This window comes from Pseudoliparis swirei, chromosome 8 (assembly GCF_029220125.1).
Source record: "Pseudoliparis swirei isolate HS2019 ecotype Mariana Trench chromosome 8, NWPU_hadal_v1, whole genome shotgun sequence".
Taxonomy (NCBI): Eukaryota; Metazoa; Chordata; class Actinopteri; order Perciformes; family Liparidae; genus Pseudoliparis; species Pseudoliparis swirei.
The window spans coordinates 6,138,997-6,264,282 of record NC_079395.1 but is presented as its reverse complement, the minus strand read 5'-3'; the positions used below and the strand labels follow the sequence as shown (position 1 = coordinate 6,264,282).

Below are 125,286 nucleotides of genomic sequence, written 5' to 3'. Positions count from 1 at the left end.
GATTAATCCACAGAAACCTGTGATTAATCCGATTACAATTTTTAATCGTTTCACAGCCCTAGTTTTTAAACTTCCTTCTGTTCCTAACTAATCTCATACATGTTAGTTACCCCTGTGACCCGGATGTTAGCTAACCCATTGGCCCGCTAATGTAGGCGTGTCCTACAATCTGATTATCAGTGACAGCAGACGGCGTTGAGAAATTGCCCCCAGAAGTTACTGAGCTAAAAGAGAATCAAAATTAGACAAAAACACATCCAAATCATTAATATTGTTGCTTCATAGCTTCTGAATATGGACAACATCAACTGTTATTAGCTTGATGATAATGGCAATGGAGTTCAACATTTTTTTTTAATTCACAAAAATAAATCAGTTGTCTTCTGTGTCCTAGAAATTACTTTTAACGTGATATACACTATGGTAAAAAAAAAAGAATCCCATTTATAGCTCTGGCCGGTGGTGACTTGATTTTCATTAGGATGTTATCTCTGAGAAGCACCCTGAATGAGCCAGGGGGGCTTACAATATTCTGTTCCTGCTTCAACTCCTTCACTTTACTCACTGGAGGTTTCTCTCAAATCTATTTCAATGATCACGTCAAGGTGTCGACAACAGATGATTTACATCAATTCTATTCTGACTGAAAACTAAATTGTAATGGTGAGGTATTAATAGGTACTTTAAGTCTCCCTCTTATCCACTCATACTGACGCAGGTGAGTGCACAGAGGAGAGGGCGTCATCTGCAGCTGTCAGTCGGTCGAGGTGATGCCCCCTGATGCAGTCAGGCATATGTAAGTGACACTTCATGACAGACTGGCTTGAAATATACGTGACTAGAGGACATTATCCTTGAAATGAGTATTTGTGATTATTGGCCAGGGATATTCCTTTTGAACATTTTAAGACTGTATAATTGACACATTATGCATGATGTTTTTTTGTGCTAGCGACAGATGTAAATGCTGGGAAGTTATTAATTCCCAGTTTCCCCTCCTGGTCCCTGACCCAAACACGCACACGCAGAGACACAAAGAAAGAAGGAGACAAAGAGAGTGAGAGTGAGGTCTTTACAAAGTGGCCATTCCTGGAAAACTTCCACGGCTTTTGTCGGTCGCTATGGAAATTTGGAAAATAGCCCCAGCAGTTTAATTCCTCTGTTGTTACGATGGTCGAAAGTGTAAAAGCCTCATTCCTCTGAAATGAACGGCGGTCCTTGCTCTGCTCATTTTGTAGACCACTGATTGTGCTTGAGTTCCACCTGCTGAAGAAAGACTTGACATAGCAGACGGAGGAAAGGAAGTTCCTCACTAACCAGCTAGCTTCACGATTTTTTACATAATTAAATGTACTAACTCAAGCATATAAAAGTACTCTTTTTAGAAGTAAGTAATGAGCTAGTTTTTTGATACTTTACCGATACGTACATGTATAGTTGTCAGCTAATCCATTCGTTCCCAGGCATGGCTCCACTAAAGGCGCTCAAGGAACAGCAATTGCGAGACGATTATGCTAATCTGTTGTAATTATCTGGGTCGTTGGACTGATTCTTCGCTTTATTGTGAAAACAGTGGGAGATTTACCTCTTTGGGCCTCAAAAAGTTATTTAAATGAAACTGTCTGAGAAGTTAAGAGGACAAATGGGTCTTTGGTGGAATAATTTATAGATGGGGGGGGGAAGAAATTGAGGAGGGGCCCAAGCTATAGACACTGTTTATTTTCCAAGGTTGGGAACGACTGCATTAGTTTTTAACACTCAAACTTCTTTTTTTTGTTCAGCAAATCTTTATCTGACTCTAGCTGTCAGATAAATAGAGTGGAATGTAGTCGGGTAGAAGCTTAAAGAGGAAATTACTTTTACTTAATTACTTTCAGCTATTGATAATAATCTGACCATCAGGCCCAGATGTGACAACACAATCATTGTGGGCCCCTTGGCATCGACCTTTTCACATTTTGATTTACTTCACTCTGATGTATTCACTGAGGGCCAACAAAGACATTGGGCCGCACTAAATCTGCCATGTCATGATCCACACAGAAGCGAGCAAGCGTATCAGGCAAAAGCAAAAGTTACCTAAAATAAAACAAGGACACACGGTTGCTGCGTGCACAACCACACACTAATGTATGCAACTTTATAATCAATATAACGCATTAATCTGCAGTTAGAGTTAACCTCTGTCAACAGGATGGCCCCTGAATCTGTCTCGGTTTCAACGCTGGCTAATAATGTTTGGGCCGATTGCTATGGCGACTGGGCCCGCGGGTCGGTGAATCGAGATCATGGGAGATGAAACAAAGGACGCCATTTTGCTGCCCGCCGCCTGCGGGTTTGACGTGATGACACCTTAAAAACAAGCTTAAACTTATCTGTTTCCCCATCCCATTATATGCTGACCGAGCCTGGCTAATGTTGAGTCTCATTTGGCTCTTCTTCTCGCCCTGTCGGACATTCTGTGTAATGATCGCCCCTGCAGTGTGGTTGCTTTGGAGAGAAAAAAAGAAACCTAAGCAACAAAAATAAATGGACAAAACAATAAATTCCAAACATTGCCAAGAATGGGAGTTATTTGGCCTAAACCATGGCGCTGGCACACACAGGGCGACAAACAATAATTCCGGCCTGCAGTCGGCATTCTGTGGCTGCAGTTAGGTGACAGATCAGCAGTACACAATCCCTGCTCTGTTTGTGACAATCCCGGCCTCCTCTGTCTGTCTCTGTGGACAACACTGGCAGCGGCTGGCTCATAATGGGCCTGGGAGCAGGAATTTGTGCCCCCCCCCCCCCCCCCCTGCCTCTAAGCGAGTGTTGATCATGTGAATTTCTATTACCTGTTTTCGCAATTGGGTGTTGAACTCCTTCTGGGACCCCTGTGTTGGCCCTTTAACACCACTGGTATTGATGAATTCGCGAAGCCAATACCTGTAATATATATTAGCCGCATAAAATCAGTTCCCTCTGAATGAAAAGTTCTCAATATATTTTTTATATTTTTCAAAGTCATCTTTATTGTCACTTCTTCAATGTGTGCAAACATACAGAGGATCTAAAAATGCGATTCTCTCTCGTCCAACACAAAGTGATTCATAATAATAATAATAAAGTAATAGAGCGAGAAACAGCTAACAACAACAACAAAGAACATTTCTACATATACATTTCGTCTCCAATACCAAGACACATTTGTCTCATTTTTGTTTTACATTTAGAGAATAAATTACAAAAATAAAGCTCACATAGTCGCTGGGTTTTTCCCTGCACAATCATATCTCGTGGGTGTGTGTGTGTGTGTAGGTGTGTGTGTGTGTGTGTGTGTGTGTGTGTGTGTGTCAAACTACTGCAGCCGCCTGAACCCGCAAGACAAAAATGTGAAACTCATGTGTGAAAGAAATATTTTTGCATTTAGGCTTCAGACTAGTTGACAAACAACCACCACTTATGTTGTGTTCTGTATAAAGAGCAGCAGCACCGTGTGGCCGAGAAATATTATGATGCAATGCTTCATAAACTGATTTGACAAACATCATGTGAACATGCGTACGTGTCTGGGGAGCGAGAGGAGGAGAAAGACATTGATTAAATGGAGAAATACCATTTCAGGAAGCACTTCTCAGCCCTGTATCATGGCACTATGGATTGTGAGGATGACAATTTCCTGACGGAGCTGTGGTAAAACCCTCTTCTCCAAAATAACACTTTACATGTGTCTGTGTCATCTACATTTTCATCTTCTGAATCCTGACAAATAAGAAGTTGAAATTGTTCGGGGAGGTCACACCTACATCCTACTTGTTCAGGCTTTTCTATTTTTTGTGGACAGATCACCACAATCCAAGAGAAATCCTCAAAAGTAGCCTTCTATGAATAGCCCAATTCGCATCTCCTGACACTCACGTGCTGTTGTTTAAACCAACGTAATTACCCAAATGTGATTTCAGCTCGTGCACAGTGACATCTCTGATGTGCCAGACCCTTTAAATTGTTTATTTGTAATGACTTTATTGTGCGCAATAACAGTTTGGCCCAGTTGGATCCAGGTTCTGTTCGGTACCTGAAAGACAACCTCCTCTCGTTCCTGTCTCTGATTGGTTAGTCCACATATCCCTCGAGTCAGCGCCGAGTCAGGAGACTATAAATCGGGAGTGATTTAAGGAACGCCTTCCTAGGCGCACTCCGCTGATGCACACGGGACAAGAACAGCTCCGAGCTATTGAGAGAAACGATACCACAAAGATGTCTTTTAAAGTAGGCTCGCAGTCTTCTTACAGGAAGATGTTCAGCGGGGACAGAGCCGGTATCGGGTCCGGGACCAGGACCAGCTCCTCCACGCGCCAGTTCTCCAGCCCCGTGCGCTCCTCCCGGGTGTCCTACGGGCTCTCCTCCGCCCCGACCGTGTACGCGACCAAGACCCAGCGGCTCCGGAGCAGCGCGGCCATGCCCCGGCTGTCCTCCGACCACCTGGACTTCTCCCTGTCCGACGCCATCAACAGCGAGTTCATGACGAACCGCACCAACGAGAAGGTGCAGATGCAGTCGCTCAACGACCGCTTCGCCAGCTACATCGACAAGGTCCGCTTCCTGGAGCAGCAGAACAAGATCCTGCTGGCGGAGCTGGAGCAGCTGCGGGGCAAAGGCACGTCCCGGGTCGGAGATCTGTACCAGGACGAGATGCGGGAGCTGAGGCGCCAGGTGGACCAGCTGACCAACGAGAAGGCCCGGGTGGAGGTGTACCGGGATAACCTGGCGGAGGACATCGACCGGCTGAGAGAGAAGTAGGGCTGTGTCCTCTGTGGGATGTTAAAGAATCCTCACTGCGGATGTTATTCCATTTCCAATAAGCGCAAATGCGCTTATTGTTCGTAAACTTATTATGCAGACTTCACCATAGACTTCTTATGCCCGACACTGCGCTAAACCGGAACATGAAGTGCTGACGCAGCTCTCTGTCCGACTGAAGTTTAATTCTCACTGAAATTGAACACAGTTTATTTTATTCAGCCCAATATCACAAATAATTCAATTTAGGATATATATAATCATTTTTTGCTTCTACCTATACATTTTCAGTCTTTCTGTTTTGTATATTATATAGAATAATATTGTCTTGTATTGCAATGATTGACTGAATAAAATACACAACAACAAAAATACACAACAACAAATAACGAATTTGCCTCAGTGGGCTTTACAATCTGTCCACATACAACATCCCTGTCCCATGAATTACATGTGGTCATGCCTGAAGGAGTGGAGGAAAAGGCAAACAGAGGGGAGGCATGAAGAAGGAGGGTTGTGTCAGTTTTCCCCTTCGCCTGTTCTGAAAATTGAAAAAAAGGGATGCTTTTTGTCTGTCCCTGCAGGTTGCACGAGGAGATGTCCCACCGGGAGGAGGCTGAGGGCACCATGCATAATTTCAGACAGGTACATTATGATTTCACGTGATGAAACGGAAGTGTTGTCCCACTGTTGGCATCGGGTTCATCCTCACTCACTCACCTCTGTTGTTGTTTAAATGTGATAGATGGGAATCTTGCGAAGAGAGTGACAAAGGGGAATGACTTTCTAGAGCAGAAGATGCTGACGGCTTCTGAGCACCCCCACCCCCCCACCCACCCACCCACCACCCACTTGTTATTCCTGCTTACGTGGCGCTTTAAATTGATGACAAGTTATGTCAAAGAGATGAGATAAACTTCAATGATCTCTGAGTCTCAATTTGAACTGCACAACAGCAGATTTGAGCCATGATCCCAAGTAGAACCGACCCTGTTGCGCTACAAAAGACCACGTCATGGCTGTGGAGTTTAATCAGGCCTGCAGTGAGAGGAGATCTTTTTTAAGTCTGACTGGTCACACTGAATGAGCTGGACACCACAACCAACGTGGGCTCAGCGTGGTTATCAGAGCGAGAAGACGCGCCGCCATGCGATGTGGCCGTCTCCCTCTGGGAAAGCTTCGGAGCTTAGTAATGTCACTCCTTATCGTTTTTTCGGGGATTTGTTCCCTCCCACTGGGTTTAATGGAGATTAATGAAATGATGAGTGATGCAAAAAGTTTCAAAATGAATTTCGCTCCAGTGATGATGTGATTTTTAGGGCATGCAGGAGTGTTATCAATACAAGCCACCGCTGTGACCTTTGTCTATCTGAATGGCAGGAAGGAAGTCCGCCATGGTGGCACAGAGTCAACAATGCAGGGCCTGCAGCCGGCTCTCGCTCAGTCAGGCAGACAGTCACTCTTCCAGCCCCCGGGCCTGCTTTGGGAAACCCTGCTGAATAGCACACTTTGTTTGTGTCATTAGAGCTCCTTCATTTGCTGATACCTCAATTAGCAGCCTGCCAACGGCCCGACAAAGCCCAGCGGTCTGGTGCCACGCCGAGTGTTTACCTACGAGAGATAGCATTCAATAGAAGGCGGCGGGATGTGTTGAATACAACACAATGTTTGACGATATATTATGTTGTAATAAGAGCATTTGCTTCATGCTTCATTCAGCAAAGTTATCAAACGGTGAGGTGCAGTAATTACTGTATCTTATAACACTCAGTAACAGAGTTTCTAGTGGAATGATTCAATTGACATACTTTCAGGGTAAAGAAAATGCAGTTAGGTAACAACAAATGGGATTAAAGGGCTCTTGAATAATGCTCTGTGGCTGTGGTTGCTCAACAGTGATCAGTGATTTCTTTAAAAGCTGCTGCAGTATATACGACACATGGAAACATCTGCAGTGACACTCGTCATGTGCCTGCAGTACATTTCTATTGGATGATTGTGTTTGTGACCTTGCCTCTCCGCTGAACAATGGGACAGTGTGTGTGTGTGTGTGCGAGTATTTTTCCTTCTCTGTCAGCAAACACATGATGTATAATTCACGTCACTTTCACCAGTCACCTTCTTAACAGTCAGTGTCACTGCACAGGACGTGGACAACGCCGCCCTCGCCAGACTGGACCTGGAACGGAAAGTGGAGTCCCTCCAGGAGGAAATCATCTTCCTCAAGAAGCTGCACGACGAGGTGAGCGTCCTTTTCTGTGTCTGCAGCTGACCCGGTCTGCTGTGGAACCATCGCACATGTACTGCCTAAGAAGCTAAAGGCGCCCGACTGAATACCGGACCACATATTATGATATATTTGTTAATCTGGCCACTGGCCAAATGAGGAAATCGGTAGGGTTCAATGCATCAGAGCAATTAAAATACCGCCAGAAAAGTCCTACAAAAGTATCCAAGAGGCCATTCAAATACACAGTCTGTGTACTTGTACATTATATTGATTATATTGCAGGAAATGCTGGAGCTGCAGAACCAGATCCAGCAGCAGCAGCAGCACGTGCATGTGGACATGGAGATGGCTAAACCCGACCTGACCGGTGCTCTGAGAGACGTCCGCTTGCAGTACGAGAACCTGGCCTCCAAAAACCTCCAAGAGTCTGAGGAATGGTACAAATCCAAGGTAAAGACGTTCCGCAAGGATGGAGAGGAAAAAAAGGTTCAGGAAATCCAAAAGCAACAGAATTAATGTGTTAGAACAAATGTAGCTTATTATGGATCGATAAAACTTAAAGCAGCTATAATCAAAATTATTTTTGGGGGGAAATGATCACTTGACTGCTTGTCAATCAAATAATCAAACATATATTTCAGACTCACGGTCCAAATAGTACAACACATTGAATACATAGACCTACAAATGCCTTAAATAGACATCTGTACCAACGTCTCCACAGCTGAGACTGGTAGCGTGTAGAACTCAACTTTATGTTTGATAAAACCCATGATTATTTAATTAACCCGGCAGATACATTTATACTTAAGATTTCTTAAAACAGCTTGGAACATATAACTCCTTCAGCCACAAACATTTTACTAGCTCGACTTCAATATTGTCATGGCATCATTATGAAGCTACTTGAAGTCTCTGTAATTTAGCTTTTTTGTAATTAGACCACAAGTGTGCAGTGTAAAGAGGTGTACAATATGCTCTGAGCAGAGACATCTTCACTCCATCTGTATTTGAACACCATTATATATTGAACCCATCTGACTCTGCAGATCCCTTAAACCTTATGGAGCATTTCATTGACTCAGCTCTTTCTTTTGGATTTCTGGCCCCCATCTTTACTGCTTTGGTCCCTTTTCATGGCCCTTGTCAGCAGTGTTCTATGCTGCGGGACTCGGGAGGCTCGACCTCCTAAGCACCAAATAGCTGACAAAGTAAGCAACCAACTGGTGAACTCTGAGTAGCATCTAGCAGCCGAGGGGACATATAATTCCCCCAGGATATGGTAGAGACCAAAATGGAGCTAAAATAGACTGAGTATTGGACCGACATTCATCAGGTGGCCGAAACACAACTCCAAATGAATGATGCTGCTCCTCATCCTCTCGACCTGTTAACAGGTGTCTCTTCCCTCACAAGTTACCTGGTGTGTTTACAGCGTGTTTCCACTGCTCCTATGTAGCCAAAGAACAGCTTGTTTTAAGTTTGTAGTTTTTCCGCGTAAAGGCTAAAAACCAATGCTGCAAAGAGGAACCTCTCCTTCTCTATGACCTTCAGACATTGGATTGTTGTGAATAGCGTTGCCTTCCACCACCGCGCTGCAGTGTAACGTCGACGAGCCTTTTTGTAGCCGCATCTTTCATCATTTACATGCTTCACCTTACCAGCCAGAGGCAATATTCCTCAACCTCTGACTCGTCAGTTATTGAACAGTGGATTTCATTTCTCCGTTCTTCCCCTCTTCTCTCCGCCTGTGTCACTCTGGTTGCCAGTTTGCTGATCTCACCGACGCTGCAGCCAGGCACAGTGATGCTCTGAGACTGGCCAAGCAAGAGGCCACTGACTACAGACGCCAAGTGCAGTCCCTTACTTGTGAGGTGGATGCCCTTAAAGGAACTGTGAGTAAAATAATTTCGACTTCCGATGACAAAGAAATGAGTTTTTCTTGATACATAGCGGGAATCAAACAAATGGACAAAAGGAATTGAAAAATAGTTGAATATTCAGCGATAGTTTATTTCCACACAAAAAAAAATCACCTTTTATATTTATTTTCTTATTGACATTTATTATTGCCTAAGTGTCATTTTGTTCCCACTTGGCTGACCTTCCAGAACGAGTCCATGGAGCGCCAGATGAGGGACACGGAGGAGAACTTCTCCCTGGAGACGGACGGTTCCCAGGACACCATCGGCCGCCTGGAGGAGGACATTCACAACATGAAGGACGAGATGGCTCGTCACCTCCGCGAGTACCAGGACCTCTTGAATGTCAAGATGGCCCTGGACATTGAGATCGCCACCTACAGGAAGCTGCTGGAAGGAGAGGAGAGCAGGTGGAGAAAAGCCTCGCTGACAGATATGCGCATGAAAAATCACGGCATGCAAACAGGACACCCATGTTGATTTGCGGACTACACTTGCTCCCTTTTTCAGAATCGCCACCCCACTGCCAAACTTCTCATCTCTGAACCTGAGAGGTAGGATGGCAGTCCGCCATGTTGTAACAGCAGGAATGTTAGCATCGGTTATTAAATTGCCGGATAATATAATAACACACACCGTTTGATTTATTTTTGTTAGAAGCTATGCTTGATTCCAAACCCCATTTTGAATCTACAACTACTAGGAAGGTTCTGATCAAGACCATTGAGACAAGGGACGGTCAGGTAGGATCCACTTCAAGTGATTTCCAATTAATAAAGTAGTTTTCTGTTGGTTATTTTCCCTGCTCACATCTTTCTCTGTCCTCCACATCCTCATTCAGGTGATCAACGAGTCAACCCATAACCACGATGACATGGAGTAATAATATCTTTGCCTTTTTGCCAAACAATCAACAAAAGCTATATGAAGAAACACATTTCACCAGAGCTACAAGCAAGCAAACAAACAAACAACACAAAGAGCAAACCGCTTCAAAAAGTGCCTTTAAATGTGTGATGATCCAGTACGACTGTTAGTTGACACAGACTGTATTTTGCTTCCTTTACTGCTGAAAGTATTATCTTTTGTTACATTTCTTTAGACACAACAATGAAATCACCACAACATAGAAATCCTTATTGAGGTCTACAAGAACCTTTATTTCAAACCAACAAAGTGTTTTTGATCAATACAGCATGCACACTCCAGGACATATGTATGCTAAAGATGTCACAATTGCCTGTACGCAGCAATAAACCAGTAAAAACTCAACACTGTGCATTACGTGTACTACTTTGCTGGTATTTGCTGGTATTACTTTTATGGTAATGAAGTAGAAGTAGTAAAACAATGGCTCATATGAATAAACAGTGAAAATTGTCATTATTTGAGGTAATAACATCCACCATGTGCCCCACGATCTTAATTTTCTTCTCTCAATGAGGTAAGAATATTACCTGCATCGACCGTGTCAAGCAAAACTTATTTGGAGACTAAATCGTCAAGCTATAAGATGTCAAATAATTTGATGATTTAAAGCAGACTAAGCTGCAAAAGAACAGAAGAAACGTTGATATAATACAGAGAACAAACTTATTGTCTTATTTAGGAGCTTCAGCTGGTCTCCTGTTTTATCTAAAAAATGTCCATACATAAAAGAGAGAAAGTATTAGAAACAAGTATAGAAGTATACAATCCAATGCAAGCACTAACAGTGGCCCTAAATGTTAAATTACAACATTTAAATTAACATCTTTCAACAGAACAAGCTACATAAAGAAGCTTGTTGTTGTTGTTGTTGTTGTTGTTGCAGGGCTGTTGTATTTGACAATAGGTTGTAGATGTGTATAATAAACTAGTGTGCAGTGTCACACTTTTGGAGTGTATATTTTATTAATGATAGCTTCGACTTGGTGGATCCATAAGCATTCCAAGGGCAGCAGATTTGACTGTCATAACAGTCGCAGTAGAATAGTTGCAATGAAGTACATTTAGTACTCAATTTTAAATATATTCAGAGAAGAAAAAAAAGAACATCTACAATTCCAGGACAACTGTGCAAACTCCATCAAATGATGAAGATCAATAGACGTGATTGAAAGCCTCTACATTGAAATTGAGGTAGGATTGTTTGTTGACACTGTTAATTAACTATCAAATGTAATAAGCATAAATGAAACACATCAACATGTTGTATGAACATTGAATTTGCATAATAACATTATAGACGTAGCTACGTACATTTGCTTAAGGACTGTACTCAAATACAGTTTTGAGATACTTGAGAATTTCCCTTTGATGTTACTTTAAACTCCATTTGTAGAATAAGGCATATATTAGTGCCAGATTCGTGTCTACTTTTTACTCCACTAAATGTATCTCTTAATGTTAGTTTTTATATGAACAACATATTGGTTGTTAATTAATGATGCATTGTGAAAGGTTTAACTACCAAACTGTACACATATAATGTTACAATTGACTCCCACTCTGCTTCCAGACAGCTACTTCTCACACACTGCAAGAGGCAATAGGCATGTTTTACTTTTGATACTTTCGTGCATTTTGTACAGCAGAGTTTTCTTTAAGATTTTGACATTTTGAGTTATTTGACATTGTTGCATCTGAAAGTAGAAACCTTTTCTCGTTCAATAAGCTTTTTATGATCATGATCCTTTATGGTTTACACATTTGTTCAAAAGTAACATCAAGATTATTGAAGCTACCTCATGAGATCTACTCTGGCAGTATGGAAAATAAAAGGTGTTTCCAGTATCAGTCTACAGAAGAGGGATACAATGCAGCGAATCCACCGACAGCCGACTGTATTTTACTGCCCCCTGTCGTGGAATAATGTCACCTGCACTCCCTTCAGAGATGGATCATCAACGGAAGGCTACGTTTAGTAAGAAGTTGCAGAAGCCTCTAAATCCCATTTTAATGTATATCTCTGATTTTGACCAGGACTAAATCTCGCGAACTTTTAGCCCCAGTCACGTGAACAACGTGATTATAAGAAATAGGAATCTACCGGTATTGTTTGCATATCTTAAGCGACATAATGTCTCTTTAAATCAGTACATTTGTATTTCTGCTCATTTGAATAATACCGGATACGGGCCAGTTAATTGATGCCGCTTGTTTTCGCCGCTCTGCCCCGAGAGATGGGTGTGTTTGTCGACGGAGCAACTTTCTCCATGTGACGTGCCCGACGGAGGGGACACAAACCAATTGGGACATGCCGACATGACCCGGTTAAACTCTGCTCTTCGATTCATAAATCCTTTTAAAGTCTCGCTGTCAGGTACCTTTGACATAAATGATAAGATAAGAGTGTGTGAAGGACAAGAGGTGAGGGTTTTTCTTTCACACTGTTCGTTGGTTTTGGCGAGTAAAACAAAAATGGAGTCAAGAGGTTTTGAGAGGCGTTAACGTTAACATGAAAGGTAAACTCAAAATAACCGATTCCGAGTGAAGCTTTTTTATTTCTTTTGAAACCTTTTTTGTTTGTTTTGGTGATGGGCTCCGTGACTTCCGCTCTAACACGGACAAGAAATGCGTTGGTGAAAGTGGGTTCAGAGCCGGAGAACCATGACCCGGAGAGAAAGAGCGCGCGCTTCAACGTCTCGTGCCAAACCACACGCCAGAGTTCCCGCCAGTCGCTGTCCGAGGTGCTGAGCAGACAAGACGCCGAAGGAGTCAAACTAACTCCGAAGAAAAATACTTTTGAAGGTCACCACAGCGGTGAGTTTAACGTCTACTGAGCATGAAATATGAGAAGTTACCCACATGTTCGTTTAAGGCGCAAACAACCTAATTAATATTGTGTATATTGTTATTAAAATACATTTTACTTTGCTGGGATATTTATATGTTATGGTACTTTCTTCTCCTTCACTATTCACGACGTGTCAGATCACTTTTTATACAAAACACATCAATTTATAAAAGATGATGCATCGTTCTATATTAAACTACCCATTTGTGAAGTTGTTTAAAAATAAATAAAAAAATATACAATGTAAAGTACCATTTACTAGGGTTGGAAATGTACTTTATTTTGTGCACCTGTCGCTATGGCAGCCATTCAGTAGATTATTAGTGTTGTTTTTGGCTGGTGAGGGAAGAAAATCTGGTGCAAATGTCCAACCCGGTACTGATTTATAAATATATCGATTATGTCGATTCAATAACATGACAATATATCACGGATATGGGCAATTCTGCATAATGAGCACTTTCACTTTTAAATACATTTTGTTGCCATTACTTACTTATTACTATTTTGTATTTCAAAATCTTTATTTGTAATGGAGTAAATGTATAGCGTGGTACTGATACTTATTCTTGCACAACCAATAGCGAATATAAACCTTTTTTTCACAGCAGGCATTTTGACTTGTCATTGCAGGAAAAAGCACACAGGTGGAACTATAACAATAACGATCCAATACAGTGAACCAGCATGTGCAGTAGCAGTTGTCATTAGTGTTACGGGTTACACCTGTGCTTTTCCTGCCTGCTCTGACATGTCAAAATGTCTTCTGTAAAATAAGGTTTCAATCAAACTAAAATTATGCAGAAACCTTTATTATCTTACCAGGAACATGCTGTATTTCAAGTAAAGTATCTCAAATTGTACATAAGTACTGTATCATAGTCACAGTATCCTACTGGCATTCAATTTACCCATGCAGTTCATCCACGTTTGTCTTTGTACTTGTTTAAATGTATCCCCACCTCAAAGCCACATAATGCACTCTCTCTCTTGATGGATGTCAGAGAAAGTAGACGTAAAGGTTGAAAGATGGCCTATTTTGCACATTTAGTCTGCAGGTTTTCTATCATGCTCCTATGTAACCAACATGTCTCAGTTTGTGTGAGCACCCTGGCCTCAAATACAGCTGTTGTGTTTCTTTGTACTGCACATCTCTGTAGTTCGGTTCATGGATCTATCTTTAGATGAGACAAATTGGTCACTTCAGAGGATTACTGGTAATATGCTACTGGAAAAAAAAATTCATTGAATGAATGCAGAGCTCTTTGATGGCTAGCCTCAATGCAACATATCTCCACTACCAAAGCATCTCTTTGATGTGTGAGATGTCCCCCAGATGGAAATAAACCAAATTACAGTCCTATTAGTTTCAACAAATGCACACGTGAACCAGTAATATTCAGGACACGTGTCCTGTGTTTTTATTGGAAATATGTGGTAAAAAACTGTACTGAACTAACTCGACGTCTTTGGTGAGAAATTAGTTGCTAGTCATGATTATGATATATTTGCAAAGGGAATGGCTGCACACAGTACGCTCCTTATAATTGTGTTGCGTCACCAATGTTCCATTCGAATTTACTTGGCAATCTAAAGTGACATGTCATTTTATTTAATGTGAAATAAGTGGTACAACGTTTTCTTTTACAACAATTGACCGTTTATTGAATCTGTTTACGGTGCAATTATCTTTGTACCCTTTAACTATTGTTTAAATAAAACGTTTTTATTCCTTAAACTTATTTAACGTTGTTTAAAAACAAACACAACTTTGTGTTAGTCAGTGTTTCCTTCAGTTAAATTTGTTTACCTCCAGTTGTCTCCCCACTGCTGCCACTTCTAGTTCCAACTCCCTGCATTATTAGTCCCACAGGATAATTATTCTCCCTGGCTGACTCCTTAAAATACCACCTTTATTGTGGCGTTTCCATGGCCGTATGACAGTGAGACTCCCGTTGAGTTTCCTTCCAGATCCCCAATGATGCTCTTGGGTGTTGAGGAGTGTCCTCCCCGACTCTCAGCTGACTGTACACTCACCTGTTCCTCCTGAGGAACAACACACTACCCCCTGCTGCGCTTATCTGGGCAGGTCCCTTCAGTGATAGTTATATGGGTGTAATGATCTCAACTACTACTTTACATTATTGCTCTCATCTGAACTGCCATCCCAAATTAGAGGACACATGCGTCCCTTCAATTAGGAGTCATGGATCATTTAAAATGGTGTCACGGCTGTTTCAGCATGACCCGTGTAGCAGGAACATGTCCTACAATCAGTCATACAGTCAGGTGTAAATATACCCTGCTGTTGATGGCAATACTGACACAGGAACTGGGTCGTATTCAGACAGTTTCCCGTGGCGTACAAGGAGCCAGAGTATTATTACTAATTTGACTGTTAGTCACACTTACTGGTATTTTTATAGATAACACATTTGGATTAAATGCAGTGGAGTTAAGTTATGTTGGAGACTGTAGTGTCATACATTTGTGAGGACAAAGATCTTACCTTTTGTTAAATTAATTATACACTTCTGCTAATAAATGCTAAATAGGGGGGCATACTGTAAAGTGTTACCAACATTTGCAGGACACGATTAAGTTATTCATCTTCAGTAATATGGTGATTAGTATTTTCTGAATGGCAGACTTCTGTTACTATAGCTACTACTAATAATGCATGCTTCATTGATAAATGAAAAAGCATCAGCTGGCCTATTGGTTGGAAATCTGTTGGAAATATACAGTATAGAGGCAACACAAACTAATGAATTGATTAATAGTTCCAATATTAATAAACATCAGTATTGAAAAGTCTGTTGATCTCCTGGCTCTGATTGAGAACTGGCAGAACATTCGACTGTAAAATGTTAGTTACAAATTCAATTAAAATTTTAATAATCTTCTTTCGAAAAGTTCTTGATGAATCGTGTTTGGTGTGATTGTATGAATCAACGAGACATTGCACGCGAAACTGTTGAATTTCAACGGACAAAATGATTGAATATTCACAATTTATCCCATCTGCAAGAAAATTAATGACAACAGTTTTTCCCTAGTCTTTCCCATCGAGGCTGGAAACACACAACCGTCTGTCTATGTGCATTTAAACTTTCTAAAAAGTTTTGTCTGCTGGGCGGAGAATGTGTGCAACACGCTTGGTTCTAATCAAAAGGCTTACATTTGTTTGCCATGCTGACGTAACGTTCACCCGACTGGTCTTTCCTCTTTGAGCTGGAACCACGCTGGGGCAAAAATCATTTGCGAAACATGTGCACTTATTACACAGCCCAAGACCCCCCCCCCCTCCCCCCCCCTCCCCTCTGGGTTTTTGTGCAGCAGGTTTCCGATGACTGTTCATGTCGCTCTCTGTTTTGTCAGCTCATTTCCCTCAGGTTTCCAACACAGGCTAACATCGCCCTTAAAGGTGCCTCTAATGAGTATTTAGCAGGGGAAAAGGAACGCTCCCTGACACCCTGTGTGTCTTCATTACATGTCTGTGTCACTGTGGGGACTCACAAAGAACAGGTCGTACAACAGTCTAGGGGAGACCTCTAATGAGCTGCTTTTGCTGTCTCATTGTATAGTTGTTGTCTTGAATCTGCATGTGTTACTGGGACAGATTACACAATCAAAAAGACCTGAAACTGATGTCATGTTTTAAATGAATTACACAATATAATGATGGTGAAACGTCAGTTTATCCGCCTTCCGAAAATCTTAGACTTAGGATGCCCTTTGTAGTGCTTTTCATTTATAATATATTTTATTTATCTGATTTATTAGATGGCACTTTTACTCACTACAAATAAAAATAAAACCTTTAGGGATTAAATTGGTGCAAGACAATCTATTTCTAATCCCCCAAATTTGCTCTCATTTCGCCGTTATCTTCATGTTTAATTCATATCTGCTGGTACTGTCCTGGTGTTTGATGGCCAGATCAAAGGTTGAGTGATAGTTCCCCTTCAATAGACATCACAGAAGAAGCAAAGGGGTGCACCGATTTGTTAAAAACAACTAAAGTCTAAAAGCATGAATGAAAAAAAAGAGGAAGAAAGATTGCTGCAAGAAATAGAAGTTCGAACAATATGCCGTCAAAACTGAGTTCTATCTCTTTTGCATTGTTCCAATGAAACACATGAAAATAACTAAATACACTGCAACTGCTGTACTTTAAAATCCACACTAATGTAATGAGTCTTATTTGCATATCAACCCCATCGTGTCATCTCCAGTGTAGTGTATGCACATTACCGTATGTCTAAAAGATCTTCCCGTTGCCTAGTAACGATCCGCAGCCCTATTGACCCTTGAATAAAGGGATCTTGACAAGGATTCAACAAATGTATACGCTCAAAGCAGCTGTTGTACTACAGGCATTAAAACCCACATGCCACATACATTATGTTGTGTATCTGGTTTGACAGATGTAAACCGAAATATTCGACGCTCATGTGTTTTGTAATTTTGCTCCGAAAGACGCCTTTCTTATTAAATAGGCGTAATGCAATTATGAGATGTGGTGGTATAAAGATTTATTGAAACTATGGGACTTAAATTAAGCAACACATTTAAACCAAATAAATATAATTAAAATAATAAAAATTGTAAAAAAAATTCTTTAAAAAAATAAAGATATTCCATGGTAATTTAATTGTGCCATAACCCTTGCACATTTACAGTGATGTTTATCAGTGTGCATTGCCTTTCAGAATAGATTACAAAAACACCATATAAATCACCTGGCATCAGATTAGCCGATAGTGAAATTCAATTGCAATAGTATCAACCAGTAGAGGTCAGTCACTATGCAAATTTAGCATATTTGTAACACAATATGTAGAATTCCAATAATTTACACTAACAGCTAATGACATTTTAGATTCATCATGTGGGAAGTATACATGTAGCTTCAGTGGAATCTGCCCATTCAAATGTAAAACCTAAAACTTTGTGGAAATCTTGATGTCATTGTAACACTGAAGAAAGGTCAGAGGGTCACCAAATGCATGATGGTTATTTATCTGGGGACAATGAATGTCGACAGTAAACTTCTTGGAAATCTAATTATTAAATAATTAAAGTTGACCCACAGGTGAGGCCAGATGACAACAAGTCCATGCATTATCCAAAAAGTCTTCATTCTTTAGGAAGTTTCCAATTAATTTGGGGGACATTTGTCCAGTAAGAGGGATGCTATATATATTAAGTGATATAAAAAGTGAGCTCATGATATCTTTCTGTGGACCTACGTGAAAGCCTAAACAGATTCCTAAACACCCCCACCATCCTTACATTAGCACCTCGTGTTGCTCATCACAGACTGTTTTGTGAAAAGCCTCCATGGCCACAGTTTGCAAGGTCATATATGAGGCTTTACAGCGGCACATAGCCTTCTAAAGCATCACAAAGGCAGAAGCACACTTCTTCAGTTAAGTGTATTATGTAATCTGATAACTTCTGTGACCCAAGCTGCATTAAATGGGAATACAGCAGCATGTTGTGACCACAATACACTTACACAGACACCCACTCTTGTGGAATAAGCTCTCAAAGAAAATTGTGCCCTTTGGCACTTTTGTACTTCTCGAATATATTGCACACGTTATTTCGGTTTCATTATTAAAGGGATGAATTTAATATTGGTGACAAGACTGCAGCAATATGATAACATCATTAATCATACTGACACAGCTGTGGCCTCAACAGGTGATCCCTTTTTAACCCTCCTGTTACCTTAGGGTCAATTTGACCCCATTCAATGTTTAACCCTCCTGTTACCTTTATATTTACTGACATATTTTACCCTCGGGGTCAATTTGACCCCAGCAATTAAAACCTCCAGATAATTATTAGAATTAATATTGTTTTCCAAGTTTAAGTGTGAGGTACTTTATGTTTGTTTGTTGACTACCTAAATAGCCTTTTAAATATATAAAAAAGTTGATATTTCTTATACGTTTGACACAGTGAAAAACAGCCTGGGGTCAAATTGACCCGAAAGAAAACTGACATTAAACATTGAATGGGGTCAAATTGACCCGAAGGTAACAGGAGGGTTAAATGTGAAAGCACTTTAAAGCATATTGTAACCACTTTTAGCCTCGCAAACAAATGGTTACCTTGGAGTGTGCTGACAAAAGTTCCGTGCAATATTCCCACACATGCCCTCGTCGACATTGAAGCTACCCGGCAACAAGCGGACGCTTGAGGGTGCACAGTGGGAGCGTTGCAGAATTAGGATCCTCACAAATTGCGAGATACGGTCTCAATTGGGGGGCTGCGGCGAGCCGTGTGACAGGAGGAGAGGATAAAGAGCTCTTACTGGAGCTCGCAAACAAAATGAGAGGCAGCGTAATTATCTAACAAGTGCATAATGTGTCAGCTGCAGCTGAACGGAGGGACTCAAACTGGCTCTGTTATAATTGGATATATCTCATGATTGTGATCTACTTCCTACACCTTAACTGCGACATCACCTATAAATCATGCATTCATTCCTGTCTGTTGCACTCTATTGTATGTCCTTATTTGACTGTTATTGTTTGACAGTTAACAGCTGGTGAACACGCACCCTTTGAGACCACACACTCTTTGATCACTCTTCAGTGTATGTTTGTGGTGCAGATTCTTGTAAGTAGGTGCCACTGAGATTTGCCACCACACAGATAAATTGTACGATTTATTAACTTGTCCCCTGGAACTAAATCCCCTGTTTTTGTCGTCACATCGCTTAGATTATATTACATGACACTGAAATAAATCAGATCATTTATGGGGGCTATTACTAGAACGTGGTTCAAGGTAAGAACAGAAGGGGAATGGAGAAGAACAAACACAAAGGTATATTGTAAGCCAATATTATCTTAAATTATAAGCAATTCTGTAAAGACTGAAGAGAGGTTATGTTTGCTTTTTTGCCAGAAGAGTAAACAGTATAGTAATCACTAGTAATTTCCTTTTATAGGCACATCTCTTGAATTTAAAAGGTGTGAGAACAAGCCAGAAGCCTTCGTGAAGAGCACTAATCAGGGGGAAATGAAACATGGAAAATCCCATAGCTAAATGTCAGATGGTGCTAATAAGGGGAGCTTTTTATCCTTTGTTGAACTGGTGTGGGCATGTGTGTGTGTGTGTGTTATGTGCATAGATGAAGTGCTATGTATTGTGTCAGGGAAAGGTAGTTTTTATAAGAATAAATGGAATTGTGTTTTCCAGAGTAACACTCAAAATGATGAAGAAGGCCATGCATCCAGTGTCATTTCCAGTAATCAGCAGTCACTTAAAAGGGGGAAATGAATACATTTCAGACAGTTTATGCACTCTAAATGTAATTATTCAAATGGCTGATGTCGAGCTTGATTTTTGTATTCGAATGCATCCTGTTAATGTGTTCGGCTTCAGCTTTCTGAGTTACTCCTGCAAAATGAAAAGCAGTGACATTGATTTCATACCGAGTTTAGGCTCAGTACACCTCACCACTCTGTCACTGTCTTTCCTTCCACCTTTTCTGTTCCTCCCTGTGCTCAAGCACCAAGGCATGTGCACATTTTGAGTCAATGCGTTAATGTTTGAGAGCAAAACTAGAACCTCAAGACATCAGTGATACCCAGTGTCATACAAACTCGGAGCTTCGACTATTTTACTCCAAAATCTTGACAGTGGGAGGAGTTACGTTCATGTAAAGACCCCTAGAGATGTCCCCTCCTCCTTCCCTTCACCACCACTCCCACCGCCACCCACCACTCACACCTACTGTACCTCTCGGGGAAGAGAGACGAGGAGAGAAGGCGTGGAGGGAGGGGTGGAGGGAGACCGAGAGAAGAAAAACAAATCGAGAGCCGTAAGCTCCTTGAAATGAGCTCGTTGAGGTGTGAGAAGCGGAGAGAGAGGGCGAGACAAGATCCACAACTAAGTCAAATGGGTGGAAAAGGACTTAAGAGAAATCCTCCCACTTGGTGTCTCCAATGAGAAGTGGCGAATCCTTGACAGTTCTCGTCCAAGGACTACCTTTTTTTCACTCCCCAGGAGGGGAGTCACTCAAACGAAACTGAAACAAGGCAGTGCAACTGAACTGATGCAAGGCATTGAAATAAATTAAAAAGGTGCCAGGCTGACCGCAGGTTGCCAAAGAGATGGAAGCCAACGCCAAGAAGCATCGGTTTAGGAAGGGTCGGAGTGCCACCTTCAGCATAGACGGCTTCAATATCACCATAGGTAAGACGTTCATACGGGAGGCAGAGCAGGAGGAAAGTGTGTTTGCGTGTGAGCGAGAGGGACGGAGGAGCGTTTGACAGGAACGTGATGCACGCGTGCGAGAGAGAGCGGGAGCCGCCGTCAAGCACGGCGCATTTCAGCCTCTCGGCACGTGAGTCCATTCTGAAGTTGATGCTTTCCTCTGCAATGCAACTACACCATGGAAACAAGCAGGCGGCAGACTGGAGCGCTGTGCCGCTGACGTCACCAGGAGTTCATTTGATTGTCTTGACAACCAGAGTGTTGATGAACTTAAGTGCCACTTCTTTGGAGCACTTGTGAAAAGTGTCGTAGGTGAGTGTTGAAACAGTGTTGAAAATAGAGCGACGTGAAGATGTTCTGGAGAGCCACGGTGCCTTCAAACGTGTTGGTAGTCAACACGAAATGTAAAGTGTCATAAGTAGTTATGTGCATTTTAGTTTAGTTTTAGTTTAGTTTATTTCGATCAGCAATAATATACAAAAATCAAAATTTCAACAAAAGAAGAAAGTGGTTGACCGAAAGGGTCAAGGCTGAAGCTATCAAGCTTATAAGTGCCCTAACCTATGATTTCATGAAAATACTTATTTTAGAGAACCATATACATATACCGATATATATATATATATACATATACACATGCATACAAATTCACAAACCCATATAAACATATATACACACATAAATACACATACCTACATATACATAAAACAATCAACAAAACAAAAAAAAACAAAAAACTTGTCCCCATTACCCGTTACTTATGATGCGTCATCAATGCTGATATGTCTGTACTTGTCCAGAGTCATGTCTTTAAATTTTGCTTTTGGACACAGACTTTTAAGGGTAATTCAACGCTGAATCTCATAAGGTAGAAACATGTCTCTGCAGGAGTTTCACCACAGTTTGACAGTGAACACCTGCTGTGACATCACTGGGTTGAGATATCCAACACGCTTCTCACTTTCAGCCCGGATAGATGTGTCTTCAACTTCAACCTCGAGTCATTTTTCAATCATTTGTTAATTCAGGAGGCAGTCGGGCTGGAAAGATCTTATTAATCGTGTTGTGGAATCCGGTAAAGCTGCACGAAACAGCTCATGTTTTCAGATGTTTCATCTGCTCTGATAAACCCACGCAGCCCACCGAGCCCAAACAGCAGTGAACAGAGAATGATGTAATAGTGAAAATAGTGGAGCGTTTAAAAGCTGAAGAGACAGATATTTCCCTCTGGGGCTGGTGGAGATATGACAGAGCTAAAAGGAACAATTAAATGTTGGACTTACAATGTGTAAGTTGGCTACAAATAAAAGCCCAGTCTGCTTGATGTGTTACTAAGCATCTGTTTATTGACACATCCACCACAAATGTTATTTCACACCGCTTTATTGTTGACAATATTTGTTTATGTGAAGGACATAGTATTCAACGGGAAGTGTTCATGTTTGTATCACCATGCACACCAGGTACTGAACACGTTCTACTTTTATATTTTTTTGTCAAGTTAGTTACTTTAAAGTAAATTTAAAGCTACTATGAGGAACTTTCTTTATTTTAATCTTTTGGCAACTGGCTGGAGGAGGAGTCGCGTGGAGCTCTCCATCCCCGGCCGGAGCTCCGGCTGCAGGTGGAAGCCAGATCTGGGTCTGTCCACGGCGGGCTGGTCGCTGCCAGAGTCTGAGCTGAAGGAGTTTTGGTGCCAGTCTGGATAAGGTGCATCCAGGTTCTGTCATCTTGCTTTGTGTTGAGTTTGACCTCGTTTGAAATGTGGGCCACAAGCTCAGTGCTGTTGTTAGTGCGTAGCATGTGACACAGGCAATACTAAACATGGTCTATGGCACACACTGCACACCTCAACATTTTTGCATGATAGGAATATACTTATTAGAAGGGAAATGCTTCTGTGTAATGGCATAAAGACACAACAACAGGAAGAGAGACGCCTTCAAATCATTTCCAGATATCCTTCTAAAAGCATTCAAAGCAGCCCTAACATATTTTATGATCAAACAGAAATTGGACTTTGGATTTTTCCGCTCGCTCGGACACATCCCGTTACCTCTAAAGACCTGCCTCGATCACATGTTGACTATCTCCCTCATGCTACCCACAAGCATGGCAGTTGTCATGGAAACCCACCAGTGTCACAATCAATTGCTCACTGGGCCTCGGATTCAGTCTGCACAGCATTTTACCAATCACCTCCTCTGAAGCGTGACTCCTTAGCGATGGCAGCTCATTGCCTGCTGGTCACCTCGTGTCCACGATTACACCCCGAGCCTCAACTGTAGCTGGCAGCCGCTGCGCGCTGTTTAGTCGTGTGTTTGGCTTGTTAGCTTTGTTATGTTTTGTAGATGTTGTGAAGCTTGTGTGGAGAAAACTGATTTCATCTTGTCACGAACCGGGCCGCACGGCCATTCAATTCAATTCAGTTCATTTGTATAGCCCAATTTCACAAATTACAAATTTGTCTCGGAGTGCTTTACAATCTGTACACATAGACATCCCTGTCCCAGAACCTCACATCGGATCAGGAAAAACTCCCGAACAACCCTTCACGGGGGGAAAAAAGGGAAGAAACCTTCAGGAGAGCAACAGAGGAGGATCCCTCTCCAGGATGGACAGGTGCAATAGATGCCATGTGTACAGAAGGAATCATTACACACAAATTAAGACACAGTAACAACACAATAAATGAATATGACAGAGTGTATGAATAGTTGGTAGTCGGCATATGCAGATGGAGGTAGAGAGGAGGACAACAAAGAGGGATACACACAAGTAGTAGTTAACAGAAAGAGTTTTATTTAACTTAGGTAGCATGAACATAACTTAAGTAGAATAATCAGTGGCATGTGGAGTCCCTCAGTGGTGGAGGTGAGTGCATGCGTGGAAAATTTGTGATATAGTGTCGGGCCAAACGATACTATTACAGATAACCAAACGGGGTCTCAGGACGGCGAGAGAGAGCGCCTGAGACCAGAGGGTCTTTAAAGGCAGCATGGCACACAAGGCCCAGGTGTTGCCAATGCTGCTGATTACCTCAGGTGTTCCTTCTCTTCTGATGACCCTTGGCCCCGCCCACCTGCAGGGACACAAGCCAGTGGGAGAGAGGGTCACAATCGCAACACTGAACTTTTAGAAGTTGCCCAACTGGGCAACCAGAGATCATCTTTTGGTTATTGAAACTGAACCTGGTTAAGTTATATTTTGCTTTATCATGAAGATGTGACACATACAGGCCATGTGTACGTGGTCCAACGTTTTGGGGATACTTTGTCTCCCAAGACGTCAATGATTTTTTTGGGTGTATTTTCTTTATTACATTTCCCATCTTACATGCACATTACAAATGTGTTTAATCTTTCAAATAAAAAATAAAAAATCTTTTACTTTGAGCGAAAATACAGAGGAATATTTTTGATTCCTTAGTTTGTGTCTTCATGACAAATTCAGTTCTCACATGGTGGCATTTTTTAACAAAGCAATGTTCTGTTGTAATGCTCTGATAATCTCGTTTGTCATTTAATTCTTGATGTTTTAGAAACAGTCCATGCTAGACAAACTTATTGATCTTTTTCCTGAGCATTATTTTACATACATCTCTGAAATGTAAGATTATAAATTGATGTTACACTTAATTGCATTTCCTTCTACACTTGTTTATAACTTCCGACGGATGTTCACACGACCTAAAATCATCACTCCCATCATCACCGACCTTTTCTCCATTTTTCATTTGCCGATATTTCATACATTACTTGTGATTTTGTTTTCAGTTACGAGTATGTTGTACTTTATTGTAATATGAAATGAAATACGAAAACTGAAAAAAATCCTAGTAAAACAATACTAATTGAAACATACAGCACCAAACAGGTTCCCAGATTTCACAACATCTGGCACTGTCAGCCCAGCATATGAAAAAAAATTATCAAATATACTAAAGTAAAATTTCTAACAGTATATTAAAGTAAAATGTTTTATTGACTATTAATTAAGATGGGAATGGCTTGTTTATTTTCACACTTCCCTAAATAATAGACTTAATGCATAGCTAAAAGGGATTGCTGTGTTGAATAAGTACATTAATGTTAAATTAGTAAGATTAGATTAGAAAACGTTATTAATTCAATCAACAATTCAATCGATGTAATTCCTGTTTTTGAGTTTTCTTCTTTAGACTAACTTAAAGAAAGTATTCTTTGTAGCAAACTGAATCTTAAGCTCTGAGTTGATGAAACAAAACACATTTCTGGTTTCCAAGCAATACTTTGTTCAACTGACTCTAAGTGGACTCATTCTGATTGAAAATGATTTTCCATTTGAAAAAAAGAGCACAGCTAACGATAACGATGCAGAGCAACGGATTTTAATGAATTGATTTCAAACTACAGAGATACCTTTTGGATAATAGTAGCACCTTAGCAACAGAGAAAGCAAGCAAAGTTTGTGTGGAAAAGACAATGGCGCCTGTGTCAACATCTAAGGTAACAGCAAGCGTCGTCAACATTTACAAGGCTCTGGTTTCTAAAACACAGGGATGTTTAATTGGACGGTTGGTACGTACTCCGGTGTATTTTAATACGGTTGGTACGTAATGTACATCGGCCATGTGCCATGAGTTTAAAAGCCTACCTACGTAAGTTATGTAACAAAAGTAAGGAAAGGTAAATCAATGTTGAGGACACAGACATCAGTCTCCTGGGTGAACGTCTCTGTTTGTTTGAGCCAACGATCCACCCCGACCTGTGCCCCCTCTCTCAGAGCAAACAGAAGAAGAGTAGTACAACTGAAGTCTTGTGTTTTTATTCTGACAAAACTTGGAACATCAACTATACCATTTAACCTCATTCATCTTTCATCAGTTACAGATTGTTTAATTTACTGTACTTGTAAGATATGTGAATAATCTGGTTATGAGCCTAAATCGAACAATTTAATGAGGTCTACCCACATGCACATGCAGCTTTAATTTTGCAAACGGCCCTTTCTAAATCTTCCATCTCACATTAAAACTTGCATGGAGAGCATGGCCGTCCTAAGAAGTTCATTTTAAGACCAGAGTTATGGAACTGAGGACTGTAATGATACAGAAGTACAGACTGTAGGACAACCTCGAGCTCAGCTGAAGGTCAGTCTTATCTGCCGCTGTGCTGCTTGGAAAGGTTCAGTCGCGGGCTCGAATAATGGGAAAATGCAATCTCCACATGCACCATAATGGACTCCAGATCACAAGGACATATCCAGGAGTAATACAGAACTGGAACACGGTTTGGGGGTTGGTGGGAGAGTACTGATGATGTTAATTACAGCAAAATAATATTAAAGCATTTTGTCACAACATTTATGCATTAAAGAAGACCTAGAATGAAGTGAATTAAATGAATTAGTCTTTATTTGAAGACAACTGGGAGTTTGATGTACCAATACAAAAACAGAGGGATCTGTAAGATGGGTGGAATGGTATTTTCCTTCTTATGAACGGCAGGGCGGGCATCACTCTCGGGGGGCGACACAGACCAGAATAATGCCACAAGCCTGAACAGTTGTAGTTTCCCTGGCCCTGATGGCTTCAACAGCAGTGATGACGTGTTTTCTTGTTCAGAGTCACAGCAATTAATTGCACTCTTTTGTAAAGTAAAGCTTTTTAATAGAAGATGAGAACCGACTCTCTCTTAACCTCAGAAGGACTTCTTTTCAGAAGTCACCTTCATTTACTTTGATTGGTATGAAGTTTTTTGGAGTGCAGCCAATTACACCTAGAAATATAATGAACTGATCCGACCTGAAAGGCCTTCACTAAGAGTCATTTCTTGTTAAAACTGGAAAACCTGTGACCTGAAACCTCGTTAAACATTGAATCGGGTCAAAATGACCCGAAGGCAACAGGAGGGTTAAAGGAGCCTCACAGGTTTTTAGTCCAGGAAAGAAAATGCAAAAATGGGCCCCAAAAAAAGAAGGGAAACACATAACATCTCTACTTATTTAAATGTTGTTAAAATACATGATACATGTACCAAAAATACTCAATCGAGCACAATTACACACTTTAATTAATTGGTGTCGTCATCACCCGCTCTCAACCTAAACACTCCCAAATAATTTAAGCCTTATGGTTGATTCTTTGATCACATACCTATAACTGATATAATAAATTTAAAAAGCACATTTATTAGAAACAATGTGAATAATCTATTTCATAGACACATATTATGACAGCTGAGGAGAAATAGGTTGATAGATCATTTTGAATAGTAAATGTCAGATCATCTGACTATAATAATATGGTGCAGTTCTAGTTGATGAGGTGACTGAGCAGTAAAGCTTCTAGAATTACCGCCATGACACAAAATGACCTTTTAGAGTTTCCAAATGTAAAATACATGTATTCACATTCAAGTTTTCAGAGGGTGGTTTCTGTGTTCTTTAATGTGCAAATGTTATTGAGTCGGCCTCTAGTGGCGTATTGGGGAACTGCATCTAGAGGCTCGTTAACAACTCTGAAAAGGAGCTTAATTCCAAACATTGGCCGCTGCACTGAAAGGGTTCACCTCTTCAGGCATGTAGTGTTGAACAATACTGTCAAACCTGTTACATTAATAAAGTTGTGTGTTTCTGCTCTCATACAAGCATGAGTTGTTTGGGCTCTCAACAACACTGCTAGAGGATGTGTATGTGTGTATTTCACCGACTCCACCTACTGTGTTCAGTGTTTGGTGGGCGGAGACTCCGGCAGGTCACCGGTCTCTGGCGTCACAGTCACTCAAATCACACTCTCCAGAGTGATTACAGGGTTTAATGGAACCATAAACGACCTTCCTGACTGAGTGAATTACACATCTGCACAATAATCCCTTCAGTTTAATCCCAACTAGCAAACATTGGCTGGATGGGGAGAGGTTTATTAAAATATAAGTGCAGCGTGTCGTAAATCTGTTTCTGTGATTAAGCACAACACAATCTGAGCTCATGACCTTTCTTAATAGTTTTAAGACTGTTAAGGGAATTGTGTCTCCTCAAATTATAATTTTTTGCACATATGGCAAATATGAATTTACGGATATCAGAAACAATGTGTAGGATGGAAAAGATCAAGTGTGCAAAACAGAAGTTACTGATGAATTTAAACTTTAAATCCATCTGTAACCATCTGTTATGTAAATGATGTAAAGCTAGTGGTTCCCGAACCATTAGCTTTACATCATTTACATAACCACCACTAGCTTCATAACATAGGCATGTATGTTCATAACTCACATTTTTAGGCATTACTTGATTCTATTGCATCTGTTTTTTTTCTCCTCCAGTGGCAAATGAAGATGGAGAGAGCTCCACCAGACCACAGGCGAATTTTGAATGTAAGTGTTTCTCAATTAGTCATATTTATTTATTAGACAGTTAACTAAATTCACTGATTTCAATTCAAGATCAGTTTCACTCTAAGTTTATTGATACAAAAATAATGAACCCCCCTCAAAATTGTGTGATTAGAATAAAGATGAAATGTGTTTAATGATGAATTCATTAGCATCTTTTCAGCATATTACAAGTGGTCCTCTCTATTGTCCTGAAAACAGAAGACACAATTACAACACAAGGTTATCAATGATAACCCTGCTATAATGTCAACATGAATACCAGTTGTGGTAGAAGTACTACTTGTCTTCTGTGTAAATTCACAAGATAAAGTTGCACTGACAGCAGACATCCACATGGTGGCAGCATGACAAAGGGGTTACATTCTCTTTATGTCCTTTGCTGAGATCCAGAACACCTTTGAAAGGAGATTTAACTATTCTGCTTTTTGTGATATCATATATACAAACCTGGTAAACCAGTTGGATTCATGGCCCTATACAATATAATTGTTCCACCGCTAAGGTTATTTGTAATTTTCTTTTTGCAGGCTCAAAGTCTCAGAGTGCTTTGTGGAACGCCATCACGGCGGGGATGGGCATCAAAGGCAAAGAGCAGAAGGCCCCCCTGAACGACCTACGGAGCCCTGAAGAGATTCTGGCCGACGATCTTCCTGCCACAGACCAACCAGATGCCACGGAGAAAACGGCCATCAGGTTTGCTGCTGTCAGACATGTGTCACAAATAATACATAATTGATTTGTGTTAATTATCACGGATTAAATCCTGTGTCAGGCTGCAGAGGGACATCGACAGCCATGTCCAGCTCATTGTCTTACACAGGTGTCATTTGCATACAGTCGATATATTATCCTTTTAGCCCATAGGAGAGGAAACAAGGCAGCGCATACGAACGGGCATCATTCTGCAACCTGTACTCATTTAGTATTCTTGGACTCTGAATAATGTGAACTTGACTATTAAGTTGGCAAGGCTTAAAGTAGGCCCTCTGCTTGCTTTCTATGAAGAGAATAATCTTCTTTCTGGCATTTTACATTGCTGAAACACACACACACACACACACACACACTGTACTAATTGTTATGTATGGCTGCTGACCTCGAGGGACGTGGGCAAGATTGATTCCACCTTGATAACAAGGACTTCAAACCAACATTTACATAATTTGTTGTCATTTTTGGAATATTGAACGTCTTTTAACGCCTGATTCCAATTAACCTTGATGGCTCTGGAGACGTTCACAAATGCCGCAGGTAGCGAGGAGTGAGCATTTGTAAGAGGATACAGAAAAATGCACCGCCTGCGATCGTATGCAAAATAGATATGAAACTCTCGTTTGACTATTGTCTCATTTTCTTTCTCTACTTGTCAACTACTTGCTATTTCAAATGACAGCGCTGTTGTTCTCTGCCATCATCTTCCCCAGAACATTGGCCCTTTTTTGTCCAGAGTACATGGTGACAAGGAGGAAGTGATTTTCCACTTGACTGGACTCAGCCTGTTCCTTCATTTAAAAGCTACAGCCTAGATTTGAAAGAAAAACAGCTCCGAGCAGCTAAAAGCACTCTCACCTACCTTAGAGGAAACAGTCCATTTGTCCACAGAGACAGCGACTTATTCCAGTGTCAAAGGCCCGTATTAAACATAGCTTAAGCTTTAATCAGGGTGGAGAAGAAATGCTAAGCACAAGCCAAATGCTGATAAGTATTTGGCTGCATTGGTTGCCTGGCCTGAGAGGGATTAATTAATTTCAGGACCACACACAGTTTATATAAAAGTAAAATAAGTCAAAAATAAATAAATAATAAATCTTACAATTTCTTGGTTTTTAAAGTAATTTAATTGGTGAAATTGTGATTTACCAGCTAATGAAAAGAGCTTATAGTTTGGCTTCTTTGTTCCATCCATTCTATTTGATTCACACTCAACAGACAGACGTCTTCACATCTTTGTCTGGGAAATCCGGCAAAGGTCAGAGCAAATCTTTGGCTCGCCCAACCGTGGTTAATAGAGGGCAAATCCCCAGGGAGCACAGAGATCTACAACCGAATGACAGATGGAAAGATTATGGCACAAGGCGATTAAATGGCCGAGGAACTCGCAGTAATCCATAATATGATGTAACCACCTTGTCACCTCCGTGGCCAGAGCTGCTATCCTCCAGGTGATGATAATGAGATTTTATTGGAGAAAGTAGAGGGATAATGTGAAGTGTGTTATAGAGGCCGGATGGGAGTGTGTGATTCAAAGGACAGTATTAACTGGGATTGAATGAAGGTACAAGTAAGCTGAGGCTGCATATGACATCATTTTTAACATTTAGTTTTTGCACTATTTTGTTCCAACGTCCTTTCCCCTGAAAGTATCCTCATGGCTCATTACCTTCGCATTGAAAATGCGGAAGGTAATGTTTTGATCGCCATGTATTTATTTATTTATTTGTATGCGTGTTATTCGCATAAGTAAAAAAGTATTAAACCGAATCGCATGAAATTTTGTGGGATGATTTGTTATTATCCGGGGACCATTTGATTAGATTTTGAGATGGATCAGGTCAAAGGTCAAAATCTTCTTTACCATAGCGTGGTCAATTTATATCCAATTGGCATGCAAATAATGCCAAAATGTTCATAATTCAATGCCCAATCTTGTGATATGCGAAGGTATGCGCTCTACCGAGTGCCCATTCTAGTTTTTTGTGTTTTGCTGGTTGCAGTTTTCCACTTTACAAAGCTGCTTAATTATCTATTTACCTTTTTTCTCTCCATCTCTTGTCAGATCAGCTGCATTGCTGCCTAACACTTCACATGTTTTCTGCGCATAGCAGCTTTGGAAATGTTGCTGCAACAACACAATCGACTGCTTAGGCACACAGTGAGGGACAGAAAACAATATGGAGCCATTAGTGGATACACACACACTGACTCATCTGTGTGGCTGGTGTCATGCTGTTGTTTCTGCTCATTAGGGATGCAATATGCATTTTTAAGCACTTGCTAGCTGAACGGACTCTATGTGGTTTTCACACAGTCGCTCACAATGTTCCACTTTAGCCCACTCTGTGTTGTGTATGCTGTCGTACATTTACGAGTTACAGGGTTCGTACGATCATGGAAAACCTGGAAAAGTCATGGAATTTTAAAATAGTCATTTCCAGGCCTGGAAAAGTCATGGAAAAAACTTAAATCATAAAAGTTTTGGAAAAGTCGTGGAAATGTGTTATAATCACATGTTCATTTACGCCGAGTTTGAAATAACTAATATGTTTTTTTAAAGAAAGATGCTCAAAATATAAGCCGGCGATAGCTCTCAATACGCAACATTTTCTACATTTTTCATGTTTATACCGAGATTTCAGTTTGGTCATGGAAATTTGGTTTAAAGTCATGGAAAAGTCATGGAAATCCGTTGGTCAAAATGTGTAAGAACCCTGGAGTTACTTTGCTGTAGATACAAGTTATACGTCTAATTATAATATACAATTTGTGTACTCATCAGTTCACTTCACCAATTGCAATTTATATTTCAATGGGACGACTTAACAGTGACTTTACAACGAAGCAGACAATTTAACTGTTGTCCTTTAGATATCTGCATGGGATTTGAATACAGTATCCTCACCATCGTTTCCATCAGCAGTCATTGTTCATCCTGTTTGACCATTTTAATTGATTGGTTGAAATTTCTATTTTTTGTTTCCATTTCTAATTTAACTTCTGCTGTCAAACTGCCATCGGCGTAAAACACAAGACGCACAATAAGCCCTTAGAGAAATTTCCATTCTCAAGGTTCAGGAGATAAATGGATGTGAAAGGTGTTGGGTAAAGCACAAGTTATGCTCATTCATCAAAATCACAATTTTATGAAATAGCACATGTTCCATTGTGACTCAAGGCTTAAAAACCAGCGTATTTAATTTAATTTGAGAAACATTTGACCATGGTAACATTATGATCAACATGGCATCTTATAACATCTAATGGTATCTGTGTAAGTCAGTTATTAATCCATAATAATTTATCGATTGAAAAATCCGTCAACATATCTATAATGTGTCGCTTAAAAAAATGCTAAAAAAAATGTAAAAATAAGTCAATTTTTTAAAAGGAAACAACACAATAGCCAAAATGCTACAAAGTGCAATGTAAACAAACAGATTCATAACATTTGTTTTTTTATTGATTTGAGGTTTAACTGGGGTTCTTTTAATCTCATTGAGCCGTCTTATTCGTGCATTTTTAGTACAAAACAGCATTTTTTAAATTGAGCATTCACTCAACACATGTGAATCCTCAAAGACTCACTTAAATTCACAAACATGCACACGTGCAGCTGGAACTCAGGCACCCTTCTGTGGTCAGATGTGTGATTTATCTACGGTCTAATTGGATGCTGTATGCCGTGGTGAACTTTACAGTTGATTAAAGCGGCCGTCTCCATTGTGGCAGCCCACAGTTTTGGAGGCTGACCTGCAGGTTCAGAGACCCCACTGACACCCCCCTGTGCAGAAACAACCTCCATCACTCGCCTCACGAGTCGGCTAATGAGCCTCTGCCGGCCAGTGTGACTGAAGCTCATGGGCAAATGGCAGAGCTATTCTTCACATGGATTGAGGCGTGACCTCACAGTTATGATGTTAAAGAGTTGGATCACGACTGTCGGCCACATGCTGCTACATATTTCTGTATTGGGCTTTTAGTGTTTTCAGCAACAGGATATCGAATAAAATTGTAACTGTGCCAATGACATCCAACGTTGTGTGAGCTAGATATAGTCGTTTAATGTTCTTTTGGGTCATATAAAATCTTCCAGCCCTTGGATTGATCAATATCTTTATTCCCTCATGTGCAGCCGTCAACCTTTCACTTAATACAAATACTTGTTGGGTTATTGATTGTATTATATATCAATAGAGGCTCTTAGGGGGGTTTTCAAGCTGATTTTAATCAAACATGTTTAATGTATTATTATATACATGAAGGAAAATAAATCCATTTGGAAAGTCCCAACATAGATGAGACCAAATATTTGAAAATATCATGTATATGTGTTCTTCCAGAAGAAGAGTTAAATGATATAATCAGTCCATGTTTTCTTTAAAATTCGTTTACAAATGGACTGACCCTTTGGTTGTTTCTTTGAATATGCCCTTACGTTACCTCTTACCTTCTGACCTCACGCCAGGAAGCAACCCCCGGTTCTGAAAGAAGACGCTAATGTGGAAGTGCCTTCAACTTGCATTCTTTCCACTAGCCAGCAGGGGGCGACTCCCCTGGTTGCAAACATAAGTCAGATTGTATAGAAGTCTATGAAAACATGACCGGACCTCTCACTGAAGTCACCAGTAAACATGTTGAAAAGGCTTAAGCAGTCTACGGGATTCACTTTGCTCAGCTTTTAAATACTATGTGAATTGCATGTGGATTGTTCACCCATGATGTGAATATTCATATTTGCACATATCCTCTTGTGTGATTAGTATAGTAACAGGATCAGTTAAAGGCTCGAGGCACCATGGGGAGTAATTTAGTGTGCGCAGCATTCATTTGCTGTGATGCTTGTCGCTTTAAGCTGATTGAGTTGCAGTGTGACGTTTACTGAGTCTTGACCCTGAAGTGAACTTTGAAACAGAAGATCAACATCTATTGTGGATATTTCTTTGGGAGTTTATAATTTTATCGCTAACGGCAGAGACACAAGATTTAAGGAGATTAAAATGTAGATATGAGCACTTGCATCCACAAAGACTGGTTTTGAAAAGTGTTTGAAGACGTTTCATGAAAATCTATCATGTATCTTTGCCTAATATAACCTCAGTGTGGAGACAACTTTGTCTTCTATGGGGTTGGAAATGTTTACAGATATATTTTATAAAACCCTTTTCAAAACTCTATAATATAATTTTTTTAGTTGAAAGTATAGAGCGTATTCACGTGACGTCAGAATCTCAATCGCGCCATCTTGGGGTCCACTTATTAAATGTCAGAAGAAGTTGACCTGGCTATCGTGTCCGCTGTTTGATTATGCGAGAGCCCAGCAACCTCATGTCCTTCTGCATTACCAAAGAAAGATTTCAGCGGTTGGAATTGAATATTTGCAACGCTTTTTTACCTGATTTTACTCGCTCAACACTGTGGTTAATTCGCTAGTTACCCCTAGTTACCAGCACATAGCCCGGTCACATTCCTGTAAAACAGTTTTCATTTCCGCTATCGACCATGGGACATTAACAACTATTTCTGCGTTATACTTGTTGTGGAAATACCACAAATGTCGGAACACCAAGCGCCCCGTGTCTGGGTTCATATATGATCCGTAGTCGCACAGCTCCGCCTCCAGGACGAGTGTCTGGATGAAGCCGCTTCCAGCTCCTTCAGGACCAGCAGTGACTGTTTGGCTGGCCGTGCTGAGTGCTGTTCCCATGGAGCCAGTGTTTTATTTTACCTTGAAATGAATCACAGAGTAAAGGCAGACATCGCCCGACGGAGTTGCCATGTTCATGGCTTCCTCCCAAGTTTCCATCCACAGTTCCTTTTGCGCAAGTGAAACATTGATTTTCGCTCGGCGAAAAAAGCAAAGAGATTATTGACGAGAGTGTGTCAATGGAAAGGTGCCCACAACCCGATGTATCAACAGAAACACATGAGAACAGTCCTAACGCTCAGGCGCCGAGTGAAGCCGAAGTAGATGCATGACAAGTTGAAGTAATAGCCTGTCTTGTTGAGCTGATAAACCCATATTCTGAATCATTAGTCCCACATCCAACAATGAGGCACAGTACCACAATCACAAGGCACACCGCTTTGAACTGAAATCGTGTCTCCTTCAGGATATAATGGTCATTTCTAAGGGAAGAGCGGCATACAAACAAGCAAAACAATGCCGTGGTGGGACCCCAACATGGCCGCCAGAGTTTGTTGTGGTCACGTGAGTGAATACGCTCTATAGTTAAAAGTAAAGCTAAATGAAGAGACATTTGTATATTCAATTCAACTTTATACAATAGAAAGAAAGAAAAAAACTTTTTATCACAAATCTAAAAACATCGAAGACTATAAACCAAAAAAAGATAAATTGATAAATATAATTACATTACATTATCTAAACCGCTTTTCCTATTCATGGATGTAATAGTATTATTATTATGATTTTTATATTAATGATCATCATAATAATAACAATGCATTGATGATTAATGAGGAATATCTCAACAAAAATCTAAAAAGATCCTGAAGGTGAGCTATTTATACCTTTAAGCTGCCTTAAGCACTTTGTTTGAGTTATCCAGTCTGTATTTAGACTCTCACTAAAACTCTCCTTTAACCCGATCTAAAAGGTGCAGGTTATTGTTATTAAACCAGCGGAGACAGTTGAGTATTCAGAAAGCCACGGTGACAGATTTTATGCACCAACCAGAGCTGAATGTAAGTAAAGTTGACAGGATTTTTAGCAGGTGGACAGAAACATAGATCAACTAGAACGGGCACTCGGTAGAGCGCATACCTTCGCCGCAGCCACTTTTTTGGTACTTGGCATGAGAGTGTGGGGAACTGTAAATTGATGTAACTTGATACCGGATATTGTGGTAAACAATTATGTATGAACATCAGCCTGGATTTATTGATTTAGAAAGAAAACCATCTAGTGGTACTTGATACAATTTGGACTGTATGTGCTGCGAAGATATAAGACACATAAATGGTTGTTCTGTTGATATGTATTTATATTTTTTTTAGATTTTGACCTTTTCATGACCTTGACCTTTGACCCGATCGATCCCAAAATCTAACCAAATGGTCCCCGGATAATAACCAATCATCCCACCAAATGGCATGCGATTCGGTTTAATACTTTTTGAGTTATGCGAATAACACACACACACACACACACACACACACACACACACACACACAGTTTGTACCTTTGTTACTACAAAGATGTTCATGTTAACTGTCTCCGTGCTCCTCAGATGCTCCAGCCTGATTGGCGTCCCCTTCACCTCGGCCCTCATTTGCGTTGTTGTATGATCACCTTTGACCTTTAGTAATATCTCTTGGAGATGAAGTCTTTTTTTTACCTCCATCAAACTACAAATAAATATAGCTGTATGGCTGGGTGCTCTCAATTTCTCCCACCCATCCTTCCATCTTAACAACATCCAATCCAGAAGGAGAAATTAGTAATAGATGGAAAAACATACAGTATTTTGTGATAGATGATCATCGCCAAAATGTGGCCATTACCGCAAAGGCGATTGCTATTTCGGTTCATAGAAATCCTTATCGGCTTGCCTGGAAATTTAAATGAGATCTGAATTTTTCATGTTCCTCCAAATGGCCGGGGCTGTTAATGTCTTGATTTCGATGTGTGAGCTTTGAGGGAGCCTGGACCCGGTGACAAGAATACCGTAGCAGAGTGGAAAGTCTCTCTATCAGTCATACGAATAATTAACTCTCCCAAGACTTGATGCATTTGCTTTTTCCGTGAGCAGTTGATGTGTTCGTAATTCATCGGGGACCTATTTTGATGATCATTACACGAGGGGACACAATCCGTTTTGGCTCTTGTGTTGTTTCATCAATCTTGAAATTGAAGGAAATGGGGGCTACATTTGTGAAACCCATACAGACGTATAGCCCCCCACCCCTCCCTCCCTCCTCCCCCAGGAGGCAAAGCTTTTACTCACATTCTGCTATTTGACTACATGAAGAATTTTGCATTGCTTTGTGACGTCAATCGGTTAAAGGATGTTTTCCAGACTACTAATGCCTCGGATTCCTCAGCAACAACAACATATCATTTAACACGCACACGAACTCCATGTATTCTTAATATTTCATTGCACGCTTGCATCGTCGTATTGACCCTCTCACCCTCCAGTGGGCCAAACTCGCCACATTGGCACAGTTCCAGAGGTGTTTCAGTCATCAGTTGGCAATGTCACTTAAATATTCCCTGAGATTTCAGTGCAAAGGCTGGGGGCCACATCCCTCAACAAGACTGCATTCTTGTCCTGCTATTGTATGCACTTGAGGCCTTTTTTCCTATGGAATGTGGGATGCTATAAATATGTTCTGTTTAACCCTTAATAATATCAGGGGCCGATCACACCAGGTATCATAGGAAAACAATGGTTTTGCTCGCGACGCGGTTTTGAGGGTCGCGTCAGGTGTGATCGACCCCTTGAGAGTATTGTTCTGTGATGATCAAATATCTTATCATCAGAGTTGTCAAATGTGTCAGAGAGAGACTCATTGGAAGCGATGAGGGATACGTACCTTGTTATCAGCTTCTTTAATACGCAAACAAGAATTAACTGTCCCCCATAACATGCTGGACTTTATTAGCTCATAATGGCCTGGGCCAAACCACCCCCCCATCCCCAACTATGATGTCGGAAAGGCTTTGGGGACTATCTGATGCCCTTCAGTTAAAGCTTACTTTCAGGCATGAGAATCCCTCACCTTTCGGCGAAATTCGCCGTTTTGAAACCAAAATAGGTGACTGACGTGAATCGTGTAGATCCGAAGAGTTTTTGTTTTGGGGTAGGGGGTCAATTGGCCGGCCGGCATTTATGAGATTGGAGTGGGACACGGAGAAAATGTGGAGTGGTGCTTTTCGCAATAGAACATCTTTGATGTGCACGTGTCGCGTCTCGGCCAATCAGCGTCAAGATGTCTTCAGCGTTTGGTGGTTTAGGTTAGCTTGAATGTTAGCCCGCTATCTGCTGCTGTCACGCTGCACGGTGGAGCGATGCTAACGAAGTACCCGTACGTTAAGAGCGATGTGATTTAGCATATTTTAGTATCGATACTTCATTAAAGAGCGATCAGGCGCGCGCGCTGCTCCGTGTCGAGCTGTCTGCGACGCTACGCATGCGAGTGCCGTTAAGTGGCGGAATTTTCGGCTTTAAAAATAAAAATTAAAAAAGATGCCAGAAGTGAAATGTTTAAGTTCAGTCTGTAAAGTTCTGTTACTGTAACTCTCCAGCTGCTCATCCTGATGAACTCTGTATCATCTGGTCAGATACAGACTAACAGTCTCATAGTGATAATCAATGCTATGATGGCTCCATGTAGTTTCATTAATATCTTGTAGGCTCATACTAATAATACTGCCATTTGTTAAGTGTTGAAAAAGTTGGTAAAAAGTGAACCATACAGATATTTTATTTATTACTATTATAGATAAATATACCAGGATCGTATTTATGGTACTGTTTTATGGTATTGTATCAGTATCATGATATTTATGGCAGGTATGGCATAGATTAGAACATACGTGTCAAACTCATGGCCCCCGGGCCAAATGTCCCACGTCATTTTATGTGACATTCTTGTGTCCTTAAGATTCACTTGTTGGTTCATAATTGACTGTAAAAGGGAATATAAATAAATAGTTGTGTTGTGCATACTGTGATATTCTGAACACTCAGGTTCAAACTGCAACATCTTTTCATTAAATACATTTGAGAAGTTAAAAATATCCCTCGATTTAGGTCTCAGCTTGTCATTCAGGGGTGATAGTGCGTCCCAAAGCCAGACCAGTGGAGAACCACTGCCCAAACCAGTGGAGAACTACTGCCCCAGACCAGTGGAGAACCACTGCCCAGACCAGTGGAGAACCACTACCCAGACCAGTGGAGAACCACCTGTCTCAACTGTGAAAAAGCTTTTAAAGGGTACCTGTAGTGCAAATCACTATGTAGCCAGAGCAAAAGATAATGTGTTTCTAAAGTGTATTCATGCACTGACGGTCCAGTATTCAATAACAATACGTAGTTTAGGCTGTTCAAAGTCCTCAACTCCGACATGCGACATTGCACTGGAGCTTGAATATGTCGCGGGTGGTGTGACGTCAGAACGTTGATAGAGCGACAGCCAGCCACAGCGGATGTGTTCAGATACCAATATAAACAACGTCGAGCGCTCGCAAACAAATGCTGAGAGATTGAGAATATGGACGATGAAAGATTGTCTGATTCAGCAACTGGATACTTGTTTGAACCTTTAAAAGCAGACTATCCCCATTTAGTGAATTGTGACAGCGATGATAGCGATGATTCAGATGAAGTTGATGCCGAAGGACCGCCGGTCCAGATGCTTCACCGTGCGGACCGTGCACGCAAGTCGGCGGACGTTTGGTGCAGTTGTGGGAAATGTGTGCCACAAAAACAGACAGAGAGTGCATTTGTTGTAAAACACGAACTTATGTCCGATGATATAGTGTCATTAGACCTCATCTGCTTCACACAAAAGAGTGAGCTTGATAGCTACATCGGCGCATAAGCCAGCGCTGGAGATGTCTTTCATTGATGCAATGTTCGGCCGACATGTTCGGGGCCTACACCCGAGGAGAACTGTCAAATCGGTAAGTTGCCAGTTGCTTCATGTCGGCTAATTTGCGATCACCAGAGTTGGTGTGATTATTACTAATATTCGGCGTGTAGAAGTGGCTCCGGATTGGCTGAATTCCTTTCAACGTTCCTACGTCATAGTTAGCTTTGAGCTGGAGTAAATAACTAGCAAAATGGCTGCGCCCACGTTGAATTTTGACAAATAAATGTAAATCCTCGGGCTATGCGTGACTTGTTGACAATAGCAGCGGGGTAAATATGATTTATTTGATGCGCCGAATGGATGTAGCACGTTGCTGTTTTGCACTACAGGTACCCTTAACAAAGTTAATGTAATAATGTTTGTTTGATCTTTGATAAAGTAATGTGGGTTAAAATAAATATAATTAAATAAAATAGATGTATTGTATAATATTAAATACATTTGCATATATAGTTATACATTTATATAAGTACACCTAAATAAACAAACAAATGCAAAGACAGTTATTTAACAATATGTTCTGGAGTAGTTAGAATTATACCGTGTTAGTGACAACCGGCCCTTTGAGGGCAGCCATGAGGCGGATGTGGCCCTCGGTGAAAATGAGTTTGACACCCCTGGATTAGAAGATCGTGACAACCAGGTAGAGGCAGAACAGACTCAAGGAACAGACTCGAGGCTCAGCAGAGCACAAGACTTGAAGACTTGTTCACGCCAAAAAAAAGAGGAAGTTGGCTCATGAATGACTATATTATATACAATATTACTATTATTATAGGGCCCACTGACTTGGTGTCAGAATGGAGGAACTATAGATTATCATACAACGTCCAACATCGATGTTCGTGGAAGTCACCACGCGCCTATCCTTCTCACCTTTTTCACCCCTGACCCGTTTTCATGCCTGTACTTTAACCATTCATTAACCATAACGTTTTTGCCATAACCAGTCTTTTGTGAACTGTAGCTGTGCTGTAATTTTATATTATTGGAAAAAATACATTTTTAAAAGTGTTAAAAAAGCAACCTTGTCATGCTGAATCATCTTCTACTGGTGTACTTCAGTTCTTCAGACAGCACTCTGTGTTTTCTTATTTTCTGCGTGCGCACTAGATTCAGAGTGCAATGCAGCTTGAGTTGACCTTCTTAGTCCTTGCAATGCTTCTGACAGAACCTTTCTCACTCGGCTCAAGCTTGTCCCGTGTCACATTTACACATAGAGGCCACAGGACATCGGGTCCCTTGGGTGTCAACCTGTGAACAGCAAGCAGTGAAATGTGAAGCTACTCTTGTGGATTCCCCTCAAGTTGACCTATCAACTGTGGCTTGAGATCTCCTGGGGCCCGGCATACATACTCCAGTAAAACTGAGAAAAGCACAGCAATGAAGAGGGGATTGAAGAAAGGCAGCCAGAAAGAGAAATAAACTGAAAACCAAAGATAGAGGGAGGAAGAGAAGCAGATAAGTGTACCTTTGAAGGGAACATCAGCAGGCTTCATGCACTCAGGCAGACCTCTCTCCTCCCTTCTCGCAGAGGACCATCTCAGCAGATGAAAGTAGGAGCCTCTTTGAGGTGGCGCCCTTGTATTATCCCTGCATCCTGCATCAAGTAATTGAAAGACCAAGAGTATGGTAGGGGGCTTAAAGAAAGAAAGGAGGGGAGGGGGGGGGGGGTCTGGGCTGAGTCATCCTGGCAAGTTTGGACTTGCAGAAAAAGGGAAGATTAATTGGTTTCTACGAGATGTCCAGTGAGCAAGGGGCTAGAAGAAGGAGGAGAGAAAGCAGCAGAAAGGGCTTTAAAAGTTCAAGTGTTTTTACACAATATATTTCTATCATACAATGTAGCAATAAAATGTAATGTTTCCAGGTATACTGAAGAGTCCGAAAAACGCAAAGAATAAAAAAACAAAGCTAAATCAGCATTCACACTAATAAATGAGAACCGTATGAAAAAATGTGTCCAGACAAGCAGAAGCGTGAGAACTCAGCATCTACAATATTCAGTGTTCAATAACTGACACACCTTTCATAGTGGGTTGTATTTAACACGTTTACATTCAGGACCTGTTGGGTTGTGATGGCGACAGCAGCGGGCATCAGGAAACCTGAAATGAGGCAGAAAGGACACTTTGGTCTATGAACTGTAGAGGACGTGCTGTATATGTTGTGTGTATGTCTGAGAGAGAGATATTATGTCTGGGGGGATTGAATATGGGATGGTGCTGAATGAGCTCAATGGATCAGAGTAATCTCAGTCAAATCAGTGTCCACGCACTTCTGCACGCCCTTTAATCCTCTCTGGCATTTTACTTCTTGGACAGGAAATGTAGTAGGAGTCATGGTATTGACTATTACGATGAATACATTTCCGTCGCTTTGTATGTTGAACTACACAACTGTCGACAGCTGCCCTTGCTCCATTCAATGTACCTTTATATTCCTGATGAAATAAACGCACGTATGTGAAAGCGTCTGAACCAGAGGGTCAAGAGAAAGGAAAGCTGTGTCCGTTTTGCAGTGCCTTGAAAGGAAAAGCTCCCGTTTTGAAATCTTTCCTTTGACCAAATATTTGCTTACAGAAATCCAGGACACTCGCATCTTCGTGATCTCTTCTCTTAAAGGTCTCTCCCTCTTGTTGCTTTCCATCCCCACTCGTTTTCCTCCCTCACACCCTCTGTGTTTTTCTTTTCTTCCAATGGTTGGCACAGGACACGGTTTCTCATTATCCACCAGACTCCTCCCTCTCTCTGACTGGTGGTGTTTCTCCTCCCTCCCTCCTGTGTGGAGCGCTCGGCAGTGAGCGTTAATCCCGGATTGTGCTGCCCTGTCGTCTGCATCCCGTTATTGCTGGGAGAGCATGGCATGGCTCCAGGACCCCTGTGCTCAGAGGGAAGAAGTGAACGAATGAGAGAGAGAGAGAGAGAGAGAGAGAGAGAGAGAGAGAGAGAGGGGGAAAGAGATACTGTTTCACGACTGTCACAGCTGCTTGAGCACTGCATTGCACGGAGTGTTGCTGACTTTCAGTCACAAACACTCTCACATAAACAAGGGAGAAAAGAGAGAAACAGGAAGGATGCCGTCCGGTTCGTCGCAGCTGCGGGTGCAAATGTGAACGAAGAAGAGGAAACCTCGGTCACGTCCTGGGTTCCACCACACTGCCAACTCCCTCTGCTCGCCGCTGCGTCCCTCTCACACTGAAGAGGGATTACACTTGTGTGTGTGTGTTTGATCTCTCGTTGGTACATCTGGAACTCTTTGAGACTCGAACATGGAGTCTCCCACCAAAGAGATCGAGGAGTTTGAAAGCACGGCCCTGAAGTACCTGCAGCCGGAACAGATTGAGAAGATTTGGCTCAGGCTCCGTGGACTGTGAGTATATTCACTTTTACTGTTTCCAACAAGTGTGTGTGTGTGTGTGTGTGTGTGTGCATGTGAAGTAATCGTGCGTCTGCCTCTGTATGAGTAAAATGTGTTGTGCTTGTGCTAAGCTTTTAATATTTACACCTGAGTTTAAACTTGATCTGTAATAGCTTCATCACATCTATAGTGACATAAACATATAGGGAGGAAACAGAAAACAGCATTTGTCACAATTATAATAGCTACACCTCACTCTGGTTGTGTTTATTTTTTAAACTTGTGTGGTTTGTGTGTGAGTTTCAGTTTGCGTGTGTGTGATAGAGAGAGAGAGGGAGACAGAAAGAGAGAGAGAGAGCGAGAGACAGGGAAAGAGAGAGAGACATATATGTCTCTCTCTCTCTCTCTCTCTTTCCGTCTCCCTCTCTCTCTAGCTCTGTCGAGCTAGAGAGAGAGGGAGATGGAAAGGGAGAGAGAGGGGGGTGGGATAGAGGGAGAGAGGGAGAGAAAGACAGAGAGAAATTATTCCAGTCAAGTAGCTCCGAGGTACCTTCTTTGAACTATTTTGAGTGGCTTATTTACAATATTGGACAGGAAGGAGGGAAGTCAATGTTACAGCTGAGGTGTGAACTGAGGGAGGGTTGCTCACAATTTCACCCGTATTGCATGTGTATTTAAGTCAAAGTACTTACTGCCATGCATCATCATTTTTTTAAAGAGACAATGATGTCTCTTCATGCTGCTTTTAACACCTGTTTACATTTATAATTAACATGAATGACTGAATTTGCACATTGTTGGTTGAAGTTAAGGCACATTTTCTATTTGTATCTATTTTTGTTTTGTTTCTCATCTTTTTGACTGCTCACATATTTTGTAACCTCTTATACATCACCACTATTTCTCTTTAAATAATACACAAGCCTCACATTTCAAATTCCTACCAGTTTTTTAAAAACCCTCAATACCACAATATTATTTTCTCACATCCACCAACCAATCAACACCTCTGTGACCTTTCGCCCTTTGGCTAGAGTCCCACACATCGCATATGCAAGTTGAAGTGGGCATTTTCTCTCTCTTCATTTCCAGTTCTCCTCCTTCTCCCTCCGCAGGGGGAGGAGACGGCGGTGTTGCTAGGGTTAAGAAAAGAATATTTCATGTTACTGCTGGAGGTCTGAATGAAATGCAGTTTGTACTACAGACGACAAACTGACTGGATGAACCGTTTCACGGGGCTGCAGTTCATCTATCTGTCTTCCTCCCTTCCCCTCTCACATCACTCCATTCCTTTTTGTTATTTTCACGTGATGGCATTTCTATTGTTCCATGATTAGTCATTGTCTCTCTCTCTCTCTCTCCTGTGTCAGAAAGCCCGATATATGGGTCCCTCAACCATCATCCGCTGCCACATTGAGTTTCCTCGGATGACTTCATTGTCTCTTCGTTTGGTCACCGTCATACAACCATTTGTCTTTTGGGATATTTGATGGATAGAGCGTCGGATGAATGTAACAGGGGGGCCGGCCTTTATTTATTTATTTCCCACATCACGACAAGGCTGCACTCTGCCCGGAGCTCTGAGGGCTCCTGTTGCGTGTCAGAGATCACATTCGCCTTTAATCTCACAGAGAGCCTCCATCAGAAGAGAGGGAGCTCCAGCCGACAGGCGGCCCCCACAGATGTCGACGCTTCACAGTTTTGTGTTTAAAATCGAAAGTGTGCAGGTTGTGTAGGTGTAACCGGGAAAGGTTAACCGTGCATGTGCTCGTGAGGATGATATAGATTGGATGCGTATTTAGCAGCTTTGTGACATTTACTGTATGTGCTGCCAGCTCATCCTTGGAGATTTGTTTGGCAGCTGTACGATGTGTGTGTTTGTGTGCAGGCGTGTGTGTGTGCTGGATGGCTATCACAGCCCTCTCTCTGGCACAGTGTGCTGCACAAAGTACACCAATCATCCATGGATAGACCGAGAGATCATTTGCTTTGGACAGCTTTCCCTCTGCTCAACCTTGAATGACGCAGTCTAAAGCCCGCTGACATCCACCGATCAAGGCACGCACAATCACATGTTTTACTTCCCTTTGACAAAAGGCACATTTCTGTTTTGATCATCAGGGAATGGATTCCGATGGATTTCCATTGGTAAATAAGATCCCTGCGACATGCCCGACCTTGTCGTCACCCACTGATTAATGGAAATCAATACATTATTGAACTAGAACGGGCACTCAGTAGAGCGCATACCTTCGCATACCACAAGATTGGGCATTGAATTATGAACATTTTGGCATTAGTTGCATGCCAATTGGATAAAAATTGACCGCGCTATGGTAAAGAAGATTTTGACCTTTGACCCGATCGATCCCAAAATCTAATCAAATGGTCCCCGGATAATAACCAATCATCCCACCAAATTTCATGCGATTCGGTTTAATACTTTTTTAGTTATGCGAGTAACACGCATACAAATAAATAAATAAATAAATAAATACACGGCGATCAAAACATAACTTTCCGCATTTTCAATGCGAAGGTAATCACTTGATCAACAGTTCATCACAGAGAGCTCCCTTGAAGGCAAGGTCATCTTGGATTTGGTCCGAGGAGGATCAAGGAGGCCGTGTCCGCTTTGTGGAACCAACCGATTTGTGAGGCACCGGCTAAAATAAAGTGAGATAATCCAAGACAAACAAGCTGCTGTTAGCCACCCAACCAGATGTCTGACAACAACCACACCGAATATACAGGTTGAAATGCTGCTTCCTGTGACCTTTATAATTACAATCATTCTTGGAATTTCCATGACCCCTTTCAACCCACATCCTCATTATGCCGAGGACATTGCATTAAAGCCTTCTAATTCGAAGAAGCGCGATGTTGTGGACACACATATTTGGACATAAAGCAGGCTCAGTGAGGAGGGGGAGCGGCCAAAGTTTGAATGAAAGAGAATAGGACATGTCCATTTTCCCCATTTTTTCATTGAGTCTTATTGATCTGTCTCTTCTGTGCTTTTGCGATCTATATCCTGGAAAGCTTTGAACTCCTTGAGTTTCAGATGGCAACCATCTCACCAGGACACTTTATGTCGCTTTTCAATTGAATTGCTTGATGGGCCCTAAGTGAATGATTGAATCTTTTTTGCTGACTAGGCTTGAGGGAGCTCTTAATATATCTTTTACAGGGAATAAATTCTTTAGCTTGCACTTTTACTTTGCGCTTGAGGAACAAATCAAGCTAAGTGCTTCTGCATTGTGCCTGACTGGAATAGTAATCCATGTCTGTTGTGGAACTGCAGTGGGTCCATCCTTCAGTCCACTCTGCTATTATGAGTGCAGGTCTTTCTCTTTGTGTGTGTGTGTGTGTGTGGGGGGTCTCTCTCTGTATCTGTGTGTGTGTTTGTTTGTATGATTTACACTTTTACAGCCACGCTGTTACTTCTTGATAAAGTTGTGTGTGTGTTTTTAAGGCCAAATATTAGGATGACTGACAGTGGTTGTGTGTTAATGTGACCGTCTAGGTTCCACGTTTGTGTGTGTGTGTGTGTGTGTATGTGTGTGTGTGTGGGTGTGTGTGTGTCTGTGTACGAAGTAAATGTATGTGTGTCTGCATGTACTTTTGGATATTGTTATTCCTCTCATAAACGTCTCATCCATATAAGTGATTGTAAGCATTTGCCTTTTTTATATTATCCTGAATAATATAACTAATATGATTTAAAAATAAAAAGTATTTATTTGTTTACATATATTGTATAAATCTACAAATCTAATGCAGTGTAATTATCCTGATTGTGTGTTTGTATTTGTTGGGATACTGTCTGCTGTTAGAAGCTCATTGGCTCTCACGAAAGAACACGCTCTGTCGGACAGCAACCGGCGTAAACACTCAGCTGTTGGACGAAGAGATTATTTTTGTAATTATAATGGCAAACCATGCTGTTGATGTTATGATTCACTAAATAATAGTGATTTGAGTTTATTTCCGTGTGGTAATATATTTGAACTCAAGTCAAACCAGGTTTTTTTCTCCTTGTGAGGTAAGACGGTCTCTCATCACTCGTACAACCAGAGAACATTTTAAGAATTAGATTATTTTGGTGAATCTGAAAAAACTCTTTAACTGTGGTTCTGACGTGAGGCCCAATGACTTTCATTTGATTTTCATTTTAAATAGAAAAATGAATCCAACATGGAAACAAGAGAAACATTTCAATCGATGCCTCACTGTCCACATGTTTTGTCTCTCTGTCAGGCGCAAGTACAAGAAGACGTCCCAGAGGTAAGACTTGCTGCTGGGACACTGGATTTCCTCCTCCTCCTCCTCATCATCATCATTCCTCCCTCCTTTCTGTCCCATCTCCTCATCCTCATCCTGTACACTCACCTGATTTCTGGATTTTCTCCCACTCTTCTACATCCCTGGACCTCATCCCGGACTTACCTTTTTTCCCTCGTTATTCATTGTTTCTTGTTATGAAAAGTGCAATTTGAATGAAAGATATTCTTATTTCTAATATTACGATCCTGATTCTCCCCTCTTTTCACCAACCTTCAGTTATGAGGGTCACGGATCTTAGCTGCACTATTCAAACACACTTTGTCACACATGTATGCACAAATAAATACTCTTGCTTTCACTTGCTCTTTCTCTCTTGTGTTGATTTAAGTGTCAACTCATATCTCTCGCATAATGGATAGAAATTATGGAGACACAGTTGTTTTAGAACCATAAACAACTGACAGCATTTTGAAGGTTGACAAAGAACTCGAGTGCCATGGGCGTTATCTCCTTTATTATGGAACTCTCATTTGTTTAGTTCTGTTGGAGATGCTCAGGGGAAATCAGGCCTTCCATTATCTGAGACTTGCATGCATTAATTTACAACCACGAAAGCATGGATTCATTAATGCCACTGAATGCGTGCGTTATGCAGATTTAAGTATCATTTGTTAAAGATGTTTCTGTATTGATCTAAAACTATATTTTAGTGTCCGTCATTATTCATCTGATGCAAATGACATATTGTATGTCTTTAGAGGACCCGAGAGACCTTGTCAAAGTGTCAAATGTTTATATCCCAACTATACAAATGACAAACATATTGATCTTTGGATTCTACTATTTAGTTTACGATCTGATTTATAAATTAATCTAGCCAGATGCTTTTGTGGTCAGTGGTTGAATCTCCCAGCTCTTTGTATTGTTTGCGAGACTGTGTATTCATATTTACTGGATGTCGAAAAACATCTTCTCTACCCTCACGGTCTCTAGAAAGGATGCACAGTTCTAACCTTTTCAGTCCTGATGCTGATTCTGATGCTTGGGCTTTTGTAATCAGCCCAAATCATCTGATAACAGCACGTCATTCATAAACTGTCTGTCTCTCTGTGTGGAAGGGACTGGGATCCTTCTTCAATGTGTACGACTATGTCAGTCTTGCTTTCCTCACTTTGTAAAGGAAAATGTAACACATATATTATATACATATATATATATATATATATATATGTATATGTACTGATGTGTTATATATTACTGACAGTGTATAAGGCATGATACTAGATTTAATCAGGAAACACATAATGTAATTTACATTTAACAAAGGTCAGGTTGTGATGTTAGGAAGCTTAGCTCAAGGTCAAGACGAAATGTATAGTATATTAAAAGGCCTTTTATTTTCTTAATCCTCATCCGAATGAATCAGGTATGTTTTGCTCTCCTCTGGGTTTGAATAGAAACATCCAGCTTTCTCAACCAAAGACAGTGGCCAAATCCCCCCAAAAGACCAACAGTGCTTTTGGTGTCTCTTTAATCCTTTCTGACTTCACTGACTTGTTCGGGACACTCAACCCCAAGACCATTGTCGGTGCTAATCTTTAAAATCTGGTCACAAACATATTGACTAGGTCATTTCCTAAAACTGCTGGGCACTGCAGTTTTTAGCAGACATTACTCAAACAGGAGTGGATTTGTCGTGGACTATTTTCAGACGTGGATTAATACCACTTGGTGCTCTAGTGCCGATTCACAGCAGCAGGACGGTGCATGTTGGATTGACTCTCAATACCAGCCGTGTTCATTATAATGAAGGAACCTGTCACATGTCACAACAGTGTGGCTCATTGATGTTTTCTGGACAACAATGGACCTCTACAGCACAGAGAATTAGCTCTTTCACTCCACAGCCACTTGATAGTATAGGATAAATACATTGTTGATGTCCGTCTTATATCACCAGCATTATCCTCTCAGGATGAAATGGATGGTCGTTTTGCAACGACATCATATGTTCTCAGTTTCGGATCGATTTAAGCATCCTCCAAATATTTATCTTTATATTTTTCAAATATTTGTAATTGACGCTAAAGACAGTTTATCAATGCATCCATTACACTCCACCCCTCACTTTGTGTTAACTCACCACATAAGAAAGTGTAATTGCTCAACAAATGAAGCTGGAAACCAACATACGTTGCCGTAGTGCCACACGAACACGGTTTCATGGCGTTTCCCTCGGAGCTGTGGGGTTGCCGCACACTAATTGAATGAAACTCTTCTCATGCTGCTTATTGGTACAGCGTGTGGTCTTTTGGAGTGGTATCTCTCTCTCTCTCTGTCGCTGTCTCTCTGTCTCTCGCTCTGATGGGTGGGTGGGTTCCTGTGTGGAGGAGCCGGGTGATTGACAGCTCCATATGTGTCTGTGTAATTACGGCCGGGCTAATTGGCAGAGAGGAACACTGGGACATTGTCATTACTGACACACCAGTACAACCCCCAACACATGCAGATGGCGGGAGAGATTGCCCACTTCACATGGGGAAGGATGGAGGGATGGCGGAAAAGAGTGTTTGTGTGCAACGGGAGAGAGAGATGGAGGAACGGCTGTAAAGACAGGGAGAATGTATATTTAGGCCTTTGATCCTGTGTTTCGTGTGGGTTTTATTATTTTGGTCACATGGTTTTGATTACGCACTTTTAACAATTTACGGTTCTCTCAGCCCCCCCATGGTTACTGTTGCCATGCGCTATCAAACTTTTCCATTCAGAACGGTAATGGTGGCAGATTTAGCTTGCTAGCTAGCATAACACTGTCTGGAGGCCTAATTGACATATTTGCACATGCAAGTAAGAAAAGGTGGTGATATAATATATCGATTTAAATTGTGTCCCTTCTTTCACAAATATATGTGTAATCTCTTGCTGAATGTGCAAGAGATTAATTTTTTTTATCCATTTGCCAAACACAAAAAGCTCCGCCCCCTTTTTCTTAGGTTTACAAAAAAGGCATCGATCACCCAAGCACCACCACTTACACCGATTGTTCATCAACAAAGCAACACGTTGATGGTTTGTGTGTCTCTTTGTATTCCCCGACAGGCGCCTGAATACAGCGCTGATGAAATAGGCTTTCACTGAAGTCTAAATATGCCACAGTGGTCCCTCCTTAGAGCCCCGCTTTCAAAGGCTTTAAGTGGTTTGCCATCTTATCCACGCAAGCCTCCAGCCTTAAATGGCCTCATGCTCGTCTGCCCTGTAGCCAACTGTGTTGAGTGTGTGTGTGTGTGTGTGTGTGTGTGTGTCTGTGTTTATGTGAGAGTGTTTGTTTCTTCTGGCTTTCTCAAACGGCTGCCATGTTTGTTCAAAGTACATGTTTCCAGTGGCAGTAATGACTCGGGTATCTATCCCCTTATCTCCTCACCTTGCTCCAGTTCAGACTCTCGTTGGCGGACGATCAACCTGCACAAATGGTACATTTGAGGAACGCTGTGCACCGGTCCGTCAGGACTTTGGTTTAAAAGTTACATTTGCTCTTTTTCTCCCTGACATTATTTTGGCTCCTGTGTTCTTGGCACAAAAGCAAAATTGATTATTTGCCACATGGATAGTTGCAATAAGAGAGGGCAACATTATGGGTGTGTTTGAGCTGTAATACCTGCAGTATCATCTGTGAATCAGACCTTGAGGCCGGGGCGTACAGCTGTTTGATGTGACGCTCACAGAGTGCTCTCTTCATTCATTCATCGTAAATTTGCCCGTCAGTCTTTGTTTGTAAATATGTGTTTGTGCAAGAGACAGAAGTTTTGAGCGTCAGTGTCTGTGTTTGTAGACGGATATGTGCACTTTTCATTTAGTCTTGGTGCTTGTTTTTAATACAGAGCTGTTTTTCAGTCTATTTTGGACCATACCTTTTTTTGAAGCTGAGTTTCAATGCACTTGAATGTTGCATTTTATTAGGTGAAATATCAGGTTATTGTACCACTCAACTTAGTTTAATTTGCATGTGTGTGTGTGTATATATATCATCAATCTGAGATTCACAGAGGCAAAAAAATGAACTCTTTGGTTGCTGTGAGTAATTAGGCAGCACATCTTCCAGCCACTGGCTGCCTTTCAAGAACAGCCCATTAGAAGCCATTACCCGAGACTCGCTGTCTCTCTTTTCTGAGGTTCGAGGCCTTTTGTCACCACTGCTATCGGGCTGTTTGTTGGAGATGATTCATTTGGGGGCCAAGGAGCAACACTGTTATTGGTTTGGCTTTGGGATTCGCTGCCAACGGAAACAAATACGACGACATGCACCTCATCAACCAAACTAATAACCGTCTCTTGAGCAATAAGGACCAGGAATTACAATAAAGATGATAATGAGCTCAGTTAATGACTTAAGGATGCTGCACACTGTTTATCAATTTAAACTACTATCTCTACTTTACTATTACTATCTTCATGGTTACATTCATTTGTACTCAAAGTGCCAATAATTTAATTCCTCTTAAAACCTCTCACATTTTGAGAGAGAGCTAATTTTGGTCTTGCCGTTTACAAATATCACCACTTGTACAGATTACAAGGCGAACCTGAGCCCGCCCTAATGAAAAAAGCGTTATAAAAAAAGGAAAGCCTTTCTCTTCAACGTGGTGACTGTGTCTGCCTCCCTGATGGACACTGGAAGCCGGAGGAACTTGATAGCTGAACGAGGAAGCGATGGCAGTGTGGAACAACGTGGATGTTAATGCACCTTTACTGAGCAATATTTCAGCTGGCCAACTCAAATGTTTTGCATGTGAAGAGCCAACTAAGTTTGTTTGTTTGTATTTTGTTTGTTTGTATTTTTATTCAGTCAATCAAATCAAATACAATACAATATTATCCTATATAATATACAAAAGAGAAAGACTGAAAAGGTATAGGTAGAAGCAAAAAAATGCTAATAAATTCCTATCCTAAATTGAAATAAAAATAAATCAGAAAATTAATATACAATAAAGAAGAAAATAAAACAACAACAAAACAACAACAAAATAAATAAAAAGTCTTAGTTTGAAATCGATGTTTGAAAAATCGATTTTTCTTTTATCTTTCTTAACGAAATATTGCATACAGTGCAGAAGAAGACAACATGTCCAGTGGTATTGTTACCAGTTAAAAGTTGAATACAATTGTTTTTTTCATCAAACAATAGCTGGCTGAAGCTCGGTCATCAGCCACATAAAGAGCCAAATAAATGTCTTTGACGTGGAAGGTGTAAAGGAGCCCGGTGGAGCTCCGGTAGTCGCTCGGTCAGTCGAGCAGAAGAACAGAGGTCGTGGTTCCTGATTTCAGTCTGTGGATGACAGCAGCTCAGACTTCAGCTTCAGCCATTAATAACATGCTGTTTCTTTTGTAATTGTTTTGTGGTGCTGGTGGTGAGTTATGGCTCGTTTTTGGCTGTTTAATATTTTTATGCGGTCATTTTGTGTGTAAATCAGCCTGATGCTGACCGATACAACTTTTTTTAGGTGATCATTTTTGTGATTTTGTCATTTTCTTGCTGTGGTTTAAAGCGTGGATACACTACTGATGATGCCTCTGCTGCTGTTTCTTTTCTCACTCACTCGATCTTTCTTCTCCTCCTTCCTCCCTTCCCCCCATCTCCTCCCCTACTACCTGATGATGAGAGAGATAATTACCCAGCTCAAATGAATCTCCGAGCTTGGGCTAATTACACTCCTCTCAAGCGATCTTTTTGTTTTTCCCTTTTTCTAGCCCTTCGCTCCACATCAGGTGCTCCGTTCTTTCCTGAGGTAACCGCCTCAGTTTGCATAATTCACAGTGTTCTCCCCCCTACAGGTGCCAAAAGACAAGCTTCAGTTTGTGCATCGGACTAAAATCCCAGAAGATACACATTCCCCGATAGGAAGTACCTGCACACATGCAACCCGTTCACAGACATGCAACACGTGCAGGTGTGGACAAGCAGCTGCTTGTATCGACAGATGGATTTTTGTTTTTATTTAGACCAAACAATACCCTTCAATAGCTGCACACAATGGGGCAAATCACTTTGAAATAAATTGTTTTACTTTGCTGGACTTCAAAAGATAATACGTCAAAGTGCTGCATTTTCGTTCTGCAGCAACGGGCTTCTCCACTGATTATGTTCTCTCTCTGCCGACCACAGAAGGACATTATTGAGCTAAGTGTATTGCGAGTCTGAAGATTGATTACAAAGACCTAAATGATAGGCTTTTATCCTGTAGTTGCTGTTCGGGGGAGATGAGAACAGGAACGTCACAGGCTTTTCTTGGTGCCAGCCCAGCTCACAAGCCTTCCCCTTCCTGTGCCTGCAGCAGATAATATTCCAGATTTATGGTGCAGATTGTCTCTTTAATCTGGATGTTTATATCCATACTTCCTCCAACCCCCCCCCCCCCCCCCCCCACACACACACACACACAATATTCGGTCACACTGTGTGAGATTGGGAAAAATAGGCCGTGCGCGTCCTGTTGTGGTTTGTAGACTGAATGTGTGTGCTCATGTGTGAGGTCCAACCAATCTGTGAGTGTGTGTGTGTGTGTGTGTGTGTGTGTATGAGTGCTGCATGTGCATTTATTTCTATTCAGCTATCTATCATCTCACCTCATTCATCTGCAGCTAACCCAGTCATTCCGGTCCTCGTGGGAGTCTCAGAGTTACATAGAGTGTATTCAAATAGCTTCTGTGGCCCACAGCCTCTGTGTGTCCCATCCAATGTAAAAAGACCATTGTGGCCAAATGGGATTTTCTTGCCAGAGCAGGAGATGGATAAAGCCAGAAATGATGCATGGATGGATCTAAGCAATGTTTATGTTTACTGAGCCTCTCAGTGCTATGAAAGCCAATGTGAGTACCCAGGGTTCGTACGGTCATAGGAAACTTGGAAGAGGCATGGAATTTTAAAATGGTTATTTCCAGGCCTGGAAAAGTCCTTGAAAAAAAATTAAATCCCAAAAGTTTTGGGAAAGTCATGGGAATTTGTTAGAAGTCAATTTCCGCAGTTTGATTAAAAGAACAAATGAATGTAGTATATACAAACAGCAGAAGAGATCAGGTGATGGCTTCCTAAGTCCAGTTTGTGGCCATGTGTCGGCAAGAAAAGCCATTTGGTGAAGCCTGAAGACAAGGGCAAGACGATGTTTTGTTTGCATGAAACACGTTGCGTCTCACGTCACTACAGACGTTACTCTGGAGTAAAACATCAAGTGCTGCCGGCCTTTACACATAACTATAAAAAAGCTCAGTTATTTTGGCGCAAAGCATTTAAACTATTGGTTGAAAATTGATGTTTTTTAAAATTTGTATCCGATTCATCGATAAATCAAAAAAATTAACAAATTTTACAGTATGTGTGTGTGTGTGTGTGTGTGTTGTGTGTGTGTGTGTGTGTGTGTGTGTGTGTGTGTGTCTATGTGGGGTCCTGGTGAGGGTGGTGGTGAGTCGTGAGGGCAGTGGGAAAGAAGAAACTCCATCTCAGTCTTCTCTCTTTCTGGCGTGATCTGACTACGGCCTGGCCTGCCCAACGCAGCAGCTAGCGTGTTGTTGTTGGGGTGATGTTGTTGGGGTGGTGAAGATCCTTTCACCTCCTGCCCCTCTCTGGTGTAAACACCTGGTGGGTACAAGTCCTGCAGGGTGCGGGTTCAGTTGAGCAGGTGACTCTCCAAACCTTTCTGTCCCTCTGCAGAGCTCTGTCCAGGTGGAGCAGCTGCTTCCTGTCAGGAGCGCACTGCTCAGTCAGAGTAGAAGGACTGGACTGAAGGAGACTGAAGGATCCTCAGCTGCCTGAGGTGGTGCAGCTGCCTGCTCTTCTTTTCCTCTCTGTGTTGTGTTTTTACCACCCAGATCTGTGTCCTCCCTGATCATCCCAGATTATTTCTCCCCCGCTCCCCCAGTCAGTACAGTTAATTCACCCAGTGGTGAGTAGTCGCTCTTGTCCCACCTCCCAAAGTCCACAATCAATCAGCTCCTTGGTTTGACCCACATCATGTGTGGCTGTCCTGGCACCAGAGTGACAGATCAGCAACTTCCTCCAGGTAGGCCTTCGCTCAGTCGTGGGTTGTACGGAGACCAGGCCACCACCACCTGCATCGTCATGATGTGTGTTGAGCTGAACCTGGCCACACCACACAGTGTGTACAGCAGGTACAGTAGGGGCTGAGGCGGGGGCTGAGGGATCCTGTGTTGGGGGTGAGGATTTGGTGAGTGTGTCTGAGGGACCTGCCCACTGACCACCTGTGGCCCCTGAGTCAGGAAGTCAGTGATCAACAGTGAGGGGGTGTCAGCACCCAGCTCAATGGCAGCTCAGGCTCAGCTTGAGGACTATGGTGGGCTAATGAAAAGTAATTGAACAACAGCATCACCACAGCCCCCTCTGGCTGTCCAGATGAGAGAGTGTGGTGTGCAGTACCTGCAGCATCATCTGTGTGTGGATTCTGTTTGGATAAGCAACAAACTGCAAGTCCATCAGGAGAGGAAGGAGGAAGATGTAGTCCTGTAGTCCCTCCAGCTCTCTCAAAGCATTTCATGAGGTGACGACGGTGGTCGGTAGTCATTCATACATGCTGGAGAAGCATTCTTGGGCACAGGGACAATAGTGGATCTCTTGATGAATCTATTATTGAAAAAGTCGATAGTTGCAGCCCTACTGGGAACAAACCTCGACCTGTACGGATGCAACTCTCAACCGAGATGAGAATGAAGCGGCACGGCTCACTCATTCGCTACTTCCGGGGAATTATCTCTCGAATCTGCGGCTCCGCTCGGCTTTACGCAGCTTTACAGCAAAATTGGGGCTCGCCATCTCTTAATTATTTTGTGAAGCATCCATTCAGAGCCCGTTGGACAGCAGCCATGTCGACGAGGCTTGATTAGCGGCGTGGGGCTCTGCAGCTCGCTGCTTCACAGCTGTGATGTAAACAGGGGACTGTGAACGATTTGGCACCGTAAAGTGAAACATGTTCTTTGTCACTTGGTAGAAAGCTCTTTTGTCAAATGACGTAAAGATTGATAAACACTTCAGTCGCGTGTTTGTGTTGTGTGCGTGAGAGAGTGTGACAAAGTTTGCAACTGTTTAAATGGGCGTTTCTGAGTTTGTGATTGTTCACACGTTGCTCTGTATGAATGTGTGAACCTGCTCTGATGTTCATTTAGGAGAAACGCTGTGAATCCCAGCAGTGACGCACTCAGGTCTCTGTTCTCCGTCGCCGTTTTTTAAACGCTCCTTTGGACAGGCTGGAATAAACATCCTTTTCCAGAAAATAAACATTCAGCACAGTAGTTCACTTCCCCACAGTTCAATTCGTGGGGAGTTCACAGTGTTTGCCATCCCACGTTTCCTCGACCATGTTCAATATCCTGACACATACGGGCTCACACACAGCTCATATTGATCGCGAGAGTAACGAGTTCACAGACTGACGAGTGTTGTCTCTGCCGCCACTGCTTGGTTGACCGGAGTGGATGAAAGTCATTTCAAGAGAAAGTAGTCCCACTACCACTCACAGGCAACACTGATACCTTTATTTACAGCAGTGGCGCTTTATTCATAGATGCACCTTTAAATGCACGTATGAGTGTTTTACTTCTGGAATTCCAATGGAAGCTGATGCCGTCCGTCCTCTTTTTTTTTTTATCACAACACTTTGTTTTATTAAAGTTAGCATTTGAGGGTGGATTTGCGTCACACTTTCAGCTCCAACAAAGCAATTAAATTGTAAAAGTAAGAATGATGGACTGACAACTTAACTCCCAGACTGCTCGGGGCCTCGAGACACAACTGTCGCTTTGAGTGAAGAAAAACATGTTTTTTTTTAGGGGAAATGTCAAATTAAATGATGAATGTTTTAAAAATAAGAAAAGGGAAACGTTGGAGTTGGTGATATAAATCAGTGAAATAATGAATGGGAGAGGAAAATACATTAATGATTTATTTTTACAACCTATTTAAATTATTGATATACTCTATGAATCATGCATGTTTTAATTAGTACTCTCCTTCGAGTTTATCGGCTTGGAAAGAGGATTGCAAGTTTATTGAAAAACTGTATGTCCTATAAGTTGAATGTCCCCCGGCCATCGTGTTCATTAAAGCTCATAACAGGATTGTTCTTTCCTGCATGTCGAGCTGTTAACAGTGTACAAATAAATACAAAAACTCTTTACTCAAACGGATCTTTTATTAATTTTTGTATTCATTCTGTATGAGAGCTCAGCATAAATTTGATATAATTGACATGTTACCGGGGACAGTTATGGGTGTTGAAATGCTCATTAGTGAGGCACTCCAACTGGACTCAATAATTATTCATAGGGGATAAACTGCGGTTGCAAGGTCTTCTGGGTTGTGTGGCGTGGCCCGTCGCCAAATAAAGTGCACTCTGATGTCTTTGTTTGTCCAGGGGTTGAAGGACAGAGCAACGGTGACCTCTCTCACCACAGTGCACCTCTTTTCAGCTTTTATTGATCCATCTGTGAGGTTGTGTGTGTGTGTGTTCGTGTGTGTGTGTGTGTGTGTGTGTGTGTGTGAGACAAGGACAGAGATAGCTGTGTTATCATGCCCCCTCCTCTATATATTTGTATCTCCTTCTCTCGTCCTCTTTGTGTTTTAGAATAAACCCGAATAATATAATGAACATATCTGATTCAGCTTAAGGGGATAGGGCACCGTGTTCGGGACACAGCCTTTGGTTGCGACACCTGTTCTCCTCAACTCAATGACACACACTCAGCCATAGTCGACGATCACGATGTCTGGATTACTGTCGTACGAACCGCTGATGGACTCAGAGCATTTTACCCGCGTTGTTATGTTCTGGCTTGGAATCAAACAGATCATCTCATTGAAAGCTCTGTGTTCTCTAACGCTCCTCCTATCTGCGTGTCCATCCACAAGTCACCTACGCCATGTTGTTTTTGCTTCAGGGATGTGATTACCTTTATCTTAAGTACAATATAAGGTTACGTAATCCTCAACCCCCCTGCGTATCTATCAATAACCTTCACATCTGAATTTCTCAGGGTTTATGGGTCTTTCCCACCGAGATGAAACACATACTTAAACTAGAATGGGCACTCGGTAGAGCGCATACCTTCGCATATCACAAGATTGGGCATTGAATTATGAACATTTTGGCATTAGTTGCATGCCAATTGGACAAATATGTATCGTGCTATGGTAAAAAAAAGATGTTGACCTTTCCATGACCTTGACCTTGACCTTTGACCCGATTGATCCCAAAATCTAATCAAATGGTCCCCGGATAATAACCAATCATCCCACCAAATTCCATGTGATTCAAGAAGATTTGACCTGTTCATGACCTTTGACCTTGACCTTTGACCCGATCGATCCCAAAATCTAATCAACTGGTCCCCGGATAATAAACAATCATCCCACCAAATTTCATGCGATTCGGTTCAATACTTTTTGAGTTTTGCGAATAACACGCATACAAATAAATAAATAAATACACGGCGATCAAAACATTACCTTCCGGCATTTTCAATGCGAAGGTAATAACCCATAAAAGAGCAGTCGGAGTCGATCGTCCCGCTCCATCATCGTTCCACATTTCCCCCAGTTGAACCCTCCCTGGGTTCCCACTACATGTTAAACCTTCTTGCATTGTGTTGCAGCTCATGTCTTCTTCTGCTGTGGTTGTTGCTATGTGGACGTCTTGGAATGCATTAAATGTGTACATTTCCCATAATGCATGTCCAAATAACACCTTCCAAGCTCACTCTGCGCTTTTGATAGTGTTACAGTCCGACCACATTACTGAACATAATTATCGTGTATGGGCTGCATTGAAAAGCCCTCATTAGTCAAGAACACCTGCAGAGTTGCCAGGTGTAGTTTATCTGGGATGCTTCTGTTTTATAAGCTTCTTGTCTCCTGTTGCTACATAGGACACATGTCTGGATGCTGTGTAGATTCCTTGAGGAGCATTTTAATCGCCACAAAATCAGATGTACCTGCCTCAGTCATTTTGTGTGTATTATTATGTAATATTATTTTAGGATTCTTAATACAATTGTAATGCTGCGAGCCTGGGAAGTGAAAGCTGAGGAGAGGACTGGGGAGGAACAGAGGATAAAGTGAGAGCGACACTGAATATCTTTTGTGAGATGAATTGGGATTACGTCTTGTTCCGATGTCTTTGATTGCAAAACACAGTCATCTTTTCTTAGTGTGAAGGCGAGAAAATAAAGAAACACAGCATATATTAACAACAGAAAAAAAGACTTCTAAACTGAGACACTCGCCCTCACCAGAAGTGTGTGTTTGTATGTGCACTGTCGAGGAAGTAGTTGTTACGATTGCCCTGGAGGTTTTTTGAGTCCCTCTGCCAAGCCATGAACTCAGTGGAGCCTCTGAAATGCCCCCCCCCCCCCCCCCCACACACACAATGAAACCCTCGCACCACCATAATAATGCCGACAAAAAGGAACCTCAGAAAGAGGTCAGTGACTTCCACCGTAATGCCTTCAGAGCATGCTCCCTGAATATAGTCAGATGTCTGTTCACGGTGGACACAAACAAGGTCCTCTTGGAAGAGATAAATACGTTCGCCCAGGAGTTTAGCATGAGAATCCGGGCAGAGGAGGAGGAGGAAGAGGAGGAGACACTGCCTCGGGCCCCAGACAGCCTAAAAAAAGAGCAAGTCTTGAGCTGCAGTGATTTGGCCAATAGCTGAGAGATTTGACGGAGCTTACTGTCCCGAGTGAAATGATGTATCACACGGGAGAGCAGCAGAGGAGGAAGGGTTCCCTCAGAGGTGAAGGGTTCCCTCAGGACAAACAGAGCGTGATGAGGTCATCAGAAACAGAGATGTGGGAGGATCAGGATGTGCCCACAACGCATGGAAGACAAGAACAACAGGGAGTCCAATTAGAACGGTAAACGTCCAATTCAAATAAAATGACCCGCTACCAAATGTGGTCAAAGTGTTGAGATGGCATGTTGAGGAATGCCTGCAGAGATCCAGGAAGGGGGTCCACTCTTTTGCAGTATTTCTAAAGATATCTTCTATTTTCTTCCAAGACGTACCTTCCCTGCTTTCGGGAGTCGTCCCTGTCACACCACATCGAGTGCAATCATTATTCCTCCTCATTCATTATCATAATCGTTTGCTAAAAACAGCAGTGTGATTCAATCATCATGAATCTACAACAAAAAAATAGATATATGGACATATTTCATGAATCATTGTGTACTCCATTTTCACATGTAAACTTTTGCATAATGCCACTACTACTTGCTACTGAAACAGAGCTTTGGTGAAGTGAAGAGTCTAATTTAATTTCACCTAATCTACGATCAGCTGAGGAAATGACTGACGTGAACAAATACTTATCAATAAACAACCTCTTTTCCCTGTTGTCTGCTCGCACCGCGGCCCGCCCTCCTCCATCGATGCTTGTGCGATGGCTTTGTTCAGTTCCTGCTGCTACTTCACCTGATTCACCCCAGTCTTCAAAGTCATCAATTTGCAATTATTCTTTTATTTTTATTCATCTTTACTTTCCACAGCGCGAGATAACTTTTGTACACATGGCAGTTGCCAGTGTGATCGGTTGTTGTTGTTCAGCGATTTGATTTGGCTGAACTCGCTTGAGCCCGTCCGGTTGGGGGCGGTCCACGGTGGCAATGACGACACCTGTTGCTGCATCCGTTGTGGTGCGAGCTCATCCGTGAAGGAAAGAACCCTAAAAATAACATCTGATGATGAGACCAGTGTTGCAGGTGGATCTCATTCAGAAATGTAATGTGTTGCACATTAGATCTAATTGTAGAATGGGAGTATTTTGTAATTGTGTGCCTTTTAGTTCTGGGTTCAACAAGTACAAGTCTTCAGCAACACTTTACTTAACATTATTGGACTTTTGGTCGCTGCCTGGAGTTTATCTTGTTTTACTGTTGGCCAATGAGCAGCAGTGATGAGGCAACTGGGGGTTAGTTTGGTGTTGAGGAACCACTTTTCCATTTGTGATCTGTGAAGACAATTTACAAGGATTTGAAGCAGTGGACAGACACTTGCAACATTGCTTTGGCAAACTCTACCACTGCATGCAGGTTCAACTGTGTGTGAGTGTCAGTACATGTGTGTGTGTGTGTGTGTGTGTCTGTGGCTAACAGAAACACAAGCAGTTCCTTTAATCTCTAGCCTCTGTGACTCATCTGACATTCAAGTCTGGTTTTACCTTATTATAGTGTTGTTAGTCAATTACTGGCATGTAATGACCTTGTTATGAATTAGAGACATGGAGGCCACGGAATGAACCGACAAAACACGGCCAAACATCATTGATCAACCACGTAGGAGAACCAGTTTGCATAATACAAAACATTTGAGAGCACCATTTTCCAAAATTGAAGGTCCTCTGGAGTTTGCATTTAGATTTGACTCAACAAAGCAGTGCAGCAGCTCAGCTCTGTTGAAACTGTGTGTCCTGCATAATCATGGATTCATCAATATGTCTCACCTGATTATTAGATGAGATGTGGGCCTTTACACCCTTGTGATGTAAACTCACGCTAATGCAACCGTGACGTCGTTCGTTTATAGCCTGACATCAGGTTTTTATTTCTTTTTCGAAAAATTGGGGTTGAAGATTATCTTGCTGAGCAAAATGTTTAAATATCATAAAGTTGCGTATGCCGTAAACCTTTTCTGCAATTATCCCAAATCCCCAAAGTAAAAAGTCCCCTTGGCGTTTCGTTCCAGGGAACCAGTGCTAAGCTAACTTTTGGGTTGGCCAACAAATAACAAAACAAAAATAAATATACAATTAAATAAAATGTTTCAAGTTAACCTGTTTCCCAATGTGAATTATTCAGCCATTTGAAAAATATAACTCATCTAAAAGCATGTTTCTATCTCACAATCAACCTCTTATCTCTCTCCTCTCTTAATTACAACCCACATTTTGTAGATACATAAATTGTATCCATATCTCTGGGAAATGCATCTTTAACCTTTTTCATTTTTAAATTAAATTCCCGTCGGCTAATTAAAACCTTGGGGTCGTAAAACATTCACCGTCTCAGACATATTGTCACACTCATGTTCACGGGCAGTTTGTCTCCGCCATTGTCTCCTATAGACCTGCGCTGGCCATAGATGCGTGTTTTGTTTATCTCTGGGGTTATATAACATATAACTCGTTCCCCGCAGAGCGTTGGGGATTATTCTTCCAGCGCCGTCGTGATGGTCGCTGGAGAGAAATCAAGTTGTGGATGTGTACGTGAGATTAGAGATGCTGTGGTGTTTACTTGTTGGTGTTTGACACTCGGTACTGTCTCGTCTCTTCAGAGTGGACAATACTGACACACATGGTGCAAGACCAATAGTGTCATACTGTAGATAAAGTGGAAAGGAGAAGCATAGGGCATGTTCCATTACTGTGCTTTAAAAAAATAATCTCCTCATGTGGATTTTTTAAATTTGTAACTCGGTGAGGTCAATGAGTGCCGTTGGGTTGTTTCGCGTCAGGCCACTGATTACACACCAAAGACCAACACACTTGACTCCCTGTGTGAGAGTGTGTTGGATATTTGATTGAGCTGCTTCACTCAGCTGGCTCTGCTAATCAAGTCTCACAGAGACAATAACAGAAACATTATCTGGGTGCTGCAGTACTGACTACTTGGATCCTGCTAAGTATCTTCTTTAAACTAGTTTTATCTGCTAAAGTTACTGTTGTATTTGTTGATTAAAGCTGCTAGATTGTTAGTCTGTCCTGTTTTAAGGAGTTGTTTTGGTAGAGTGAATCTTCACTGATTGGACGATCGTCACCTGGTTTCGGATCCTGCTAAGTATCTTCTTTAAACTAGTTTTATCTGCTAAAGTTACTGTTGTATTTGTTGATTAAAGCTGCTAGATTGTTAGTCTGTCCTGTTCACCTGGTTTCTATTGAGTGTCATTTGAATAGAGGACAAAGACAAACCTCACTGTGACTCCTCTCCATGTCTCTGACCACTTCTGTCCCTCCTCTCTTGCCTCCTCTGTCCTATCTGCTCTCCCTCAACTGACTGCTTCCTCTCCTCTCTTCCCTGTCTTCATCTCTTGATTCTCTTTGTCCTTTATCAATCTCTCCTCTCCTCCTTCTCTTCCTCTATCTCTGCAGCCAAAAGCTCGTTCTACCTGACCAAAATTCAGTCTTCCTTCTCTAACCCCAAAACTCTTCTCTATCTTTTCCAACCTCCTTGATCCCCCCTCCTTTACAAATCCATCTTCTATCACCTCACCCCTTGTCTCCCAATCAAGTTCTTAGCTTGACCTTCTGACCTTCCTCACCCATCTTATTACAAAACTCTGGAGCGAGCTATCTTGAGCCAAGTGTCCTCCTATCTCTCACCAGTCTGAGATCCTGATCTCTTCTCTTCAGGACCTGGGGATCTAACTTGGAGAGGATCTGTGTCTGATCCTTGTCCTCTCACTACTGGGGTTCCTCAGCCTGTCTGACGGACATCTCGCAGTGGATGTCTGCTCACCACCTGAAGATCAACCGGTACATGCTGCACAACATCAGTCTTCTTACTCAGAAGGCGAGGTTCTGATCCAGGCTCTGGTCATTTCACGCCTCGACTACTGCAACTCCCTCCTGGCTGGTTGCAGCTCATCCAGAATGCAGCAGCTCGACTGGTCTTCAGCCTCCCACCCACACCACTCCGCTCCTCCGCTCCACTGGTTACGGTGGCTGGGATCGGGCCCGTCTACATCCGGGATATGGTCACACGCAACAGCCAATCGACTTGTGCCTCCTGCTGTTTGCTGTCCTGGCTCCTCAGTGGTGCTGGATTAAAACACAGATTAAAATGTTACTTCCTGTATTCTTGTTGTTCTTAGTTTGTACTCTAGGTTGAAATGACATGTAATGTAATGTAATGTAATATTTCCAGCTATTTATGCAAATATAAACTGTGCGTCACAGTGGTGATTACAGATGTTATATTCTCTGCTCTTCCTGCAGGAGAAAAAAGTTAATGTCGTATGAAATGTGTTGCATATAAAAAGACTTGTGTTTTTTCTCGACTTCAATTCAGTTTATTTTATATAGCCCCATATCACAAATTACGAAGTTGCCTCAGAGGGCTTTACAATCTGAACACATACGACACCCCTGACCTTTGACCTCACATCGGATCAGGAAAAACTCCCAAGAAAAAGGAAAACATTTTCTTATAAAAAAGAGCTCTTCAGGAGAGCAACCGAGGAGGATCCCTCTCCCTGGATGGACAGAAGCAATAGATGTCATGTGACCAGAAGGAAGCGTGACAGAGTTACATAAACACATTCAATGAGTATGACAGAATGTATGAATAATTCGTAGTAGACATGGACCACGATCCAGACCTCCTCAATCCATGAAACAGAAGGAGGTAGACACTTCACACACACATATACAACATGTGCTTCACTTCTACATCACTGCTCACTTATTTCTAGTATAGCACACATGTGTGGGGTATATTAGATATTATAGGTAGCCACAAGGTTGACAGCAGACTAGAAACATGTTTACAGTAGATAATTATTCATTATGTAATAATATATGTCAAAGCAGTCATTGCACCGTGATGCCGGCTTCATTCAGTTGTGGATACTGACCTCAAACTCTGCAAAATACACCTCGTCATCACAACGCTGACGTTCGACAATTGTGTGTCTTTTTAAAGTAAATCTTTTTTTTTGCATATTGGTGGTTATTCTAAGTTGGAATGCTGTTTATTGAATGAATCATATTGCATTATTTTATTGAATAAAGGGTCCACTCAGCATGGCACACATGTTTGTGTCTCTGGCACTCCTGTGTGACTGTGATGTGAAACGATGCATTACAGATCACAGCACATTTAAAACAACTTTCCTTTTCTATAATGTGTTGATCAAAACACTTTAAAATAAAAGGCAGACAATAGTAAAGTCATTAGTGAGGCCATTAAATCCCTAATTACGCGACGCTCCAATCCAGTGCGCTCGCAATTTTCTACTGTAACTCTGTTGGGTTCTATTTGACCTCCTCTCCCCGGCTACCCATCTCTCCTCTTCTGCTAATTAATGGTGTGGTCCCAGCATTAATGGGCCACGTCTGCCTTCTTTAGGTTTCACGTACGTTCGGGGACTCGGTTTTTTCACAGTGATTATATTTGTGCAGATTTCACCCTGGAAAAAGGAAAAGACACATACTTGATTTTGTAAACGGTGACAACAATACAACAATATGATGTGCAGTCACACTTTATGTATTGTATTTATTCACCGACAATTCAAAACTGTACACTCGCTGATGCTACGAGCACTCAACGCGTCGGCGAGCTGAACGGAGACGACGTGCCGGTGCTGGTGGCAGATTGGCAGCTGAAAAAAATCATGTGGCTATCAACTGCTTTTATGGTTTGGAGAAGACCCAAACACTCATGGGCCGTCTCTCTTGAGTTCAGCTGCCATAACTGCACATCAATACACCATCACAGAGACCAGAGGCTCTGTGTTTATGACACTTTTGTAAATCATACTGCAGAATCTCTAAATATCTTGTCATAACGTAATGCCTTAACGCCCCAACCCAAGATGTCACTTGTCTATTGTATGTATACAGTTAACCCTGGAAATGACTGAACTCCTTTTTTTATTTTTTTAAAATATATATATATATATGATATATGATATATATATATATATATCATTAATTTGATATATCATTAATTTTGAGCGTTGAAGAAAAATTTCAAATGGTAATACTTTTTCTCGACACTTTTGCTAATTATTATTTGCTCATAGCAAGTAAAGTTGAAATATGTTTTATGTTTGTTTTTAGGCACTTGGTTAAAGTTTGAGAAAGATCATGGCCTTGGTTAAATATTGAAAAAAGTCAAAATGGATTTGAAGCACAATATTAGAATTCTTTAATATTAGAATTGAACTGATACCAACCTCTCTTTATAACCTTAACCAAAGTACCATTTGATTCACTTAAACCAAACCACCATTCTACAATGTGTGAGCTTTGATCATTCCTTCATTTTTACAATTGATACACATCTGGTAATAATAATTAATAATATATTAACATAACTTCATGGACTCAGGGTTCACTGCAACCTTCATTTCCTAATAATTATAAGATTAGCCGCTTGCATTGAGTGAATCACCTGAACCATGTGTCCAAATCATATAGGATAATTTCTTATTCACGCATTAGGTGAGATACATTTTTTTAAATCCTTAAAGTTTCCAAGCAGGTGAAAAATGCTGCTCAGTGGTGGCAGCAGTGTGTTGGTGTGTGTTGTGTCTCGTGAGGACCGGATCCTGCTGACTCACATCGAGGCTCACAAAGCTTGACGTTGTAATGCTGCTTGTGAGTTCACTGAGTTCAGCTTTTGGCTTTGTTTTATTATTCACAAATGACTTCCAAATTGCTTCCTGGGATTAAAAAGGAAATGTAGTTTGGATTTAGAAAAGGCTTTTGTTGATTCTTCTGTACGCAACACAAATTAATTAGCACTTTCTCATGAAGACACGTACAGCTGTACACTTCCACCCCTTCCTGTTATGTTCGTTAGACTCTCTGATCTTTTGTCAAAAACTAATTTTCTCGGACCACAACGATGTTTTGAAAAAATATCATATCACACAATTTAACGACACACCTGAAAACATAAATTGACGACACGTGAAAAAATCCATTTGATGACGGACAAAATATCAAAACGACTAACAAAAATCATAAATTTGATGAGGCATGAAAATATCAGTTTATTTTTGGGATAAATACAGTCTCCATTTTGATCATCCACTGTGAAGTTAACCATATCTGGATATCAGAGACTGCACTTGAATTAACATTCTAGGGTTGCAATACAAATTCATGAAGCCTTACTTCAGAGTAAAGCAGGACACTAAAAGCCCATATGGCAGATGAACGCTCAACCTTTTAAGGTGATGACTTGGCTGCTGCTAAATCAAACACACACCCTCTTCGGGTGCCAAATGGTCCATCGCCTCTCATTGAGTCACTTTATGTGCAGGCTGGAATTTGCTGCTCTTTTTCTTGAGCGGCTTATTTCTCCATGTCCACGCTGATGTGACCACGGACACATGAACAGATGATTGTTTTCCTGTTTCATTCTTTAGATGTTGTTAAGATGGGTCATATTGCTGAAAAAGTGATTGTGCTGTTCACTCTCACACTCTTAATGCTGCTGACACGCATATATCTCATGCATATTTATGAGTACAAATCTCACTCCTCTGAAAACACCCACTTCGTAAACTGCGCGAAGCAGTTTTTTTTTAACATTCTGGGTTCCAAATGACAGCAAGAAGTAAATGGTTTTTAAATATGTTGGAACTTCATGGCCAGAAATATTGCAGTGAGTAAAACTCCACCGACGCTGCATTAAAGTGCCATCCGTCATCTGCACCAACATCAGCCACAGATTAGAATGCATCAGCAATCACGACAACAGAGTTTCACTTCAATACGGCCGTCACAAAGTCATCAAAAAGCTGAGATTGAAGACCGTACAGAAATTGGTTCAACATTAGGTGACAACCACACACACACACACACACACACACTAAAACACAAACACACACACACGCTTTATTGTTTGAAGAAAAATGATCTGAAGCGATGTTGTTCATTTTCTGCACATTTTGAGACATTTAGTAACCAGACAACTGTCATTTTGGTTAATTTAGTATATCTGTGTGGTTTTTCTCTTTATTTTGTGTGTGTGTGTGTGTGTGTTCACTAGTAAAGATGAGGTGAAGCAGGTTGGACATGCAGTCATTCTGACGTCCCTGAGGATCCACCGCTCTCCCAGAGCCGGAGGTTCAGACCCAGTTGACCTCTGACCTCTTAAGTCTCACTACTTTGACTCAGCATGGCTTTATGTTCATGTGCATGCGAGGCAGTCACATTGCCATTTTTATTTTTATTGTTTTACATATTTGCAGTTCTGGTCAGTGATCATGAGTGGGTGAAGAGGTAGAGGGTGATGGAGGTGGGTTTAGGGAGGAAGGGTTTAGGCTAGAGGGGCAGGCAGCTCAAACATATTTTTTCTTCTCCTCCTTTTCTTTCTCTACTATCTCCTAATTTTTCTTTCTTTTTCAAGCCTTTTCCTTCTCTTGCCTTGCTATCTTCTTCTTCTATTTCTTCTTCTTCTTCTTCTTCTTCTTCTTCTTCTTCTCCTACATTTTGCTTTTCATTTTCTGTAACTCTGTCCGTCTCTCGTCAGTCTCCTTCTTGCTAAACAAGAAGTCTCTCCTCTTTTTAATATTTTCAGACCGAGCTCCTCCAGTTTCTTGTTCTCGTCCATCACCTGTTTTAAGTGAATCGTGTATTACGTCATTGCTAATTTCTTTGATGACAGAAAAAAAATACTGCATGGTATCTTATAATAGCTTGTGGGTTTCTGTAACAGGTATATCCTGGATCTACAGTATAAACAAAAGATTTTGATCCAGGGAATTGATTATTTCTCTCTTTTTATTTAGTGCTCATTGCTTATTATGTTTTTTTGTGTTTTTTTTTTCTTACAAATTAATAATGTCTACTATAGGACTGATAGTATCGAAACAACTGCTACGCATGTAAATGCAAATTCAATTTGGCTCCATCTGGTTGTTCTTATTGTCCTTCAAAAATAATTTAATGCAGAAATACGTTTTTTTTTAAAATTCTGTTTCTATCATAGTAGAACTAATCTTCCAACAGCAAGCCATTCCTGGATGTAGAGGAAATCCAATAAGTTAAGTGGGGTTGAATTGATTGTTCACAACAGAAAAGAAGTTCAACACTGAGCTGTTTTCTGTTGATCAGAGGCCAACTCCAGATTAAACCATGACTCAGACCCCGGGCCTCCCCCAACTGTCTTGCTAAAATGCAGACATCCCAGGACTCCATATTACAGATGAACCTCTTCTCAGCTGCAGTCGTAAATCACGGTGGAAGCTGCAGCCTCCGTGGTTCCAGGCTTAACTCGCTCGTTATGTTTTTACAGGTCTTTTTCCGCTTATCGGCCTGAAAACCTGTGTGTGTTCCCTGAAAGCACGCTTATCTTCCCGGGTGATTACATTGACCCCGGGCCAATGATTACACACCGTCTACGCTAGAATGTCATTAGGACACAGATGGCGACCACTTTTTGCATCCTGGCAGTGTTCTCTGCTCCACCAGCTCCATCCATTCTACGCCCTTTCTGCTGCACGGGAAATAGGTTCTCACCGTGTCTGTTTCTCAAAGCAGAGATGAGCCATGAGTTGGGTCAGAATGAATTGCACCGGCTTGTTCGGCACTAGTCCTTTCACTCGTGTGTTTCCTTCCTCCTTTCTGAGCAGTTCAGTTGAGGCTAAAGAACTGGCGGAAATGAGAATAAAGGAGATGCTGAATACCTACTCTAATCTTCTGTCTGTGCTCCCGACTCACCCTCCCTGAGGGAAAACAAATACATCTCCATTCTTCAGATATAGCCGCAGACAGCTGGAGCTGTTTCTCTGCCTGCTTCACCTTGGCCACTGGAATTTGTGAATTTAGTGACGATATTATGGATAAATGATTTACTTTGGGGGTGGTTAGGGGGTACGACACGATTGTAGCTGATGATAATTGTTTCCTATAATAATACAAATTATAATCATAATCATAATAATCACAATTATTATTATTATGAATATAATGAATAATAACAGGGCTGCTCAGTGTGGTGGCGAGCACCTCGCCACAGCAAGAGGGACCAGACGGGCCTCCCGCGCGGAGTTAGACAGGTTTTTTTCTGGGTTCTCCGGCTTTCTCCCACAGTTCAAAGGAAAGTAAGTTGGGAACTCAAAATGTAAAATACTCTATTGGATATATTAAATATACTATCAACATGTATAGATGTGGATGTGAGCGTCAATGGTCTGCCTGTGCCCAATGCCAGCTGAGATCCCTGAAATAAAAAGCAATATTCAGCAGTACTCTTGAGTACATATTTTGTTTATACTCTGCTAAAAGCAAAAATATTGCTTTTCCACTCATAAATGCAGGATCCCCACCTAAAAAGTCCAGTTACTCTGACCTAAAACACCTTTGAGCAAATTGTCCTGGTACCCTTTCCAGTCAGGAGAGACTCACTGTTAGACCACTTACTGGTCACATATAAAGACCAAAGGTCTGTGAGGACATATTGAATGTGCACACTTAACCTTAATATCTCACATACATGCAATTTTTAGGTGGGCTTCAACACCATGATATCAGAACATCAAGCTTTAACAGCTGTCCCTATCCAGTGACCATAACTAGCTGTGTGTAAGACATGGAGCTTTCAAACTAGAGACAGCACATCAGTCTGAGAAGCGCTGAGCAAAGACGAAATATAACTCAGAGGGCGTGTGCAGTAGATATGCCACTCTTGATTCTTCAGGATGAATGTGTGGAGATGATTGTAGATTTCAGGCGAATACGCAGCCTCTGTGTTTAACCTTCGCGTGATACTCGGTTCGAGGGAATTCATAAGATTTTGGTTTCTGCTTTGCTCGGCTTGTAACTTGTGTGCTGTATAAATGTTGGAAAACACCAACAGAAAGTAGGTTCACTTTAACTTTCCATAAAGCACTTAAATGGAGAGTGAGAAGTAGATAATGAAATGAATTGAGACAATGTGTTCACTGTGTGAAGCCATAGCAAATCACATGGCTGTTGCATCACCAACCTTTTGCCTTTTCACTGGTTACCTTCGCATTCTGAGAATGCGGAAGGTTATGTTTTGTTCGCTGCGTATTTATTTATTTGTATGTTATTCGCATAACTCAAAAAGTATTAAACCGAATTGCATGAAACTCGTTGGGATGATTGGTTATTATCCGGGGACCATTTGATTAGATTTTGGGATCGATCTGGTCAAAGGTCAAGGTCAAGGTCATGAAAAGGTACCAAAAAAGTGCCTGCGGCGAAGGTATGCGCTCTACCGAGTGCCCGTTCTAGTTTAAACTAATCGTCACTAATTGTTCTTTATGTGGTGTACTGTACACTGTACCTGAATACCATGTGTACCAAGACATACAACTGAAAATGACTGAATGAAAATACATATGGTTATGTTGTTGAAAACTAAATTTAAAAAGTGAGGTAAAAAAATGCTATTTTAGGGACGTGAGGAAACAGATCGTTCTCTCTCAAAATGGTTTCTGCCTTTATCTCATCACTTTGAAACAACATTAATTCTCACTAGAAAGCCCTCCCGGATGCTCCACATCTAAGAAATTAAATTAAGCAAAAATGTATAATACATTCAGTTTAGTTTATTGTTAACCAAACCAAAGCAACACGCCTTTTTTACAGAAGCACTCACTGTCGTACAACATGGGCTTTCCAAGTAAACACAGTGTGCAAGCACCACCAGGCGGTTAAGTCATAGCGAATGACCAACTGGTCAAATGTCAACATTGGTGATGATTGGTGATTATAGATGAGAAGGAGCTTTGTTGAGGGAGGGCATTTCTTATGCGAGTGTATTAGCAAAGGAAGCTCACTGGCACACAGCTGCTCTTAATAACCGTCATTAGTGGCATGCCCTGTGTTTCAGAGATGCAGCTTACTCTTCTTATCCATTCACTTCCTTATGATTCTTAAAATAGCAAAGAGGTTTTAGATTTATCGTTGCTGGATGTTTTGGTTTTGTTTGTAAACCTGTCCCTTTTTTGTTTATTTTCCTGCGCAGAGCTACAAATTAACCCTTTGACCGTAAAGCAGCAATACCAATGTGGACCAATTGATGCTATCAGTCAAACGGTTAAAACAAATATTACATTTAGTTTTTTTATGAGTTGACACAAAGCTCAGAGGATGTGCTTGTCAGGAGAATGGCTGCTCCGCCCTAATGGTCAGCCCACCTGAAGTGAACATCAACTGGAGTTGTTGCTAACTTTGGGACTAACGGGCAAGACACAGGAACTGGGCTTTAGTCATGAGGAGTTGTAACACGTATTCACAGAAACATGGACAACCTACACTGCTACGCTCACAACCACGTGGCTCCTAACTCTCGGGTGTGGCTGAATGTCAGTTGCCTGTTTTGTGCATCAGTAATTGTTGCAGCTTGGCGGCTTGTGATGGCCGACCCAGACGCACACCGATCCCAACCATCCCCGACTCTGTTCTCCTTTCAGTGTTGACTTTTTGTCAGGTTTCGTTGGGAACTGAAGTTAAGAAGATAGTCAGCTGACTCTCTATGTTTCTCTCCCAGTGGAAACATCTCAAAGCATCTCTTTCCCCCTCTTCACTCCTTTTTTTCTCCTTTTTTTTGTTTCTATAATAATTGAATGATGCAACCCTGGATGTTATTTACTAAAAAAATCAAGCCTGCAAATATTTACGATGAAGGAAATAGACTTGAGACATTTGTTAGACCTCAAGGATCCGCACATACATTTAGGTGAGTAACACTGAATGTGAACATGTGCGTGATCCCCTTGTTCACCTCTGAAAACAAGCGAACAAAACTGTAAAGGTTCTCTTCAAAGGAACAGATTAATCCTGTTCATGCAATCACGTTTGCCTTTTTATGTCATGCAACAGTGGCACCATGGAGGGCAATGAATGAATGAAATATCTCAACAAATATCCGACGGTTTGCCATGGACGTTTGTGGAGACGTTCATTGTTCTCAGATATTGTGTTTGGATGATGTCTGTGATCCTCTGCAGATTGATATTTATATCAGTGGTTTCCGTTGAAGCTCCGCATATCGATGTAGAGATGAATTGAACGCTATCCCTCTACTTTTGAGGGTTTCATTTGACATTCAAAATAATAATAATAATTATCTGGTATGAGAGGGTGTTTCAACTGCTATACACACAATCCAGCAGCCCCCCCAACCCCAATTGTGGTCATAAAGAAACAAATAAATGGAGCCTTATTCATGAATATTTAGATTGAGGGTTTTTTCCAACCTTCTTCACAGAAACCTTTTGCAGCGTTTACTTGGTGGAAATTGCTGCCCGGGGAATGTAATCAATGAGATCTGAAACCTCCTACTCTCTCCACCCTGCTACTTAATAATTTAACAACACGCCTCTGTGGGCATTTACTGTGAAAGGGAGCGCATGACCTCCAGCACAGCAGCAGGTGGGACGCTGCAAGAGGTTGCAGTGTGCAGAAATTGACGTTAAGGCGCTTTGCTCTTCAGTGTCTATTCATGGTGGGGTTTTTCCAGGGCTGCAGAATATTTGGAATAACATGACACACATTGATCTACAGGGGAAATGTAATTAGTGTTAATATATAACACAGAGAAGATATGATTGATTCTTGAGTTACACTTTTTGCAATTTTGCAGGTCTTTTCCAGGTAAACATAAAGCACATAATACATTTAGCAAACCTCCTCATGATAGTGCAATGTATCATGTATGGATGTAATCAGTGAACTGTACATACAACACTTTATAAAGTCAAGTGGCATATTTGGTGATTATCAGTCTATATTTGCGAATGTTAAAGCTGTCACACACATAGTCAGTAATTGCGTACACATCCCTGACACCGTGAACGCTGTGTACACTTTCTAAAGCACTTTACCGTCTTTATGAATTACTGTACTCACAATAATATCATTTGAATCAGTCACGGGCAGAAGAGGTGTCACTAATCCAGCTACGCAACTCCATAACATGGAATGGATGTTTTGGAAAAGCCGCGTCGTCGAACTGCGATATTAAAGCTATTTTAATTTGAAACAGCCATTCCATGCAGACGAGCCCACGCAGAGTCTGCAGACATGTCGACTTGTCATAACTGCCAGAATGCATGAAACCAGAGCTCTGGAGCCATTATTTATGATATTTATTACAACTGTGGTTGACAGTTCAGTTTCTCTGATGACAACCTGCAATACTTGTGCCAATCTAGCAGATGAAGACAGATGTAGTAAATATCAGTGTTTATCTGCACTGGAAGGAGAACACAGTATGAAAACAATGTGAACATCTGTCCCTCCCTAACGCAACCTTCTGGCCCAGAGTGACACATTGTATTTTTATAAATATATTCCTTTCTCCATTTTTCCCCCAAAAGATATTTTGCCCAAGAGGTTTATTTACACAGAAGAAAACAAAACATGTTGCCCAGTACACCAGGAACTCCGACCGGATTAATCCAATATCAGTCGACCATTAATGTATCATGTTGCGATGGCAGGGAAGTAATCCCATTTGTTCATTGAATCTCTGTTTTAGATTACGATGTCTGGTGAAGCAACTGGAGAGAGGAGAGGCTTCCCTCACGGATCTCAAGAAGAACCTGGAGTATGCAGCGCTGGTGCTAGAATCTGTTTACATCGAGGAGACGAGGTGAGCCGACAACAGAGTCTGGACATGGTTCATTTATGGAGAACAGGAGGGCCGCACTGACCTAAACAAGACTTCTGTATCCTGTGTTGTAATTCTTGTTTCATTTGAACCATTTTGTGTCTCAGCTTGGTTACTGAATCACACGGCATTATGACGAATGATAAAATAAATGTATAACTAAATGTGTAACAGGCACCTTGGAAACCCTAATTAAAAAGATAATTTACTGAGGTACTGTACTTACTTACTACTACATTTCAGAGGGACATGTTTTACTCTTCATCATTTCTTTCCAGCTAGAGTTATGACACATTTTTCAGATAGAGGATGCTCTACTTCTAAATGCAATAGTATTTATTAAACTAGTATCGTTATTTAAACAACCTAAATACTTCTTCCACTGACAAAAAAAAAGTCAAATGTGAAAAATGGAAATGTCACGGAATGATCGCAGTTAAGATATGGTGACGGTTAGGGAATATACAAGGTCAATGTACGTCAATGTTGTAGTGCAGGTCCAGAAAATGAGATATGACCTGGCTTATGGAATTATGTAAGCCTCTCGTCATCTCGATCCCTGCAGATTAGGGCCAGCGAAGGCAGGACCACTCCAAGATGAAGGATGATGAACCCTCGATGCAGCGTTCATGATTATGAGTGTGATGTGAATGCTTTCTCTATGCCATGTATTTAGTTCAGAGGGTGGAGACCAACAGGCTTTGCTCTTGATCCGCTGTACATGTCAACACAACAGGGTAGCTGTGGAGAAGCATGTCACACAATTGGATTTAAATACTCCCCATCATGGGGTTGCAAAAGGCCTGTGATGTTTTAATGTTACATAAGAGGGGATATTATTGAATGGACAGCGCTGGGATTTTGAGTTTTCTGCTGGATATCTTAGGAAGCACCTGCATATGTCTGTGTTCCCTTTCCTTTGCTTCTTTTCTATGTGTCTCTATCTTTTACCTTACATCCCTCCCCTTTCTCCCTTCTTCCAGACGCTTGGTGGACACAGAGGATGAGCTCAGTGACATCCAGTCAGAGTCGGTGCCCTCGGAGGTGCGGGATTGGCTGGCCTCCACCTTCACCCGGCAGATGGGCCTGATGCTGCGCCGCAGTGAAGAGAAGCCTCGCTTCCGCAGCATCGTCCACGCCGTCCAGGCTGGCATCTTTGTTGAGAGGTAACGTGTTTGTGACGTACGAGCACCCAGCCACATTCACATACCAGCCAGGAGTCGTCAGTGTTAAATAATGAATATGGATTGTCACCTTCGTCCTTCCCCAACTGAAGTCACACCTCCATCATTGTTTAAGTGTAGCCCGGAATTAAAGCGGGTCTATCAACATCTTTAGTTCGGCCTTGAATAATGAATCGACCGCCGTGAGGGAATTTACATAACTGACATTTTGCAAGACTGTTGGTTGGACAAGATAAAACAAGTTATTAATAAAAAGAAATACATTTTTTTCACATTTTTCTAATGTTTTAGTGACCAAATGATTAATAAATTAATAATACAAGAGAAATAAGTAATCACTATTTAAATAAATTGTTAGACGCAGACCATAGTGCACTTTATTCACTCTTTGCCATTTCATTAGAGCGTCCCGGTTGTCCGATGATGTATACGCTACTTAATGACCCCAATGCAACCATGTTCTTATGTCTGCTCACGTTCACTCAATGCAATGTATTGGATTTTATAAATGCCCAAATGGTCCATTTCCATCAATGATTCATAAGCGTCAATTTACTCTTCACTCTTGAGTCAGTTATTGACTGATCCATATTATGAAATACATATATTCTATAGGCAGAGGTGAGTACTGTAAGTGAACGAGCGAGGGATATGGGAAAGAGGGAATTGTTTAAATATAAATTAGTGTTGATTGCTAATGTAGAAATGTGGGGTATTCCTCAAATCTCTCTAAACTTTGTACATTACTAAATTAAAATGAATGGCAGCCGAGAAGCTGGAGAGGACAGAGCACCACGAGTGGGATGACAGCTGGTCTGGTCTCTTCACATGCCAGTCTGTTGGAGATGTGTTTGTATTCTCTGAGCAGCCACTCACTCACCTGAGTCGCCCATCACCGCCTGGGCAAGCCCCGCTAAACACCATCATTCAGAGAGTTGCAAGCGGCTCCCTCTCCAAGACTTTATCACACACTATCATGCAATGTGCATTCGTTCAAATCAGAAAGCCTCAAACATGTAAACTGTAATCTTTCTTAATCTTCTTTTTACAGAGGGCCGTCTGTTTTCAGACTTTTACAATGAAGAAAGATTGGGGAGAAGGGAGGATGAAAATGAATTGGCGGAACATTTATGAAGCATGAGGTGTCCACCATTTTAAACTTGGAAAAATGTCTTGTTCTGACAAAATGGCCCGCTTTACATGACGTTATTGTATTCTATATGCTATCCTTCACATTTGACAAATATGCCTGTGAAAAAAACCTTTTTGAGGGTTTATAGTTCATCTTGGTGGGGAACCCTCCAGGCCGTGGTGGTAACCGTTGGTGTTTTCTACTCAGCAGCACGCTTCATTTCATGTTTTGATCTCCTCCAAACAGGATGTACCGACGCACCTCCAACATGGTGGGACTCAGCTACCCGCCTTCCGTCATATCTGTGCTTAAGGTATAAACACGTGCGCAAACATCCAAGCGAAAGCTCACAAATATGAAATTACAACTTTCTACACCTGTGCTGTAATCAAGACAACATACCCCGAGTTGTTTACAAGAATTAGATTTGCAGCAACACTCATCCTGAAAAAAATTCTCCCTGAAGAGATGAATAGATTATTTGAGGAGAAGCCTGTCATAAAAACCTGTCATTATTTGAAAATGTTCTTCCCCTCGCAGCATGTGGACACGTGGTCGTTTGACGTGTTCGCTCTGAATGAGGCCAGCGGGGATCACTCACTCAAATTCATATTCTACGAGTTGCTGACAAGATACGACCTCATTAGCCGATTCAAGGTAAAGCCACAAGGATAGAACATACACACATATATATATAAATCTATACATATATATATATATGAAACTATAAATATTCAGTATAGATCACAATAACCTTCACAATTCCCTTTCGCCATGCCTGATTTGATGGAGGTCAGCACACTGTGCTGATCGTGTGTTTCAACAATCACTGTATCATGAAGGGGGATGGACATACAGAACTCTATCTCATCTTTGACTGATGGAGTTGATTCTCCACAGCATCTTAGAGCTGAGGAGACTTCACTTTAAGTGACAGCCTCTTAGAGTAAATGACACGGGCAATGAAGCTGACATGAATATGTAATCGTAGTCTGCAGTGGCCTAAATGATTCACGATCCATGATTTTACGACATCAATTTCAGATGCTGCTGGGACTGTGCGTGAATTGAAATTGCATGCACTCATCATTTAAATCTCTCATAGCTTTAAGAAGTTTCTTACTATCTGCAGTGTTCGTTGTTTTTTTTCCGCCGGCACTCATTTGTCTTCGTTCTTTTGTGTGCAATCAGATCCCGATCTCTGCGGTGGTGTCGTTCGTGGAGGCCCTAGAAGTGGGATACAGCAAACATAAAAACCCCTACCACAACCTGATGCACGCTGCTGATGTCACACAGACTGTACACTACTTGCTGCTCAATACTGGCATGGTGGTGAGTAGGACTACACTGTACACCGGCATGTTAGACGCCTACTGAAGCCATTTGAACAGGTGTAGCTTTGGCTCCCAGGAGGAAAGCTGAGTCCATATAATCATATCATCCACATGACTTTCAGAACATCTCTGTCAGCTGCCGTATGGCGGCCTTATTGTCGCGAGTCTTCTCGTGATAGCTCACTTTTTGTTCATTCTTTCTTTGCAAATGTGTCCCCGTCTTTCTCAGGATAGATTTGAGAACATCAACCCACTCCACTCAAGATTATCTGTCAAAATGGGACACTTATTTAGGGCCATTGTCTCAACATTTGAAGTCAAATGTTTTTTTGGTCTTCTTGCCGAAACGTCGTTTCATTTCTATCCATCAACTGTACATTTGTTCTCTTTTCCTCTGGTGACCTATATTTCACTGCTTCCCCTCTGGCGTTACTTGAGGGCATTTCTGATGCTGCATTCATTGCAAAAAATAAAGAAAAAATTGTTAGTCTCTCAGCAGCCCGAGTTCAAAGTCCCCAACCAGCCAACTGTAGCCAACCAGCTGGCCACCCCCGCTTCCAGTGTTTATATTTCATCACCGTAATAAGGTGGCTGCGACAGCTGTCGACATGGTGTGCTTCTTTGGGCAGTGCCTCGCAGAGTAAACCACATTACTGCTAGGACCCCGGGCTCCTGGGAGAGCAGGAGAACAGCATCTATCATTCTGCAGGCCCTGCAGACTCCATTAAATCATCAGCAGGTCATTCATAAAGCCGGCCCCATGAGAAGAAATACTCACGCATGCTTCGGCCATCTTGCCCCCACGCACCCCCCGGTTCTTAATGACTCCCCCATCCCCACTGTTGATTAGTCACCATTATCGACTCGGCGTCCTGAGATAAATAAATCCCCACTCTGTGTCCGTGAGTGCACTCAGGTGCATACACATCACAGGCAAGTTCCCACTCACAGGTGTGTGGATGCTGCAAACACTTACAGGTTAAATGTGAACATCTATAAATAAAAAGCACTTAGGCTATTAGCCTATGATTAAATAATTACATTTACAAGAAAATATGATTAATATGAGCATCCATGTTTTGTTTGTTTTTTTTAGCTCAGGACTAAGACTGAGACAACATTTTAAAAAGCTCTAGTCTGTACAGTAATTACAAAGCTACTCAGTTACCAGCAGCCAGTGAGCTTAGCTTAGCATTAGGAGTTGGGGGAACAGGGGGAAACAGCTAGCCACCGCTGTGTGAAGTAATATCTGACTACCAGCACCGCTGAAGCCCACACATTAACACACTCTATCACTTTGTTTGTGTCAGAATCAGAAGCAGCTGGCCAGGCTCGATGGGTCCCCCCGGCTGCAGCTACATATTCATCACACAGACATGAGCGTGGCATCAATCTTCTCATTTGACCCTCGGAAATAAAACGAATAAGTGCTTGAGCACTTCCTTTAAGAGTCGCTGTTACTTTCTTTTCTGTTTGGTTTTCATTTGAACTGAACATCTTGGATAGAAAAGCTTCATGGGTATCCTTACCCTGTCATGCCAAGTACATTTTCTATTATAGCCGATATTACAAAGCATACCTCAAAGTGCTAAAAACAGAAATGAGCAACCTTAGCAAAACGTACTGTAATGCAATGTTTTCATTTGTTTTTGAAAACGGAAAAACGTGGACGCTCTCTGGGAGGAAAAGAGGAAGGAGTGTTAAAGTGACAGTTTAAAATGTGATTCAATAGAGCTTCTCTTATTTAAAGCTTCCTTTTTTGCATTTCTGACCTCACCGCTCTCTTCTTCTCCCCATTTGTTTCCCTTTATCCCTGACGGTTATGTATCCCTCGTGCCAAATACTTCTCGATGCCTCCTCTATATCACTTTTCTTCTCTACATCTTTCTGTCGTTATGTCGATTCTCTCCATTCGCCTTTTTTCCCTCTCATTTCTCTTTCCCTAATTTCTGTCCATTCTTTCCTCTTCTGTTCATTACTTACCTTCTATCCTGTCAATGTTGCTGTCCCCCCCCCCCCCCCCCGTCTTTTTCCCATATACTTCCTCCTCATTATGTTTACTTCACTCCCCACCTCCCTCCCTCCTCTTCTTCTCCTCTATTTTTTTGCCGCAGCATTGGTTGACTGAGCTGGAGATCTTTGCCATGATCTTTGCGGCGGCGGTGCATGACTACGAGCACACGGGGACCACAAACAACTTCCATATTCAGACGAGGTAATGGATCATTCAATCATAAATGCATGGCTCTGACTCACCCGATCAATGTTTTGATTCGCAGCGGGGGGCTTCACAATCACACTGAGATCGCCTGCAGTGCAGTAATAACACTGAGGGGAGTCCAAATGAACTCCTAACGCTCTGCTCTTGAAAAATGGAGCTTGAGAGGACATATTGGAACACAACTTTAATGCCTTTAATTATAATTGAAGTTACTCTTATTTCTCATTTGGAAATATAATACTTCAAAAGTTCTCAAATATATTCTTATTTACAAACTTTAAGTAAATTCCTACTATTGTCGAGATTATTTTAATACAAATTATTTTTATTTTTTATTTTATTTTAATTCAATAATGTTGTCCATACCTGAACATTTCTATACATGACACATTTCAGTTTAATGCTTTTTGTACTGTGAACAACCTGTATATCTTTGACATTTTGAATATTGCTTTATACATATTATTGGTACAGTCGATAATATAATAAGAATATAATAATATTAACAAATAAATACATTAGTTAATAATATTTATAATTTGGTTCTTTGTTCAATTGTGTCCATTAAGATTCTTTCATACAGTGGACTTCCTCCTAAGTCCAGGACACACAATTCAATTATAAAGACAGAACCACATCCAGGGATCCATCATTTCTCTCGTCGTTGTTTCCTTCCAACGTCGAGCTGTTTGCTTTCTCTCCGGCAGGTCGGACACAGCTATCCTGTACAATGACCGCTCAGTGTTGGAGAGTCACCACGTCAGCGCAGCTTACCGCCTGCTGCAGGACGACGATGAGATGAACATCCTCTACAACCTCTCCAAGGACGACTGGATGTCAGTGAGACAAAGATTTAGACAGACACTAAGAGGAGGAGAGACAGAGATGTCGTCTGTAGTCAGAGACCGATAGAGAGGCAGACATGAGGAAACCAGGCAGGTCAAGCAAAGCAGTTTCACAAAATGAACTCATCTCTTATTTATAACACTTTTTTTTATGTGCTCAATGGAGTGAAAATCAGAAAAGCTGGATTACTTTAAATGTCCAACAACTTTGTGCGAAATGGAACTTTTATGTTTGACATTATATTAAAAGAGACAGCTGAAATCCCATTTCTCACAGCATAAGCTGGAACTTGTCATGCCAGATATTATAAGTCGCTCTCGAACACTATCCTGTCATACTATTATCAACTTCAGAAATAAGTCTGCTTAATTACTTGTGAGTTTGAAAGTACATGGCTCATGTTCATACTTTCCTCTCCTTTGTTTCATCCAGAGAGCTCCGGGCTCTGGTGGTGGAGATGGTGCTGGCCACAGACATGTCCTGCCACTTCCAGCAAGTTAAGACCATGAAGAACTTCCTACAACAGCCTGAGGGGTCAGTTGACTTGTCCTTCACTACTGTTACCACCCCCCGCCCCTTGTCCCAGCAATCTGCATCCTCATTAACCTTCCCATCAACCACTGTGTTGTACTCACCTCCAGCTGTTTTCAACCCAATTATCTCTGCCCTGAGGGTGCACCGGGACATTCACAACACAACAAGCATTCATGTTCTTATCAGATGGACCGGGAAGATATCCGTTCAGGTATTGTTTACCCCAAATAAAAAAATAGAAATGGAATGAGGATCATTGCGGCCAAATAGTACCGAACATCTTGCATTATACCGTACAAGTATAACACAGGGCATCAGAGACACAAACTATCCTGTGTTTGTGCCTCTGTGTTTGAGGCCTGCTGCAGAGTTATGGTGCAGTCACACCGATTTGGCATGGTGAAATGTATTTGCACACAACAGTGAAAAACAGTTTGTCAACGGCGACAGATTTATCGCTGGCAGGTTTGCTGGCTGCGACTAGATAAGATGACCAGATAGAAAACATTAGCATCCCACAAACTATGTATTATTATCTTCATTAGCACTATTATTCTGCTTGTATTTTGCTATACAAGCATATAACACCCATTCTTTTGTGATCAGAAAATGAATGTCGTGAATTCAAACAAAACAACTTTCGGTTATGCAATAAAACTTTGTATTACTTTATTTTTCTAGGTTTAGAAAATAATATTGCGGTTTGTTGTCGAATAAGTATGAAAGTTACGTAACAAAAGCACAGTTCAAATCAATGGAGATCTTTAGTTGACATAACCAGCAGTTTCCCAGGTGAGAGTGTTGGGTTTGTTTGTCCCGTTCATGTCCTCTGACTCGTCCCCTAACTCACACACACTTACCCTCAGAACTATGATCAACTCTGTGAGTAGCCGGACATCCCATCAGGTGTATTAGGCCCAGTCTAACCCAAATTCATGAGTCTGATAACCGCTGATTGCACCCATTTAATCGGCTGGTAACATGATAAAATACTTGCAGTAAGCATTTGCCGATGGTTGGCCAATATTTGATTTACTTTAAATGTCCTCTGCATGGTCGTTTACGTTTCCCTTTAATGTAAATGTTTTAAGCTCATTTCAAGAACAGTTGTATATCCTATTTTTTCAAGTACAAGTAAACGAGCCCACTGTCTCTCACGTGAGCTGTGCCTTGCCGGTCAAAGCGAGCATCTCACTTCGTTTGGTGGACCTAACCCGCAATTTAAAATAAAGGAGATTACATAAAGGTTACATAGAGGACATCAATTATGGTTTAGTTCAGCCAGGTTGAACTCTGTTCGAGGAGGACCAGGTGTACTGCGACAAGAAGCGAGTATGTTTCAAATGAATGTATTTTTTTGTTTGCTGCGGCCGAGGTCACCAGATTGAACTGAACATCACAACTTCCTAATCACAGCCGCCTCTATGGGGACGGGGAAGCAGGACTGCTCTCCATGCAGCCCCAGAGCTGTCAAACAGCAAACAGAAATAAAAGACAGCTATCACATGGCGTGATGAGTCATCGCTGCTGGTGTAGAAATCCGTTGACCTTCGCGGTTTTCTTCTCACTGTGATAATGCGCAGACTGCTCAGAAAGCAATGATGGAGCTAAATAGCTCCCTGACATCATTTAGTAGGATTCAACAATATTATGCGTTCTATACCTGTAAATATACATCACCTTTCAAAGTGTGCTGACTGTAAAGCAATCACAAAGCTCTAGTATAAGGTACACGCACACACGCATGCAGAGAAACGAGATTGCAGTCGGCAGGAAGCTGTAACGCTGAATCGACTCTAATGTGAAGTAATTCAAACCAGCCTGCTCCGGGGCTGCTGGGAGTGCACTTTAAGACTCAATCTGCCTCAAATGGAATAAAGGGAAATTTGAGCTAGTCTTTCTCACCTCTATTTAACCTTGTGCTGTGCTGTTTGTGCTGTTTTTGTGTGTGTGTGTGTGTGTGTGTGTGTGTGTGTCTTTTCATTTGTGGGCCTATTTTCCATATTGGACTGTGTCCGTTCATTCATGCGTCAGTCCATTAAACATGATATTCCGATATGGTTATCAAGTGAAATCTCAGACAGCGCGGATGTCTGATGAGGTGAGAAGATGCTTCTTCACACCAGTTCCAGTGTAGAAAACTGATTTGCATAATAGGGGTTTATTTATTTATTCTTTTGGGATGGAGGTGCTTCTGTGTATTTATATATATTTTTAAATGTTTCAATGTTGACAAAGCTACCATGAATATTGTAATTATGAGTTATCCGAATCAAGTTGGTATCCTAATTAATGTTAAATGTGAAAACATTCACCCATTAGTGGTGAATTGTATCCAAGATTTAGATTGTTTTTCACATGACGTCCAGGAGGATGTCCCTTGGACTTCTTTTCACATTTTATTGGAACCTGTTCTTGCTCAGAGTACATTTGTATGGACCAATTGCTGTAGAAACATTTGCAACTGTGCCACATTTCATTTCCATTTCTTTTTTATTATAGACCTCACGATGTTCAGGGACACTCAGGGCTTTTGAAATGTTCTTCCTCGTTTGGTATTCTTCGATAACCTTGTTGCAGATTTGTCTGGAATATGTGTTTGACCTCATGATGTAGTTTTTGCCAGGACAATGACTAAGCCAGGGTTCGGCCAACCGGATCGAGGCGTATTGCACCTACAATTCCCATGTCAATGTTAATACCTTGTTACGGTAAATTGTGAAATAGTAATGCTTATTAAAACCGCTTGGCAGTACCTGTGAGGATTTCAGTACAATGATTTGTCTTTGTCTCTTTGCAGCATTGACAAGCCCAAAGCTCTGTCCCTGCTGCTGCACACGGCAGACATCAGCCACCCGGCCAAAAGCTACGACCTCCACCACCGCTGGACCACCTCCCTACTGGAGGAGTTCTTCAGACAGGTGAGTGGGTGAACCTGGCCAGCTCACGGAGTAATTATAAATAATAATCGTCTTGACATTTTGGACGATTCTGGCTCAAAAGTTGAGATGAAAAGTTCATTCTTGACCTTCAAAGCACACCTGTTCTCTTCTTACGATGTGAATATGCTGGTGTTTGGCAGGACGTGTTCTCCTCAGATTTCTCAGAATTGCAAAAAATTAAATTGAAATGATTCAATACACACATGGATTTTAGCCGCTTCATGAGTGTTGGTATTTAGGATTGTACTGGCTGCAACAAAAGCCTTTTATTTGTATGTAGTCCTATGTGTGTTAAGTTTCTTCACACCAAGAATAAAACAATGATGATATCAGTGAATGATTGTTTTAATGTGTTTTGTGAGCTATGCAGTCATATTCAGAAGTTTGATGGCATTGCTCCTTGCCATTTTTAAAAGTGATGCCCGTGCCTTGGTCCCATGGCAGATTAAAATGTATAAATGATAAAACAATGCAATTGGCTCTAAATAAGAGATTGTGGATTTGTTAATGTCAACAAGAAGGACAGTCGTCTAACTGGTGCCACATTGCTTTCACACACTCCATTATTAATCCACATTGTTCTCATTATCCGAGCTATTGTTATTGTGGTTGCTTTCAAAAGGCTTTTACCTCTGGAGATAGGAATCGCCAATAAATAGCCCCTCTCAAGAACATTGCCTCCCGACTCCACGTCTCATGTTTTGGTGACAAATCAGAGGAGAAAATGAAAGGCAATTGTGGCACAAAGCACTTGTCGTGGTCGTGGCCAGACCAATCCAGAGGCTGTTGATAGAAGTGTGAGCATATGGTGCACAATATCAAAGTGTGTTTACGAGTGTCTATGAGCCTGTCGAGACGGGGGGCATTTTGATAGAAGCCAAAAAATGAGACGTATTCACTGAGGAAGCTGCTGTATTTCCAGGGGGACAAAGAATCAGAGCTCGGCCTGCCCTTCTCTCCGCTCTGCGACCGAAAGTCCACAATGGTGGCCCAGTCCCAGATCGGTGAGTTCAAATACACCACCAGCATATAGTGTGTCTGTAGACACAGGTTCTGCTCATGCAGGAGTTTATTTCAGAAAAAAATTGAAATGTTTCTTTGGAAAGGATTTCTTTATTATGAAGCGTGTATGTGTAGTTGTGCTTCCCGTGATAATGCATGAGAACGTACTTATGATTATTCATGTCTCTTTTCTTCAAAGACCTCAAAGCTATGTCCTTTACCACCTTATTTTGTTTATGGATTGAGTATTATGAGGAAATCAACAAGCACAGGACTTTCACCCAGGAGACCATGGTGTGTGTCCTGTTGCCTTATTTTATCTATAATGTTAAAAAAAGCATTTATTTTTACAAATAACACTTGAAATGATACGGTAGTACAACATGTGAACCATACTGTGGTGCTTAATTTGTAACTTTTAACTTAATTTAAGATTTAATTAAACATCTGTTTACTTTACTGACTCACTGCTCAGTAATTTACGGTCCACGGTAACACCAGTTACGGACGAACCAAATTAATGTACGTAACAAACACACCTAATTTAGCCCCAAAACACAATATTATCCTACTCCAAACCAAGAAGGTGTGCTGTATAAATAAACCTACGTTCAAGGTTTATTTTTCCAAAAGAGAGTGTGTGCGTGAAACGACCGGACACTGAATGTTTCCTGTGAAAATTAAAGTTTATTTTCAGGAGCTTCATAGTTAGAAACGTAGGACCACTGAGCGAGCAACCCAACAGCTCCCACCAAGAAGACAAGTCCGCCTGTATATTTTGCCTGAACGCCTGAATCCAAGGAACTAGCAAACGACCCGCTGGTCGCTTGGAAATGTGAAAGCAAATCTTGAAGGTTTTATGCTTCATTAATGCCGACAGGCTCATGTTTATGCTGCATTTCTGCACAAAGCAAGGACAATGCATTCTGTCCATCAGCCCTGAGAACACAATTGCATTAGGGAGACAGGTCTCCGTAGCCCCAGGAGGATTACCATATATAGGCGTATGTGAGTATTGTTTTAAAATGGACTTCGACAATTTGAACCTTTCCCTAAATAGCTGTCAGCGCACAGAGGTAATTGAAGGTGATGAAGATAAAGATTGTATCAGCTCAGATCTTCTCCCATCTGCATTGTGGCAGCTGAACAGTCTATTGCCAACGTTAACACATATGGACTTCATCTCATATTGTATCTTAGAGTAATACATGTAAATCTTAATTTCATGAATTGTAGCGTTACAGGGATTTTTCCGGGCTTTTTTTTGTCCCAGTATGCATGACATAATTCAAACACTAAGGTAAAGAATGTGAATATGTACAAACAGATGCCGCTGTGTTCTGAATGTGTTGATATCTTTGTCGTCAGGGTTCATTGACTTCATTGTGGTTCCCACTTTCTCCGTGCTGACGGACATGATGGAGCACATCATCAAGCCTCTCATCGACGAGGCCTCCCATTCAGGTTCCGCCGGCTTCAGGCGCTCAAGGTCAGCTGCAGCACTTTCTCTGAGAACTCATTTGGAAACTAAAAGCTTGGACATGGTTTCTTTGCTGCTCAGTGGCAGGACTGAGCAGATGGACGTGGGCAAATGTTTGTTAATCTGAGTACATTTTAATCACCCCGTCCGCTGAAACAAGAATGAAAAATCGATCCGTTTTCTACCCTTCACCTCTCATACCTGTGTGAGTAACGGCTCGCTCAATGACGGGATTAAACCTCAACAGCTCCCCTGCAATAAGCGCATATCTAATGGGAGAGAACAGCAGATGAGTCTCCCATGAGTAATCCATTTATGTGCGTGGAAATGTCTCCACCTTTCATCGGGCAGAGCCACACACCTTGAAATTGATATTTTAGAGATGCTAAACTCGTTGTCCCTGATCAAGAGGGGGCCTCAGTGCTGGATCAGCATACGCAATGGCCTCTCGAGATACAAAGCAAAGTGGTTTTGTTTATACTGGCTTACTTACTGAATTGGCTGAGTACTTTTCCTCCAACCACGTACTAACTCAGGGATATGCAAGGCTTTGAAACCATGCTCTTGTGTTAATTAAACTACCCAGAGAAATATTCTTTTTTTAAAGTGAACTGAAAGTGGTAAAACACAGTCGTACTTTGGGAGTCTGGTTTTGCATCTTCTGTTGCTCCTGCACATCGATATCAGCCTCTCCGTTCTCCTCAACAGTCGTCATTAGCACCGCTCAGCGGGCCTCCAGTCGAAGGTAACCGAGTGGAAACCTCAGACAGTGTTGCCACTTGTGCAGCCTCCTTGTCGTCGTACACACCTGAGTGCTGATGGGTTTTTCTTGGACTGTTTCTTCTCAGCATTTAGAGCAGCTTTCAATCTTCTGGAACTCTGTCTCTGCTCTCTCTGCCGTCCTCTGATTATCTACCTGTCTTTCTCTGACTCTGGAGTTTTGTCATCCACATAAGACATATTTTTTTAAAGAATGGTCAGAATTGAAGCAGCAGAGGGTGAGATATGCTGACTTTTAGTCCCAAGTATGGGTCAAGCTTAATTAACCCGTGACTCCATATTCCCCACAATGCAACTGGATAGCATCTTTCATTAAAAACCCGGCAACTTTAATGCCCACTTCTTTACATTTAGTTCGTAAAGCTGCCTCCGGAACAACAAGAACTTAATTAAACTGTTTCCACACCAACTAAGTTTAGCACAAAGAGTCCTCTTTCAACTTTTCGTCTAGTACGAAAAGTATCAGGTCAACATCTTAATTTGTGAGTTCATCACCAGATTCCTGCAGAATTAAAGACTTTGTGTTCATCAGATATAGCTCGCTAAACTAAGATGGTGAATAAAGTAAACATGACACACACTAAACATCGATATTTGAGCATTGCTCTTTGTGAGCATGCTGCCATTAGCACTTCGCCACATAAGCAGCACTGAGTCCGTAGAGCCACACAGAGCGGCGATCACAGCTGCAGGCTCTGATTCTTGTGCAACATTTCATTTTTCTATCCAGTCTGAACAGTGTTGGCTCCGACGAGGTCAAGAGGCACAGTGGGAAGAGCTCTGACAGCAGCGCGTCGGGACAAAACTCTCTGACGTTGGACCTGAATAACTTCAAGGCGCTGTGGAACGAAGAGGTGTACCAGAACAGAGAGAGGTGGAAAGCTCAGGCGGCTAAAGGTACAGTTCACCAGTATGCAACCAAATATAATATACAGGGAAATGGATGTGATTTAGGGACACTAATATTCTGGTAAATATTCTGGTAAAAACAGATCATGAGATCCGGGGAAATTGTGTATTAAAGCTGCAAAGCTCTCAGCTCACTCAGAGGGGGATTTCACCTGATGTTAGTGTGGGATACACAGGTATGGCCACAGGCATCAGTTTGTATTGGAATATTTGAAATAATTGTAACATAAGTAAGTTGGCATTATCTTTGAATCAAACACCCATAATAAAGGATGTGTATCTAATTGCTTTATTACATCTGAATAAATCATAAAGCCCCATACATAATGTATAATTCATTAATAAGTACCACATTTGGCTTGTCATGTTGTGTAAAATTACTGTAGTTGGTCTTTATCCTCCTCCACCATGACACTTGCTCTATTATATCACTCTTCATTAAATTAATTCACAGTTTATTATGACAATTAATGGGTTATTGTAAGAAGCATTTATTGATAAATTATTTACTTGTTTAACTGTAGACTTGGTAGCCGATAAGGGATGAATAAATAAATGTGCATTTAATAGTTTATTCCCGATATCTTTTCCCAAATAGAGTCCACAGTCCAGTACCTGCTCTGCACCAAACAGCAGACAGACGCCATTAGCTGGTGGACGTTGTGGAGCATTCAGCAAATAAAGTGCCAGATATTCTCCTCTGGATTTGTTAGGAACAAAAAAAGTACCCAGAAACCAACTCTGAATGAAGGCTTATGTTGCCCCATAACAGCTGGATGTGTAAATAGTCTGCTAGTTTATCATGTCAATATAAAGCTGATAAATGTGTTTTCAGCTTGTTTCTGCTGCCCCCAAGTGGCCAGAATTGTATGTATCGATGATTTATGTTAATATTCATGTTATTTTTTTTAATCAAATGCTCAAAAATGTTCAAAGGAGCTCCCTCAACATTTACTGGCTTTCAGTAAGAATACAAATGATTTAATGCACGTATATACACTCTATGCTAACCTGCCTCCGCCTTTCATGTGACCTCAGAGGCGGAGGAGAGAGCTAAAAGGGAAGCGGAGGAGCAAGCCCAACAGGATGAGGCTATGGAGCCCCAGGAGGTCCACACAGAACCAGAAGAGCCTGAACCAAAGGAGGACCAACTGGAAGGGGAGGCGGGGGGGGAGGGGGAGGAGGAGGGGGAGGAGCTTGAGTCATTGGAGGTCAAACCACCAGATGGCAACATGGGGGAAACAGAGCAGGGAGCGCAGCCTGGCAGCGCCACTCACAAGAATCCTCCACTGCAGAACGGTACGTCCCGCTAACTGTGAAGTCCCACAGCACGAGGTGGCGTTGCGCCTGCAGTGCCTCGACATGCATACCCAAGTGATCACACACGCTGCAGAGAATGTTTCTGTCGTTCATTTGTATTATCAGAGACAGTTTGGATTCGTTCATCTCCCAACCTTTAGTGCCCGTTCACTTTCTTTTTAAATCCGTTAAATACTTCTGAGATGCTACACCGAGTATATTAAAACGGTGACCCCGAAATCCTCAAGTAGAATTGTTATGTCGATGAGAGTGTGAACAATGTTTGGCTGCACATTCAATGAATATGACAGAATGTATGACTAGTTCGTAGTAGGCATGGACCACGATCTGGACCCCCACAATCCATGAGACGGAAGGAGATAGAGAAGGGGGGCTGGGGGGCCTCAGCAGGGTCATGGCAGGAGGCATCAGACACAGTCAGGTCCTATGAGACGTGAAGTCACAAAGACTCTGGGGAGTTAGTAATGTGCAAAAGAAAGATGTAAATTCATCCATAAGGAGGGAGAAAAGAGGAGAGCGGTGCTCAGTGTATCCTAAACGTCCCCCAGCAGCCGTTAAGCCTATAGCAGCATCTCTAGGGGCCGGACCAGGTGAACCGGATTCAGCCCGAACTATAAGACTATTAAAGAGGAGCGTCTTAAGTCCATGAGTTTGAAATGACTTCATGAAGGAGAGAGAATGCTTTGAGGAGTGTCCCGTCCCTTAGAGTCAGGATAGAGTGTGAGTCTGTCATCACGAGACGAGCACCAGAGGGACAAAATAACACGACTCCTCTGACTGTTCAGGAGAGCTGTCTGAAGGGACTGTATCTCCAGAGGGGGAAGGAAACAAGAACAAAGGAGACGACGGTGAGTTTATTCCTGCAGCCCACAAGACAAAACACAAGCATACACTGAGTTACCAGTTCATCAGGAACACCGAGCCCAAACAAAAACAGTCTAATACAATAAAACGTACCTCCATGGAGGTTGTACAGTGATACTCTGTGTACTCACAGGAAGACGTATAGATTGTGCAGTGTACAAAGACAATTCAAAGACAATTTTTACCTGCAATGAAACAATATGTTGTATAAGTTGTTGACAGCTTATTGATTTTGTGAAACTTTGGCCCAGACCTTCTGTCACTTGATCAGAAGTTATTATAACCCATGAGAATTGATCATCCTCCAAAGAAGATTTCCCCATAGTCGATGATCAGTTTGTTGATTTATCACCTCACTTGCATTTTTTGTTTTCCCGGAGCAGAGTTGGCGATGGAATAAGCGAGCTGTAAAGAGCCACGGCCTCACACCTGAACCTGCTTTTAAGGACTCAAACTCACAGAAGAGGAAAGGCCATTAGTTGGACTGCGTCGCCCTCTACAGGACGGCAAGAAACTGACACCTTCACTTTCTTTTTGTCTCTTTTATTAACTGTTTTTACTTTGATAATGTGTATGCTCCCAGGCTATTGTATGCAGAGCTTGCGGCTCAACCCGTGTGCATTAATCCTACCCTCCTGCTTCCTGATGAATACAACACAGAAGAATATGTAATGACCTTATGATGGGGGGAGGGGGGGAGGTACATCAAAGAAGAGCCTTTGCAAGACACTGAAAATGCTGCTGTTCAATTTCATTTATTTTGTTGCCAAACTCAGTCACGTAGCCGTTCTATTCACGTCCTACTTCTCACTTCTGTTGTGTGCTTCTCTGTCGACACTCAGAGCGTTTTGTCTGGTAAAAAGATTTAGAAAAATGTTTGCATAACATTTCTTTTTACAATCAAACACCTGAAATGATGAAGGCACTTGCAAGTGACACGGTAGTACCACATGTAAACCATACTCTGGCGTTTTTATTTTTTCCTCTTTTCTTAAGATTTAATTAAACATCTTTTTTTTTCATCCTTTTTTTCAAGAGAGTGAGCAATACATAAAAGTGGAAATGCAGAGGCAAAAGAGGGACGCGACACCTGTAGCATCAGTAGTGCTCAGTATGTGCAGTGTGTGGTACACACTTGCATCCGGTACATACTGATCTGTTGTGTTTACCCGGGTTCAATTGGCAGGTTTACATCACTCATGTTTTCCAAGACGGTTCTCCATAAACGCATCTCTGTGTCGACAGCGTAACTTTTCCCGTTGCTGCAGGAGCTCCGGCTGAGAGTCTCTTCTGTTTGCCGAGGCTCCTACGAGAAACCAGTCGTCGCTCATATTTTTCCCCTTAACATGTTTACTTTTTTTGTGCAATTCTAATGCGTTTGTGATCCTTGCGGCCATTATTTTGGTGTGTTCCTGTCCTCTTTACTGTATATATTGACAGTGTGTATGGATCTGAGAAGTAGAAATCCTACAATTCCACAATTCATCAACAGATATTTTCTTTTTGGGTATATTCTAAGATATCGTTGTGAGAATTGTCCCAAAATTAGAAAGCAACTTTTGCATCTCAAATATATCTCACATTCCCGTTTTTTGTAATATGCGAAATATTTTTCTTTTGTAACAATCGTACTTTGTTTTGCATCTGCCGTGTCCCGTTTGAATCATGCACTCGAGGTGTCTAACTTTATGTCATTTCTTTGTCAAAAGACTTCTTCTCGATGCCTTCTTATATGTATTTAATCCGTAGCAAAAAAAAGTCACGATTGTCGCTGAATTAGAGAAAAAGCTCACGCGTGTATTTTATTTTGCAGTTATGTCGCAGCAGCTTCGCCGATGAGGCTGTTGGTGTGATGTTGTAATCGACGTGTTTACCGTGTGCTCGTACTCTTCTTAGCCAGTTGACTCCATCGTGCTTCTGCGACGCGTCCGAGGCGATGAGTCCAAACTGTACCTGCTTCTTGTCTGTGTGCCAGGTTTTTATGGCTTGTAATGCTGCGTATATAGGAAATGCAAATATCGCTTACTGTGCATATGTAACATATTGAACCTCTGCAACGCTGGTTCACTTAATATGTGTCATTGAAAGAAAAGAAGCATTTTGGCAGTATTCACCGAATAATGAATATGTTTTCCCGAAGGTTTTGCACTTATATTTTGTTTTCCCTTATGTTTTACATTATTTTGGTATGAGAATCATACAGGTTCTTGGCATATTATTTTAAAGTATACTGTACATATGTGTACTGTTACATAGACTAAAACATAAAATATATATGGGGTTCAAAGAAGGTGAATAATCCAGCATCTAAACATTTATATATTACCGTAGGAATGATTTTATAGCCTCTTTGTTTTAATACACACTACTCATTTTTATATTATCACAGGAAAGTAATATATAAAGCAGTTTATCACATAATGTAACCACATGCATCTTTCTACTTAAAAAATACTGTCAGTGGTTAGCAAGACAGCTGGCTGAATGTGTGCCTATAATATGTGTACTTTCCATTTCACACCTTTCACATGGAAGAAAACTAATCATGTGATGTCATTTGAATGTGTGCTGATCCAGGTACAGTCAAACAAAGCATTCATATCTTCCTACAATTATTCACACTGAAGAGTTTTCATTCAAGACTTTCATCTTAGACACTGAACTGATTCAGCCCGAACTATAAGACTATTAAAGAGGAGCGTCTTAAGTCCATGAGTTTGAAATGACTTCATGAAGGAGAGAGAATGCTTTGAGGAGTGTCCCGTCCCTTAGAGTCAGGATAGAGTGTGAGTCTGTCATCACGAGACGAGCACCAGAGGGACAAAATAACACGACTCCTCTGACTGTTCAGGAGAGCTGTCTGAAGGGACTGTATCTCCAGAGGGGGAAGGAAACAAGAACAAAGGAGACGACGGTGAGTTTATTCCTGCAGCCCACAAGACAAAACACAAGCATACACTGAGTTACCAGTTCATCAGGAACACCGAGCCCAAACAAAAACAGTCTAATACAATAAAACGTACCTCCATGGAGGTTGTACAGTGATACTCTGTGTACTCACAGGAAGACGTATAGATTGTGCAGTGTACAAAGACAATTCAAAGACAATTTTTACCTGCAATGAAACAATATGTTGTATAAGTTGTTGACAGCTTATTGATTTTGTGAAACTTTGGCCCAGACCTTCTGTCACTTGATCAGAAGTTATTATAACCCATGAGAATTGATCATCCTCCAAAGAAGATTTCCCCATAGTCGATGATCAGTTTGTTGATTTATCACCTCACTTGCATTTTTTGTTTTCCCGGAGCAGAGTTGGCGATGGAATAAGCGAGCTGTAAAGAGCCACGGCCTCACACCTGAACCTGCTTTTAAGGACTCAAACTCACAGAAGAGGAAAGGCCATTAGTTGGACTGCGTCGCCCTCTACAGGAAAAAACTGACACCTTCACTTTCTTTTTGTCTCTTTTATTTATTAACTGTTTTTACTTTGATAATGTGTATGCTCCCAGGCTATTGTATGCAGAGCTTGCGGCTCAACCCGTGTGCATTAATCCTACCCTCCTGCTTCCTGATGAATACAACACAGAAGAATATGTAATGACCTTATGATGGGGGGAGGGGGGGAGGTACATCAAAGAAGAGCCTTTGCAAGACACTGAAAATGCTGCTGTTCAATTTCATTTATTTTGTTGCCAAACTCAGTCACGTAGCCGTTCTATTCACGTCCTACTTCTCACTTCTGTTGTGTGCTTCTCTGTCGACACTCAAGACGCGTTTTGTCTGGTAAAAAGATTTAGAAAAATGTTTGCGTAACATTTCTTTTTACAATCAAACACTTGAAATGATGAAGGCACTTGCAAGTGACACGGTAGTACCACATGTAAACCATACTCTGGCGTTTTTATTTGTACCTCTTTACTTAAGATTTAATTAAACATTTTCCCGTTGCTGCAGGAGCTCCGGCTGAGTCTCTTCTGTTTGCCGAGGCTCCTACGAGAAACCAGTCGTCGCTCATATTTTTCCCCTTAACATGTTTACTTTTTTTGTGCAATTCTAATGCGTTTGTGATCCTTGCGGCCATACGTGTATTGTTTTTGTGTGTTCCTGTCCTCTTTACTGTATATATTGACAGTGTGTATGGATCTGAGAAGTAGAAATCCTACAATTCCACAATTCATCAACAGATATTTTCTTTTTGGGTATATTCTAAGATATCGTTGTGAGAATTGTCCCAAAATTAGAAAGCAACTTTTGCATCTCAAATATATCTCACATTCCCGTTTTTTGTAATATGCGAAATGTTTTTCTTTTGTAACAATCGTACTTTGTTTTGCATCTGCCGTGTCCCGTTTGAATCATGCACTCGACGTGTTTAACTTTATGTCATTTCTTTGTCAAAAGACTTCTTCTCGATGCCTTCTTATATGTATTTAATCCGTAGCAAAAAAAAAGTCACGATTGTCGCTGAATTAGAGAAAAAGCTCACGCGTGTATTTTATTTTGCAGTTATGTCGCAGCAGCTTCGCCGATGAGGCTGTTGGTGTGATGTTGTAATCGACGTGTTTACCGTGTGCTCGTACTCTTCTTAGCCAGTTGACTCCATCGTGCTTCTGCGACGCGTCCGAGGCGATGAGTCCAAACTGTACCTGCTTCTTGTCTGTGTGCCAGGTTTTTATGGCTTGTAATGCTGCGTATATAGGAAATGCAAATATCGCTTACTGTGCATATGTAACATATTGAAACTCTGCAATGCTGGTTCAGCTTTTATTAACACTTAATATGTGTCATTCAAAGAAAAGAAGCATTTTGGCAGTATTCACCGAATAATGAATATGTTTTCCCGAAGGTTTTGCACTTATATTTTGTTTTCCCTTATGTTTTACATTATTTTGGGATGAGAATCATACAGGTTCTTGGCATATTATTTTAAAGTATACTGTACATATGTGTACTGTTACATAGACTAAAACATAAAGTATATATGGGGTTCAAAGAAGGTGAATAATCCAGCATCTAAACATTTATATATTACCGTAGGAATGATTTTATAGCCTCTTTGTTTTAATACACACTTCTCATTTTTATATTATCACAGGAAAGTAATATATAAATCAGTTTATCACATAATGTAACCACATGCATCTTTCTACTTAAAAAATACTGTCAGTGGTTAGCAAGACAGCTGGCTGAATGTGTGCCTATAATATGTGTACTTTCCATTTCACACCTTTCACATGGAAGAAAACTAATCATGTGATGTCATTTGAATGTGTGCTGATCCAGGTACAGTCAAACAAAGCATTCATATCTTCCTACAATTATTCACACTGAAGAGTTTTCATTCAAGACTTTCATCTTAGACACTGTCGGAAAGTCTGTAAAGTCAGAAGTTTGATGTCGCAGAAGTATAGTATTTAAGTGATAGATTATTTTGCTCTTTTTCATTTAGAAAACGTTATTTTATCGCTGTGTAGCTCTTTCTTTTGGTGTACTGTCCACTGGATTGTCCAACAGTCTTCAACATATTATGACGTTTTTATGTTGTCACTCCTCTCTGGTTCATCTGTCCCTGTGTGTGTCTTTTCCATATGTTTTATTCCACCAGCTCTGAAGTCAGAAAAACAACTTAAGTGACTCAAGACTGTAAATTCAAAGTGTAACAATCATATAAACATTATATTTATTAATAGAACACATGCGACACGTATTGTGTGCCCTACAAATCCTGATACTTAAAGCAGAATCTATTTTCTGTTCAAAGGGACCAACACATGTACAGTCTTGTCGTTTGCTCTATATTCCACTTGCTCCTGTGTTAGGCTACACTGTATGACTATTTAAAAATAGTTTATACCAATCATAATCAGAAACATAGCTGTATTTATGACATGTTCAGACCTCTAAACATGGTGTTTTGTAACTGCTACTACAGAACAGATTAATTGTTGTTTGTTTAATGCTGTTTCCTCGTTTCGTGTGAATCACTCGGATCTCAAACTGTTCTAGTGACCGAGGTTAGATGTAAAGCGTGTGTGCGTGAGAAACTGCCGAAAAATACTTAATGTGCATTTCTGATCTCCTCACTGTGACCTGCTCTATCGATGTGAGTGTGATGAGACGAGAGAGAGAGAGAGAGTGTGTGTGTGTGTGTGTGTGTGTGTATGTGTATGTGTGCATCTGTGTGTGAGAGAGAGAGAGAAATAGACACAAAATGATACAGTGGACTGTTTAAAGTTGGTACACAGCTCTCAAATCCTCATTATCAAAAAATAAATGTCAGCATTTTTATTCCCATCAAGAGATTAAATTCTCATATGTTTAATATAACACATTAGGCCGATACCACTGAATATGTTTTCATAGATATATAAAAACAGAAATATTATAAAAGTCGAATTATAAATGTTGTCAGCTGACAAAAGAAAACCTCCACTACATCCATGGAAAGACAGACGGACTAAGAGAGAGTGTGAGTGTGTGTGTGTGTGTGTGTGTGTGCGTGTGTGTGTGTGTGCATGCATGTGTGCGTCACTGTCCCAATGCCGGCCAGGCGGCCGTGTGTGCCACCATGCTCTGTGACTGCACAGCCGTATCAATAAATCTGGACTTAAAGGGCTCAGATCATGTCTGCCTGTCGTCATTTCTACAACACCACCGCAGTATTATTAGAAGACATGTTTAAAAGGGACACGAAAAAAGAATTAGTTGCATTTTGGGAGGTGTACAATTATTTTTGATGAATCAATCAATGTGGAATGTCTGAAAATAGTTCTAGCTCCTTTAATGTGTTGTAATTTTTTTAATTGTGCCAATTTTTCTCTCGTCTTAATAATTCCCTGGGGGCTAAAGATATCTCATCATAAGATATTCATTTTGAAATTATATATAGAAGTATATTGCAAAAGAAAAGAAAATTCAGATATTCATTATTATAATTAAGAACTATCCATACATCAACTCATTCATTTCTCACAAGGTAGAATTTAGTGCTCTGTCAGCGCAGCTTGCATATATTGCTTGATATAAAAAAAAATTTCAAAAAAATCAATTATAATGACAGAAACATTTTCAAATCTTCTGTAACCAGAGAATATTTGGCATTTGCTGTTGGAGAAACTGACATGGAGGATGCATCGATTATCAGAATATTCATTGAACAACTAATCACCTGGTGTGTTCAGCCTTTTTGGAGCTGGGCCCACACAATAAGGATTAAAGACAGGTTATCTTATATATTTGTGAAGCTATATCTTTAAAAGACTTAAAAAACCTGCTATTGTTGGCTCAGCCCTTCTCACAATTTCTTTCCTGATGTTTTTGTCCAGGTCGTTAGTGCCAATTAGAAACACCTGCTGACCCGCTCACTTCCTCCTCAGGTGTTTCAAGTTGTCGCTGACGACCAGGACGCATCAGTGAACACGTTGGTTTTGTTGTGGCTCTCGTCCCTCTTGTGGTGTTCACAAAATGTATTACAAAAAAATATATCTAAAAGTCTTGCATTCAAAGTCTTTCTTAAGTAAAAGTCAAAAAGGTGAAAGTTCACGCAGAATGATTTACTTTAATACCAGTATATTAACTGGATTATAATATGGTAAATGCTTTAAGGTGTTCATCACCTCAATGTTGCAGCTGGTTTAATTATAATTGATGTGGTGCTGGATAACTTCATACCTATAATACTATTTCACAAGTTATTAGTAGATTTTTTTTGGTAATAATAGTCAGTCTGCAAATTAACTACAGCTGTGAATTGACGAGTGAAGTAAAAAATACAATATGTGTAGAGTATAAAATATATACAATTGAAATATTTAAGTAAAGTGCAAGTACCTCAAAATTGTATTAAAGTAGAGAACTTTAATAGTTCCACCACTGGGTGTTACTCATAACACTCTGTTCCTGTGAGAGTGACAGTGGAACTCAGCCATCATTAATGACACCTGTGCTTTTCCTGCTGTGTCAAGTCAGTCTGCCACAAGAAAGACTTATTTCCACCTTCATGCGCTCTTCACCACGGCTGATGCACTCATTCTCATTTTTTTAAATTTTAATTCATGCTTATTCAGGTGTGGAGATAAATGAGTTGCTCTTGTGTCTGTAACATGGAGTTTTTTGTTCATTCTTTTTTAATCTGTAATTTTACTTTTATCTTTTTTGAAAATATTTTCTAGGGGAGACCTTTGACTATTTGAAATGCACTAGTTATCTCTTGATAGAACAAACATATATTATAGGTAGGAATCTTCACTGGCCTCACGATTCGATTTGATCATGATTCACCTGTCGTTGATAATAACGCAACAATTCTCGATACCACTTTATTTTATACTCTATTTTCTATAATACTGTAGATCGCTACTTTCTTATCAATAAATATTAAACTGAACTTCCTTTTAAAGTCTTTCAAAAATCAACTTACAATAGTCGGTCTGCAACTCTTTCTCTTTAAAAGTGTCGTGTAATCTACAAAAATAAGTTATCATAATAACCCTTAAAAGGTGATACACTGCATGATTTGACCTCTGAGCATTGACTTCCAGTAATCTTCCGCATCAATGTGGCCCATATTCTTAATTCAACGGTTTGGCCACTATTTTTCTTTTCAATTCAGTTTATTTTGTATAACCCATAAACACAAATGATCAATTTGCCTCAGAGGGCTTTACAATCTGTACACATAAACATCAATTCCCCAGGACCTCACATCGGATCAGGAAAAAATCAGGAGCAACAGAGGAGGATCTCTCTCCCCAGATGGACAGAAGCAATGGATGTCATGAGTACAGCGTTACAGAATTACAACACATTCAATGAATACGACAAATTATTAATAACGAGTAGGCATGGACCACGGATTGGTCGGGGCCAGACTCAGCCACGACCAATGGAAACCTGTGAGGAGAGATGGCACAACGACTCCGGAGAAGAAGTAGAATTAGTAATGTACTATTAATTACTAGAAGCTTTCAAACCCGTCACTCATCCTGGGGGCTTTGGAGAGAGGGAGGAGAGAGCTCGCATGACAAATAACATTTGGATTAAAATGTTGGTGAAATATGTTGTTTTTCTAACTGGAAGTATGTCAGCAGACAAACAAGTTGATTTGATTGTCTCAGGGGCGATTGATCCCGCAACCATGATACAATCGCTGATACTATAGGCTAACACCTAAATAACCATCGATCATTCATTCACGTTCATGTTCAGTTCAAAACAATAAAGAGGAGATAAATTAATCTAGTTTGTTTCTGATTGGAGGAATGGAATGTGTTGCGATTAACCGTTGTTACTATTAAGCACATTGTGAACAGTACAACAATCATGGGTTAAAGTTAACGTTATTTATTTATCCATCTTGACATAGGGGAAAACAATGGACTGGTTGTACCGGTACATGTTTTCTTTTGCTTTCAGAATGCCAGGATGTTGAAGTTGGAGCAGTCACATGATTGTGTGTGTGTGTGTGTGTGGCTAAGAGGAAGGAGAGTGTGTGGGTCTGTGGGGGGGTCCTGGGGAGGGTGAGTTCTGACAATCCTGATGAAAGAAAGAAACTCAGTCTCAGTCTCTGTTCTTGCAGGCGTGACTACGCAGGCCTGCTGACCGCAGCAGCTGAAAACAAGTCCTGCAGGGGGGGGTGTGTTTCAATAGTGTCAGCAGAACGCACACACTTCTCTCTGCAACCTTCCTGTCCTGGCGGAGCAGTTGCCATGATCTTCCTGTCAGGGCGGCTCTCTACAGCCAGAGTAGAAGTGGTAGCGCTGCCCTGCCTTTCTCACCAGAGGATCCTCGTGTGATGACTCCTCCAGGTATTATACGGCTCACCTCTCACAGTAGTCCCGTTAATTGATGAGGCTGTTCCCACAAGTGAGGCATCAGACCAGAGTCCTCTCCTTTCCTTGCCTCCTCGTGTCGGATCCACCACCACACCCCCATCACCACTGTGTCATTGATATGGTGATGATGGTGTTGAGCCACCACACAGTGTGTGTGTAGTACAGGAGGGGGGGGGAGGCTGAGGAGGGGGGGGGGGGGGATCTCTGTGTTTCAGGGAGGATTTGGAGGTGTCTGCCCACCTGACCACCTGTGGCCTGGGGTCAGGAAGTCCAGGATCCAGACTGGTGTGAAAGCTGAACTATAATCAATGAACAGCAGTCTCACATAGCCCCCCCTCTGGCTGTCCAGATGTGGCTCCGACAGGTGAGCGGACAACAAACTTACGCTGGATGTAACTTTCTCCTGCGGACAAGGTCAATGATGCTATAGGCTACCTAGAGGTGTGTTTGTGTGCATGTTGAATAGGCCGTCACGTTTTGCCGCAACTTTTTTGGGGGGAGGGGACTGTGTGTTTTTGGCTTTATTGAGTTCATGTAACAGTTTAGCTCCACGCCTTCCTTTTTGTATTAGTTGTTTTCATCCTGTCACTAACTATCCTGTCATTCCAGATCCTGCTTCCCATCTCGTCAGTCCAACTCCCCTCACCTGCCTCTGACCACCTCGTTAGTCCCTCATTCCCTTCACCTGGTCCTCACGCCCTTCTCACCTGCCTCTGATCACCTCGTTAGTCCCTCATTCCCTTCACCTGGTCCTCACGCCCTTCTCACCTGCCTCTGACCACCTCGTTAGTCCCTCATTCCCTTCACCTGGTCCTCACGCCCTTCTCACCTGCCTCTGACCACCTCGTTAGTCCCTCATTCCCTTCACCTGGTCCTCACGCCCTTCTCACCTGCAGCCCATCCCCTCATTAGTTCCTCACTATTTAGCTCCCTCACTTCCACTTGTCTTCTGCCAGATTGTGTTGTGTTTCTCAGACCAAGCCCTTGAGCGTTCCACTGTGTGTTTGTTTATTCGGTCTGTTCCGTTCCTGACAATACTTTCAGGAAAGAATCTTTATCAGCGTTATCTGTCTCCTGAGTCGTGCATTTGGGTCCACCCTAAATCCCGTCTTCACAGTTCACATTGTTCGACGATACATCTGTTGTCTGCCTTGATGTTTTCTTCTGCCGTTGATTCTATATGAAGTGAATATTTAATCCGTGCTGTGATCATAGTGTATATATATATAATAAATTAGCAGTTGTGTGCTGCAGAGTGAAGTCGACAGAAAGGGAACACGTCAGCGGTCTCACAGTCAATAATCCACTAGATGTCTCTGTTAGACTTCAAATCACAGTGAAGCTCAGAGTCTCAGCCTCAGAAGGCCCTCAGCACTAAAAATGATCAACGGACTTGATGTATACCGTGTCACACTCCCAAGATAGTCAGTATATAGCTCTTTATCCACCATATAGGCAGCTCCACAAACATTATACACAGAATGCATATTTATCACAAGCAGCATGCATATTCATGGGCAGGTTGATGGAGCTGGTGGAGGGATGTGTACGAGTTCTCAGCACAGCGCTGAGTGCCGGAGCAGAAGGCGAATGTTAATTCAATTATACGGCAGCTGTTCCTTGGTGCCCATGGCCACTGTGTTTGCACTAGAACAGAAATCTTGTATTAGGTCCCTCGCCATAAAAGGCCATTGCCAGGCATGAAAATGGGGACTGCCTGTAACCAAAAGCCATCAACCGTATTTTAAAGAGCCTTTAATGCTTATTTTTGCCACGATTGAGGAATATGCCGAGGCTGCAAAGAAAGATTTGTGTTTTTTTGTGTTTTCTTTTTTCTTTTTGGCTCACTTGATTTACAGAGCTTTTGTTTTTGGTCATTATTCTTCTAAATAGTCAATCTGCTTAGAAGTAAAATGTGCTTTTTCTGGTATAAACTCCAGTCGCCGGTGGTCGGATAAACACAAGTGTGAGTCCTATTGTGGTTGTTCCATCATTTCTTTTATTTTTTTCATTAAACTGAATTTACAGGTATATAAACTCTCTTTCTTTCTTTCTTTTTTGTGTGTGTTTGTGTTTCTTCTTGTGGATTTACGTTCATAACTTTGTATGTCAACACTAAAAAGCTCCCATACATGCAAATGTAGTTGGTCCATGCATGCATGCGAGTATTGGTATTTGTGCTCCACCCCACCTCCTGTCCCGGGCTCGGGCTGAGCTCCAGGACGACATGGTGGTGGAAGAGCAGGAGGAAGAGGAGGAGGAGGAGGGAGGGGTGTGAAGGCATCCGCCAGCCTGTTCCTTCATTACCCGGCTCCCCGAGACTCGCTCTGTGTGATTTAATCACATGGCCACTGGCGGATACTGTTGCTCTGATTTACCTGGACCTGCTAATAAGTTTGCTTTCCCTTCATCAAAAGGAAAACAGTCACACCTGTGAGGAGGACGTGCTCAACCACACATTACGTATTAAAATATATGCATGCATGCAAATGAGGAGGCAACTAAACATTGTTTTTATCGGTATATATTGGTTATTATCCTCCTATCTTACACTCGGACAGATGGAGGGATGAGAGTTTGAAAAGTAGGTGTACAACTAAAGCTTAGGCTACTTTTATTACCTTTTATTCTCAATTAATCAACAATCTTGAATATATTAATTCCACTGGCGTAAAAGACAAATAGAAGCAGCAAAACCTGGTGCGAGAACATATTTGCCAGTTTTGCTTGAAAAGATAATGAATTAAAAAAAAATAGCTGCCAAATATAAAGAGCAAATATATACTGTAAATAAAATCAGATTCTGTCACAGCAAGGCTACAGTACGAATGCCTTTTGGGAATCCGTCCCCTAACCTAACCAGAACGGACAGCATGTTCTCGCCACTTAACTGCACGCGGCCACATCACGCAGCATGTAAAGTAGACGTTGCATATCAAGCTGTTTAATAAAAACGAAACCCCGTCTATCCACTGGAAAGAGCACAGAGCTCTATTTAGAGTGACTGATCGGGAGCCCAGAATCAAAGGGCCCTGTGGCACGAGCTGCTAGTGTGTCTGGGAATTGGCCCAAGTCTTAAAGAGCCAAGCTTCCCTCATCTTGACTGGGGGCAGACCCCCAAATAGGAAGAAGCTATTTTCTGCTGGCAGCCAAGTGGTTTCCTCTCTGGAAGCGTGACAGGTGAGGAGCCGTGGCTGCCAACTGTACCCCCCCCCCCCCCTCCCTCAGGTGGGCACGAGGGGCAGGGCAGACCCTCATCATGGCTCCACATTGTGACACAGAGCAGATGATGCAGGTTGCAGAGGGCACTGAGCTCCCTGATGTCTGGAGTCAAAGTGGGAATCTCTTTCCACGGCAGTGATGCACGATAGACCGTAAACTCAGAAATACTTCATACACAAAATTGTGAAAAAACCATTACATCATTAACTTTCAGTTGTACTGTACTGCAGTACAGTTGTATGAGTTACTTGTACTCTACTTGCGTATTCATGTTACATTATACCTCAACTCTATTCAGCCATAAAAGGCTTTATTCAATATTTTGCACATTTCAATGATCAAGGTTTTTTTTTTTTTTGCTATTTGTGCATCGATCAGACACATTGGAATTATTGTGCAATGCGTTTAGTAAGAAAACCCCCCACTATAATATGAAAGAAAAATATAAAATAAAACACGATACAGAAGGTGGTGATGTGTAGAGAAAGGTGGTAATATGTACAATAAAGGTGGTAATATGTACATTTTTAGACACAGTTTTCAAACAAAATTCTCAACAAAAGGAGAGAAAATGTTAAATGGCAGTAATACGTAAAAAGGCTCGTCCTGAGTGCTATTTCTGGATTGTGAAAAGAGGGGAAAGGGGAGAGTTATATGGGAATATTGCACATTGTGAGAGGTGGAAGAAAGCTGTGGGGATATTGCACCTTTATCAGAAGGCATATGACACATGATCCTATTTCACATTTGCAGCAGGAAATAAAATCACTGGAGGTCCACAAAGGCAAACATGCTGTACTTTTCTTCAGTCATATTTAGAATTCAGGACTTTAACTCTGAATAGCTTTAGTTAAGTTCACTCAACACACACAACATCCACTTATTGGTTGCAGAAGAGCTAACATCATCTAAATGTATAGCCTTATAAAGATGTTTCATTGATAATATTTGTATTACTGTATTTTGAGCCTTCATCATGCAGCACTTTCCCTTTAAATCAGACTCAACCCAATGTAACACTGCAACACCGTGTTGCCCCTTCTCGCTAAAACTGCTTAAACACAGATGGCGTGGTGTCAGGTTGAGATATTTCCAGCAACATAACAATGGAGTTCAATAGAGTGGAGAAGTAGGTGGAGTTATTCTGAACACCCAGAGGTGAATTTACTCATTATAAATGATGATTTCTTCATCTTTCAAATCAGTGCAGGGTTGTTTAGAGTTGCTGATTTGCTAGTTACCCCCTGCTACTGCCTCTAGGCTGAGATAAACTAAGCTAAACACCTTTGGGCTTGAGCTCCAAACATTAGAGTGGTATCCATCTTCTCATAAGTCTCATAACCAAGGTAAATAGGCATTTTTTGTAAAATGTTTAACTACTTTTCTGATGCGGAATACAAACATACCAAAGGATCAGAGTAATAATATGATTTCTAAATCCTCCAGCGTTGTCCTTGGACTGAATGAAGAACTGAAGGTAAAGCATCGATATATATGGGTCTGAAGCGAGGACGGGAATAAGGACTAACATTGCCAGTTATGTAGAACAATAAATGTTGCCCTGTGTATGATGTACAATCAATAATGCCCAAATGTGTCATAATGTACGATAATTTGACCATGTTGTGGTGCTCACAATCAGCAGTTGGTTTCAAAACATTCACACTCCCAACTTGTCGACTACAGACTCAGGATCAGTGGAACTCAGATTCAAACTACGATGCTCTTTGGGATCCTTCTAGCTTCAGTGTTTTAAACAATATATATACTTCATCTTCAAAATAATGGCAGTTGATGTTAATTTGATTGATTAACAAGCTTTCATGACTGTCCAGTCACTAGCAAGTCACACGAGTCACGTGATCAACAAACCCAACGAGTCACGTGACAAAATAATAATAATAATTGTAGTTTCGCTCAGGACACAAACAATGGCCTCTTGGAGTAAAGTCCAGTGTTTGTTTGACCCGTGCTCGTCCCATCTCCGTCAGGCGCTCCGACCATCTCATGATGGCGCCGGTGTCAGTATGTTGAGTTAATCGGCGTTTCTCAATTCAAAGTACACGAGTACAGACTTGTGTTCTTTTGGAGTCTGGACTCTGGAGTCTGGTCTTGGGAGTCCAGACTCCGGAGGACGGGAGGACGGGAGGACGGTCTTTCTGCGATTGGAACAGCAGCTGACTTGATGACGTCACCACATCAGCTGTTCTTGCTCCTGAGTTTACTCCAATTATTCACTGTAAATTATTTTTTACAGTCAAATAAACAAAACATCCTAAAATTACATTCGTGACTCAACAACAGTAGTATTTATAAAAAGTCATCTGTCAGTTGTTTATTTTCTCCTCCGATATTGTTTCCGGTTGCTGGTGAAATGCATTCTGGGATATCTGCTGGCCAAAGTACGCACAAGTCTCCTCTGATGCATCCTCCGGAAAGTGGGAGGATCAAGTCACATCCGGGTGTTTTGACCGTGCTTTGCGAGAAACGAACTTTGAATTGGAACATGTACCCGGGCTGAGACTGATGACGTTTCAGGAGTCACGAGGACACAAGTAGAGGAAAGTACGCACAAGTACGCTGATTGAGAAACGCCGTATGTGTCTTGTTTCTTTTATTTTGAAGTCGATGTCTCTGGGGTCCTCTGTTTCCCTGCACTTCCTGTCCCTGTGATTGTCTGCCCTGTCCCTGATTGTTTCCACCTGTGTCCAATCAGCCGCCCCTTCCCTGTGTATGTAAACCCTGTGTGTCTCGTTCAGTGTTGGCGTGTCCTGTTTGGATCCCCGGTGATCGTATGATTTAGACCTGTAGTTTTGAATTATTCCTCGATTTAAGAAGAGTAAAGTTTCTTTGCAACGTTGCCGTTTGTTCCTCTCTCTCGGTGGCTACACGCGAGATAAAGGACCAAACGCCGACGCCCAGTTGGGAGTGAGACTAGGGTTGAAACCCCCTTCGACCAGTCATAACTATTTCTACTTGCGTAAAAAATAACAAACAAAATAAATGTAGATTTGCTGCTGTGCGGAACATTGTTTGAATAAGAGTAAAATTACGCATTTAAAGCTATTTGTTCTTGCAGTTGTGACTCGTGAACTATCATTTTCCTCAAAATGCAATTATTTAATTTGCCTGGTACGATAGTTTAATATTTCCCATCATGCAATGCTGTGCTAACTAGCAGCCCGTTCTGGTAAGGTCACTGGTCTGTTCTAGCTGCTCCTCATGACTCTTAAGACCCAACATGTAGGACTCAACTTCTTCCCCTTAAAATATGACTGTATAGACGTTAATATACAAGTTTAACATGACAGCAAAAGTTTGAAATTGTGGAAAATACAACGCACAACATGTTGATTGGTAGGTTTTAGAGGGGCCGCCAGATGGTCTTGGTGACCTTTGGATTGAACCAATCGAATTGTTTCCTTAATTAAGCTAGCTAACCGTCCCCCGGCAGTAGCTTCATGTTTATTGAGGAGCTAGGCTGTATTTCATAGCCTAGGAGGAATGAGAAGTTTTTTTTTCTTTTTTACGCTGCGGGTTGACAGTTGATGGGGGAAGAGGGAGAAAGACGTCATATTAACACATGGAGTGTCGATTAGGTGAGAAAACGACTTTACGAACGCGTCAATCTTCTTGGCTTCAAGCATGGAAAAAAAAAGCTGCTACAAAAATAAAATGCATAAAAGTTGGCAAGTCCATGGAATTACAAAACCCCTTTTAAAAACTTCATCTCATACTAATGAGTCCATGCAACATTGTCCCTCATGTCAGAAAATATGAATAATGTGTTTATGTTTATTCACATGACGCTTGCTGTAGGTCAGACGCCACCTCCTGTGAGTTTATCATACATTTTAAACAATACTTATATAAAACTAAAGATGTGACTTTTACTTAAATATGATGCCTGACACATTTAATTTACCTCATCACTTTCTGGGTATGGAAGTGTCGCTACCACAACAGATTGTAACCGCCACTATGAACGCGTGCGAACAGATTGAGCTTTGAAAAAGAAACGAGAGCCTCCAGCAACATTTCACGTCTGAGTCCCATCTCTGTCTAAGAAACGGGACTAACATCTTTACATTATACATCTTCAAAAACAAATCCATTATTCATATCCCCATATTTTAATACTATTAGCACCTCTATGCCACCCACCTGAATACCTGTGTGTGAGACAAGCCGAGTAACTTTGTTTGGGTGTCAAGAAAAGGGATTCATAAAATATTAAATATGCTCCGTGAGGTCATTATATTATCGTACGCTATGAAATATTGGATCCAAATACAAATAGGCGCGGGAGAAACTTTGCTCCTACCTTCACACTGGAGTGTTTGTGTTTGTGGAGACAACAAAGGCCAAACGCACACACACACACACACACAGCGCTCCCACCTGTGTGGGTGGGAGGTGTGGCCACTCAGCAGCATATGGAGTTTCTAATTGGGTAGAACAGCACAGCTGGAGGACAGCAGTCCAGGACCTGGCCTCTGGTAATCAGTCCCACAATCCTCAGCCTCCTCTGCGCAGCCACCCTGCTGCTGGTGGGTGGCTGTGGGTTGTTGAATGTACTTCATCCAAGTTGACGCTCGTCCACTAAGAGCGTTGTTCAACTTGTTTTCCATTTTTTCAACCGAGGTCGCATTTAAATTGGGACTCTGGCCAATGACAGCCTGGATGGACTTCCAGTTCCAATACTTGAGGACATTTAGGTCTTGTTTATTTTGAGTTTGAATGCACTAATTGCAAGTTGCTTTGGACAGAATCATCTGCCAAATGACTGTGATATACAGCAGACTTCACTCCCCTTTCTCCGTAATTATACTGACTGATTCAGACCAAACATTGTCACTATGTATTGCTCATTGATTTTCACGAAACACACCTTCAAAATGTCTTCCTCCCAAAAACACTGATTTCTCGCTCATTGTGGAGCAAGCGATCACATGATGGGGTGGGGTCACGTTTCCCTCATTAATTAAACTATGTGTAGATATATACTGATAGTGATGTAGACATGTCATGTTCCCTGAGTTACTTGTGAAACAATGTGCCACTTGAAATGATCCAACTTCATTAAACTCCAATCAAGTCAAGTGTTTGGGGTCAAATAAAGCCATTTTAGGAAGAAAAAAAATGTCTTAGGCAGTGTGCTTGTGGTAATTTTGTAGACTGTTATGTCTGCTTGAAACTACAATATATATCCTACTAGTTTACAATAGAAAATATGTTCAGAGGGAATATTGTGCCACCCTAATTCTGTTTTTTACAACTCTAGAAATGGTTTGTGCTACAGCATATAAACATCTAGGAGGAATGTTGTTTATAATGAGTACTTCTTTGCTTCTTCTGTGTCATATAATAAATCACTTAATCACTTACAAAAGAATAATGCCTCAACATAATCAGCCAGCAATTACGTCTGTATCAACAGCGTAATTGGGTAAACGTTGTTGTACCATAGGCTGATCAACAAAAGGAAATGTTTTTAACCAACTCATCAACTATAATTTCAAATTGTTCTTTTTGACCATGTCGACAAAACATTCGCTGACTTTACATTTTATTTATTTGTTCTACAATGTTTGCTCAAAGCAACACAGTTTTTCATATCCACAATCCACACCTGGGACTCACGTAACAACCAAAGTCTGCCTCTTGTTTCGGTCTCATGCGCTCGACCCGGAATTGTCTTGGTTTCTGATTTGGCCATAAGACAGACTGCATGTCAAGTAGTTTTTGGCTACTGATCCGGGATCAGTGGTACAGAACGTTGTCTGATTCTACAACACAATGCATTAAAAAAAGAAAAGAAACCTCCACCTCTTCCTTAATGGATCTGTGGAAACCTAAATGCTTTGGAATGATTCATTTGAAATTATAAGATGGATCACTGTTGTTTAGAAATGTTATTTCTGTACAGCCTAACTCCTTGATCACTATATGGGAAAGACACTATTGTTCATAAAGGTCTCGAACAGGACTGGATTCGCTCTGGACTCTTGAGTTGGACTCGACTGAACCTTGTCTTCACTCAATGATATTGATCTTAACTATAAGGTCCTGACATCATCAACTACACACATGTTTTCAGGTATCATTGTCGTTTTTGTTGTTGTTTCTTGTGTCTTCCTTGCCAGATCCCTCTTGAAAAGACTTGATACGCTTGAGGTAATTTGGGGTCACTCCAGAACAAACCATGACAATAAAACATCAGGTCAAAATTAGACTTACAGTGAATCTGATTTAACAGCAGCCAGCGAGGTATTCTTCTTGTTTATTAGCCGTCAACAAGTAACTGACACACTTGTATTTAAGCACTTCCTTATTTAGCTGCGGTAATTTGTACATGCACCGAAATGCCAAATAAATAGCGAGAGTTGTTAGATCGTTGAGCATCGGAAAATTAACAATAAAAGGCTCATTACAGAGTCAGTGTCGGGATTAAGAAAATACATGCTTTGCCTTCGGGGCTCATTTTCGAGCGTTCTTCTGCCTCACAGGGTTTCAGTAAATAAATGATCTATAAATAGTAATGCAGTCAATTAGATTTTGGTCGACTTTACGTTTGTATCCCCACACCATTACTATCCTCTACCACTTCACCGGCTCGCTCTTATCTCCCAGGCACAAACTCCTTTTAACTGCTGACATCAATTGAAAAACGCTTGCGACTCAGCGTGCGATCAGCAGCGCCTTCATTTGCAGCTCGACACCACGCGCCGCGCCTATAAAAGCTGATAATGTGATAATTAAAAGAGCTGACAGGCAAGAACTGTCAACGAGACACACTGATTTACCAACCTCTGCTATTTGCTTTACCTCTCAAATTACAATGCTTCCAACCTTGAAGTATGACATGTATAACATCAATTGAAACAATTAACTAGGTTAGGATTGTTGTGATTACCACACAAAAAACAAAAAAAAGTTCAGGAGTCTCAGTGGCTGGCAGTTTAGAATGAAAACCGTCCTAAGAAAATATATCACGGGATCAGATTCGGACCTGAAACAAGGATTTCTGGCAGACAAAAGATAACTGCCATGTCTCTCTCTTTCCCTCTCAACCACACCATGATTTATTACCTGAAAAGACAAGAGAACTAATTAGTGGCGTAATTAATTAATATAAATTTGCATATTTGCATTTGCAATTAGTGCAGTCAACTGATTAGTCTGAGATGGGGAGTTTGACTCATCGTGTGTGTGTGTGTGTGTGTGTGTGTGTGTGTGTGTGTGTGTGTGTGTGTGTGCGTGTGCGTACGCGTGCTGGACCAGAACGATCAGCAGACCAGCTGAGGCATTTTTTGGGGGGAAGGCAAAAGGGACTGTTTTATTTCGTGTTTTATTTCGGGTGTGCATGTGTACAGTAAAAAGGTGTTTGTGTCCACGTGCCCGCTCACACACACACACACACACACACACACTTACCTGTATGTCTGTGTGAACACATGCTTGGTGCTCCATCTCACACACATTAAGGTCAAGTGAATGCACAGTCACCAGTGTGTGTACATGCTCTCGGCGTGGCCTCTCGGGCTCTGCTCACGCCGAGGAGTCGTCATCGCGGCGGCTCCCCGGGCTCGAGCCGCTGCTCGGTATCTTCTAATGTCCGATGCACGGAGACTGATAAGTCGCTCTAATTGATTCTCCTTGCAACAAGGTCATTCACAGGCATACGCTTGTGTGTGTGTGTGTGTGTGTTACACATAACTGAGGAGTGCATCTACCCATATCGAGTGCCAGCTGTGCCCCAGTGTGGATTTGGCAGTGTGCCACTGGCCTTTTCCACGGGGTGTACTTAATGTCTCCGGTCCTGAGGTACCAACACTGTGCACGCCCCCCTGGTCTCACACCGTCCTCCGCCTGTGACGAGCCTGCTGGAATTTGTATGTTTCGAGAGCTGCGGCGAGGAGTTGATGAGACGATCGATTAGAAATTTAATATCAACTATTTTGATGATGATTTTGTCAAGCGAAAATGCAAAATGTTATGTAAATAATATATTGTTTGCAGCAAGTCTTAAAGAAAGATGAACCATCGGTTGTACAAAACCAAACATTTGATGATGATGAACAAGGACTGTGGCGGACATTTTTAATTATTATTATTTTGAGCAAACCATTCATTGAAAAAATGGTCTGCAGATGAATAAATAATTAAGATTACATGTTATGTACTCCTAACAGTCGACTGTATTGTACGTATGCCAAATACAATTTAGCTGAGATTGGCTTTACTTCCTACTTGTTTGGGTTTCCACAACTCTGTACAACAGCTGTATGATAATATTAATTTAAAAATAATTATAATCCTCTTCACACTTTTCTTCTTTTGAACTAATTCAAACCCATTAAGTCCAAATAAAACAACACACATATGTTGTTTGTTACTGCCTCAATTGTCACATGTTTTAGCTTTAAAAAACAGTTAAAAATATCCTGCAGCTTTATAGCAAGACTAAGGTTGGGTTAGGATTAAGCAAGAAAACGACTTTGGGTTAAGATCCTGGTTTGGGTTAGAAGAAGAAGTAAAGATTAGAAAAACATCCCTAGACAGCTGCAGGGCTTTGTCATTTAAACTTATGCAAATGATGTTTATGGACATTTGCTGAAATGAGGATAATATGGTCTAATATGTAGAAGAGCATTGAGGTGTAGACCCCTCCCTCCGCCACGCACTGGCTGATGATGACAAATACAGGCGATGCTGTGAAAGAACAAATACATCCCATCAGTTTCTCTGCAAATGCAAGTCATCAGTGGAGAAATATGCAGAAGGTTATTTATACAATATTAACTTTACTTGTGGGTCAGTTAAACCCCAGAGAGGTCTAACTTCCTGTTTGACCTCTTATGAATAAACATATTTTGGATTTAGGGAGGTGCTGCATATAAAGTACGACAAGTGTATAGTTTTATAGATGCCGGTTGAGACCCAGAAGGTACTTCTCCAAAATAATGTTTTGAGCTATAGAATCCCAAACATCTGAGTTAACAGTTTATATCATTTTAATCACTTCAGTCACAACATGTCTTTTATTGTCCTCCAGCACCTCCGGTCAGAAATTCATTTATAATTGATTTAATTTAATTTAATTATCTTCTTTAGCATTTTAAGCCATGGTCTTTGTGCAAAACCTTTACAGGATCTATCTATCTCTCTATTTATCTATCTATCTATCTATCTATCTATCCGTATCTCTATATATCGCTATCTATCTATCTATCATATCTCTATCTCTCTCTCTCTCTCTCTCTCTCTCTCTCTCTCTCTCTCTCTCTCTCTCTCTCTCTCTCTCTCTCTCTCTCTCTCTCTCTCTCCGTCTCACCTGTTGAGGTGCCTGCCACATCCCTTGTCTTCTTTTTTTTCCCAGACAAAAAAAGACATTAATTCATCTTTCTTACGCGGGAAAATGCAGATATTAGTTGTTATCCCTCTCCGGTTTGTGTTTCTGACGGTAAACGCGGGCCTCCCGGTGCCCATTACCGGAGCTGCCAGATGATCGGTACGGAATGGAGGTCCCGTGGGACAGTGAGCACGTGGTCTCGGCTGCCACAAGACGTCAGCGGCAGATGGCATGGGTACCCGCTGTTGGCATGAGTGTCATTCCTCAAAGAGAGAGGGAAGGGGAAGAGAGGGAGAGAGAGAGGGAGAGAGAGTCAGAGAAGAGGAACAGCTCAACACAGCAAGTCGGAGGAAGCAGAGCACGTTTCAGCTTTTTGCTTTAATTTGTGGCTTTCCAGCAGAAGAAGCTGCATCACAGATTCAGAGGAGATATTTGGGAACATGCACGGTGCCCGCTGACTTGAGGTTAGTAGTGTATCCTCTTTATTATTAGGACATTTAACTTATTAATGTGTTGATTTTGAGAGTTTGTGTTGATTGATTAAAATGTGTGTTTTGTGCAACGCTTTTATCGGAAGAAAAAAATAATAATTAGGCTTTTTTTAACATCACCAAACATCACGTGATTAGGCTTTAAGCATGCAGGTTGCTTTTTTTCATACATGAAGTCCAAAGACAAAGAAGTTGAGTGTCTTTGAAAAGGTAGCAAGCTGTGACTTTGGCCTTGGTTGCCAATTTGCCCCTCTCTCCCTCTGGGGAGGACCCGCTCACGAGGTAATTAACTGACAACCTTCAAAAGACGTCGATGTACTTCTCTTGTCTTCATAGTTTATGTTTTGGCTTTGACTTGACAGGAAATATGTTGACACTGCCATTCGAGGAACCTCATTTGATGTGCGAGTCGCGGTTCGGTGCCAATTATCCCCGCGAAGGCGCACCTGAGAGTCTGGAGAAGGAGGAGCACGCCGCAGACAGTTCCAACTCAGACATGCGGGACGCCGAGGACGACATCTCCGACAGGGAGGAGGAGGAGGAGGAGGAGGACGAGAGGGAGGGCGACCAGGATGACGACATGCTTCCTAAAAAGAGGGGCCCGAGAAAAAAGAGGTCCGGGAAGCCGGAGTCGGACAGGTCCAAAGTGCGGCGCCATGAGGCGAACACCCGAGAGCGCAGCCGGATGCATGGCTTGAACGACGCGTTGGAGAGCCTGCGCAAAGTTGTGCCGTGCTACTCCAAAACTCAAAAACTGTCCAAGATTGAGACCCTTAGACTGGCTAAGAACTACATCTGGGCCCTGTCAGAGACTCTGAGCGCGGGGAAGAGACCGGACCTGCTCGCCTTCGTCCAGACTTTGTGCAAAGGATTATCTCAGCCCACCACCAACTTGGTGGCGGGTTGTTTGCAGCTCAACGCGAGGAATTTCCTCACAGACCACAACGGGGAGGTTATGTTCTCTGGCAGATCGCCCTACGATGCCATGTACTCGTACCCGGCTTCAGACGTGAACACGCCCCCCGGCCACAGCGGGAGCACGTTGGACAGCAGCGCCAAGCCGTTCAGGCACTACAGCTACAACGGCGCGTACGAGCCCTACTACGAGAACCCGTCCACAGAGGGCGGGAGTCCGCATTTCGACGGCCAGCTGAGCCCCCCGATGAACTTTAACGGGATTTTCTCCCTAAAACACGACGATCCGCCAGACTACGGCAAAGGCAGCCACTACGGCATGCGCTACTGCAGTGCGCCAGGGCGCGCGGCTCTTGCGCACAACTCCATGTACCGAGTGTCCCCAGAGGGCCGTTTCCCTTACGATCTGCACGTCCGCAGCCAGTCCTTCCAAGCACAAGGGGAAGTTAATGGCTCTTTCCACAATTAATCAATCAGCTGGACAAAGTTCAAGTTTTAGAAGCGATGCAATTTGCCCCGGCAGATGTCGAGAGGGGAACGAAATGGACTCCAGATACACTGATGCACTGCAAAGAATGCCCGTTTTAACTCGTTATTTTTTTGTGTTGAATGTTCAGTCTGGATTTTTTTTTAAACATGTTTAAAGTCTAACTAGATATGATGATTTCACTTGTTTTTGGATCTGTGGAGGCAAAAGAAAAAGAAAAAGACACAAGAACGCCTTTGTTTTGTGAAACAAATGCTATGATTTCAATCCGAATAATATAAAGATAACTAATATTAAATGGTTCACTGATACATATGAAGAGTACTTAAATGTGCAGGTTGTGAGCAAATTGTTTACAGGTACAGTGTATTTGTTTGTTACAGGCTGCGCTGCAGATGTCGGTCATGACTTGGGTTATTTAAAAGTGATACAGTGACTAATACATGACATTGTTTCTGCTTATTTAATCAGGATCAGCAGTCAGTGAAATTATTTTCGTGGAGAAATAAAATCAGCTACCGGGGAAGAACATTTTAAAGACGTTTCGCCTCATCAGGGAAGTTTGCTGAGACATGATTGGAGTCCAGATATTCCGTCTGTTAGCAATAAAGGTCCATTGAGCTATGCAAGGCAGCCAAAGGCAATCTTTGCTTATAAAAATGAAATATGTCTATTTCAACTCACAAGGCGTTTCTCATAATCTAATATCTAATTAAAATAATCACAATTACACTAAATTCATTATTTTTAAAAAGCCAGTTTGGAAACGTGCACGAGTTTAGGAGACTTGATGATGACGATGATGATGTCATCTGAACTGGTCCTATAAATACAGAAAGTTGTAGAAGGGGTAAAAAAAATAATAATACTAAACGCATTTGTATTTGGAGTAAATAGTGTGGTAACGAGGTGAATGTAAATTATTGTATTTATTTATTTAAGCTTATTTATTACAAGTCCGTCAATTTGAATGTGGATAATATATTATTAAATGATGTACAATTCCAAAATGTTACCGTTCATGTGAATTTTCATACACATTTAAAATTGGTTTGTTGCATTGTTGTGTATTTCACTGCCTGCTGGAAGGGAAATCATTTTGTGTGAGGTGAACGTGAATCCGAACAACATGCCTTAAAAAAGAGACGAGGACCATCAATATGCAACGAAATGACAGTTTTGGATAGTTTGATGTGAACTTTTTACACTTTCTTGTTCCTGCTGAAGAGCAGCTGTGATGCACTTCATGTATTTCTGCACAATGTTGGTAGTTGTACTCATAAATTCTGTTGATTTTGTAACTTGATGAATGATTTTTGGATGGTATTCTTTATATTTTATTTATCTCTCTCTCTCTCACACACGCACACACACATACACGCATACACTTATTATACACGTCCACGCACATTCCTGAAAACTCGTTATGGATCGAAATATTCGTGAAGTAATGTGTTAATGTTTTGTGATGTGTTTGTCGCAATAAAAGTAAGAGGCTGTCAGAGACTTGTGGTTCAGCTGCTCGGCTCTCTGTGGAAATGATCGACAGTAGACGGCGATTAAAAATATATACAAAATAATTGATAGATTAATGAATCAACTCAAAAGCGCTGCGGGCGTAATTGTATTTATTAATTATTATTATTCGTTTAATTGTTTACATGTTGATAATCTCGCGTAACCTATGAGTGGTGGCTGACACACGAGGTGACGCATAAGGCCTTTTGTATGATAGCAACGATGCGGAGACTTTTATATAGTTTCAAGCTGTATAAAATATACATTTAAAATTATTTTCTTGAACGATCAAAAGGTTTTCGCTTGATTTAAAGTAGGATTTTTAATCTTACAGTTATACAAACGTTACGCAGATCTAACGCAGAGCTTTTTAATGATTTATGTGAAATAGGCTTGTCGATATAATTTGATTTAATTTCAGTCGATCAGATGGTTGATGTGACCAATATGCCCACGAGGTATTGGAAGTCAGCCAGAGATCCCAGTCCTCCCAGTCAGGAAAGACGTGAACTGCATGTTATTCCCTAAAGACGCATCACCTTCTGTTGAAGTCACTCTCTAAATAGACACACATAAAAGTTTTTTTTTTTTATCCAGTTGACTTTGCTTTCCTTCTCTTTATCATAAATATAGTTAGGATATTATAACGACGTATATGATTCTTAGACATCCAGATTAAAATGCATGTTTACTCGCGGCTTTACAAACCGTAACAAGGTGAATCCATAAAATCAGTGAAACATAAAAAAGTTCATGAAATGATGGGGAAAGTAATTAATATGTGCTCATAACTATGTTGATAATCACCGGATGAACTGGGTTATTCTTTCGTTGCTTGGATTGTGTTTCACTTTCCCCTTTAAACAAATATTGATTTCCCTTCATGTGACGTCATCATTTAAAACCTGCAGTGAAAACCACTGAATCCATCTTCTTTTGTCCAGACTGAAAGCGCGCCAACAGAGCTCGTGCACTAAGTTCCCCGCGGGCACATCGAGGCTGCTCCTTTACACATCGTGTTATCAGGTAGCGTTTTGTATTTACATATACCGTTCAAAAGTTTGGGGTCATCCAGACAATTTCGTGTCTTCCATGAAAACTCACTTTTATTTATCAAATGAATTGAAAATTGAATAGAAAATATAGTCAAGACATTGACAAGGTTAGAAATAATGATTAATATTTGAAGTATTAATTTTGTTCTTCAAACTTCAAGCTCAAAGGAAGGCCAGTTGTATAGCTTATATCACCAGCATAACTGTTTTCAGCTGTGCTAACATAATTGCACAAGGGTTTTCTAATCAGATATTAGTCTTCTAAGGCGATTAGCAAACACAATTTAGAACACTGGAGTGATAGTTGATGGAAATGGGCCTCAATACACCGATGGAGATATTTCATTAGAAACCAGACGTTTCCACCTAGAATAGTCATTTACCACATTGACAATGTATAGTGTGTATTTTTGATTGATGTTATCTTTATTGAAAAAACAGTGCTTTTCTTTGAAAAATAAAGACATTTCTAAGTGACCCCAAACTTTTGAACGGTAGTGTAAGTCCAACTCACATTCTTAAATTCTTGTAAAACGATGTTCATATAAAGCAATGCTTATATATAACAACGAATACAAACATAAGCTGTGACTTAATGTGTCAATAATATAAAGTTAACAATAACAACAACAAAACCCAACGACCTAAGGACAAAAACAATCTTAACTTTCCTGCCTGTAATAAACAATGCTGACTTTTTGAAAGTTTAGATAACGTGAATTGTTGGGAGAATGATGTAATCACATGGAAGCAGACAGTGTAAGACTTTAGAGAGAGAAAGAGAGAGAGAGAGAGAGAGGGAGAGGGAGGAAGGATACAAAAACATGTGACACATTTCACACTTGAAAAGATGAAGAAGAATATTTTCAAAGCCCCGTCAAGCCAATTAAAAATAAACTTAAACATACATGAAGAGAAGTGAACATGCAGCATTTGATCAATTCTAGGATAGTTTAACATGCAAATCATCACAAAATTAGGGATAAATCCAGGGCCGTCATATACTGCTAATCTATATATATATATATTTATTTATTTTTTCAGTTAGACATGATATTAAGATAGAAGCTTTGCAAATAATTAAACAAAGAGTTAAAAGGGCAACAACAAAAGCAAAATCAGGAAAAACACACCCACTGGAAGCTTCTCGTGGGTGAATTCATCCATTTTAGAGATCACAAATCCAGAAAATACCTAACGTGCATTGTTCTACCGCAAAGCAAACTGGGTCCATTAAAACAAAAAATCTGCAAAAAATCACAAATTCAACTTGAAGAAAATAAAAAACATTGACTTTGTTTTGTTTTCTATCGAGTACAGCTCATCCTTCTCACTGTATTCTCATAAACCTGGAGGACCAGGTTACTGGAGGTCCCTCAGGGGTCCTAAAAGCATCTCGTCAGGCCCCGATCCTTCATCACAGGCCTTATTTATCTCAGGCACTGAAATTCTCACCACGTCAGTCTTATACTGCTTCTCCAGGCTGTGTGTGTGCACACATGTAAATATGAGTATGCATGTGTGTGTTTGTCATAAGAGATCCAAATCCCTCTTGGGGCCTCGAGGGTGAGGAGGAGGAGGAGGAGGAAGAAGGGGGGGGGCGGTGGGAGGAGGGTGGGGGTGTAGTGGGTCCCCACCCACAGGGTCCACGGGGCGGCGTGCTGCAATTTAGGACGGGGTCAAACGTGTACACGTACCCCTACATTCATGCAGCTCATTAAGCTGTGTGGAGAGAATGGGTGAGAGAGGGGGAGAATGAAGTATAGGGAGAGAGAGAGAGAGAGAGAGCATATGGCCTGACTGTGTGGGAGGTGAAGGACAGGAATGGGGGATGTATATCGTATAGAGAGGTGAATGTGCAATCTGAGATGTGCTATCGCAATTAGTGCAAAACAAACATTGTGTTTCTATCGGAAAATAAGTTGCAGAAGAAAAGAAATCACCTGAGAAGTTGAGAAAAGTTTCATGAGTTCACCTGTAAAAAAAAACTAAACAAAAAAAAAAGCATCTTTATATGCATTTTATTTCGTGATATATTCTGCTAATGTCTTGTATTAAGGAGACCTTTTCTTCTGCAATGTCTGGAAATCTGAGCACCAGTCAAGAAAAAATAAAAATAATGTTCAACCGCCACGTCGGCAAGCATCTTCACATTTTGTGCCATTCCCAAGCCCCAGATGGTGTGGGGTGGGAAACGTTCCTCCATTAAATTCCTAATAATCATTTCTCCTGCGGAATCGGGGGTGGTGGCAATGGGGATGGAGGAGGGTGGGGTGCGAGTGTGTGTGTGTGTGTGTGGCTGTGAAGTGAGGATTGGGGTTGGTGGGTGAGGGGAGTAGAGGGATTTGGTGTTTTAATTAGACAGATTTAAGGAGCTGAACCCCCCCCCCCCCCCTCAAAGTGTGTGTGAGTGAGTGAGTGAGTGAGTGTGTGTTTGTGTGCGTGTGTGTATGTGTGTGTGTGGAAAGGGACTCACTCGTATTCATTTATGCTTATATTTCTGTGCGTGTGGGTGCATGTGTGAAAGAATTACACATATGAGTAAAGACTTGTGTTTGCGTGTGTGTGTGTGGGGGGGGGGGGGGGGGTGCATGTGTGTGTTGCAGGTCACGGCAGGGCTGCTGCTGCAGCAGAGGAGACCTGACACTCCAGTACTGCGGGCCAGGATCTCATTAACGTGTCAGATTGGTGGATCAGTCTCTCTGGCAGCCGGCCCGGCCTCTCACAGGAAGTACTTTCTCTCTATCTGTGAACTTGGCACTGAGAGGTTAGAGAGGGTGGGAGGGAGGGGAATATATTGGCCGCAATGAGAGGGGAGAGAAAGAGGCATCAATTATAATATTTGGTCAGATTGGATAAATATTGGGTGGAGGATTGTGGTTTAAGAGCTGCTTTTATATCCGTCGGGGAAATGAATGAGTTAGAAAAAACGGCAGCACCGATATCCGTGGAGCGAGAGAGTCGACCGGCTTCTGCACCGGTGCTATTTTGGAGGTGGAGATATGCTAAGTATGTGACAGGAGCATCTGCCACGACATCACCTTTGTGCATTGTGCTCTTTGTCTCGGGGTACTCCGACTGGGTGAGAGAGAGAGAGTGCAGGGTGGGTTTTGGAGCAGGTGGGAAGCATACAGGGGTGTGATCCTCTGACACCCCAGCAACACCCTATTTCAGGGCACGTTGAGAGACACACTGGTGCTACTGGGTGAAGTGGAATCGATTCCCTCGACTGTGAATACGAGCATGTGGTCTGACTGCATCGTGGCGTGCGATAGATCAAATAAAAAAAAGTCCACAAGTTTGAAGAACACACTGAACATGAATAACATGGTTAGCATTGAGTTAATATAGTTATCATACACATTAGATTGATAGATAACTACCTTGTTAGTTATCATGGAATAATTTATGCTAAATGTAAGCTAAATTCCTTGCTTGTCCGCACTTTAGAGGACAATAAGTGTTCTTCTGATACATTGAAACAGGTCTTAAATGCGGTAAAAGCCAAATTCAGACCTATATTCCTCGACATAAACAACAGCTGTGAACGAGGAGCGAGTCCCTGTGAAGAGCATCGGGCTTTAAAGCCAATTTCAGATCGTGGCCAATTGGGGGAATTTAAAAGTCTGGATGCGCCATGTGATGTCTTGGAACCCAAGATATACATTAAAGCGATTTATTTTTAATAGATTTTTCTTTTTAGGTAAATCAAGATACTAAAATGGGTCAAATGCACTAATAACCGAATCTAGAGTTAATCATCTTCCTCACATGCTCGTCCCGACGACGAAGCACCACTAAGGTCAGGACCCTCTGGCGTCTGTTTCTACCACGCAGAGGGTCAAACAACGATGCTGTAAACACGTGATTATTGTTGGGAAGTAATGTAATAATAAGGAACAAGACCAAATGAAGATAACTCAACAGACACGAACAGCGATCTCCTTCTTCACAGTCCTGTGTTTGTTCGACCTGCGTCCACGCCCACTTCCTGTGTGGCTTTGTTTCCACTCTTTGAACTGAAGCGTCGCTCTCCCGCAGCATTTCCTCTGAGCGTCTAATGATGACAGGAAAGTATGACAATAGTTCGTGACATGGAGGTTCGCTGCGTGTCATGCAGATGCCAGAGGGTGACTTGTGCTTCGCTGTGAGACGCTGAGGGGCGGGGCAAAGAGTCTGTACGTGGCGCCCTGAGACCAGGTGGCCGGGAGGCGGGGTTAAAGGAGACACTAGCGCTTGCTTTCGGGGCCCATTGATGCAGAAACTGTGCAGAAGAGTCAGGCAATTAAAAAGCCAAACTTATTGGGAATGAACAAGGCCCCGCCTCCAACGCTGTATTCACTTCTCTTTACACATCCACGGGTGCAACAACTGGCAGATGCTCTGTAGTGAAAAGAAAAACAACGCCGGAGACTAAACGAGGCTGACGGACGACATGGTTGTGGGAGACGCGTCAACGCTCGTCGTCTATCCTTTGGCGAGAATTGAATATTTGTCGACACTAATACGCGAGGATGATACCTCAGCCTCCGGGGCCAGAATGTATACCGTTGCTTGGTAACGCTGTCAGCTTGGCGGCTGTATTCATGTCTAGAAAGTTACAGGAGAACAACTTGGTGACGGGATTTGGAAACTTCCGTTGAAAGAGGACATGTTTCACCTGAGCCGTAGACGGATGGATAGATAGATAGATAGATGGATGGATAGATAGATAGATGTATTGATAGACAGATAGATATATGTATTGATAGATAGATAGATGTATTGATGTATTGATAGATTGATAGATACCTTTATAAAGCTCAACTGACACTAATGTTCTACGACCATCTCCCACATTCCCATTTAGAAATGAGAAATCACCAACATTAAACATGTAAGAACAAGTAGGAACTTTCTCGGCTCATCTAGACTAATTATATAGCACTTTGTGAGGAGTCATTAGGTACATAATTAACTATCTATTAGTATGGAGAAAGAATCCATTCATAATATCTATACTAAAAGGACTCTTTGCTCTTTCTTAACTCATAACGTATTGTTTCATAATCACTCCTCCTTATGATTAATACGAATCTTGATCGACCATCTAATATCACTCAATTCAGATGAAGGCGGTGCTAAACTTTCCCTGAATGCAATGAATGAAAAGTTTATTAAGAAGAACTCATATTGAAGTCGTTCTCCTCTCTGAGCAGGAGATGTTACACAGAGAGCATCGGCACCACCGACTTACATTTGTATGTTTATTTGTGGTTTCTTTTTACACAAGAGAGGACTTCTTTGCGGTTTCACAATGTCAGACATGCAGATTTACATTTGTGAGGAGGTTATGGATGTAACAAATGTCCAGCCTGGCAGGAGAGTCGTCTGATCCAAGTACCATCTCTCTGCTGGAGGATATCTGTGCGTCTCTTTTTAGTATTCTAGTCCATTCTGCGCCATCACCAATCTGTCCCATACTGCCTTTCAAGCATTTCCTGTGGGACTCATGCTGTGTTCGCAAGGCCTCTCTCCCCCTCACACACACACACACACACGCACACACGCACACACACACACGCGCACATACTGTGCTGACTGCAGAGGGAAGTGAGCTGTCTGCGGAGGGTTGGATTCTTGGTGCCGGTCCAAAAATGTGTCACTCGGGACACGCATGGCCTGCTGGAGGCAGGAATTCTGTCGCTAATGGGCCCCGCAGCCGTCGGCACCACCTGGGGATATGGGAGACGGGATGGATGGAGGGATGGAGGGAGGGCGGGAGAGAGGGGGTGCAGCACAATGCGTTCCTAACAAACAGGAGGATGGGGTGTGTGTGTGTGTGATAAAGAAATTGAGTGAGTTATCGATCCATCTATCTATCTATCTATCTTTCTATCTTTCTATCTTTCTTTCTTTCTTTCTTTCTATCTATCTATCTTTCTATCTATCTCTCTATCTATCTACCTATCTATCTTTCTATCCATCTATCTTTCCATCTATCTCTCGATCTAGTGTCTCTCTCCTTCTCTATCTATCGAGTTTTCACTCTCTCTCTTTCTCTCTCTCTCTCTCTCTCCAGACTATATACTGTATATATACATATATATATGTATATATATATATATGTATATATATATTGTATATATATCATTAGATTTCCTGCTTTCTCATCTATCCATCCATCCATCTATCTATCTATCGAGTTCTCTCTCTCAAGTTAGATCTCTCACATCTATCTATCGATCTATCTATCTCTCTCTAAATATCTCTCTCTATCTAGTGATCTCTCTCTCTCTATATATATATATATATATACATATATGTATATTTTTAAACATATATACTGTATATATATATATGTATATATATATATATAAATATATAGTTATCTATCGTTCTATCTATCTAGTTGGATATCCTTCTCTCTCTTTCTATCTATCTATCTATCTGTCTCTCTCTCTCTATTTATTTAGTTATCTCTCTCCTACTCTATAGTTATCACTCTCTCTCTCTCTTTCTATCTCTATCTATGTATATCTCTAGTTCTCTCTCTCTCTCTCTCTCTCTATATATATATATATCCATCTATCTCTATCTATCTATCTATTTAATTCAATTCAGTTTATTTGTATAGCCCAATTTCACAAATTACTAATTTGTCTCGGAGTGCTTTACAATCTGTACACATAGACATCCCTGCCCCAAAACCTCGCACCGGATCAGGAAAAACTCCCAAATAACCCTTCATATCTATCTATCTATTAATCCATGAAACACTTAAATCTCCACTAAGCTTGTATGTGTTCTTTCCTCTAGAATAAGAGGAGAGTCCCCATATCCCATCCAATATAAACCAAGTTGGTTGCTTTCAATATGTTCTTTGAACTTGTGGAATTAATGTATTTAGAAGGGAAAGTCAAAATGTTTCCGTGCCATGAAAGACAGCTTATAAAAAAATGTGAAGGCATAAACAGGCAGGGCAGGTGTTGACGATGCAAATGAAACGGATGACAGATGGTGAGCTTTGCGATTGCTCACTGTGCAGATAATGGATGGAGGTAATCAAATTCCTCTGAGGCTTTGGGACTTTCTTCAGAACTTTCTCATCAATTGCACCATCAAACAGTACTGTCGTCAAATACATCCCCCCCCCCCACCCCCTCAAAAGAAGGGATGCATACG

The 125,286-nt window shown here is 41.4% G+C and overlaps 3 protein-coding genes and 1 long non-coding RNA gene across 6 annotated transcripts; all 4 read left to right on the top strand.

Moving 5' to 3' along the window:
* The first annotated feature begins 1,719 nt into the window (after nt 1-1,719).
* On the top strand, nt 1,720-10,206 carry LOC130198532 (vimentin A2-like). The gene is made up of 9 exons (XM_056421722.1): nt 1,720-4,778; nt 5,367-5,427; nt 6,929-7,024; nt 7,295-7,462; nt 8,782-8,907; nt 9,124-9,344; nt 9,445-9,488; nt 9,592-9,677; nt 9,776-10,206. Exons 1-9 carry the CDS (start codon nt 4,186-4,188, stop codon nt 9,815-9,817), a joined length of 1,437 nt encoding a protein of 478 aa, XP_056277697.1. The 5' UTR covers nt 1,720-4,185; the 3' UTR covers nt 9,818-10,206.
* Nucleotides 10,207-42,648: 32,442 nt separating this feature from the next.
* Nucleotides 42,649-91,747, top strand: pde1cb (phosphodiesterase 1C, calmodulin-dependent b). 2 transcript variants are annotated; one of them, XM_056421719.1, is made up of 17 exons: nt 42,649-43,038; nt 47,287-47,313; nt 74,564-74,677; nt 75,679-75,861; nt 77,258-77,324; nt 77,552-77,668; nt 78,203-78,343; nt 80,460-80,560; nt 81,274-81,402; nt 81,845-81,946; nt 84,747-84,867; nt 85,811-85,892; nt 87,259-87,379; nt 88,881-89,047; nt 90,098-90,358; nt 91,165-91,227; nt 91,627-91,747. In XM_056421719.1, the coding sequence occupies exons 1-17, from the start codon at nt 42,938-42,940 to the stop codon at nt 91,641-91,643; spliced, it is 1,914 nt and encodes a 637-aa protein (XP_056277694.1). In that variant the 5' UTR covers nt 42,649-42,937; the 3' UTR covers nt 91,644-91,747. The 2 variants fall into 2 exon arrangements, with proteins under 2 accessions (XP_056277694.1, XP_056277695.1); XM_056421720.1 differs by lacking the exons at nt 42,649-43,038; nt 47,287-47,313 and adding an exon at nt 53,062-53,099.
* A 2,217-nt stretch (nt 91,748-93,964) lies between these two features.
* LOC130198536 (uncharacterized) lies at nt 93,965-97,865 on the top strand. The gene is made up of 2 exons (XR_008832635.1): nt 93,965-94,157; nt 94,557-97,865. It is a non-coding gene; the product is annotated as an uncharacterized LOC130198536 (long non-coding RNA).
* Nucleotides 97,866-114,514: 16,649 nt separating this feature from the next.
* Nucleotides 114,515-115,531, top strand: neurod6b (neuronal differentiation 6b). 2 transcript variants are annotated; one of them, XM_056421725.1, is made up of 2 exons: nt 114,515-114,622; nt 114,659-115,531. In XM_056421725.1, exons 1-2 carry the CDS (start codon nt 114,515-114,517, stop codon nt 115,529-115,531), a joined length of 981 nt encoding a protein of 326 aa, XP_056277700.1. The 2 variants fall into 2 exon arrangements, with proteins under 2 accessions (XP_056277700.1, XP_056277699.1); XM_056421724.1 differs by having other exon boundaries at nt 114,515-115,531.
* The last annotated feature ends 9,755 nt before the right edge of the window (nt 115,532-125,286 follow it).

Excerpts from the sequence above, each read along its gene's own strand:
- LOC130198532 (XM_056421722.1), top strand. The coding sequence starts at position 4,186 with ATGCACACGGGACAAGAACAGCTCCGAGCTATTGAGAGAAACGATACC. Across the intron at positions 7,463-8,781 it reads AGGAATGGTACAAATCCAAG|TTTGCTGATCTCACCGACGC; the intron begins GTAAAGACGTTC and ends TCTGGTTGCCAG. Across the intron at positions 9,345-9,444 it reads CTGGAAGGAGAGGAGAGCAG|AATCGCCACCCCACTGCCAA; the intron begins GTGGAGAAAAGC and ends TCCCTTTTTCAG.
- pde1cb (XM_056421719.1), top strand. The coding sequence starts at position 42,938 with ATGGAGTCTCCCACCAAAGAGATCGAGGAGTTTGAAAGCACGGCCCTG. Across the intron at positions 77,325-77,551 it reads CCGTCATATCTGTGCTTAAG|CATGTGGACACGTGGTCGTT; the intron begins GTATAAACACGT and ends TTCCCCTCGCAG. Across the intron at positions 81,403-81,844 it reads CTCTCCAAGGACGACTGGAT|AGAGCTCCGGGCTCTGGTGG; the intron begins GTCAGTGAGACA and ends TGTTTCATCCAG.
- neurod6b (XM_056421724.1), top strand. The coding sequence starts at position 114,515 with ATGTTGACACTGCCATTCGAGGAACCTCATTTGATGTGCGAGTCGCGG.